Source organism: Trichosurus vulpecula, chromosome 4 (assembly GCF_011100635.1).
Source record: "Trichosurus vulpecula isolate mTriVul1 chromosome 4, mTriVul1.pri, whole genome shotgun sequence".
Taxonomy (NCBI): Eukaryota; Metazoa; Chordata; class Mammalia; order Diprotodontia; family Phalangeridae; genus Trichosurus; species Trichosurus vulpecula.
The window spans coordinates 228,632,919-228,777,097 of NC_050576.1; the positions used below are offsets into that span (position 1 = coordinate 228,632,919).

A 144,179-nucleotide genomic window follows, 5' to 3' on the forward strand; every position below is an offset into this window, starting at 1 on the left:
GCTCTTTTTGTGGTAGCAAAGAATTAGAAATCAAGGGGATGCCCATCAATTGGGAAATGGCTAAACAAGTTGCGGTATGTAAATTTAATGGAATATTATTGTGCTATAAGAAATGAGGAGCAGATGGACTTCATAATAACCTGGAAAGATTTGTGTGATCTGATGCTGATTGAGGGGAGCAGAACCAGGAGAACTTCATACATGATTACAGACACACAGTATCTCTGATGACTAACCTTGATAGTTAGCCTCTTCTCAGCAATACAAGGTTCAAAGACAGCTCCAAAATACTCATGATGGAAAAAGCTATCCACATCCAGAGAAAGAATTACAGCATCTGAATGAAGATTGAGGCAAACTATTTGCTCTCTCTTTTTTCTTCTTTTTTGGTTTTGTTTCTTCTTTCTTATAATTCATTCCGTCAACTTGACTATTGTGTAAACAAGTTTAATGCAGAGGTATATGTAGAACCTGTATTGGATTACATGCTGTTTTGGGGGACAGGGGGAGGAGAGGGAAAGGGAGAAAATTTGGAACTCAAAAATTTGTGGAACTGAGTGTTGTAAACTAAAAAGAAAAAATAAAATTTTAAAAACCAAAAAAGGAAAAAAAAACAAATCACTAGTATTAAAATGAAAAGGGTGACTATATAACTAATGAAGATGAAATCAAAGCAATTGTTAGGAGTTATTTTGCCCAATTATATACTAATAAGTTGAACAGTTTAAGTGAAATGGAAGAATATTTACAAGATTATAAACTTAAGGGGAAATAAAATATCTAAATAAACCTATTTTAGAAAAAGAAATTAAAGAGATCATAAACGAGCTTCCTAAGTAAGAAGCATCAAGACCAGATGGATTTACAAGTGAATTTTAACATTTAAAAATCAACTAATTCAAATATTAAATAAGTTATTGAAATAATAGACAAGAAGGAATCCTACCAAATTCTTTTTATGAAATAAATATGGTACTGATAGCTAAACGAAGAAGAGCAAAAACAAAGAAAATTATAGACCAATTTCACTAATGAATATGGATCCAAGCATCCTAAATAAAATACCAGCTAGTAGACAACAATATATCACAAAGATTATTGCTCTTGTTTGTCCTTTCTTAAAGAGGACCAATGATGTCAGCAAGGTTATCTCTTAACTTGCGAGTGAATTGAATTTAAGTGAGGCAGTGCTGTGAAAAGTCACCAGCTTCACCCTCTCCTCCAGAACCATCTGCATCCAGTGGTATGACATAGATCAGGGTAACAGGAGATGGCTCTGGAAGCACTGGGAGACCTTGACCTTTTTAATCTAAGGTCTTTCCCAAGTATCAGTTTGTCTGAAGCAAACCTCATTCAGTGATTAAGACTAGATAAGAAATGAGGCAAAAAATGGCCTCTTTTACCTACTCCAAAAAAAATCAGTCTAGGAGGGGAAGACCCTCAGTTTCTGGCCAGAACAGAAAAAAAATTGTTGTTTACACTCACTGATCTAACAGAACCCAAAGAATGACCTAGAGAGGCTTGGGCTGGGACTTATCTGTGAGAGTCAGATCTAAGTTTAAGGCATAGGCAAGTAGCTCCATTTCAATCCCAGTGGGCTTTTACAAAGTCTGGTTTCCCAGACCTCTCTTTCATGAAATTTATGTTCCCTTGGGCAGAGCACCCACAGGTAAGGGTATGATTTTCCTTGTGGAGGGAGGAAGGGAGAGAGGAAGGCAGGAAAGGGGTAAGGAGGGAAGGAAGGAATTGACAAAGATTATTAACATTATGACCAAGTGGGATTTATGTCAGGAATGGAGGGGTGGTTTAATATAAGGCAAGATATTAACATAACTGATTATATCAATAACAAAAGTAACCAAAAAAAGCTTTTGACAAAATACGGCATTCATTCATTCATATTAATAAATACTTGAAAGCATAGGTATAAATGGATTTTTCCTTAAAATGATAAGAAACATCTACCTAAAACCATCACTAAGCATTATTTGTAATGGGAGAAGCCTTTCCAATAAGATCAGGAGTGAAACAAGGATGCCCATTATCACCAATATTATTTAATATTGTATTTGAAATGCTAGCAAAGCAATAAGAGAAAAAAAATCAGAATGGACAATGAGATAATAAAACTCTTTTGTAGACAATAAAATCTACTTAGAAAATCCTAGAGATTCAACAAAAAAAGCTAGTTGAAACAATTTTAACAAAGTAGCATGATATAAAATAAACCTATGTAAATCATCTGCATTTTTGTATTTTCACCAACAAAACCCATTTAAAATAACTATAGACAGCATAAAATACTGGGAGTATGAAAAATCCAGTGGGGGGTGGAGCCAAGATGGCCGCATGAAGGCAGCGTCTTACCAGAGCTCTCTCACAAGGTCTGTCAGATTCCCATAAAAAAGTGAATTTGAGCGTATTTGAGAGAGTCAGAAACCGCGAGCAGTCTGCGTGGGGCAAATTTCTGAGCTGGGAGAGTCTGAAAGGCCGAAGGCACGAATCTGTAGGCTCAGAGAGTGCTCGGCTGCGGAGCTGCTCCAGACCAAAGCAGAAGTGGCCGGCTGGGGAATCCACGTGGGAGACAGGCTGGGAGAAAGCTGGGCGCCCAAAACTGGCAGAGATCCCCAGGCCACCCAACAGGACGGCAGTCTGTGGAAGCGAGGAGAGGCAGCGCAACTCAATGCCACCAGCCGGGAAAACACCCACTCCTGATGCTTGCAGCCCAGAAACTTGGACGTGAACTTCCGGGAGACACAATGGCCAGGTAAAGGGCTCTAATCCCTGCCCCCCTCACCCAGAGAATTCCTTGGGGAAAAAAAAAGGAAAGCTGAAACAGAGGAGAAAGTAGTGGGGCCTCACAGGACAAATAGTAGAAGCTCATTAGTCCCAGAGGGGCAGAGTCGGCAAGGGTCAACACCAGGAGCCCAGACATAATCTTGCTCCCCCAGGGAAAGTGCCAGAGATCAGCTCAAACAACAAACAGCTGAGACCATTGCTGAAAAGCAAGTGCTGGAGAGCACCCATAGGGAGTGAGATGCCAGGGAGCCAGACCCCTCCCCACACCTCAGGAAACTGAAGGCTATAATTCTAGACTCACAACCCCCAGAATAAGAAAGCTGGGACAGAGAGCCCTGAGGTCAAAGGTAGAAATCCGTTGTAACACCAGGAATAGGCAAAACAACAAACATGAAGAAGAATACAAAAAAACCGAGGACAATAGATTCTTTTTATGGAGACAGGCAGGATCAAAATATCAATATGGAAGAGGGCAGCAATGACACTATAGATGTGTCCGATACCTCGAAAGGTAATATGAACTGGTCTCCAGCCCCCAAAGCACTGCTGGAAGAGCTAAAGGAGGATTTTAAAAACCAAATTAGGGAACTAAAAGAAGATGAAATCAAGTCCCTAAAGAATAAGATTGGTGAAATGGCTACGGAGATACAGAATCTAAAGAGAGAAAATGACACCCTGAGAGGTAAAATCAACCAATTGGAAAAGGAGACTCAAAAGCAAAATGAAAACACTAACTCATTAAAAATTAGAGTTGAGCAAGTGGAAGCTAATGAATCTATGAGGCAACAGGAAGTAGTAAAACAAAACGTTAAGAATGAAAAAATAGAAAAAAATGTGAAATACCTGATTGGGAAAACAACTGACCTGGAAAATAGATCCAGGAGAGACAATTTAAGAGTTATTGGTCTACCGGAAATCCACGATGAAAAAAGGAGCCTTGACAGTATCTTTGAAGAAATTATCAAAGACAACTGCCCAGAGGTCCTAGAACCAGAGGGCAAAATAATCATTGAAAGAATTCACCGATCACCCCCTGAAAGACATGCCAAACTGAAAACACCAAGAAATATTATAGCCAAATTTCAGAACTATAAACTCAAGGAGAAAATACTGCAAGCAGCCAAAAAGAAGCAATTCAAATATCGTGGAACTACAGTCAGGATCACGCAGGATCTCTCAGCTTCCACATTAAAAGACAGGAGAAATTGGAATATGATATTCCGAAGGGCAAAGGAGCTGGGACTACAACCAAGGATCAACTACCCAGCAAAACTAAGCATAATTTTTCAGGCAAGGCGATGGACATTCAATGAAATAAGGGAATTCCAGACCTTCCTGATGAAAAGGCCAGAACTCAATGGAAAATTTGATCTCCAAATACAAAACTCAAGAGAGACATAAAAAGGTAACCAGGGGGAAAAACCCCACAAACCTTATTAACCAATAAGGGCAGGTTGTTTACATCTTTATGTGGGATTATATCATCTTATGTATATCATCTTACATATATAAGTCAGTCTTGAGAATGGTACAGCCATTACGACAATTGAAAGGGATATACATAGGTTGTGAATGCGTGTATAAATTAACTGATGTAAAGATATAAAATATAAGTAAGAGATATAAAGGGAAGGCTATGAGAGGAGCGGTAAGGAGGTAGTAGAAAAGGGTAGATTACACCAAATGAAGTGGCACAAAAACATATTATAGTAGAGGGAAAGAAGGGAGGGAGAAGAGCAGTATCTGAGCTTTGCTGTCATCTGATCTAGTTCAAGAAGGGAATAACATTCCCTGATAAATTAAGAAATCTAACTTGTCCTACGGGAAGTAGGAGGGGAAGGGGGGTAAAAGGGAGGGGGGTGGTCAGAAGGGGGAGGAGAAGTAGCAAGTGGGAAACGGTAAGATAAGGGAGGGGAATAAAGAGGGAGGGTAAACTGAGGAAGGCGGCGGTTAAAAGCAAAACTTTGTTGAGGAGAAGGGGAAAGGGAGAAATAAAAGCATAAACAGAGGGAATTTGGATGGAGAAAAAGACACAGATAGAAATCATAACTCTGAACGTGCAGGGGATGAACATTCTCATAAAACAGAAGCAGATAGCAAAATGGATTAAAAACCATAATCCTACAATATGCTGTTTACAAGAAATGCATTTGAAACAGGGGGATACACATAGGGTAAAGGTAAAAGGCTGGAGTAAAATATATTGTGCCTCAGCTAAAGTAAAAAAAGCAGGTGTAGCAATCCTAATCTCAGACAAAGCAAAAGTAAAGATAGATTTAATTAAAAGAGATAAGGAAGGACATTATATCCTGCTAAAAGGCACCATAAACAATGAAGCAATATCATTGCTTAACATATATGCACCAAGTGGTAAGGCATACAAATTCTTAGAGGAGAGGTTAAGGGAGTTACAGGAAGAAATAGAGAGCAAAACTATAATATTGGGAGACCTCAACCTCCCCCTTTCTGAACTTGATAAATCTAACCTCAAAATAAATAAGAAAAAAGTTAAGGAGGTAAACAGAATTTTAGAAAAGGCACATATGATAGACCTCTAGAGAAAACTGAATGGGGATAAAAAGGAATATACTTTCTTCTCAAAAGTACATTGCACATACTCAAAAATTGACCATGTACTAGGGCATAAAAACCTCACAATCCAGTGCAGAAAAGCAGAAGTAGTCGAAGCATCCTTTTCAGATCATGATGCAATAAGAATCATTTTTAATAAAGAACCATGGAAAAATAAGCTAAAAACTAATTGGAAACTAAATAATCTAATTCTAAAGAATGAGTGGGCCAAAGAACAACTCAGAGAAACAATTAATAACTTCATTTAAGAGAATGACAATAATAAAACAACATACCAAAACTTATGGGATGCAGCAAAAGCAGTTCTTAGGGGAAGTTTTATATCCCTAAATGCCTACATAAATAAAATAGGGAAAAAGGAGATCAATGATCTGGGCATACAGCTGAAAAAGCTAGAAAAAGAGCAAATTGAAAACCCCCAATTAAATACCAAATTAGAAATACTGAAAATCAAAGGAGAGATTAATAAAATTGAAACCAAGAAAACTATTGAATTAATAAATAAAACAAGGAGCTGGTTTTATGAAAAAAAAAAACAATAAAATTGATAAACCTTTGGCCAATTTGATTAAAAAAAAGAAAGAAGAAAATCAAATTACCAGTATCAAAAATGAAAAGGGTGAGGTCACCTCTAATGAAGAGGAAATCAAAACAACAGTTAGGAATTATTTTGCCCAACTGTATGGTTTTACAAGTGAATTCTATCAAACATTTAAAGAACAACTAATTCCAATACTTTGTAGACTATTTGGGAAAATAGGTGAAGGAGTCCTACCAAATTCTTTTTATGACACAAATATGGTAGTAATACCCAAACCAGGTAGAGTCAAAACAGAGAAAGGAAATTATAGACCAATTTCTCTAAAGAATATTGATGCAAAAATTTTAAATAAAATATTAGCAAAAAGATTGCAGTAATGCATCATGAGAATAATACACTATGACCAGGTAGGATTTATTCCAGGAAAGCAAGGCTGGTTCAATATTAGGAAAACTATTAGCACAATTGACCATATCAACAACAAAACTAGCAGAAATCATATGATCATCTCAATAGATGCAGAAAAAGCCTTTGACAAAGTACAACACCCATTCCTATTAAAAACACTAGAAAGCATAGGAATAAGTGGAACCTTCCTTAAAATTATAAAAAGCATCTACCTAAAACCATCGACAAGCATTATTTGTAATGGGGATAAGCTAGATGCATTTCCAATAAGATCAGGGGTGAAACAAGGATGTCCATTATCACCCCTATTATTCAATTTGGTACTAGAAACATTAGCTGTAGCAATAAGAGAAGAAAAAGAAATTGAAGGAATTAGAATAGGAAAAGAAGAAACTAAATTATCACTTTTTGCAGATGATATGATGATTTATCTAGAGAATCCTAGAGAATCAAGTAAAAAACTACTTGAAATAATAAACAACTTTAGCAAAGTTGCAGGATATAAAATAAACCCACATAAATCCTCAGCATTCCTATACATTACTGACAAAGCCCAACAGCAAGAGATAGAAAGAGAAATTCCATTCAAAGTTACTGAAGGCACTATAAAATATTTGGGAGTCTATTTGCCAAGACAAACCCAGGGCCTATATGAACATAACTATGAAACACTTTTCACGCGAATAAAATCAGATCTAAATAAATGGAGAAATATCAGTTGCTCATGGTTAGGCCGAGCTAATATAATAAAAATGACAATTCTACCTAAATTAATTTATCTATTCAGTGCCATACCAATCGAACTACCAAAAAATTTTTTTACTGAGCTGGACAAAATAATAACAATATTCATTTGGAAAAACAAGAGGTCTAGAGTATCTAGGATATTAATGAAAAGACATGCTAGAGATGGTGGCTTAGCCACACCAGATATTAAACTGTACTACACAGCAGCAGTCATCAAAACTGCCTGGTACTGGTTAAGAAACAGGGGTGTGGATCAGTGGAATAGGATAGGTACACAAGTAGGAGAAATCAACAAGTTTAGGAATCTACTCTTTGATAAACCCAAAGAGGCCAGTTTCTGGGCTAATGATTCACTATTTCACAAAAACTGTTGGGAAAATTGGAAAATGGTAGGGCAAAAACTGGGCATAGACCAATATCTTACACCATATACCAAAATAAAGTCAAAATGGGTTCATGATTTTGGAGTAAAAGTTGATACTCTAAGTAATTTGGGAAAGCAAGGAATAGTTTACTTATCAGATTTGTGGAAAAGTAAAGAATTCATGACCCAACAAGAGATAGAGAGCATTACAAAATGCGAAATGGATAATTTTGATTATGTCAAATTGAAATGTTTTTGTACAAAAAAAGCCAATGCAACAAGAATTAGGAGGGAAGCAGAAAACTGGGAGAAAATCTTTGCAACTAGTATCTCTGATAAAGGCCTCACCTCTAAAATATACAGGGAACTGAGCCAAATATATAGGAATACAAGCCATTCCCCAATTGAGAAATGGTGAAAGGATATGAACAGGCAGTTTTCAGAGGAAGAAATTAAAGCTATCTACAGGCATATGGAAAAATGCTCTGGATTGCTGCTGATTAGAGAAATGCAAATCAAAACAACTCTTAGATACCACATCTCTCCTGTCAGATTGGCTAAAATAACAAATCAGGAGAATGATAAATGCTGGAAAGGATGTGGGGAAATTGGAACATTGTTGCATTGCTGGTGGAGTTGTGAGCTGATCCAGCCATTTTGGAGGGCGGTGTGGAACTATGCCCAAAGGGCTATAGAAATGTTCATACCCTTTGACCCAGCAATACCACTTCTAGGGTTGTATCCCAAAGAAATCACGCAAGCGGGAAAAGGACCCATATGTACAAGGATATTTATAGCGGCTCTTTTTGTGGTAGCCAAGAATTGGAAATCAAAGGGATGCCCATCAATTGGGGAATGGCTGAACAAGCTGTGGTATATGAAGGTAATGGAATACTATTGTGCCATAAGAAATGGGGATGATACGGACTTCGTAACAACCTGGAAAAACCTACACGACATAATGCTGAGTGAGCAGAGCAGAGCCAGAAGAACATTGTACACAACCACAGATATATGGATTCCGTGAGGACCAACCCTGACATACTTTGCTCTTCTCAGCAACGTAGGGTGCAAGGACAACTCCAGGAGACTCATTATGGAGAATGCTATCTTCATCCAGAGAAAGAACTGTGAAGTTTGAATGCAGATTGAGGCGCACCTCATGCTCGCCTTTTTTCTTCTCTTTTGTTTTTGTGGTTTTTTTTTTTTGGTTCTGTCTCGTCTTTCTCATGATTCATTCCATTGGTCATAATTCTTCTCCACAACTTGACTAGTGTATAAATTAATTCAATGCGAAGTTATACATGGTAGTTATATGAGATTCCATGCCATCTTGGGGAGGGAGGGGAGAAAATCTGGATCTCAAAATTATGTAGAACCATGTGTTGTAAACTAAAAATAAAAAAAATAAAAATAAAAAAAAATCCAGTTGGGGGGGAAAAATACTGGGAGTATACCTGCTAAGGTAAACCTAGGAACTACATGAACATAATTATAAAACACTTTTTATAAAATAAAGTCAGATTTAAATAATTGGGGATGTATTAATTGTTCATGGGTGGGCAGATCCAATATAATAAAAATGATAATTCTACCTAAACTAGTCTACTTATTCAATGTCATCCCAATTAAATTATTAAAAAAATTATTGAGCTAGAAAAAATAATAAAATTCATTTGGAAAAACAAAAGGTCAAGAATATCAAAAGAATTAATGAAAAAATGTAAAAGAAGGAAGGTTAGCAGTATCAGATCTTAAACTGTAATATAAAACAGTAACTATCAAAACTATCTGGCACCAGCTAAGAAATAGTAATGTGGTCAAATACACAGTAGTAAATGATTATAATAACCTTGTCTTTGACAAATGTAAAAATTTAAGCTTTGAGGATAAGAATACACTATTTGGTAAAAATTGGCCACATAATTTGGGTATAGACCAGTGTTTTATACCATTTATCAAGATAAGGTCCAAATGGATATGTGATCTAGGTATGAATAAATTAAAAGAACACGGAACATATTCTCAGACATGGACCAGAGTAGAATTTATGAATAAACAAAACATAGAGAGCATTATGAGATACAAACTGGATGATTTTCATTACATCAAAAAAGTTTTGTGCAAATAAAACCAATGTAGCCAAGATTAGAAGGAAAGCAAAACATTGGGAAAAAATAATTTATAGATAGTTTCTCAGATAAGGGTCTAACATCTCAAATATGTAGAGAATATTGTCAAATTAATAAGAATGTAAGTAATTTCCTAATTGATAAGTGGCCAAAGGATATGAATAGGGAGTTTTTGGATGCAGATATCAAAGCTATTTATAGTCATATAAAAAATGTTCTAAATTATTGTTGATTAGAAAAATGCAAATTAAAAGAGCTTTGAGATATCACCTTATATCTATCAGATTGGCTAAAATGATAGAAGGGGATAATGATAAATGTTGGAGGGGATGTGGAAAAATTGGGACATGAATACATTGTTGGTGGAAATGTTAAGTGATACAACCATTCTGGAGAGCAATGCAGAATTATGCCCAAAGAGATATATAATTGTGTTGTACCCTTTGACCCAGGAATAGCACTATTAAGTCTGTTTCGCAGGGTGATCAGAGAGAAAGGAAAAGAATCTATATGTTTTAAGATATTTATTGCAGTTCTCTTTATGGTGGCAAAGAACTGGAAATTGAGAAGAAGTCCATCATTTGGAGAATGGTCAAACAAGTCATGGCGTATGATTGTGATGGAATACCACTGTGCTGTAAGAAATGATGGCTAGGTGGATTTTAGAAAAACGTGGAAAGGCATACATGAAATAATGAAGAGTGAAATGAGCAGTACAAAGAGAATGTTGTATACTCTGACTGTAACCAAGAATGACTAAGCTATTCTGAGTATTATAAATATTCAAATCTGCTACAAAGGACTTATGAAGGAAGGTGCTATCTACCTCCAGAGAAAGAACTGATAAATAAAAGTATGCATAGTATGGTTTTACACATACATATACACATATGCATACATATACACATACATATATTTATCTGTGTCAAATGGTGGCCTGGAAGAAGACAGGTTAGAACTTAAAATGTAACAAAAAAATTTTTAATAAATTTTTTAAAAAGTAAAGGAATCCTGATCTCCCATTCACCATTAATGTTTGTTTGGTTGAATTGAATGACTAACTCGACTTCCTAAAACAATTTGAAAACCTGGTGGTAAAGCTTTAGGGCAGCTAGGTGGCACAGTGGATCGTGTGCCAGGCTTGGAGTCAGGAAGACCATCACAGACACTGACTGTGTTACCCTGGGCAAGTCACTTAATCCTCTTTGCCTTATAAGATGAGCTGGAGAAGGAAAATCATTCCAGGGTCTTTGCCAAGAAAATCCCAAATGTGGTCACAGAGAGTTGGACATGACTGAAACGACCAAACAACATTGACAAAACATTGCTCTGTGTTAGCCATAGTCCACAGAATTATGTAAGTGCTCAGGAGAGGGAAACTTTTTTCTATTAACGGAACTTGGCAACAGCAGGGGACAATGACTTGGAGAAATGTATAGTGGTAAGATAACAATTTAATTTTGTTTTGTCGTTTTCTTAATGAGATGCAAAACTTTCAGCTCATCAGCTGTTTCATCCCCATCCCTGGAGTGTAGCAGTTCTTGAAACATCTAGTAGAAAGAGGAGTTATCACATGCATCCTTTCTTCAGTCCTTTTTGCTGTCTGCTAGCTGAGTTGAATGGGGAAGTCTACATGAAGAACATGCTGAGAGTCATCAGAGGTGTTTGGTGGAAGCTTGCAGTTAAAATATATCATTATTGGCTGTATTTTGAGACCTGAACTTACATAAATTTTATGATACCTATTATCATAATACCTAAGTCACAGACATGGTGTGAAGATAAATGATGTAATATATAGGAAACAGCTTGAGGTCCTAAGAATAAATGTACCATGTAATTTCAAGGTGTTATCATTATTGGTAGAAGAATAGAAAATCAAACTGCGTCTCATAAACAGGCACACTTCATTTCTTTCACATTCATTAGTTCCATGAGTTGTCATGTTATTTTCTTCTTCTTGTCCCTTCTTTTTTAATGTATGGACAAAAGCTGAATCTGCTTAATGAATTTGATGAAAGCATTGCCAATACCGAACAGTTCATTCTGAGCAGCATGGCAACATGGAGACAACCATGACAGTGTTGACAGGGACTATTCCCTTAATGTTAAATGCATCTGTAGATCCATCGTTACTTAATTCATTGAGAATATAGATCTATAAATACTGTCATTAGTTATTTTGTTCCTTCTATTTCCATTTCTACCCATACAGTGAAACTGTTGACCCCTTCAAAGTTCTTGGCATTCTATCCAACTAATTGTAGAACAGTGAGATCCAATCTATAAGTTGGGACGTGCTCCAGTTGATTATCACATCATATTGCATCTTTTGTAAAATGCCAGTTCAATTTAACATTTCCTAAGCACCCAGTACCCAACACCTTAAATTCAGTCATCTGTCACTCCATATCTTATGTAGAATTCTTCGCTATGCAAGCATATGAAGATTCTGTACATCTTTTTCCATTTGCCCTTCATTGTGGAACTATATTTGGATATACAAATCATTGAGAGTCACATTGTGGAGTTAAACATTTCTGTCCCCATCTTCATGGGCCTTTTCCTCATTACTCACTTCTGTGTTGATGCAGCTAGTTCTGATTTGGGTCATATCCTGCCAAAGTTAGTGACTCAAATGTATTCCACTAACTCCCAGACTTGCAGACCATCTCTGCACACTGAGCGTTGTGAGGAGAGCTGATTTTGTGTGTTCAATTTGTAAAATTAGAGTTGCATTTATATGTAAGCTTTTTAGCTTAGGTAGATGGATGAAAATTTTAAATAGTGATCAAATATTAAAATATCTTATGTTTCACTAGAGGCTATTGATCTTTCAAAAACTGGTTGGTGAGGTTCCTGTTTCTGTTTTTCAGTCTTGCTTGGAAAACTGTACCACCTAGATGTCACAATCTGCTGTCACTTGCCAAAGCAGTAGGGAAGGGGATACTAAGCAGCAGACACTGAAAATCACCTCCATTGTGAGATATTCTCATTGTCCAAAATGTAGAAGCTAACAGAGTATTGTCTTTATAGCCATGATGTACAGGTACAATCGTCTCTAAGGAAACCTGATATTCAGAAATTGGAACCTGTAATATTGGAAATTGCCTAATGTCAGTTTGCATTATAAAATGCTGCTTAACAAAATGGTTCATCATTTATTTATATAGTCATTCCTTATTGAACTTGAAAAGATTCAATTTATGAAACCTCAATTAGAATGCACCATTATATAAAGCATAAACCATCTTCATCCATATTAAACATATATAATACATATTATATATATATATATATTTCTGATGCTGTACTTATCAGTATAAAAATGCACAAATAACAGTATTAAATGGGTTCATACCCAAGTATTACTATTTTTTAGCATCATATTGATTCCTGTAGAATTTTTCCATTTAAAAACTTCATTGCATTTTATTTGGAAAAACTCCATAAAGATGATTAGCCACCCCTAGTAGAAAAAAATTGGAATTATATGAAAGCCTGAATCATGTATCACTCCATAATCATCTAGTAGTATTTTTTATTAATACATCTCAAATAAATTATTAAAGTGTATATTATAATACCAATTATAATTTAATAATTTTATTATAAAAACTATTGTTGATTATTCTTGATCACTATTAACCAGAAAGGGATTAATATTATCATTATTTGTTCAGATGTTTTCAGTTGTATCTGACTCTGTGACCCTATTTGGGGTTTTCTTAACAGAAATACTGGAGTGGTTTCCTTCTCCAGCTTATTTTACAGATGAGGAAACTGAGACAAACAGGGTTAAGTGACTTGCCTGGGATCTCATAGCTAGTAAATGTCTCTGGACCAAATTGAACTCAGGAAATTGTCTTCAAGACTCCAGGCCTGGCACTTTATCCACTGCACACCCTAGCTGCCCTTTCTTGATCACTATTAACCAGAAAACTATTACATCAAATACAGAAAGATTTTGAGATCAGTTAGCTAAATGACAATTAACTACTTTGAATAAGTTAATTTTGTTACTGTGGAATGTGAAAAAGAGTAGTATTTGATGTAGTCAGTCTTAGAAATTGAGGTTGCTTTTTAGCAGCTGTTCCAAACCTTTTCCTAATCTTCAGTCTTCTCCATCCTTAAAAAAGTCCTCACTTGACCCTCCCGTCCCCTCAAGCTATTCTCCTGCATTTCTTCCCCCTTTCAGAGCCAAACTCCTAGAAAATATAGCTTCTAGTTTTCCACTCCTTCCCTCCTTAATCTAACTGCTCTTTTCAAAGTTAACAATGTTCTCATTAAATGCTAGATCTGCTAGCCTGTCTTCCCTCTATCTTTATCTTTCTGAACCTCTCTGCAGAATTTGACATGGTTGACCACCCTATCCTCCTTGGTACTTTTGTCTAGATTTTCTTAACATTGATTTATTTCTCTTCATTCTGCCTGGCTTATTGATTATTCCTTGTTATTCAGTCGTTTCAGTCATGTCTGACTCTTTGTGACCCCATTTGGGGTTTTCTTGGCAGAGAGACTGGAGTGCTTTGCCATTTCCTTTTCCAACTCATTTTACAGATGAGGAAACTGAGGCAAGCAGGGTTAAGTGACTTGCCTAGGGTCACACAACCAGTAAGTGTCTGAGGCCAGATTTGATCTCAGGTCTTCTTGCCTCCAGGCCCTGCACTCTATTAGCTGTGCCACCTACCGGCCCTAAGGTCCTCCCTTCTTACCACTTGGTATAACTCAAGGAGTCAGTTTTCCCCCCAGACTCAAATGCTGCAAAAAGCCCCAGTTGGTGCTCAAGTCAGGCTGTCTTGAAGATGTTGGCAGTTCTTCCTCAGTCAGCGGAAAAAGGTTCTTCCCAAACATGTGCTAGGGCAGTGCAGAAAGTCTATGCATGCTCCAGTCCTTCAGAATCCCAGAAGCAGCTCCCTAGTGGTTAATGCCATCTTGATAAACTGATGGTATTTGCATATGCTGCAGACTTCCATTATAGAAACATTAAGCTTCAAGACTGTGTCAAGCACTGTGCTAAGTGCACCACCAAAGTAAATATGATCCCAGCAGTCAAGAAATTTACATTTTGATGAGGAATGATACCTTTAGAGGAGTGGTGGCCAGGGAGGGAGCTTTGATTTGGAAAGTTTCTATAGTGGAGCCACAGGGGAAGTAGATTGACTTACCCTTTCCAGGATAAATGGCAGTTGATTGTATTAGGGTTCCATAACTAGGAAGGGCCAGGGGGCAGTTTGGAATGATATGTAGTGTGGCTATAGCCAGGCTTGGATGCCCCTTCAGGACATCAGGGGCCAGAGTGGGAGTTACTGAGGTGAAGGGGAAGTAAAAAAAATGTGAGCCTTGGCAAGGAGACTTCTTTAGAAGTTGCACCAAAGGAGGAAAGTCTGGGCTTTGATGTAGAGGAGTTTTGAGATTTGGAATTTGGAAGAAGAAGCTCACTTTGGTTGGCCCCTCTTATCTAAGGAATGCTTGAGGAATGCTTTTTTTTTTTCCTCTCAACATTTTTGAGTTCCAGATTCTATCCCTCCATTCTCCCTTCTCTTCCCCCTCCCTGAGATGGTAAAGAATCAGATATAGGTTATAAATGTGCGTAAAACATTTCCATATTAGTGATTTTGTACAAGAAGACTTGAATAAAAGAAAAAAAAATGAAAGAAAGTAAAAAATAGCATGCTTCCATCTGTATTCAAACAGTATCAGTTCTTTCTCTGGAGGTGGATAGTATGCTTCATCATTAGTTCTTTGCGATTGTCTTAGATCATTGTATTGCTGAGAATAGCTAAGTCATTCACAATTCTTCATCAAACAATATTGCTGTTACTGTGTACAATGTTCTCCTGGTTCTGTTCACTTCACTATGCATCAGTTCATGCAAGCCGTTGCAGGTTTTTCTGAAATCATCCTGCTTGTCATTTCTTATAGCACAATAACATTTCATTACAATCATGTACCACAGCTTACTTAGCCATTCCCCAGTTGATGGACATCTCTGTGATTTCCAATTCCTAGCCACTACAAAAAGAATTTTAACAGAGATTCTTAACCTGGAATCTGTGAACTTTTTTTTAAGTAATTTGGTAACTATTTGGTTTCCTTTATAATTCTAGTACTTCATTTTATGCTTTTAAACCATTCTAATAATGGGTCTATAGGCTTCATCAGGTTGCCCAAAGCATCCAGAACCCAAAAAAGGTTAAGAACTCATGCTCTTGCGTACGTGGTGTCCAATATCTTCTATCTCTACAATGTCTTGTCACTTTCTCCTCCTTTCTTCCAGTATCTGATGAGGTGGCCCCCTCCTAGGCAAGGAGAACTCCTCTGCATGTGCCCTTGACCCCATCTCCTTGTGTCTTCTCCAACAGATTGTCTCCTTAACCATAACCTTTTCTTCCTCTAATCTTCAACTTCTTCCTATTTACTAATTCATTCCCTACTTCCTTCAAGCATGCCCAGGTCTCCCCATTGTTATGGGAGAAATGTCTTTTCCATGTGGTGGGTGACTGTTGCCAAATATATATTTACCACAATGCAGAAATTATGAAGGCAAAAAACTAGGTTTTCTTATTATGCTTAAGTATAGGTTCAGGGCTCAGAGAAAACCTGAACAATCATGAGGATTCTGACAAGGCTTTTTATAGACAAAACTATGTCAAAGTGATAGAAAAATAATTCCTTTATATACTGAGATCTCATATGTTCTTCTTAGGCCATAAAAGTTAAAGAGAAGATAGATCCATAATCCTTCAATGTCATAAAAGTTGAACAAACTTAATTAAGCAGAGTAATAATTTCATATAATCCCTTAAGGAAACAAATTTTATGAAACAAACTCTGGAGGCACACTAAGTCAGGTTACAGATTAAACTAGAGGATCCATAAATGTTGTTTTTTTTTTCTAAGAGGACCAATGACGTCATGGAGTGATGCTTTGTCTCTGGAGTGAATTGGATTTAAGTGAGGCACTGTTGCACAAAGTCATCAGCCTCACTCTCTATTCTAGTAGCAAGACAAAAGTCAGGACAACTGGCAAGGGCCTGGGCTGCAGCGGACCTTGGTGTCTCCAATGTCTGATCAAGCTCTATAAGCACCTACTTCAACCTTCTTCATGGCCTTTGGATCAGTTTGTTCTCATCTGCCCATTCTGCTGAAGGATATCTTCACATGCTTGGAGTAGGCATCCCCTTAACTCACCAAAGGCTTTGAGGCCTGTTAGTTACCTTCCACCTGGTTTAGTACATCTGCAGAGATGGTTTTAAAAGGGGTGTGGCTGCTGCACATGCTACAGCTTCTTGGTGTAGAGGTGAGAGTTGGGTAAATTAGGTGGACACCAAAGGTGGACCAGCAGCTCTCACACCAGAGGCCATGGACCACCCTGAATACCCCCTACACCTCACAGATAGGCTGATTGAGGAGAAGGATTTACATGTCACCAAAGAATGAGGGAGAGTTGAGCTTTCCTCTGGCTTCTTATCTAAGGAAGGCCGGAGGCTATCAAATAACATTTTTACATCCTATGTTTTCATCAGGTGGGGTAAATCGCAAGGGAAAGTTGCAGGAGGAATAAAAGGAAATCAAAAATTTCCATAATACTATGTTTAAAATAACCCCAAACAAACTTTCACTAGATGGTACCATGGCCTCAGTCTTTTATCTCCTCATGTTCATTATCTTCTCTAAACTCTCCCTCCCCTCCTGCCTTCCCTGTTAGTGTAGAGGGCAACACCATCCTTACAGTAGCCCAGGCTCACAAGCTAGGGGGTGTCTTGGATTCCTCCCTCCCTCCCCACCCTGTGCGCCCCCCCCTCCCCAGCTGTTTCCAAGGCCTTGTTTTAACAACCCAGCTAGCAGCTTCAGTGGGGGCGTAAGATCCCTCCCCCACAGCCGGCACCCAGGGGGCTGCCGGGAAAGCACGGGTTCTTTTTATCTGCTTGAACAAGGAAAGCACAGTGAAGGGGTTGACCAGCTTACTTTAATCCAGCATTTATTTAGCATACAGACAACAATCATTTGGTTCAGGGGAAAACGCCAGCATTCAGTTAGCATTCAGTTAGTTCAGGGGAGCATACAGACAAGCATCAAGAGACAGACCAAATACAGATTCTTTGACTTACTTCAGGGGAAAAAACCAGCACCCTGAGGTTCAAAACATTCATTTAGTTCAGGGGAAAACAAACCAGCACCCCAAACCTCAAAACCAAAATACAAACAAGTTACAAATATCAACAGACAGACCCAATACAATTCATAGTTACCAACATCTGGGCTTGGCCTGAGAGCAAAGTCTGGCCCAGAGTCATGCTCCTCGTTACTCCCACACCAAACAGAAAAGGAAAGAGAGCTTCAAGCTGTCCTCTCCCCTCTTATAGAGTTTTTGACATCATCAAGTGCCACCTTAATGACCAGAGCTGATTGGTTCTTGACTTGGCCCCTCCCCCTAGCATAGACGTTAACACCTCCCCTCAGCCAGCCCCATGACTCATCACACAGGAAGTTGTCTGCTTCCTGGCATGCTCTCTGGGCTTCCTGCCCTGGAAGAGCAAGCCACAGCGTCCAGACGTTCAATGAGGTAAGCTGAGTCACTCAAAGAAAACAAAGGCCATTCCGGTTACAGGCCTGTAGATCTCACCTCTGCAACATGTCTCAAATACAGCCCCTTTTCTAGGGACACTGCCCTTACCCTGCCCTCATCAACTCTCCCCTGGATTATTGCAATAGCAGCTGGTGAGACTGCCTGCCTCCAGTCTCTCCCCACTCCAATGTTTCCTCCGCCCAGCCACCAAAGTGATTTTCCTAAAATGCAGGTCCAATCATGTTATCTCTCTACTCAGTAGACTCCTGTGGTTCCTATTGCCCCTAGGAGCAAATGCAAGATTTTCTGGCGTTCAAAGACCTTCGTAACCTAGCTCCCTCCTACCTTTCCAGTTTTCTTATACTTTACTACCCACCATGTACTCTTAGATCCAGTGATACTGACCTCTTGGGTTTTCCATGAACCAGGCACTCAGTCTCCACTCAGGGCATTCTTTCTGTCTGCCTCCCATGCCTGGAACACTCTCTCTCCTCTGCTCTATCAAGTCCCAGCAAAAATCCTATCTTTTACTGGAAGCCTTCCTAAACTCCTCTTAATTCCAGTGCCTTCCCTCTCCTAATTATCTCATATGTATCCTGTGTACAACTATATGTGTATGTTTTGTGTGTGAATATATGTGTGTATGCATATACATATATACACACACACACACAATACATATACACATATATTTGCTTGCATGTTGTCTCCTCAATTACATTACAAGCTGCTTGAGGGTAAGAACTTTTTTTTTGCCTAGTTTTGTATCCTTAGCATTTAGCACAGTGCCTGGCACATATTATGTGCTTAAAAATATTTATTGATTGATTAGCCAGACTTGTAGAAAGAGCTGTCTACGCTTGGCTCCCCAACCTCTCTTCTCACTCCTCACACATTCCCCCTCACTGAAATGAAACTGTTCTTTCTCAAGTTACCCAAACCCACCTTCCTTCCAGATTCCCAGTTTCTGTTGAGGCTAGCTCTGCTCTGGCTTAAGTGATTTCTACCTGCATACTTCTGATATCCTTTCCCTTCCCTTTCCTTCCCTCCCTTGGCCACCACCTTAGGACTAGCCCTTGTCAATGTGTACTTAGCCTATTCCATTAGCTTCCCAACCAGGCTGTCCATCTCTACTTTCCCTTTTCTTTCATTCCTTCTTTTTTTTTGCTTAAAAACATTTATTGTGATCTTAATCATGAACAGGCACACACACATTTCAATATACAAAAAACAGTATGAGAAAGGATTACATAAGACATTGAATTTCTAGTGTTATTTATAGTTCGGCTAGTTTTTAAAGGAAATGTATGTTTCACATATGTAATTACTACCTTGTTCAGCTATATTGATAATTTGTAATGTAGATATCAAGATGGTAACAAAATTGCCCTGTTTGTGTCCCTTTCGTCTTTTTGTTTTCTTCTTTTTTATTTAGTATTTTATTTTTCTCCAGTTACATATAAAAACACTTTTAACACATTTATTTTTAAAACTTTGAGTTCCAAATTCTCTCCCTTCCTCCCTCCCCCCCATTGAGAAGGCAAACAATTTGATATAACTTATACGAGTAGTCATGCAAAACACTTCCACAATAGTCATATTGTGAAAGACTAAATACATTTCCTTCCATTCCCCTCGTTTATTCTATTCTCTCTCTCCTTTCACCCTGTCCCTCCTCAAAAGTGTTTGCTCCTGATTACTCCTCCTCCAATCTGCCCTCCCTTCTATCACCCTACCCTTCTCTTCTCCCCTTTTCCCCTACTTTCCTGTAGAATAAGATAGATTTCTATACCCAATTGAGTGTCTATGTTATTCTCTTTTTGAGCCAATTCTGATGAGAGTAAGGTTCACTCACTCCCTCTCATCTTCCTCCCTTCCCCTCCACTGTAAAAGCTCTTTAGTTCATTCTTAAAAATGCTGTCAGATTATTCCACGCCCTTTTATTTGGTCTGGACCTGTGATTGTCAGGTGAGGTAGGGAGTTCCTGGAGTAGAAATTCTCCCAGTACAAAATGGCAGAAGTCTTTGTTATGCAAAGATTAAATTATGTATTCATCTACACAGAACCCTTCCATTGGTCTCCATTGTCACAAGTACTGGAAGGGTACTCAGAAGCTGTCTAGGCCCACTAAAACTGAGATCATCTCATCTCAAACTTACAGCACAGTCTGTAGCCAGAGGAGCTGGCAAGAACCATCTGCTATCACCTCTCCCTCTGCTATTCCTGGCTTTAGATTAGTCAATCAGTAAGCATTTATTAAGCACCTATTCTGTACTAAATGCTGGAACTACAAAGAGGCAAAAGACGGCCAGTCTCTGCTCTCAAGAAGCTCACAACCTAATGGGAGAGACAAGCTAACAAATACTTATGAAGCAAGCTATGTAGGATAAGTAGAAAATAATTAACTGAGGGAAGGCATTAGAATTAAGAAGGGTTGGGAAAGGCTTCCCTTAGAAGATGGGATTTTAGCTGAGGCTTGAGCTAAGGAGGGGGAGCATTCTATTAGACCGAGCAACTGCCTGACTTTCCAGGCCAGAGAAAATGCCCAGAGCAGACATATTGAGGGTCTTGTTCATGGAACAGCCAGGAAGCCAGTGATTCGGGATTGTAGAGGTTGTGTCAGAGTGGTTGTTGTTGTTTGTCCTGTGTTCTCAAAGAGGACCATGACATCAGGGAAGTGATACCTTGACAAGCAAGATTTAAGTGAGGGAGGGCTGAGAGCAAGGTATAAGAAGACTGGAAAGGTGGAAGTAGGGGGTTTGGGTGGCTTAGATTATGAAGGGCTTTGATCACCAGACAGAGGAGTTTGCATTCAAACTTAGTGACAAGTTGGAAAGTTCACTCAGTGAGAATAAGAATGGCCAAGGTTAGACAAAGATGCATCAACATGACTCCAGAGTTTAGAGATCAAGTTTCTGTCAAGTATAAACTAACTTTGAGACTACTTCAAGCAAAAATGATTTCCCATAAAACTAATGTAGTTCCATTTAGTACTTAGTTGGTATTAAATAACTCCCAGAAGGAAAAGGCCAAAGGAACTATTTGTCAAATATAAGGTAGAAAATAAATCTGCCTCCCCCATAAGATGTAATGCAAGTAAACAAAAGTAGAAAATTAATAAAAAATAGTAACGCTGATAAAAAAAAAAAACAAACAAAACCCGAGAGTTTATTGAATACAGGAGTGATGTGGTAGGACCTGGGCTTTAGGAAAATCACTTTGGCCCCTGAGTGGTAGATGTACTGGAATGGGGAGAGACTTGGGGCAGGCAGGCCCACCTGCAGCTACTGCATTAGTCTGGGTGTGAGGTGATGAGGGTCTGTACAAGGGTTGGGGCAGTGTCAGAAGAGAGAAGGGGCTATATTTGAGAGATGTTGCAGAGGTAAGATTAATAAGAGATGTTACACAAATCGGTAGGCCTTGGCAACAGCTTGGATATTGGTGTAGGGTGAGAGATAGTAAACTGTCCAGGATGGCACTTAGGGTGGGAGCCTAAGGGACTGAGAGGATAATGTTGGGCCCAGATAGGTAAATTTGGGAATCATCAGCAATAGAGATGGTAATTAAATCCATGGGAGCTGATGACATCACCAAGTGAAGTAACATAGTGGGAGAAGAGAACCCAGGTCCAAACCCTATAGGACAACAACTATTCTTGTTCCTCATTTGTTTTCAAAGAGGACCAATGATATCCATGGTGATGTCTTTCCTGAACTGGATGGTAGACTTGCACAAAATTGTACATTGTAGACATACAGAAGGTTCCCCGCCCCCCCCCCCCCCACGCTATTCATATATTTTTTTAATCAGCGTTACTATTTTTAATTAATGTTCTACTTTTGTTTACTTGCATTACATCTTATGGGGGAGGCAGATTTATTTTCTACCTCGTATTTGTTAAATAGTTCCTTTGGACTTTTCCTTCCGAGAGTTATTTAATACCAACTAAGTACTAAATGGAACTACATTAGTTTTATGGGAAATCATTTTTGCTTGAAGTAGTTTTAAAGTTAGTTTATACTTGACAGAAATTTGATTACTAAACTCTGGAGTCATGTTGATGCATCTTTGTCTAACCTCGGTCATTCTTATTCTCACTGAGTTGACTTTCCAATTTCTTCAGTTATTGTAGCATTTATTCCTTAGCTACATAAAAAAAAATCTGGCTTTTTTGGGGCGGAGGGAGGGAGCTAGAAGCATTTATCTCTATGCAGATTTATTTAATTCAACAAGATTTCATTAGGGACCTGTTGTGTGTATAGTACTCTGCTTAGTGCTTGAGTAATTAAGAATTTAGGTAAGGCTGAGTTTCCATTCTTAAGATGTGCACTTCTTTGAAGGGTTAGGTCACAAATGCAGATAATTCTTTGTAATCTTTCTTCATGTCCTTGCATTGAGCTGGGCTTTGAGTTGGGAAGACCTGAGTTCAAATGTGCCCTCTAAAACTTACTAGCTGTGTGACCCTGAATAAGTCACTTAACCATGTTTGTCTCAGTTTTCTTATCTGTCAAATGAACTGGAGAAAGAAATGGCTAACCACTCCATGATCTTTGCTAAGAGAATCCCAGAGGGGTTCACCAAGAGCTTCGAATGAACCACAATCTTGCATTGAGAAGTGATGTCATATGAAAGGGTGCTGGACTTTGGAATCATAGATTGTACCTTTAGAATTCCAGGCCATTTAGGCAAATCACTTCGTTTTTACTGATGGAAGAACTGAATCTGGAGGACTTTGCTTCAAATCTTCCCTGCCTCTCATACAGAGGCGACATGTGACTTTGGGATAATCATTTTAGCCTGAGCCTGTTTTCTCAACTCTAAAATAATATCTGTGTTGTCTATGTCATATAATTGCATGTCTAAAATGAGATAATGCATCTAAAATGCCTTATAAATGTCAAAAAGCTATTATTAATTAGAGTCGCAAAACAAGGGGCTATGTCAGCCAGACAACAAGCTTTTAATAGGCCTGTACTATGTGCTGAAAACTGTGCTGAGCTAGGGGTGGGAATACAAAGAAAAGCAGCCCCTGCCCTCAAGAAGCTTACTAGAATGTAATGAGGGAGCCCACACAGGTAAAAAAAAAATGTGTTTATGATACATATACGTACATATACATACATACACACACATATGTACATATATACAGCGTGAATGGAAGGTCACTTTCGAGGGAAGGCATGGAGGAGGGTGCCCCGAGGTAGTGAAAATGAACAACCCGCATAGTGCCTGGACAGGTCTCGCATCCGAACCAGGCTCCCCAAATTCCGAGCAGACGCCCTTCATTAGAACTAGGGCTTAGAGCATATGCCGGTTCCCAGCAGGTGGTCGAAGCTCTCCCAGGCTCTCTCGCAGCAGCCCCGGGGTCCCGCGCGTGTCCCTTTAGGGGTTTAGAACGCGATCTGCCCCACGCCGGCCTTGCCCCGCCCCTCACCTAGAGGGAAGGGGGAGGGGGCGTGGGGAGTGAGGAGGAGGGGGAGGGGAGGTGGCCCGGGCTGAGCTCGGGCTCCGCCCAGCGGCGGCTCCGGGAGGCGGTGGCTGCGAGCACGAACTCCGCCCCGCCCCCTCCTCCCCTCCCCCTCCCGCTGCCCCTCCCCCTCCTCTTCCTCCAGCCCGCCCCCTCCCGCCGGGGCCCTGAGAGACGCGGACTGAGCTCTGCCGTCGCCCGCCCCTCGCCGTCTGTGCCGCCTGCGCCCGCACCCATGGCTCTGTGCAACGGAGACTCCAAGGTCAGTCAGCGGAGCTGCCGCCGGCCCGGGCGCGCGGCCCTGGCCCGGGCTTCTCGGGCGGCCGCGGCGGGAGAGTCCCCGGTCGGGGCCTGCCGCACTTCCCGCCTCCTCCGCTTTGTTGGGGCGCGAGTGTGCGCGCGCGCGGGTGTGAGTGTGTGAGTGAGTGTGTGAGGGTGTGAGTGTGTACATGTCCGGACGTGGGGGTTCGTGTCCCGCGCGCGCGTCCTGGGCCCGCGGGGGCAGCGCCCGGTGCCCGCGGGAGCCCGGCCGGGGGCGCAGGGCGGGGGAGGGGCAGTGCCGCCGCTTCCCCCCACCCCCCCACCCCGTCCGTCGATCCATCTGTCCGCTTTGTCCACCGGGCCTGGGGGGCGACAGGCCCCGAGGCTTGCCCCGGCCCACGTGCGGAGCGCCGCCCCGCCCGGGGCCCCACGTGTCTGCCCAGCTTCGGCCTGGGCACGTGGGTAGGGGCCGGAACCCGGGGCGGAGGGCAGGGGAGGGGGCAGCGAAACTTCCCCGCTGGAGACGCCTGGGGCTTGGAGAGAACCCGCGGGATCGAGGCACCGCTCCCCTCGCCAGATCTCGCGTCCTCTGGGGATCACCCGCTCTCCGGGGGATCGGCCCCCTCCCCCATTGCTCCCCCATCCCCACGGATCACTTGCTCTCTCTTGTATCACCTCCTCTGCCTCTGCCCAGTGGGACCAGATCGCTTGTCTTCCCTCGATCCCTCCTACCGTGGGATCACCTCCCCCCCACCTTGGTTAACCCTCCCCATCCGATCCCCCGCACCCCAGGGGCTGACTCTCCTCCTTAACCGCCCCCCCCCCATGCCCTAGCGCTATCTGTGCGTTGTGGTCACCCCGGCCCCCTCCTCCCCGAAGCCGGGCTTGTCTCTTTGGCCCTTCTTCCTTTCGTGCGTTTTCCTCTGAGGGCCAGAATTTGAACCCTGGGCTGAAAGTTAGCGTGGGGTCCGGTCTGGGCTTCTTGGCCAGGAGGGTCCCTCCCTTTACCCTTGAAACTTCTCAGAGAGGCAGCCCCAGCCGCCGGCTCCGCCACTGTCGGTGCCCAGGCTTTCACACCGCCAAAGCCCACTCAGAACTGAACGAGAAAGGAAATTTAGTTCGCATATTGAAATAATATAAAAAGCACTGTGTGGTCCTGATGAGGACTGGGTGGGCAGGACCTCGAAGCCTAGGTTAATCTTTTTCATCGGAAAAGACTTGGCGTCAAAGCCCACCTTGTGTCCTTGCTCGCCAGTCAGGTCATAGAGGCCAAACCCATCATTTTACAGAATTGGGATCTGGGTCCCTGGAAAGTTAGGTCACCATTCCACAGCTTTAGAGACAGCATTTCAGCTAAAGCCAGTACAGAGGATGTAAATAAACTCCCTTGCAAACCTTAAACATAGCATAATTATTCTTTCCCTATATAGGTTTAATGAACAAGAAAAATTTTAAGATCCAATTAATTTCGGTTAAGAATTTAGGTGTATATAAGTCATACATAATTCAAGAGAGATCCTTTTGCTCTAAACCTGGAGGTTTGCCCTCATCCCCCAGTGAATGTTATTAATTTAACTTCTACAGTGTAAAACTTGTAGGAGTCGTTTTCCTTCCTGTTTTCATGATCTGCTTCTTAACGGGGAACCCCTCTGGAGATTTATGGGGTTTGAGGATGGCCCAACAAGGCTTGATCAGGATGAGGTATAGATGGGTCACAGTTTGTGTTATTGATGTGCTTTGGAAGGTTTGCAAAGTGTTAGGAGAAGTAAGTAGTGCAGATGGAGTTTTGCCTTAAGTTTTACAAATAAGCCAGATGAGGATCTGAGAGGTGAAATGATAAGGGCATATAGATTTACAGCTGGAAGGGATTTTAGTGGCTGTCTAGTTCAATCCCTTCATTTTACAAATGTGGAAGTCAAGGCTCAGAGGTTTAATGCTTTTGCTAGAATCATGCAGGCAGTGTCAAAAGGTAGAATTCGAACCCAAGTCCCCTGACTTCAAATCCATTGTGCTCTGTCCAATGTATGATTAATGTGCTGATCACACAGCTAAGAAATCATTTAGGGGGGATTGCAGCCTTGTGCTCCTGACTCCAAATGCTGCTCTGTTCACTCAGCCCCACCTGCTGCCCAAGGGAAATGAGTTTAAACCATACCCCAGATCGAAATAATTTTGAAATAGTTGTGCCCTAGTGGAATTGTTCACATCTCTCCCTTTAAAGATATTTGTGGTCTCTTAGTATTATTAAATCCTGGTTTTACTGGTAGATAGTATTTTAAAGTTATTTGGGGCTAGGTCGATGAGGCGTATTAAATAAGTCTCAGAGGTCAGAATGGGAGCCCAGTGGTCCACCATTGCCCTCCCTTCATCCTCAAAAGTGAACTGTCATTACTAACTCATTTCAACTTTGTGCTCCTTAAAGTTGTGTGTCACTTAAGTCACATTTAAAATGCTTGTTTTAAAAATTATTCAAAGGAAGTTGAAGGTGAATTCTTTTGTAAAATGACCCATGGTGGTTTTTATTCACTATTTTAAAGCAGAACAACTTTATTACATAAATTCCATAGAGCGTTCAGGGAGGTAGAAACATGGTTTAAAATTTCACCTTTTTTTGTTCATGTAAATAAACTAGAACTATAAATAAAACACTTAACTAAGTTTTTACTATGTTCCAGGCAGCTGGGGGTGTTGGCATACACCAGGAATAAGTAATCTTTTCTCCTGGGGAAGCTGAGGTCTGGTAGATTGCTTGAGCTCAGCAGTGCTAAAGTGGGGTGAGTGTGCTAAGCCTGGGCCTAGAGTGATGGAATCCCCCTGGAGGAGTGGGATACCTAAAGGTCATATCAGAAACAGCAGGGTCTTTGCAAGTTGGCTTCTGTTTTCTCTGTGGGTAAGCCAGGGATTCCCAGTCTCAAATTAAACCAAGATAAAACACTTGTGTTTCAGGTGTTGCCAGAAATGATCTTGGCGTGTAATTAATTCAGCCTCTTTTTACAGATGAGGAAACTTAAGTCCTTGGGTCTCTTGCCACAAGGTGAGACCTCCATCTTCAATTTAATGCAGCCATTTAGATTGGGGGAAGTGGTTGGGGTGTTTAAGGCTAGAGAGGGTCTGAAATGGTGGGAGCCCAGGCAGATCTCCCAGTCAAATACAACTGATGAATTCTCTTAAGGGGATGCTGTTACTAATACAATGACAGCTCCCATTCTGACCTCTAGGACTTATTTAATAATAAGCTTCATCAACTTAGCCCCAAATAATTTTCGGTAAGGTCTTCCCTTTGAATTAAAACCCAAAGAATAAAATTCCTAGTTATCATCTCATCAAGATCTCAGATTATAACTTTGTTTTTGTTATTTCCACAAAACTCTTATTTTTGTAGAAAGATCATTGGGCCTGGATTTCTTAACTTAGATTGGGTAAATGGACGAGTGGCCCAGTGTCTGTGCCTTATTTGACTTATATTCCAGTGGAGATGACTTACTTCACCTTAGAAGAAAGCTATCGTTTTGGTATGTAATGTGAAGATTCTTGTAGCTTTTTGGATAAAAGGCTTTAGAAATGTCCACTTATGAATTGCATGTGTAGTTAAAAGGCCTGTTGTGGGATGTGAATATTTTTAAGTGTTTAAATTAAATATTTCTTGTATAGAGAGGTTATAGGTGAATGATACCCTGTAAGGTTTTTGAGCTACTTAATCTCGAAATGAAAAACCAGTGTGTGGCCTGGTGGGTCAGAGCTGACCTTTGAGTTGGGTTCAAGTGTAGCTTCTGAGACATATTGGCTGTGGGATCCTCCCTCAGCAAGTTCCTCACAAGGGGCTTCTTCCTACACTATCACAGGTCTCATGAGGAAAAAAAAAAGTCTGTGAATAATCAAATAGAAACTTTAAATTATGCTCAGTACCAGGATATGTACTTCTGATCATATAATAAGTGTAGTCAGTTGTATGTTAGAGGTAGGAAGTCCAAATATTATCAAACTCATTTTTATAGAGAGAAAACTGAAACTTGGAGGTTAAATATTAGACTCTCTGCTAAGAGCTTTACAAATATTATCTCATTTGATCCTCACAATAACCCTGGGAGGTGCTATTGTGATCCCATTTTATAGTTGAGGATCCTGAGGCAGACAGTTTAGTCACACAGCTGGTAAGTGTCTGAGGCTATATTTGAACTCAGGTCTTCCTGACTTTAAACCCACAGCTCTGTCCACTTTGGTGCCTCTTAGGTGCCATAAGTGAATTGTCCGTGATGGAGGTACTCAGATTCCAAGTCATGTCTCAAAGACTTGTTATTTCGGTCTTGTCTTCTACTTCAATTCCAAAGATTCCCAGGTTGTTATGGTGACTGCAACATAGTAGGTGTGTAATAGGGCTTATTGAATTCAGTGTGTCAAAAGACCCAGGGAATATCCTGCTGTTGGTTTGCTTTCAGTTGCACTTATGTTGCAGAAAGTTGGAAACTTTGAAAATTCTCCAGGTAACAAAGTATTATTGAATGAGGAAGACAAATTGTTACTTCAAGTGTTTTTTTTTTTAAAAGGACAAATGGTTCCTTTTAGGTATTGAAAACTTTTTGAAGGTCCTACTTAATGAAATACAAAGTAATTCCTAAGAAAGATTTGCAGGGAAACCACAAGGAAATCTTCCTGCCCCTCTAAAGGTATGCAGAGTAAACTCTTCCTCAGCTTTCCTTAGAACTCTCCGTTGATGTGAATCATCATGAATGATTTTAAAGCATTGTAGACTCCCTCCCCTAGGGCCTTCTGAGGCCCCCTCTTCCCCCTTCCCTCCTATCCCTCTCCTCCCCCAAGAAAAGTTTGCTTAGTTTGGTTCTGATAGACTGGAAAGGGCCTTGGATCAGAGCCAAGAAACTTGGGTCTTGGCTCCAATACTTACTTGCTTCCTCTGTGGGAAAATCACCCTCTTGCATTTGTAAAAAAAAAAAATGAGATGAATAATTCTTACCCTTCCTACTTTAGTTACTGTCAGGAAAGAGCTTTGTAAATAAAGCACTCTATAAATGTGAGCCATTATCAAGTCAGGAGGCATTTATTAAGGGCCTACTGTGTGCCAGGCACTGTGCTAACTACTATCAGTAGAAAGGCAAAAACTGGCCCTGCTCTCAGGGTATATGCCAATTCTTTGTCAAGTGAAATACTCTGTTCTTCATGTAAGAAATGGGAGGAGGAGTTTTGTTTCCACAGAACTAAAGGTGTACTGCCCCCCCCCCCCCTTTAGCAGAAACCAGGCCTCAAGGTTGGTCAGGTGAGAGGTCAGAGGCTTGTATGCATGTGCATGCTTTTTGAGAAGGCAGTCTGGGGAATTAGAGAGGCCAAACACACTTGAACCAGTTCAAGCTTACCTAGGGTCTGGTCATGGTCAAGAATCCAGGCCTACTGATTTGCATAATTTGCATATGTTAAAGAGGTAAAGTAGGGGAAGTGGAAGAATATAGTTTAATCCTAAACTAAGACAAGGAAAATCTAATTAACTTCACTTTTGCTTCTGTATCCTTATCATCCTACCTGTATAAACTGTATAACCTAGGAAAACTATGTAAAAAATAAAGATTGTAAACTAACCGTAACTCTAGCAGGAGTGAAGGGAATGGTTACCCCTGCTCCTGCAGCTGTATCAGTGTGAGTATTCCAGTGAGCACTACACCCATTCTCTCGAGGAGCATAATAAAATGCCTTCTTCTGCCCACTCTGGTACTGGTTTCTTTGGGTGAGAATGGGCAAATCACATGGATCTTCCTAAGGTCAAGTGAAGGGAAGCAATGAGCAGCAGAAGCTCCTCTCGGGCTTACTCCGGGATCTTGTGTTGGGGTGTCCTGTGATCCCCACTGTGGTGTTAAGAAGGCTACCACTCTGGATTCCCTTGGGGAACCCTGTGATCTGCACAGCCTTCTTAAGGGGTCATCACTTGGGACTTCCGGCCCTGTGTCGGGAGCCTTATGATCTTACTGCTTTTCTAAGGGGCCATTGCTTGGGTCCTCATTAGGGTCTGACCCCTAGGAGTCCTGTGATCCCCACACATTAAGGGGGGGGGGCTACCACTTGGTCTTCCTCTGATTGTCCTGTGGTCTGCACAGCCTTCCTTAGGGATTATCACAGGGTTCTTCCTTAGGACTTTGGCCCTGCCTAGGAAGTCCAGTGATCCCCAAAAGTGCATTTTCTCACAATTTGGGGAAGTCCAGTGATCCTCAAAACCACGTTTCTCACATTCAAGCATGATATTTAATGGAGTCTAATTTGATTAAAATTCTAAATGGTATGATTATTTTAATATAATTAAAAACAATGAACCAGTCACTTATATTTGGAAACATGTCTATTCTGAAGCCCCCTCCAGAATCAGCCTCCAGGGTCAATCCTGGTGAGGTCCTGTGAGTAAATAAATCCTCTTGGTTGCAGACAATTCTAGTATATATAGTTCTGGTTAATTTCATTGTCTGGAGGTATGTTGTGTCATTGATTTATGGTAACAAGAAAGATTTAAGGTAAGTCCATAAGTAAAATCTATCTTCCCTGAGCTACTGAAATGGCACCAAGGAGTTTAACTTGGGAGAGTTTGACCTTTGTTTTCGTTTTTTAAATCAGACAAGTGGTAGAGGAACTGTACTGCTCTCTCCTCCTTGATTGCATTTCTTGTTATTATTTCCTACCCATTTCCACCTGTATAGCATTTAAAATGTTCCATTTGTCGCTTGGGAAGTGAAGTCTCCTCCAAAAGCCATGGAGGATTTCCCCTTATGCATACATAGCCTTAGTTTTGTAGGATAGAGAAATGAATTCAAAATCTTGGCATGGGAAGGGATGGTAGCGGCTACTTGGTCCAGTCCATACCTGAGTCTCTGTTGTCTGCCAGCCTCCTAGACACTCTCCTTTTCTCAGTTAGATTAGTGAGGTTATTAGGTGCGATCTTTTTGTCTTCTATAGCTCCTGATCTCATAATGGATATATTAATATTCCTTCAAATACCCTAATTTCAGTTTAGCATAATCATTTCCCATGACCTTCTCCATTCCACCTCAGCTACCCATAATGATGCTCATACCCACCCTTGATCTTTCCATCTCCCACAGCTTCCATGTTCATAAACTCTGAGATTCCCTTATCTGATCACAATTGGCATTCCATCTCTCCTCCTGCCATGCAATCCTAAACCTTGTTCTTTGTCTACACTTTGACCTCCAGTCCCTCGTCCCCGAGTCACCCTTGTGCTAGCTATGCTCTATCCCTTCCCCATCTTGAATTTTTGGTGAACCGGTTCAATCTTACACTGTCCTGGAGTCTTTTACCTGCTTTTATATTGCTGATCTTGCCCAGCTAAATCTCAGCCTTGGATCACTCCCACCAGCCTTCACTCCTACACAAATGCTGCTGAATGAGGCTAGAGAAAAATTACTAAATCACTTGGACTAGGTCCTCTAGAAATTTATGTTAGAGAGCCTCACCTGAGTCCTCACAGTGGTTAGACAATCCTTGTACACCTTATCCCGGTGGCTTTTCCAAATGTTTTCATTACTCCTAAAACTTCCTATGGCTCCTTGTTTTCTTCCTGTCCTCTGAGAACCTTGCTTCATAGTTTATTGGGAAAAACCAAGGCCAATTCACTGTGAGGTCCCTCTTTTCATTTCTTCCTCATCTCATCTCACTCCTAAGCCTTCATAGCCTTCATGTCTCCCATGATGAGCTGGCCCTCTTCCTTAGCAAGGGAATCACTTCTACATACATGAGTAATCCCATGCTGTCTCATCTTCTCCAGTGGATTCACCTCCCTCCAAATTACATTGTATCTACTTTGTAAAGCACTTCATAGGCACACTCACTTATCCCCTAGATCTTGTTTCTCTGGATAGAATGCAAACTCCTTGAGGACAAGGGATGTTTCTGTTTTTGTTTTGGTGTCTCCACTGGCTGTCCACAGGGTAGGTAGTTGTTGATGAATCATTTGGACGTGCACTTTCAGAGAGGATGCCATAAACATTTAGTTCTGCCCTCTTATGATTTGAATGAAATAGCATGAAAGCTAGACTGATTTTGTTGTATTCTTCTTTCTTCTTAGTACAATAAGAACTTCTTTTGGCTGAAAACTGCTATATAAGTAGCAGAAGGAAAAGCTAATAAAAACTATAATTCCTGACAGGGCTTGATTTTGTGTGTGTGTGTGTATGTGTGTGTGTGTTTGTGTGTGTGTGTGTGTGTATCTCCTTAGTTTGAGACTTTTTTTTCTTAGCAGTTATTTGCTGGACTTGGACCCATTGGAGGAATCCTTAATTTGTTAAATGCCGACTTGAAAAAAAATTTTTTTTTTCTTGGAGTACTATGTTAAATCAGGGAAGTAACACCTCTGGGTGGGAAAGTGGCTTGATTTTTTTGTAAGAACTTGAAGTAGATCTTCTTTGACAGTTTCATGATCTTGAAAAGTGACTGATCCTGGTGGGCTGAGAGGTCCTTATTGTGGCGACCCTCATATACAGAGTGGTAGACAGGGAACTTAATGCAGTTAGTGCTAAAACTGACTTAAAAAAAATACTGCATTGTGCTGCTGCCTTAACCAGCCACTGAGGATATATTAAGCAAATATTGGCTTTTCAGCTTTAAAGGCAATATATGCATAGGTTATTGCTAGGGTAACAAGTTAATACTTCATATAAACTTATGATGGTTTCATGATCTTAAAGATCATAGAGACCATGCTGAAAAGGAATGGAGGAAAGCTTTTGTTGAATGGTAATTTAGTGACAGTCTAGGGTAGAGGATGTCAAACTCCAGCAGAAATGGGTGTCAGTAAAGTCTACAGAAGGAGCCCTGCAAGTCACAGATTAACTTAGAAAACAACATATTAATATTGTCTCTGTTTTATGGTATTTTTCATTATTTTGTTAACTACTTCCCAGTTACATTTCAGTCTAGTTCAGGTGCACTTGGAGTGGTGTGGGCCTCACTGGAGGTTTGATACCTCTGCGATAGGTGTCTGTTGGTGTGTAATGTCATACACTAACTAGGCCATAAAAGAACTGCCACTGATTTCTGGATTGGGAATTCTAACTAGTGGAGTATGAGAGTGATTATGAATTCCGTATGAGGCAATTAACTAATTTTTTTAAATGAGGCAGCTTAATATGTGGTAAAAAAAAAAAGCGGGGGGTCTTCAGAAAGTCCCAAGCTATATTGAGCTTAATAAAATTATTTTATTGCATTATTGGCTTTTCCAGCAAATGAGCTGTGGTTCAGACTTACCTGACTATCTAACTGTCTCAACAGCAAAGTTTATAATATTTGTGAAATCTTGACAGTTTTACTGCTTTAACTTCTAAGGTAATTTTTTCTTTCCTTTGGAAGAAATTCCTAGGTCACTTCTAAGGTGAAGTAATATATCAAAGTATCTTCAGGAATACCGGCTTTATTGACTTGGGAAAGATAGAATTGAAACATTTCACAAATTCAGCAGATTTAAGACAAAAAGAAGATCCTAAAGCCTACATTTTTACCTATCTGTAGTCATTGTCCATTGTACTTAATAGTGTACAAATGTATAGCTGCAGTACAGTAATAATAATAACTAACATTTACAAAATGCCTACTATGTGTCAAGCATTTTATAAATATTATCTCATTTGATCCTCACAACAACCTTGCGAGGTAGGTGCTGTTATTGTTCCCATTTTACAGATGAGGAAATGGAGGTTAAGTGACTTGCTCAGGGTCACGAAGCTAGTAAGTATCTGAGGTAGGATTTGAACTTGGATCTTCCTGACTAGGCCCAGTGATTTGTGCACTGTGGTGCCACCTAGTGGTCTGTATCTTACTTTGCAAGATAAATAGGCTTATAAATAATTTTATAAATGAATTTCTTTATTTCAAATCCTGACTTTCTGTTGACCAAAACTGTACTTTTTGAAGGAGATTTTCTCTTTTTAAAAAACTCAACTTGGTTTTCAGATGTAATGGAAATGCCAGGCAAGAAATTATTTAAAGTCAAATTTGAAGAAGTGATTTTTTTTTTGAGAAGTGTTGATTTTTAATAGAAAGCAAGTATTCAGAAAGTTATAATGATAATGTAAAGCAACTATGGCAGTTTTTTTCTATTTGGCACAGTCTCTCAAAGGTCTAAAGAAAAAAACCAGTGCCAGCTGCTTAACTGAACAGAATCCAGTGACTGAGTGAGGTCCAGCCAAGCCTCCTCCCTGATAGGCTCTGCTGTCCTTGGAGTGGGTGCTTTCCAGGGGGATGCTCCCACCCTTTTCTTAGCAGTTAATGGAAGTTTGAATTGGGCTGATTTGTGCTAAGGGAATGAGATGAGCATAGAGCAGAGGCCGTACCTTGGAATGTTCTGGGGAATGATCGGATGGGGACCCAGCATCTTTAAGTGCTACATAACAGTTATCTGATTTAATCTAGGAAGGCTAAATTTTTATATATGGTAAAACCTTAATTACTTGTAATCTATAATTAATGGATTTGCCCCCATTCAACTTTTTTGAGAAAGATAAGGAACAAAGGCTAAAACCAAAAAGGTTTTCTAATTAATTCTTAGTTAACTTGAAAAGTTAATTTAAGCAAAATATTCTTTTCCTTGAACATTCTGGTTTAAGTATTGTATTTTATTTTTAATTGGGATTTCTTGTTATATACTTCTTGAAAAAATACGCAGATTTTTTTCAGTGTTGCATTTTAAAGTACACAAAAGGATAAATGGAATGAATCAATAATTTTTTTCTAATTTTAATATGTGCAGAGAAGAACTTTTTGTGCTCTGCCCATTAAACTTGGCAAAGAAGAAGACTGACAAGTAATTGTAGATGGCTTCCACATAGGTTGGTACCTTGAATGGGAATAGTATGCTCTGAATGCCACCTAGTTGCATTTGTGGGCAGTAGAGAAAGAACCAATGACTTGTCCAAGGTCTCATAGTAAGTAGCTGAACTCAGTTAAACCTGGGTCTTCTGTCTCCTGTTCTTTTATTATTTATGCTCCAGCTATGTTTTCACAATAAATAATTATTGATGAAATGATGAGAAAACAAACCTTTAGGCAATAAGGAACAATTGATTTTTAAAACATATTTAATATTTTATTTTCCCATAATTACACGTAAAGGCACTTTTTAACATTTTTCTTTAAACTTTGGATTCCAAATTTTCTCCCTCCCTTCCCCCATTGAGAAGGCAAGCACTTTGACATATGTTATACATGTGTAGTCCTGCAAAACGTATTTCCATATTAATCATGTTGTGAAAGAAAACAGACCAAAAAACCTCAAGAAAAATAAAGTAAAAAATTATACTTCAATCGGTATTCAGACTCCATCAGTACTTTCTGTGGAGATGGATAACATTTTTCATTAAAAGTCCTTAAGAATTGTCTTGGATCATTATTGCTGAAAAGAGCTAAGCCATTCACAGTTCTTCATCATACAATATTGCTGTTACTGTGTACAATTTTCTCCTGGTTCTGCTCACTTTGGTTCATGTAAATCTTTCCAGATTTTTCTGAAATCATCCTGCTCATCATTTCTCATAGTATGATAGTATTGCATCACAATCATATACCACATCCTGTTTAGCCATTCCCCAAATGATGGGCAGTCCATTCAGTTTCCAGAGAGCTGTCATGTGTATTTTTGTCCTTTTTCTTTTTGGCCTTTTTGGGATACAGACCTAGTAGTGGTATTGCTGGGTTAAAGGGTATGCATGACCCTTAAGGCATTAGTTCCGAATTGTTCTACAGTTGAATCAGTTCCACTGGCAATGCATTAGTGTCTCAGTTTCCCAACATTACACCCAATATTTTCTGTCATATTATCCAGTCTGGATAGGTGTGTGCTAGTTTGCATTTCTCTAACTAATAGTGATTTAGGGCATTTTTTCATATGACATAGATAGTTTTGATTACTTTGTCTGAATCTTTTGACTATCAGTTGGGGGAATGGCTCTTATTTTTATAAATTTGATTCAGTTCTCTGTATTTGACAAATGCTGATGCTGGTTGTTGCTGCTACTGCTGAGATACTTGCTGTAAAAATTTTTTTCGCAGTTATGATTACTGTGTATTTCTTTCCATCCTGTTTCTTCCCTGTTTATCTTACTCTTTTTCCTTTCACCCTATCCATTCTCAAAAGTGTTTTGCTTCTGACTTTTACCTCCTCGAATTTGCCCTTTGTTCTATCAGCCCCTCTCCTTCTCTTATCCCCTTCTTTACTACTTTCCTGTAGGGTAAGATAGATTTCTATACCCATTTCGGCATACATGTTATTCCCTCTTTGAGCCGATTCTGATGAGAGTAAGGTTCTAGTGCTTCTGCCTCATTTCCCTCTCCACCGTAGAAGCTCTTTTGTGCCTCTTTTTGTGATGTTAATGTGATTGAAGATCTTACTTGTTCATTAATAGGCCTCAGGTGGAGCCCATCAAGAGAAGCTTGATTAGGAGAGGCTTCTTTTATAGGAAGGCCCTTTAGCTAATTTCTAATTAGGTACTGGGTCAGGTGGGTTGTGATGCCTTTTGGCTCTGAAGAAGTATGTATATACTCTGAGGCTAGCATTTTACTTTGGGGTTCACTCATTGGAAGAATGTTCAGGTGATTTGGCCAGAGAGACTCTGGGTAGCTGTTAAGGACCCTCCCCCCTTTGAAAAATCCAGGTGTTGGTGCTTCTCTCTCTCCGCCCCCCCCCCCTTTCTCTCCCCCTCCCTCTCTGTCTCTCCCTCTCTCAACCTCTCTTAACCATGTGTGTATTGCTGTGGTCAAACAGAAACCCTGTTTCTTGGTCTTTATTTTTCTGTTTGTAATTTCTGCTTGTATTTTCTGTAATTTCTGTTTGTATTTGTATTGTTTGTATTTTCTGTAATTTTTGCTTGTATTTTCTCTGAAGTTCAGGGTGCTGACTTTTCCCCTGAACTATGTATGTTTAATTAAAATAAGATTGTTGACTCCTTTAAAGTTGTTTTCCTTTGGAAAAGCAGATCAAAGAACTTGTGTTAGCAGCCCTCCTGTGTGCCGGTGTTGTTGGTCTTACACCTCCACAGCAGCTGCAAGTAGCATTTGTTGTTAAACTTTTATGTGAGATAATTTATCCTGTTCTACCTCTCCCTTCTTCTTCTCCCAGTGCATTCCTCTTTCTCACCCCTTAATTTTATTTTTTTAAGATCCCATCCCATAATATTTAACTCACACCTATGCCCTCTGTCTATGTACACTCCTTCTAACTACCTGAATAATGAGAAAGTTCTGAGGAGTTTGTAAGTATCATCTTTCCATGTATAAATGTAAATAGTTTAACCTTATTGAATTCCTTATATTTCTCTTTCATGTTTACCTTTTTATGCTTTTCTTGAGTCTTGTATTTTAAAGTCAAACTTTCAGTTCAGCTCTGGTCTTTTCATCAGGAATTCTTGAAAGTTCTTTATTTCATTGAATGTTCATTTTTCCTCTTGAAGAATTACATTCCTTTGTTGGTTAGGTGATTCTTGATTTTAATCCTAATTCCTTTGCCTTCTCAAATATATTCTAAGCCTTCTCTTCCTTTAATATAGCAGCTACTAAATCTTGTGTTATCCTGACTGTGGCTCCATGATATGTGAATTCTTTCTGGATGCTTGCAACATTTTCTCTTTGATCTGGGAGCTCTAGAATTTAAGGTGATTGGTAAATTTTAAAAGTTTCTATTTTACCTTCTGGTCTAGAATATCAGCGCAGTTTTTCTTGATAATTTCTTTTCTTCTTGCTCATGGCTTTCAGGTAGCCCAATAATTCTTAAATTATCTCTCCTTGGATCTATTTTCCAGGTCAGTTTTTTTTTCCAATGAGGTTATTTCTATGAGATTTTAAATTTTTTTTCATTCTTTTGATTTTCTATTGTTTTTGGTGTCTCATAGAGTCATTAGCTTCCATTTGCCCAATTCTCATTTTTAAGGAATTATTTTACCTTCTTTACTATTTGGCCCATTATACTTTTTAAGGAGTTCTTTTCTTCACTGACTTTTTGTACATCTTTTTCCACTTGGCCAATTCTTCATTTTAAGGAGTTCTTCTCTTTAGTGCATTGGCCTATTCTGGTTTTTTAGGGTGTTATTTTTTTTCAGTATTTTTGGTGTCTCCTTTACCAAGCTGTTGACTCTTTTTTTTTCATAATTCTCTTGCATCACTGTCATTTCTTTTCCCAGTTTTTCCTCTCTTATTTGATTTTAAAAATCTTTTTTGAGTTCTTCCAGGGCCTGAGGCCAATTTGCATTTTTCTTTGAGGCTTTGAACTTAGCAGTTTTGATTTTGTTGTCTTCTGAGTTTGTTTTGATCTTCCCTCTCACCATAGTAACTTTCTATGGTCAGGATTTTTGTTGTTGTTGTTTGCTCATTTTCCAACCTATTTCTTGATTTAATTTAGCTTCCTGTTGAAGTTGGGCTCTGCTCCTGGGGTGGAGGGGGCACTGTCCCAAGCTTTAGGTTTTTGTGCAGCTGTTTTCAGAGCTGGTTCTGTAAGCTTTCAGTACTTCTAAGACGGTATGATCTAAGAAGAGGTATGTTTACTACTCTCCTGGCTTGTGCTGTGGTCTGTGAGAGACCACTCTAGAATTGTGAGCAGGGTCCTGGCTCCCCTGCAGCTGCCAGCTCTGGTGTGCTAGTGCTTCTCCTTGCCCTGGGCCTGTGACCACTATCCGAATATGGGTAATACAAAAGAGTCCTGCACCTAATGCCAGCAAAGGGACCCCTGTAATCTTCTGACCAGTTGTCTGTCCCCCTTACTGTCTGTGGGCCAAGAGTTCCAGAAGCAGTTGCTGCCTGCCATCGATTCTATCACCCCCAAGGCCTGCTGCTTGTTTCCTGTGGTGCAGCCTATACTGACTCAGCCTGTGCTGAACTGAGTTCCATTCTCACCCTGGTGTGACACATCTTCTCTGCTGATTTTTAAATTGTCTTGGCCTAGAAAATTGTTTCACTCCATCCTTTTGTGGATTCTGTTGCCCCAGAATTTGTTTTGAGGTGTCATTTAAAGTTGTTTGGAGGCAAATTTAGGAGAGTTTAGGTGAGTCCCTGCCTTTTCTCTGCCATTTTGGCTCTGCCCCTCCCATTGATGGCTCTTGAGGAGGGATATGAGAGATGTGGCTAAGTTTTTCTTTTTTTTTTAAGTTTATTTTGAACTTAAATATAAAATAAGAGAAGGAAAAAAAAACATTGCCATGCACATAGCAGTAAATTTCCATTTCAAGAAAACCTGTATAATAAATACTACACATTGTTTTCAAAGCACTCCAGCTTTTCTTTGTTTCCTTGTAGGTGTTCATTTGTTCTGCTGTGCACTTTTTAATTTATATTTTGCTCCTTCCTCTCCACCTCCCAAAAAAGACTACAGTTATGCGTGGATACACACACACACACACACACACACACACACACACACACACACACACATATGCATGGACACTTATCACCTATATGGGAGGCCGTACTATGCTCGTTTCCTCCTATCATCTGTTTCTTGGAAGGTACAGAGCATCTTCCTTCCTAAGTCCAAGTCTGTCCATGTTTTTCTAAATCAGCCAGCTCATCATTTCCTGTACCACAGCAGTAGCCCAACCCAATCACTTTCTTTCTGAGAGATTGTCTGTGAAAGTTTTTTTCCCCAATTTTCTGCATTCCTTTTATCCTTGGCAGTATGGGTTTTATTTGTACAAGAAAATTTTAATTTAAAATAATCACAGTTATCCATTTAACACTTCAACAGTGCCCTCACTTTATAATATAGTTTAAGATCTGATACTGCTGAATCTATTTCCTTTGCATCTTTTTCCCCCTGGTTTTTTTTTTTGAAGTTCCTGACCTTTTGTTCTTCCAAATGAACTCTTATTATTTTTTTCTAACTGAGTAAGATAATTTTTTAGTAATGGCTAAATTGTTCTTAGGAAGACAATCTGGCAGTGATATGAAGGATGAGTTGGAAATGAGAAGGCTGGAGTTAGTCTAGGAGTGAGAGAGAGTGAAAAAAGTGATGAAAGGTAGTGTGCTGGTAGTCCTGGGCAAAGCTCCGAATGTGGCCTCAGAAGAGGAAAAGAGCCCTGGACTGGGCTTTAGGGCCCTGGGCTCAAGGCCCAGCTCTGTTGGTAATTACCTGGGGATCTGGACCTCTGTTTTCTCTGCTGTAAAATGAAGCAGTTGGGCCAGATCTCTCAAGTCTCTTCTAGCTCCCAATCCTATAAGCTGGGTTAGAATTACACCTCTGCTATACTTCTAACTTGGCAAAGTTGGACCACCTCTTTGGGACTCGTTTTCTTATCTGTAAATGAGAGGGTTTACGAAAGGCTTTCCACGGTCTCTTCTAGCTCTCAGTCCTATTACCAATTATAGTTAGAAACCTTTCCTCTCTGCTTCCCTTGTGAGAAGCCAAGAGGCAGCCCCAGGCAGCCCCTCTTGGCATTCCTGAATGCCTTAATGTAGAAATTCACATTTTACTATCATGTAATTTCTATTGAAAATACCTTTAGTATGAGAAAATTTCTAGGTACTGTCATGGTGACTCAGTGCTAATATTTGTAAGGTGACTTCTGTCTGAAAGATTGCTGATGTTCCAAATCAGCATTGATACCAGCGAGTTACCAATTTGATACTGATTTAAAGTTACCAGAACCGCAAGTGCAGTAGTCTTATGAGATATAGTAATCTCAAAGCTTTATTGTGCTTACTTTTTTCTTGGTATTTTTAATTTTGCTTTCAGTAAGTAAAAGTTTTATCAAGAGATGCTTGTATAAAAGAATAAAAATAGGATGGTATGAGTGCTCCAGGGTTGGCTCCACCACCCTGACCAATAGGGTAAGGCCTCTTTCAATTTCTCCCCCTGTTCTGAGACTGACTTTTTCCCACAAACAAAGCAGGGTCAAAGGAAAAGGAATCCATCCAGTTTTTCACCTTAGGGGAGTGATAGATCTTTCCTATAAGAGATTGGATGGAGGTTGAACTTACCTCTCAGTTTTGGAATTTTCTGTAACTAAATTTGAATATCTTCTACTCTCTGAAGGCAGTTGCTCATAACCTGTGCAGGTCGCACCTCCCACGCTGAAACCTCAGTGGATTTGAAGACTAGGCTACATGGTTAAAAAGACACGCAGTTTTATTGCATCCACACATGGTGACACAGTGAATAAAAATACAAGCCCCTTTCATGATTAAACAACAATGGCTTGTCTCTTCCTTCCTATAAACCAGGATTTTCCAGACCATTCTGTGCATTGTATAGAGATGTCCCAGGAGAATGTGTCAATATTAGCGACGTTATCCCTTCTAAACTAATATGAAATAATGTAGAAAAAAGGCTGGATGTCAAGAACAGCTTTTCAGCATGAAAATCAGCTTTATTTCTCCTGAGCTCCTTTACAACTCTGTGTGTGTGTGTGTGTGTGTGTGTGTGTGTGTGTGTAATTCTTCTGTTTCCTGTTAGAATTTTATCTGCAGGATAGAGTCTTCCCTGTCCTCTTCCCCATCTTGGGAGTATTGCATATTCCTCTACTCCCTGTCTTTAGGACTTAAAGGTTCTTTCCATATATTTCTAACTGCAGACTATTGTGTAGCCAGAACATCATCTTAAATATATTCACCATCCCCCTAAAGTCCTGTTTGTATCATGTTTACTTAGAAAACAGTTATTCCACAGAAAATGGAAAGTAAATTGTGATCCAATTATTAAGAATTCTGAATTATGGGGTTCAGATGAACTTGTACTGTATTACTAAAAAGGCTTCTGAGCCCCACTAAGTGGTTGACTTTATCTCAAACAATACTGAGTATGTTTAGTAGAATAATTGGGACTTTGTCTCCCCCCTCCCCCTCACTCTCCTCTTCCCTCTCCTTCTCCTTGCAACCTTTGACACTGTCAGATACCATCTTTTCCTTGATACTGTCTTCTCTAGGATTTCTTGACACTGCTCCCTTCTGGCTTTCCTCCTACCAGCCCAGCTGCTCCTTCTCTCTTTTCTTTGTTGTATCCTCACAGCTCGGTTGTACCCACTGATTACGGCTATCCCCCAAGGCTCTTTCCAATCCCTGAATATTCAATTATCTTTTCTATAAAGATTAACTTTATCTAGCTTAAACTATCTTCTGACCTTCAGTCTGACATCTCCAGCTTCTTATTGAGCTGGATGTTTGGAGGGATGTCTCCTAGGAGCTAGAAAGTCAGTTAGAGCCTGTTTGATTCATTCCCAAGACTCTTGGTTTTAACTATGAAACTCAGCTCCTGGCTTTGTTGACTAAGGGCTGACCAATTCTTATCAGCCCAGAGCTGGATTTGACTGAACTAGGTCCAGATCACTCCCAGCACACTGTTTGGTGATGGAGATATTGAGTAGATCTCTGTAAGAAGCTGATATTTTGTGTCCCTGTAATTCATAATAACAATAGCTAGCATTTGTATAGCATCTGCTGCATGCCAGCCACTATGCAAAGCACTTTACAAATATGACTTCATCTGATCCTCTCAACAGCTCTGGGAGGTAGGTGGTATTATTATCCCCAATTTATAGTTGAGAAATTGAGGCAAACAGAAGTTAAATTTGAACTCAGGTCTTCCTAACTCCAGGCCCAGCACTCTCCACTGCAGCAGCTAGCGGGCCTATAATTTGTGTGTCTGTTCTGTTTTTTTTAAATTACTCCTCAGCACAGATTAAACAATTAAGTAATAAAAGTAATAAGGCTTTTGGGGGAATGATCATAGAAGTTTAATGTGTCTACTAGGAGTTTAATAAACATTAAAAAAATTTTGATGTATCTAGTTTAACAGGCATGTTTGTGTAGTCTGCTGAATGAATCGTGCCAGTATGCTGTGTTCATGGTTAATAATTTAGTTTTTATTCTACACCATAACATACTCTCATAGTTTTATATGTCTAGGGATTCTGGTCTGAATTGCATGACTTGGATTGTTGTTGTGCATATGAAAACAGTTAACATGTCAAACAAAGGAAGTGGTTATTTACATTTATTTTATTTGCATAATTTCCTTCCTTTCCCCACAGTGTTATTAGCCTAGGATTATGTGAACTTCTGAATCCAAGTTTTAACCGTAACCCTCAACTTAGAGAAAATATTCTTCAAGTGATGAATTTAAACATTGAAATGAAGAATTCCTTTGGAGACTTGGTTTCTAAAAGTTTTTTATGTATGATAGCATATATATGAGAGGGTCAGGCGAGGACCTGAGAGGAGGGATCCAGGGCCAAGCACTTGGATATCATCAGTCAGCTAGTAAGCATTTATTAAGCACCTATGGTATGCCAGGCCATGTGCTAGGTTCTGGCTAGACAAAGGTAAAGTATGAAGCAGTCCCAGCAGTCTGGCTAGAAGCCTACCTGGTGCTCTAGCCCTGACCCAGCTGCCTACATTCTGAAGGGAGAGACCATAGGGACATATAGAAGTATAAAGAGAATAAATGCAAGTGGCTACAAAGTAATTAGATGCAAGATAGTTTGAGGGGGAGAACCTGAGCCATGGAGGGGATCTGGATTTCTGATCTAGGGCTTCCTTTCCTTAATTTCTTTTTTTCTTTCTTTTTTGGGTAAATTTTTAAATTTTAAATACAAAATGAGAACAGAAAAGAAGAACATTGCCATAAGAGAGGATTCAGTATAAAATAATACGTTTCTATTTCAAGAAAACCTATATAATAAATACTACACATTGCTTTTAAAAAAAGTCCAGCTTTTCTTTGCTGTTTTGTTAGTTTTCTTTTGTTCTCTGCTGTGTACTTTTTACTTTATTTTCCTCCTCCCTCCCCCCACTACCCTAAAGAAGGCTACAATTAAGTGTGGATGTGTGTGTATGTATATCTATGTACACATAGATATCTATGAGCATATACATATATGTTAGATCAAGCTATGCTTATTTCCTTCTATTATCTGTTTCTCTGAAGGTGGATGGCATCTTAAGTCCCAAGTCTGTCCAAGTTTTTCTAAATCAGCCAGCTCATCATTTCCTGCACCACAGCAGCATTCCAATGCAATCATTTTCTATCTGAGTGATTGTCTTTGAAAGTTTTTCCCCCAATTTTCTGTATTCCTTTTATTCTTTGCTATATGTCTTATTTATACAAGAAAGTCTTAATTTAAAATGATCAAAATTATCCTTTTTACCCTTCAACAATGCTCTTACCTTATAATATAGTTTAAGGTCTGTCTGATATTGCTGAGTCTGCTTCCTTTACATCTTTTTCCTCCCAGGTTTATTTGAAGTTCATGACCTTTTTTCCTCCAAATGAACATTATTATTTTTTCCAACTCAGTAAAATAATTTTTTAGTAATTTCATTGGGATGATGTTGAATAAATATATTAGATAAGTTTTTCATTTTAAAAATTATATTGGCTTTACCTACCTATGAACAATAAATATTATTTCAGTTATTTAGTTCTGAGTGTATTTGTGTAAAAAGTGTTTGATGTTTGTGTTCACATAGTTCCTGTGTTTTTTTGACATTTATGTGCTTAGGTATTTTATACTGTCTAGGTATTTTAAGTGGTCTAAAATAATATTGAATAATATTGCTGACACGTAGTATAGTTTCTCTTTTTCACTTTTGATTAAATCCATTTTAATTGTAACCTCTTCTGTGATCATGATCACTATCCCTGCTTTTTTTACATTGAATTCTACTCCTGCTCTTTATTTTATCTTTGTGTATCTCTTTCCATTTTTATTGTTTCCTGAAAGCAACATATTGTTGGATTCATATTTTTAATCGGCTTTCCATTTCTGTTTTATGGGCAAATTTATCCCATTCACATTCTAAACTGCAATTACTTGTGTATTTTCCTCCTTTCTGTTTTTCCTCATTATCCTTCTTTCCCTATTCCTATCCCTTTTCACTCCTCTGCTTTACTTCTACCTGCGACCTTGTCCTCCTATTTCTTAACCTGCCCCTCTAAGAGTTCTTCCTCTCCCCCCGCCCCATTCCCTTGCCCTCTTATTTCTTTCTGAATTTAGAAGACTTTTATATCCTTCTAGATATATATGTTGTTCCCTCTTTAACCCATTTCTAGTAAGAGTAAGGTTCTAGCACTACGTGTCCTCCCCCTACTAGCGTCTTCTGTATCAATTTTTCCTTGTAGGTATCATTTTTATGAGATAATTACTCCTTTTTATCTCTCCCTACACAGTTTTATTTTTTTAGAATTGCCCCATCATACTCAGCTCAGCCCACGCCTTTTGCCTTTCTTTCAAACAGTCCAAATAATAGTGACAATCATAAGAGTACTGCTAATATTTTCACGTATAAGAAATAAGTCCTTTATAACTGATCTTTAATGTTTACCTTATATTTCTCCAGGATATGTGTTGAGTTTTTCCTTAAGTTCTGTGGTTTTTGTCACAAAAACCTGAAAGTCTTTGAGTTTGTTAAATGTCCTTTTTTTTCCCATTCACTATTATACTTTCGTAATCCCAGCTCTTTTGCTGTATGCAGTATAGTATTCCAAGACTTAGGGTCCTTCAACGTAGGAGCTGCTAGGTCTTGTGTAATCCTTGTTATAGTTCCCTGCTATTTAAATTGTTTTTTTTTTCTTGTTTCCAATATTTTCTCCTTAACCTGGGAACTTTGAAACTTGGCTATGATATTCCATTAAGTTTCAATGGGTGATTGGTGGATTTTTTTTCTATTTCTGCTTTTGCTTTCTTGTTCTAGAGCTTCAGGGCAATTATCCCTGATAATTTCTTGTAATGTGTCATTTTTCTTGGTGTCTTAGAACATCATTAGCTTCCCCTTGCCCAATTCTAATTTTCAAGGAATTATTTTCTTCCTTGTGTTTGTTTCTCTATTTCCAGTTGGTTGACTTTCATTTCATTTTTTTTTTTATTTTTCTCAGATTGCTTTTATTTTTTTCTTCAATCTCTCTTACTTGATTTTTAAAGTCCTCTTTAAATTCTCTAAGAACTCTCTTTGTGCTTGAGACCATTTGATGGTTCTTCTTGAAAAAGGAATGGCTTTTTAAGCTCCATTATCTTTGTCTCAATACAAACCCAGATCTTCTTTATCCCCAGAGTAGCTATCTTTGGTTGAGTTCTTTCTCCTTTTACTCCTTTGCTTACAAGTATTTATTTATTTATTTAGAGCAGCTATTAGTGTAATCAAGTTGTATTCCTGAGGTATGGGGAGTGATGCCCCAAGCCTCAGGTCCTTCTTGCTGTTATTTTCTGAGGTCTGCCTCGGGGCCCAACCTTGGGCTGTCCTCTCCACTCCTAAGCCACAGCTAGGTCCCCAAGCTACCCAGTCCCACAAATGATCTTATTCCCTGAGGTCCCTCGGGTGGCTGCAAACTACAGCTGTTCCCTCTGCCCTGGAACTGGAAGCAGGCACTCTGCTCTCCTGCAAGTGCCTACAGCCAGCAGGGTCCCTGCCCCTCTGCTATTGCACCCATCAGATGTGTGCTAGCTCCTTTTCCCTGCAGCCCAGACTTGTCTGGTCAGCACAACTGTGCTTGGCATCCCTGGACAATGGAAGATCCTTCGATTTTCTCAGCCATCAGACCCCCACACAGTCTGCAGAATGAACATTTCTAAGGCTGAGGCTGGCTCGCTACTCAGCTGCCCCCCAGAGCTTGTTTGTTGATTCTGCAGAGTAAGCCTGGAGGTGTTTGCCCAAACATCCCTCCCTGGAGCTTAGGTCTTTCCTGGGGTCTTCTCATTTTGTCTTAGGAGGACATCTGCTTTACCCTGTGTTTATTTCTGCTGCTCTGAGGCAATGTTCTGTCTTTTTTTGTGGAGGAAATTTGGAGGGCTGAAAGTTTTCTGACTTACTCTGCCTTCTTCCCAGAATCCTCTTCTTTTGTATTTCAAATTTGGTTGAAGGGGAAAGTGACCAGGTTAGGCTCCCACCCGGCTTTCTCCTTCATTTTCTTCCTCCAAATCCTGGAAAACAATCCAGAAAGAAAACAATTAACAGCAGACGTGATGGTATCATCACAGTCTAAGATTCCCTTTGTAAGAAATGGGAGGAGGAGTTTTGTTTCCACAGAACTAAAGGTGTGCTTCCCCGCCCTCCCCCACCCCAGCTTTAGCAGAGACCAGGCCTCAAGGTTGGTCAGGTGAGAGGTCAGAGGCTTGTATGCATGTGCATGCTTTTTGAGAAGGCAGTCTGGGGAATTAGAGAGGCCAAACACACTTGAACCAGTTCAAGCTTATCTAGGGTCTGGTCTTGGTCAAGAATCCAGGCCTACTGATTTGCATAATTTGCATATGTTAAAGAGGGAAAGTAAAAGAATATAGTTTAATCCTAAACTAAGACAAGGAAAATCTAATTAACTTCACTTTTGCTTCTGTATCCTTATTATCCTACCTGTATAAACTGTATAATCTAGGAAAACTATGTAAAAAATAAAGATTGTAAACTAACCATAACTCTAGCAGGAGTGGAGGGAATGGTTACCTCTGCTCCTGCAGCTGTATCAGTGTGAGTATTCCAGTGAGCATTATACCTGCTCTCTTGAGGAGCATAATAAAATGCCTTCCTCTGTCCACTCTGGGCTTGAGTTCTTGTGGGTGAGAATGGGCAAATCACATGGATCTTCCTAAGGTCAAGTGAAGGGAAGCAATAGGCAGCAGAAGCTCAGCAGGCTTACTCCTGGATCTTGTCTTGGGGTGTCCTATGATCCCCACTGTGGTGTTAAGAGGGCTACCACTCTGGATTCCCTTGGGGAACCCTGTGTTCTGTACAGCCTTCTTAAGGGGACATCACTTGGGACTTCCGGCCCTGTGTCAGGAGCCTTGTGATCTTACTGCCATCTTCAGGGGCCATTGCTTGGGTCCTCCTTAGGGTCTGACCCCTAGGAGGCCCTGTGATCCCCACAGATTAAGGGGTGGCTACCACTTGGTCTTCCTCTGGGAGTCCTGTGGTCTGTACAGCCTTCCCTAGGGATTATCACAGGGTTCTTCCTCAGGACTTTGTCCCTGCCTAGGAAGTCCAACAATTCCCCAAAGCCATGTGTGTGTTCTCACAATTTGGGGAAGTCCGGTGATCCCCAAAACCACATTTCTCACACCTTCAAATAGGTGCAAAAAGTCATACAACCTAGAACATTCCCTGAAGCCCTGTCGTTACAAAGTACAATAATGCTTACAATGACTAAGAACCACCAAGTAAATAATTTCATGATGATCAGCATACTTACCCTTTTTGAAAAGTCAGTATAGCACGTCAGATATTTTAGCAGGTTCTGTCCAAAGCGGCTAAAATAAAACAAGTTAGTATTAGAGCTTTAGTGTTCCTTAAAACCTCAGTTAGCTAGAGCATTTCCTTCCTGAAGTATGTAGATGGCTAACGTGCCACTGTGTTCACTTGTGTGTCTCCTGTCTTCTTCAACTCTGAGAAGAAAACCCCAATTGTTTTCCCTAAAATCCTCTTCCCCCATCTAGTCCTCATATGCACATACATGACCACTGGCCAAGGTTCCCAAGTTTTCCAGGTAACTCTTCCATCAAGGAATACTTCATGTAAGGGTGAGAGAACTTAGAATCTTGGCACCACAGGGGCACATCATGTGGATGCTCGCTATGGTCCATGAAGAAGAAGGGAAGCACTAACAGTCCAGCCAGCACTTCCTCTGCTAAGCGCCCAAGGCCTCTCTCCTTAATCATTCTCTCTGCTTCTCTTCTTTCCACCTTCCCTGAGCTTTGGGTCAAAGGGTATACATCATTTTATATCTCTTTGGGCATAATTCCACATTGTTCTGTAGAATGGTTGGATCAGTGTACAGTTCCACCAACAGTTTATTCATGTCCCAATTTTTCCACATCCCCTCCAGCATTTGTCATTAACCCCTTCTATCATTTTAGCCAATCTAATAGGTGTGAGATGATATCTCAAAGTTGTTTTAACTTGCATTTCTCTAATCAATAATGATTAAGGGCATTTTTCCTTATGATTATATATAGCTTTGATTTGGTCATCCCAAAACTGTGTGTTCATATTCTTTGACCATTTATCAATTGGAGAATGATTCGTATTCTTGTTCATGTTGTTTGTTTCTTTTAAATAGATAGTAGGGAAATGTTTTATAATCTGTTCTCTGGGACCATGATTGGCCATGGCATTTAATGTGTCATCGAGTCTTTGAATACTGTTTTTATCAATATTATTATCATCATTGTGTATATTTTTCTTGTGGTCTGCTCTTTTTGCTCATGCAAGTGTTCCCAGGAATCCTAATTCCTCATGTTCATTGTTTCTTACAGTGTAATAACATTCCATTATATTCTTATGCCATAGTTTATCTAGGAAATTCCAATAGATAGGGACCTACTTCCCCTAAGATTTTTTTGCTAGTACAAAAAGTACCGTTGTGACCATTGTTACTCCTTGGAGTTGTATGCCCAGTTAGGTGGGATCCCATTTTAGTAACTTTTTCTCATAATTATATTATACAGTGGTTGGATACATTCACAGCATACCAAGAGTGTATTAGTGTGCCCAACTAGCCTTTGTCATCTTTGCAGTTTGTTGGGTTTCTATTGAAACTAGAATTTAGTGATTTGGAACATTTTTTCAAATGGTTTTTGATTATTTTTAAAAAAAAATTGTTCTTTTGTAACTTATCTATTGGGAAGCTGTTCTTAGTCTTATATATTTGTATTCCCTTTAAGTCTTTGATTTCAAAGGTTTATTAGAAGAGTTTGATGCAAACATTTTTCCCCTTTGGCAGCTTCTCTTCTTATTCTAGATGCATTGATTTTGTTCTTGCAACAAAAAAATTATATAATTAAAAATTGTCCTTTGCCATTATCCCATTTTTGTTTTTTGATTCTTATCAACAGTTGTGAAAGCCACTGCCTTCTTTTTTTCATTTTTAAAATGATGTGACTGTTTACATTTTGGGAAGCTAGGTGTCACAGTGGTTAGAGCACCGGACCTGGAGTCAGGAAGACCTGAATTCAAATGCAACCTCAGACACTTACTAGCTGTGTGACCCCGGGCAAGTCACTTTACCCTGTTTGCTTTGGTTTCCTCATCTGTAAAATGAGCAGGAGAAGGAAATGGCAAACCACTCCAGTATCTTTGCCAAGAAAATCCCAAATGGAGTCACAAAGAGTTGGACATGACTGAAATGATTGAATAACCACAAAATTTACACTTACGTTGCCGTAAGTATTTTAAATTCCCATTTTATAAATGAGCAGACAGATCCAGTGGCTCTTCCATGTTGACACATCTCATAAGTCAGTGAGAGGCAGTAGAAATTCCAGCCCTAGCTTCTCCTCATCCTTAAGTCCAGTTCTCTATTCACAATACCAGGCTCTTTAAAAAAAAAAAGAATACATTTGTTCTTTTAAAACTTCAATCAAGTGTAAGGTGGAGGCTTAATGGATTGTATTTCTTGAGAGAGGAAAGGCAATATTGGCAGTACTGCAGTCATAGCTTTACCTCTGGGCTCTTGACTTGTCTGTCATTCACTCCTGTGGCAGCTCCAGATGTTGAGACTATATAGGAGCCTAAGAGGACAACAAAAAGCTTTAGTTGTGACTTGGATGCTTAGAAAGCCATACCATCTGTCTCATTCAGCTGGAACTGGGGAGGAAATTGCATTGTAGCTTTCTTCTTTAATATTAACCTTCTTGTGCCAGCCATTTGCCTTAAGGAAACAAAAAATTGTATTTTAAACTTGTGTGCATTTCTCCTCTAGAATCCTATGCTGTGATAGGACAGGACAACTCCTTGCTACCCACCACCTTTTGTGTGCCTCAATCAGTTTTACAAAGGACTTTCTTCACATAACCCCTGAATAGGTAGTTGGGGACGAGTTGTATGCCCGCTCGCTCTCTCTCTCTTTCTCTCTCTCTTTCTCTTTCTCTCTTTCTCTCTCCCTTCCCTATCCCTCTCTCCCTTTTCCTCTCCCTGTCTCTTTTCTCTGTGCACAATAGTAGTATGTTACATTTATTCGGAAGCAATATTTTGTTCAGCCATTTCCCCCACTGATGGACATCCCCTTAATTTTTCAGTTTTTTGCTACCACAAAAAACTATTATGTAAATTCTTCTGTGTGTAAGAAGCCTGTTTCTTTTTCTTTGTAGGCCTAGTAGTGGTAGGCTGGGTCAAAGAGTATGCATTGTTTAATAACTTTGGGGGTATAGTTCAAAAACACTTTCCATTTTTGCTAACAATGCATTACTGTGTCTGTTTTCCCAACATTTATTGGTTTTTTTTTTTGTTTTTTTTTTTGTTAACTTTGCTAACCAACCTAATGGGTATGAGAAACTCAAGAGTTGCTTTAATTTACTTTTCTCCAATTATTAGTTATTTGAAGCATTTTATTACATGATTATTTTTAGCTTCTATTTCTTCCCTTTAAGAGGTAACTTGTTCATATTCTTTGGCCACTTGTCATTTGGGGAATGGCTCTTATTTTTGTAGATTTGAATTAGTTCTTTTTATAGCTTGGTAATGAGACCTTTATCAGTGAAGCTTGCTAAAAAGATTTTTTCCAGGGGCAGCTAGGTGGTGCAGTGAGTAGAACACTGGCCCTGGAGTCAGGAGGACCTGAGTTCAAATCTGGCCTCAGACACTTGACACATGTACTAACTGTGTGACCTTGGGCAAGTCACTTAACCCCAATTGCCCTGCCAAAAAAAAAAAAACCAAAAAAGATTTTTTCCCCAGTTAACTGTTTCCTTTCTAATTTTAACTGCATTGTTTTTTTTTTTTGGTGCAAAAAACTTTAATTTTACATAATTAGAATTAACCACAGTATATTGTCTATCCCTTGTTTGGTCATGAATGCATGCCCTATCCATAAATCTAAAAGATAATTTCTTCGTTGTATCTCTAATTTGTTTATGCTCTTTGTCATATCCATTTTGATTTTGTCTCAGTATGTATTGTGTGAGAGGTTGGCCTGAACCTAGTTTCTGCCAGACTGGCTACTTTATATTTTTTAAACTACTTTAAATTTTCCAGCAGTTTTTGTTCTTAATCTAGAAGTTGGGGTCTTGGGTTCCCCAAACACAAGGCTCCTAGGCTCTTTTGCTTCTATATATTGGGGCTCCCATCTGTTCTATTGATAGACCCCCTCTGTTTCTTAACTAGTACCAGGCCATTTTGGTGATACTGCTTTGTATTAAGAGTTTGGGATCTAATACTGCAAATTCAGTTTCAAGAAATCCTTAGAGATGCTTCTTAGAATTACATGTATTAGTGTGAAAGTATGTATCTTTAAATGTGATTAAATATGTTTGATAGAGGTTGATGTGATGTACCTCTTTGTGCTCAACAAATAGGAAGACCTAGATCTTTGTTTGTCTTTAGCACTGCAAATGACTGATGGCCCAGGAAAGTCTGAGTCTTTGTTTTATCCCAGGATGTAGGGTCTGTGTCTTCTATTAAGCACAGAACCAGAGGTGGAAAGGCGTTCATAGAATGATCCAGGTCTAGGCTAGTGTGGGTAGGGAGGGCTTCTAGGAGCGAGACATTCCCATATGGGAAAAGAGCTCTGGAGCTTGGGCCATAGTTTGAATTTCACCTCCGTTGTTACAACATGAGCCGCGATCATGGTCAACCTACTTCATCTGCTGGAGCCTGCTTCCTCATCTATGAAATGGGGCCAGTACTTGTAGTACCAACCTCATGAGGTGGTGGTCAGGAACTTGCTTTGTAGACTTTAAAGTTCTACATAAATGAATTACTCTTTTCTTGCCTCTGTTAAAGCAGTTTGACTCCAATAGATTTTATTGTCAAATTTGGTAGATGATTTTATATTTCTTCACTGTTGAGCACTAATGGCAACTCTGCTTTAGATTTTTCATAGACGTTATCTTTGTTTTTATGGAATGGAGAAGTAAAGGCCTTTAAAGGAAGTTTGGAAGCCTAATATTTTAGAATTAAATGTTATTTAAATAGCTAATGAGAAATCCTGAGACCAGAGGGAGATTGTCTTGGAAAGCCTAGATAGTAATTAATCTCTTCCTGTTTAAAAATTGCCTGGTTTGGTAGTTCACAAATCAAGAGGGTAAAAATAGTTAGGGCTTTGGTTATGGGGGGAGGCTGTGAGTTGGGAGATATAAAGTGTGGTCAAAGGGCTGACTTTGAATTTTTGGCTGGAGATATTTTTAAAAACTGGATTTATATAAAATGGCTTAGTTCAGACTTAAAAGCAAGCTGTGCATCGATTTTCCTTGCGTCATACAGGGAAGGTTTTTCATTTTCAGTTTTTAACACACCCTCTGTGTGGGGGCAGAATAACTACCCTTTTATGAAGTATTTTGTACTGGTGACTCACTAGGTCTCCGATTACCAATTCTCCCGTCTATTTTTATTGAAATAGACCCCATGACTCCTCTCTTCTACTCAGTACTCATTTTCACAATTAAAAGTCCTTTTGTAAATTATATTCACAGTTGGAGAATGCTGGAGGAGACCTCAATGATGGCGGACACCACTATGAAGGGGCTGTTGTCATTCTGGATGCTGGTGCTCAGTATGGGAAAGTCATCGACAGGAGAGTGAGGGAACTGTTTGTACAGTCAGAGATCTTCCCTCTGGAAACGCCAGCATTTGCCATCAAAGAGCAAGGATTTCGGTAGGCTTTGTTTAGGTATTGTGCAGGGGTGTTTCAAGAACTTAGGACTTGGACTGACTTGTTTGATCCCTGTAAATGTCTCCGTGCCAAGCTCTGGATGGTTTTGTCTGGGCACCAAAATCTTCTAAGAAAACAATACATTTACCAAAAATGTCCCAGAGGTTACTCTTTTTTTTAAAAGCAAAAATAATCTAGGCTTATTCATTCATTTAGTTTTTTTTTTCTTTTTGGCAGGGCAATTGGGGTTAAGTGACTTGCCCAAGGTCATACAGCTAGCACATGTGTCAAGTGTCTGAGGCTGAATTTGAACTCAGGTCCTCTTGACTCCAGGGCTGGTGCTCTACTCACTACGCCACCTAGCTGCCCCCATTCATTTAGTTTTTATATAATTTTTATAATTAGACCTCTTTTATGGGCAAGCTGAGGTGACCCAGTGGACAGAGCCCTGGGCCTGGAGTCAGGAAGACCTGAGTTCAGATGTGACCTCAGATTCAGCTGGGTGACCCTGGGCAAGTCACTTCACCTTCATTTGCCTCAGTTCCTCATCTTCAGCCTCTCCCTCCCAGGGATTTTGTGAGGATCAGATGAGATAATCATTGTGAAGTGCATAGCCCAGTGCTGGCGCTGTATGAATGCATGTTCCCTTCTCCTTCCCCTGTTCCCCTGTGATATGTTGCATTTCCTAGATTTTCTTATGTGTCAAATTTTACTGGTCAGTGTTTAAGTGTTAAGCAAAATGCCCATGACAGAAAGTGCCCAGGGGCTTTGCTAGAATACTTTTCCTTAAAGAGAAAACTTCTTTTAAAATGAGTCTATTCTGACCTCATATAGAGGAGATTTAGTTACAAAAATACCAAAAAGGTCTCTTAAGCCTGACTCACAGGATAGCTTGCACAGCCTGATGAGGCCTGAGCACATCGCATCTAGATTCTCTTGTATTCAGTTTTTGAGACTTATTTTTTTAATAAGTTTTTAGTGATACTTTACATCACCCTAGTATCTCCTATATCTCCATATGCCTTCAATCCCACCCCCCTGCCTCCACTGCTCATTCCCAGAGAACCATCCCATAGGACAAATGATAATTTTCAGAAAGGAAAAAGTCAGCATGTTTGATGGATACATTGAAAAAATCCCAAACTATGGGCAGTGTGACACCTGTGGTCTCCTGCCTCCACCAAAGGGCAGGTGAGGTGGGGTGGGGGGGAGGGTCTTCTCATCTCTCTTCTTTTGAGTTACTTCTTTTGATAATTTTGTCTCTGTTCTGTCAGACACTCCTAGTCTTAATTATAATAAGAAATGCACATAAAACAGGATTCTGTGAATGAGATGAGGCCAGAAGACTGGCTTAAACAAGGGGCCATAAGAAATCTTAACATGAGAAAGCTCACTTGGATCAGGGAGAGTTTTAGGCAAGATTGGTACAACTGGGCTGGATAGAGTTTAGAAAATGTAGCAGTTGGATGTTCAAGGCTAATGTTTGTTCTTTCATTCACAGCGCCATTATAATCTCTGGAGGACCAAATTCTGTGTATGCCGAAGATGCTCCATGGTTTGATCCGGCAATCTTCACTATTGGCAAGCCAGTCCTTGGAATTTGCTATGGCATGCAGGTATTCTTAGTAAACATGCTATCTTGCAGTTGGGGATTTGTTTTGAAGGTTGATTTATGTTTTAGTTTGTGGTTGCACTGTTCTAATATTTTTTTGTGCTTCGGATAAAATATAATTTGAGGTCATTAAAAATTATACTTCATTTAAGGAACTAACCGCAGATTATACAGTGCTGTAACTAAAATGTCTCTGCAACATTGGAAAACTTGTATAAACCAGAGCTCAAGTGGTCTGGTTGGCCAGATTGTTTTTTCCTCTTCTCCACTTTGGAAGAGTCAAATAACAAAGAAAACAAGCCCATGTGAGGAATTGGTTTCTAAAATACAGTCACCAAACTCCAGCTCCCAGGGTTCACTAGTACAGATGCAGTCCCATCTCTCTCACCTTCTACAGCTGTAGTCTAGGCGTGTTTCATTGTCCTGGCTTCTCTGGGGACTTCAGTATTTGGTGGAATCGAATTTTCCCCAGAACTGAAATTTTCACTTTTAATTCATTCGTATTTTAAGTTCTGATTACTAGGCTGGTTTTTTTCTTCCATTTCCAATTGCTTTCCTTTATCCACTTCCTCTTTAAAATTCACACTTTGTCCCTGGGATTATTCATTTAAAGTTTTTGCTGCAAGTTTTTTCCTGCAGGTACTTTCTTCCCCTTCCCTGCTGTCCTACCATTTCCCAAGTTCTTGGATTTTACATAAATTTTTCAACTATTTTTTTCTTTCTTTCTTTTTTTCCCCCTTGTTTGTCCCTCGTCTTTCCCCTCTTAATTGAGCTATTATTGCAAAATCTCTTCCTTCCTCCCTGCCAACATCTTTTAAACAATTTTCTTTTACTGCACCTTTTCTAAGGAGTTTCTTTGTTCTCTTCATTATTTATTTTCCCTTCCAATGTTCTGAATTTTATTTTCTGGTCTGTGGGTAATACACTTGTTTGTTCCTTCTTTATTCTCTGTGTCTCACATGGGGTTAAAGCTTTGGAGTGGTTGGTTGTGGTCTTTTGTGCTCAGGGAGGACCAAAATGACCTCATTCCATCAGGGTCACGGCACAGTGTGTCAGATTGTGGCTGATCAGACCCATACAAACTCTGAAGGCTCCACTGAAGGTCCAGCCCGGAGAGTCTGGATGAATTTTGGAGTGGAGAGGTCTCTGGATCTGTGCACCTCACATTTCTTTTGAGCTGCTATGATTTCTGCTTTGCTTATAGAGCACAGCGCCTTCTTTGATGTGGGCATGCCATCCTGGGCAGTCCTCTGCCAGTGTCTGCCATGACACATAGTCTGTTCCAAAGTTATTCAGAGACCTTGAGAATGTCCCGAAGCCCTTGCCTTATCTGAGTTCTCTGAGGCAGCTAGGTGGTGAAGTGGATAGAGCACTGGGCTTAGAATCAGGAAGACCTGAGTTCTAATCCAGTCTCAGACACATACTAGCTATATGTCCCCTGGACAAGTCATTTAACCCTATTTGCCTCAGTTTCCTTGTCTATAAAATGATCTAGAGAAGGAAATGGCAAACCACTCCAGTGTCTCTGCCAAAAAACCCCAGACGGGTTCATGAAGAGTTGGACATAACTGAACAACAACTATGAAAGCTTTGGAGTACACCAAGTTTGACCTCTTGTTTCTAATTAATTTCCATATTATTGCCTTTGTAGGTCCTGCTCTCTCCTCCTTTTTTCCTGCTGCACCTCACTTTAGAAATTTCAATTTGTGAGAGAAGCAATGTTGGCCAGAAGCCAGCCCTGAGTGGGAGCATTTACCCAGTGTCAGTTGGTCATTGGTCAGCAAGCACATATTAAGCACTTACTGTGTGCCAGGCACTGTGCTAGTTGCTGGGGATGCAGAAAGAGATAAGACATTCCCTGCCCTTAAGGAGCTCAAAACCTAAACAGCAAACATACAAACATACACAAAGAAAGTTCTATACAGGAGAAACAAGAGATAATGAACTGAATGAAGGTGCTAAAATTAAAGAGGAATTGAGGAAGGCTTCCTGTAGAAGGTGGGATTTTATTTGGGTCCTAAAGGAAGCCAGGGAGGTCAGTAGTGAGAGCAGAGGAGGGGAGAACTTTCCTGGCATGCTGTAATGGCTAACTTCTTTTAATTAGACCCCCTGAAATGAGATGAAGTAGTGTATCATTTTGTGGTAGACTCATTCCTGTTGTTATATAAGCCTTGAGCAGTGTGTTCTAGTGTTGTACCAGAAGCGAGTGAGATACGCCACAGAGTATAAGTTTTAAATGGAGAATTTATTAGCTGGCAGCCATCGGGGCACTGCAACCCAAATCAACGACCCCATGTTGGGGTGATGATGTGACTTCCATAGGACATGTGGGGGTACAGTGGTTAATTATCTCCTGGAACCTACAGGCCAGGTCACAGGGTGGGGGGAACAGGAACAAAGGTCCTGGCTGATAAAAGATTCAGTCAGGTTATCCTTAGGTGGGATAATCTCATTGACATTCCTTGGTGGAGTCACTGAGCCCCAGGGATATCTGCTGCACAGAAAGGGTCTGCCAGGTTATCCTTCAGTGGGATGGTCCTATCTATTGACATTCCTTGGAGGAGTCACAGAGCCCCAGGGATATCTGCTAAATGCCAAAGAGATCTGAGTCCATTCTTTCTGGGGGTGCTTGTCAGTAGCTGGGGGTTTCTCAGGGGTTCCTAATTTTTCCAGTATTACAATCCCCACTTTTCTTTTATGGAGGTGTTCAAATCCTTGAAAAAGGAATGACCTGATGGGGCATAGCAATAAAATTAGGGGGCCAACCAAAACCACTAAGCAGGGGTGAGCCTGGGGAAGGCATGCATTTTGATAGTAACAATAAAGGGCAAGTCTCAGGCGGAGATTCTGGCCCAATGATAACGCTAGGCCGATGGCCCCAAGGGAAGGCCAGACCTAGTTGGAAGACTCAAGGAGAGCCCAAGGAGCCTCCCAGTTACTGCACTCCAGAAATTTAAAAAATGGTATAAAACACATTCCCCCTTCTGGTCAAAGGCAAACTGAAAGTTTCACCTAAAGACCAATTAAAGGTATGGGAAAAAAAAAAAGTATCTTCCGCAGGGGTGAAGTTCTAAAATCCCTATCTAGGTGGAATCAGGTTTTTTCCTTTTCTGTATTTGGACATCCCCAGGGATGGGCAGAAATTGTAAACTAATTGTAAGCAAGCAGAGGGAACATAATATTAAAATTCAGGAAAACAGTCTTGGGAACACAAGGACTCAGAAGGGAAAAAAAAGCAGGTCTTTGCTCAGGTTCTGGTTCCGGATCCCGTGAGAAAGCCATCCGTGTCTGACGCTGTCCCTCTCAGGCTCTTGGAACCGCAGGGCAAGGTCTCCTATAGGCCCAGATGTCCACTCCTCACACGGGGCTCCGAGAATGCATGTAATTTGATGATTAAGAGAAAAAAAGCACAACATAGGTCCCAGCCACGCAGGGCCAAGTTCAAACAAATACAATAAGTAGTTCAGTATCCCAGCCTCACAGGGCTGAATCCAAACAATTACAATAAAGTTTTTTCCCATAATTCACAAACTGCACAATTACATTGAGTCAGGTACAGACAAATTACTTAGAAGATTCACAATAGAGGGGGAGATTTGCATGTCACATGTTTTACATTTTATAAATTGGATAACAAGAAAACTTAGACATGAACCATACAAAAAGTAATGCAATCATTATTAACAATCATATATAACATCATAAACTTTTAGCCATGCCATGTCTGTTTGATGGCATTTACAAATAGTCACAAACCATGCTTAACAAAGCTAAAGATGTTTCTGATTCAATTCCAGCAATTAATTGCACATTTTGTGTACAAAGTAATTTAGTAATTTAGTCTCAATGTCCATTCAAAGCAGTATTTTCAAAATCCCAGATGCCTGATTGCAGTTATCTGGTCCCTTGACAGTAAAAGAGAATTCTGCTTCTCTAGTTCAGATCTAGAAATTCTCAGACAATTTTAACTTAATATAACTTACAGATACTTTACAAAGGAGATATATTTTCACTTGTACCACTATCCTATACAATTTTCTTATGCTAGTATCCAAATTTAAGATCTTATTACCAAAACACACTTATCAGCTCGAATTTCCAGAATTGATAAATTTTGGAGCCAATCATACACATCTGGACATAATTCTTAGGGGAATCAATCTGATCCTTTTGCCTTTTTCAAAATTTGCTATCCATTCCTTTTATTAGACATTGATTACATCTTTGCCTTATTTGCTTTGCCTAATCATTTCCCCCTTTTGGATGATGTTATCCCTATATTATTTCAATGTTTTATTTGGCCATGAACATAGGTTAAAATTGTAAGCATTCATACCTGTATCCTATTATAATAACTCAGAGATATTTCAATATTCATCTATTACCTAACAGATTTAGCATAGTGCTTACAAAACTTCTTGATAATATAAATTTGCTATGAAAGAAATGAGGGACTATGTCATGTATCTTAACAGAAGGAAAGAACTTCTTAGCTCTGTTTGATTCCAGGCATGAGTCATATCTGATAGGCAATCTTATAGTCACCAGGTGCTGAAAGTAGGGCTTAGGAGTAACCAGGTGGGGACTTTCCTTTTCAGAAAGGAAATAGCAGAATTGGGAAATAGAGTCAGGAAGATCCTACCTAGGCCATGTCCAAGGTTGTCTTCACAACTGTTTCCCAGGCATGGACATCCATCTTAAAAGTTCTCAGCTTGTAATGCCTGCCATGCCATTACTGGCTTCACGTGACCCATCCCTGTAATCAGACCTTAAGACAATATTAAATTGTAGTCCCACAAAATCTTAAATAGCAAATAAATATCCTTCAGATGAGACTGCCCAAATTTCATTGAGCTAATAATTATCAAATCAAGCTACATAACTTTTCCATCTTCTCTGTTACTTCCTCACACTCATCTCCAACTTACTTTGACCATCTAAAACTATCATTCTCAAGACAGGGGAGGCTTAGCTAACTCCCATTGTCCCCAAACCTGTTATCTGCCTTTTCTATTTTCCTCAACCTTAATTTACCTTTCCAAATCTTTCAAACCCATTACTCAGTCTTCCTTTACATTTCAACCATAAGACATAACAACTCATAAGTTAGTACTTTTTACTGTCGTAACTGTGTATACTGGAATCCCATTCCAGCTTCTTAAACACACAAAAAGGGGATTTGTTTTTCATGTTAACTCATTCTAAAGGAAAGGAACACTTATTAAAGAGATCTGCCATCTCATCTCCCCCTGAGGGTGGGTTCTTCTCCATCAGATGGCAGACTTCACTAATTAAACTACCAGACCAAACCCATCTCAAGTCTTAGTCTAATCTTATCAGTTTTTTTTTTAAGAAGCCAGGTTGGAGGCTTTTTGACCCCTACCTTCTTCTTATTGCTGCCCCTCCCCTTTCCTTCCCTTCTGACAGGTGGGCTAAGGTGAAATTCTTTTCTTCTTAACTAAACTAAGGGCAGGGAGGAGTAAAGAATGTAGACCGCCTTACAGATCATTTTTCAAAAGTATTTTCCCTTCTTTAAAACAGTTTAAAATTTTATCCTGCTGTTAAAAAGGAATATTCACTAAACCTTTCTGAAGAGAATTATTTAGAAGGTTTTAGAATGATAAACATCTATCTCCTTCTCTTTCCTTAAAGCAAATTAACTCTTAAAAAACTAGAATTCATTAACTAAGTTGGTGCCAAATGTCCTCATTCTTAAATATTGCACAGATTTCCTAGATATTACAAAGGTCCTTAGTCAAAAAGTGTGGTAATGTGGAGGACACTTGGTTTTATAATTACATACCCAATTAAATTAGCTTCATTACAATAACAAAGTCTACCAGGACTTTAAAAGCTTTGTCCATAGGAATCCCTCTACCCTGAAAACTTTTACACAAGATTGAATATCAAATGTCCTTGGTTCAGTTAACAACCTGAGTTTCTTAATTAAGTACAATTTTTAATCTAACAACATCCAGATTATAAAAGAAATTATTTTCTAACAGCATAGGTAATGCAATGTTAACCAATTTGCATAATATAACAAATTCAGAAATAAGTACACCACAAGCAATTATCATGTATTTAAAACTTGAAACAGATTCTAATTAATTACCAATCTAGTGATCATAACTGAGTTGGATAAGCAAATCAAATCTGGTTCATAACCACTAGTGGTAACATTTAATTTCTAAGGCCCAATACTCTCAGCATTGAAAAAGAAAAGATTACTGTTTATAAAACCACATTTTAACAAAGTAGTTGATTTATAACAAGAACAATTTCAACTGAACTTCCAGACAAAACTTGGAGGTAATAATTTCTTAGGGTGCAGCAATTGTCCAACTTCTTAACCTAATGCAACTCTAACAAAATATTTTTATATTATAGAAATGTAACAATGCCCTAAACCTTATCATGTATGTAAAATTTGAACTACTCATTTCAGTCTAGGTAGATACATTTCTAAACCAAATATGATAGTTTAAAATTACCAACTTTTGGAATTGTTGATCCTATTCTGGTATTTCTATATTAATACATTAATATATAAATACATGTATCACATATTAATACATTAACATCTTAAATACACTTTATTTAGCTGTATATTCTTCAGCACCACTACCTGTGGCCCAGGTATTAGGAACTTTTGCCTGGCCATGAATGAACTTATGAAAGAAAAGAGAAACTTAATTTGCACCCATTTTTCCCAAGCTTCATCTTATACAAAAATGCCTAAAAGGATTTTTTTTGACTCTCTAAGGAAGATAAGAGGGAGTGGTCCTTAAGAGCACATGGCTTGCAACTCCCCTGCTCATTCTTTCTACCAAGTTAAAATATTTCTCAGTTTCCCCTTCAACCTGCTGTCTCAGATAAAGGAAGAAATCCCTTTTAGTTTTCTAAGGGCTCCTCCCTAGGTGGGGCCTGGCAGCCCCTTGAGGGCAAAGGAGGCTACCCTTCCAAGCACTAACTAACCAGCCCAATTTCTTTACAAGCTTCCTTTTAGCTTCAGCTCCCATAACCTTTCAATGTGGAGGGTGGGGGAAGGGTGAGGCCAGGAGCACATGGCAGCTAAGAGCAGCACATGGGCCCCTGGCTAGCCAGGTGATCTCAAGCTGCTATTCTACAACCCTGCCCCCCCCCCCAAATTCCTTTATACAAGTTTCTATCTCTCTCTTTCACAAATTTACTTTTAAAAACTTTGCCACAAGATTTGGCCACAAAGGTACCCAGGGGCACAGGACTGACTGTCAGTCTGTGAATTTCTGTCCCTTTCCTCCTTTTGCCTGGTGGGGAGGGCGATTTAAGTTTTCCCTACAGTTCTTCTGCATTCTCTTCTAATCTGATGTGGGAGGAGAGGAGTTTGGTTTAACTGCTCTAACCTTTACTGCAGCCCTAGCTGGGTCAACAGGACAACAATAGTGTAAAGATCTCAATGATTGTAATTCAAGCAAACTTCACTTTTCGCTTAATCCCAAAGAACCTTTTTGTACTTGAATCTAAGGGAAAAGATTCCCTCCTAACTGTGATCAGGGACTAAGACAAATGGGAGAATCCCACTGAAGACTTTAACTGAGGCTTTTTTTTTAAGCCAGAAGGCATTCATTGGGAGGAGGCGTTTCAGGAAGAGTGAGGTCCTGGAATGACTTTACAATTTCAGGAGTCTTTTCTCCCAAAATTCAACTAACCAATTTCCAAACTTTTTAACAATTTAAAAACCAGAATCTGCCAAAATTTTAACCCATTCCCGCCGTAGTTCCACGTTGCGTTGGCCAAACAGGAGCCACAAGGAAAGGAGTCTATTTCCCTAGTTGCAGCCTGATATCTCTGGCTGCCTATGTTTCAGATTTTTTTAATAAAATGTAGACATTTCCCAATTTTGACATAGACACACGAACAGAGACGAACTCAAAACGTAACAGAAAAACACAGTGTGGATCTAATTGAAGGCTAAACAGGTCCCCTCAGAGGAAAGAAAAGTAAACCAGGTTTCCTCCTTAAGGATACGACCCTCAATCTCCCCACACCCCAACACAAAACAGAAAACCAAATGGCATGGGTTAATTGAAGGCTAAACAGGTCCCCTCAGAGGAAAGAAAAGTGAACCGGGTTTCCTCCTTAGGGATACGACCCCCAATTTCCCCACACCCCAGCAGGAAGAGGCTGGTGTCCCAACTCTGCCCACCTTCCCCTCATTAGGGGTGTGGTGGTAACACAGACCAGAGTGGCTAGCCCCAAATCAGAAAAACTTACCTCTAGAGGTCTGAAAACCAGAATTCTCCGTAGGCCGAAAAGGGACAGGTCAGCAAAGAGCCCATTCTCCGAGACTGTCACCCCACATGAGAGTCCTAGGAAAAGAAATCCGCAGGAGCCGGCCCTCTGAAGTGAGAGAAGGTGGATCAGGGGCAGAGACTCCCCGCTGAGGTCCGAAATTCTGTGTGTGTCTCCAGGGCGGTAACACATAATACCACCTCATCTCGCTGGGGCCTCCAAAATGTTGTACCAGAAGCAAGTGAGACACGCCACAGAGTATAAGTTTTAAATGGAGAAATTAGCTGGCAGCCATCGGGGCACTGCAACCCAAATCAACGACCCCATGTTGGGGTGATGGTGTGACTTCCATAGGACATGTGGGGGTACAGTGGTTAATTATCTCCTGGAACCTACAGGCCAGGTCACAGGGTGGGGGGAACAGGAACAAAGGTCCTGGCTGATCAAAAGATTCAGTCAGTTTATCCTTAGGTGGGATAATCTCATTGACATTCCTTGGTGGAGTCATGGAGCCCCAGGGATATCTGCTGCACAGAAAGGGTCTGCCAGGTTAACCTTCAGTGGGATGGTCCTATCTATTGACATTCCTTGGAGGAGTCACAGAGCCCCAGGGATATCTGCTAAATGCCAAAGAGATCTGAGTCCATTCTTTCTGGGGGTGCTTGTCAGTAGCTGGGGGTTTCTCAGGGGTTCCTAATTTTTCCAGTATTATACTAGGTTACTGAGACTTTAGTGGGAACACTCTGCTATAAGGAGAAACAACGTTTTTGCTGTTAGGTTTTATAAATGTTAAGGAACAATCAATCAGCTTTTGGCTAACCAGGATTTAATTCCATCCTTTGTGGATTATTTTGACCCTAGTTCTCTTCTTCCTGCTCCTGACCTTTGATCATTCTCCTGGTTGCTAGCATCTATGAGAGATGATGATGAAGTAGATATCTGTTGGAATGGGGAAGGAAGGGACAACCCCAATTAATGGGGTGGAAACTAATCAGCCAAATGAGTAATGTAAAGTTTGTCATTTTATATCTGACTCAATCGTTTAGTAGTTGTGTTCGTTGATTTTTGTTTCTCCTCCCAATTGAGCTGTTTTAAATTCTTCTGAGGAAAGTGGTAAATTTACAATTTCTGCAAATGGCCAAAGTAGGTTTGTTTGATCAAAATATGACCTATGTGTCTTGATACTGAACATCTCAGGAAGGAAAGCTGTTAGAAATGAGGACGTGTGTGGAACTATCTCTTTCCCCCTTTTAGCTGGCTCACAAGCTGTGAAAATGAAGGGAGGAAATAGAAATCAATGCTTCACACATATGCAAGGAAAACAAATGTAGTTGTTCCTCTTGTTGACACAAGTTCATGATAGTAGAGAGCGCTGGCCCATGAAACGCCGAAATCCAATTTTGCTAGGTTGGTTGCAGATTTTACTTAGATTAATTATTGGGAAAAGAAATACAAATAGAAATAAGCAGTGATAGACAGTCTTAATGATCCATATGCTTCCCTTAAGATAGCACCTCCATTAAAAAGGTTTTCATATGCTAGTCATTTTTCTTTGGCATACCATAAAAATGAATCTTGATTTAATTCAACATTGGAAAGATACAGCAAGAATTTAATAAATACACTTGTCATTACATTTATTTCCTTCCTGGAATGCTGGGGGTTTTAGCCAACTGTATTCCAAATTGCGTCAATTGATGGAAAATTTGTTTGGGGTTTTTTTCCCCTTGGCTCTTGCAGGGAGGTAAAAATATCTCCTCTTATTGGGCATTTACGAAATTCACTGATAGTCCCTTGCCCAAAAAAGGAGTGTTGTTCCTTTAATAAATTTTTGAACAAGTTAAAGATACTTACAGTAGAAGGGAATGGCTTGAGCCTGTTTCATGGATAGGATCTTAATTCAGGATTTTTTATAGAAAAAAAATAGGAGAGGAAATTGTACCCATTTCTGGCACAGTATAGGCATCTGGAAAGATCTTTGTGATTTCAGCCTTCTATATATAATCATTTAAACGTCAAAGGACTAATTTTTAAAAATTAATTTTATTTATTTTTAATTTTCAACTTTCACTTTTATAAGTTTTAAATTTTCTCTGCCTCCTCCACAAGACAGCATGCAATCTGATATTGGCCCTACATATACATTCCTGTTAAACATATTTTCACATTAGTTATGTTGTAAAGAAGAAATAGAACAAGTGGGAGAAACCATGAGAAAGAAAAACAAAACAAAGCAAAAAAAGAAAGTAGTTTGCTTCGATCATATTTCTTTGTTTGGATATGGATGGCATTTTCCATCATTGGTCTTTTGGAATTGTTTTAGGTCTGAAGAACCAATTTTTGTCTCAAGATACCTTCCAGGGTGCTTCAAGGATAGCCAAAGCATGGGCAGTTTTATCTTTATTGCTTATTACTTGAAATTTCATGACTAGGATGGGCCTAGTCTTATTGCCCTGCCCAGATGTTTCTAAGATGCCTTCATGTATAAAGACTTGCACATTAATCTTTTATGGAAGCAGATCATTAATGTGACTCTTGTTCCCATATTCAGTCCAGAGTACAAGTGAAACTCATCTTTCCAGGGAATCCACCTGGGAGCTTGATTGAGCCCCTTCCAGGGTTACTGAGAGAGAGCAAGCTCACACATCTAGCCTGTAGTTCAGTAGCCATGATCATCCTAAACAGATACTTTTTAAACACCTGCATAGTAGATTAACAACCAGACTTTCATGTTGGCCTCAAAAGGCACCAGCGGGTCACAGTCAAAACTGAAATCTGATGGTAGGATTGATGTATTTATGCTCATTTTTGGTAAGGAGAGTTCAGTAGAGTGTGAAGGGCAGAGTAGGGAGACCAAATGAGATGAGGGCATGTCATGATGATTATCATAGCCACAACTTTGTGATTCTTTGCAAATATTACCTTATTTGGTCCTCACACAATTCTGGGAGGGGGAAGTGCTATTTTTAGTTCCATTTTACAGATGAGGGGGCCGCAACTGGGTGGCTCAGTGGATATAGCACTGGGGCCTGGAGTCAGGAAGTTCAAATCCGGCCTCAGACACTTACTATAGCTGTGTGACCCTGGGCAAGTCACTTAAACTTCTCCACTGGAGAAGTGTAACAATGTTGCTTTCAGCTACTGTGGCTGTGTAAGACCAATAACACCCAGCACACAGAAGGGCTGATAGAACAAGTTGTTTGATCTCCTTTTCTGAGGAAAGCAACTTTAAGGTGTTAACAATCTCAATTTAACTAAATATACATATATCATTCACTTGGTTCAGGGGGAAAAGATCAGCCCCCTGAACTTCAGAGCAAATACCAACAGAAATTACAAGCATACATTATATAAACAGAACAAATAACACAAACCAGTCTATTCATAGCAATCCATAGTTACCAGAGAAGCACCAACATCTGAGTTATCAAAGGCGCCCTCCCCCCCACCACCTTTCCACGGCTTGCCCAGAGTCTTGTCACCAACACTCTTTCAATGAGTGTTACCCCCCCCCCCCCCAAGGCAAACCGCCAACCTCAGAGCTCTTATTCCCTGCTCAGGACCCTGAAGGCTGGGGCCAACTTAGCATTTAGGGTTGTAGTATGAGGGCAGAGTTTATAATTTCAAAGAGGATCATATGTATGTCTGAAAGGTTCGCAACCGCCGGATATAAGTAATTCTCAAAGTAGGAGGCAGAAGAATCAAAGCATATATTTAGGCTCCACAGTAACCAACCCACAAACCAGCATCCCCATTTTGATATTTTGGTCAAAAGCTTCCAGGCCCAATAAGTCCTCCTCACAAGAGAAACTAGGAGGCCACAGAGAAGCATGATAGTATAAAGCAAAATCATATACATACTTCCCCTCTATGGTAAAAAGATTACCCACTAGCCTCAAGTCCTTGTTCAGCACTCCTCAATCCTCTCATAGGTCAGCTCTGCTACTGGCGGCTGTGGCTGTGGCAGCCTCTGGCTCCAACGGAAGCTGTTTTTAACCATCCAGCTTCTGCGGGGGTGTAATGCACAGGTTCTTTCGATCTGCTTAAGCAAGGTTGACCAGGAAAGCACAGGTTCTTTCAATCTGCTTAAGCAAGGGAAGCAAGGTGAAGGGGCTGACAAGCTTACTCCATTCCAACATACAAACAGCATTCAGTTAGTTCAGGGGAAAAAGCCAAACTATTCAAGGGCACTTGTTGACTAAGTGCTAAGGAGCCCATTTTTGGTTACCAACACAAGGGTGTGGGAAAGTTCTTCAGTCACTAGCACCACACACCCTGTATACATATATACATATACATATTAGTGACTTTCAGTGCCTTAGTGCTGAGAAGCACTCCAAAACAAAAAGATCCCACTTTACCTGCCCCATTCAAACAAAGGTGAGACTCATTAAAGCACTTGATAGCCTTAGCATCCCAAAAGAGAAGAACAGCAAAAAGTCCTGCCCTGATTACCATTAAAGAAGGGAAAGGAGAATCATTCCAGTATCTTCTATAGGGACCATATGGTCAGTGAAGTCACAAAACATTGGATACAACTGAAGGACCGAACAACAATTACAGATGAGGAAACTAAGGCAGGCTGAGGTTAAGAGATTTGCCTAGAGTCACACAACTAAAGAGTCTGAGGGAGGATTGGAACTCCGGTCTTCCTGACCCCAGGTGTAGTGCCCTCTCTCCTGTGCTAGCTAGTCCATAGAGTACTGGAAGAGCAAGACATGTTTAAGAATCAGCCCAAGAGGGCCCTGTTTTTGCTCCCCTTTTTCCAGCTCTCTGTTTGGGGCCTGTCCTGGCCCTGAGCCTTGGGGGCAGCCTGCATTTGGAAGAGATCAGAAGTGTTCAGCCGGGATCCTGGGCAGAGCTCACAGAGCTTGGTCTCCTCTAGGAATTGCAGAAAAAAGTCTTTCCTTTGAATCTTTCTTGGTGACCCAACTCTGGAGCAGATAAAGTCCCCTGCTATTGATAATGACACTGAAGGAGCTCTTGGGGGAGGGCTATCTTAGGCCATGTTCCCAGTCCAGTAATTTGTATTCATGTCTCCTGAGTGTACGTACGTTAGCCTATGACCACAGTGTCTAGAACCTACCTGTGGGTGGGGTAGATGTCTCAGAGCTTCTTAGTTTGAAATCCTCTAGGAGTGCTTATTTGTATTTCACTTTAATATAATGAACAGACAACATCTGAGAAAATGAGAGGAGCCCCTACACATGGGCCTGAGCCCAGACTCTGCCACCAGCTGTGTGACATGGGGTCCAGAGCTCCCAGCCTTGTGTCTGACGATGCGAGGAGATGCCCAGGAAGCCACAGCACGAATGGGCGTGGTGGTCACCATTTCTACTGCGGTCAGCTAAGGCAGCACGCTTGTGTTACTTTGGCACATTTGGGAACTTCTGCTTTGCCTGGTGTAATTGTAATTCTTTTTTGTTTTAACAGATGATGAATAAAGTATTTGGAGGTACTGTGCACAAAAAAAATGTCAGAGAAGATGGAGTCTTCAACATTAACGTAGACAACACCTGCTCATTATTCAGGTATTATAGATGTTTTCGAAGAGATGGACATGGAAGACCATCAGGGGTGTAGTGCTAAGGTTTCTTCCTTGTGACTTCTGAGAGTAGTTTTCCCAAGTTTAGGAGTATTAGGCCAGAATCGATATCTAGAAGGATTTCAGGGCATGACGTCCCTATCCAGACAAGGGGGTGCGTGTGTGTGTGTGTGTGTGTGTGTGTGTGTGTGTGTGTGTGTGTGTGCGTGTGTGTGTGTGTGTCCCCGTCCGTGTCCAGCTTCTCTTTGTTGTATTACCTGCTGTATTGGTCAATAGGTGCCAGCCTCTGAAGCTGTGCTCCTTTTTCAGACTGATGGACGGGCTGTTTAGTAACTTCTGCTGCAGAGCGCAGGAAAACATGAACTTCTCTTTTTGTTCCTTTTTTTCCTGAAGCTTGGGAGTCTTGTTTTCATTCCTACCTTTGCTTTGTTTGTATTTTTCTGGCTCCATTTTGGTGGACTCTTTAGGAGAGCTGCTTTTTACTCTGGGCTGCCTTATATTCCTAGAGCTTAACATCATCTTTTATTTTATTTTATTATTTTTTGCCATTCATTTAGTGTTTTATTTTCCCCCTGTTTACATGTAAAAAGTTTTTAACATTAGTTTTTAAAAGTCATCTTTTATTTTAAAAACATCCTTTTTTTCTCCACCAGCATAAAGCCAGCATGATGCCTGTCAAAGCAAATCACTTAATGCATGGAGGGCAGCATTTCTTAACATCACTTTGTTGTATCTTTGTTTTTGTTTCATTTATGAAGATCTACCCATGCCCCAAAGTGTCCAGTGCTTTGTGACTATACACTTGCCTTCATAGTACATGGGTCTGAGTTCCTGAAATCATTGGCTTATAGCTTGCCCTGACTTCAAACTAAAGTATAAATCCATTTTCAGTATTGAGTAAAGGGGAATGAAAAATTTTTCTTTAAAAACATTCATTTTGAAAAAAACAAAACAAAACTACTTTTCCAGGCTGAGTCTGGAAAGGCTGCATGTTTGTAATGTGTAGAGTCACCCCAGGGGACCATACTGCAAGAGAGTTTTGAGCTCTGAGCCTCAGTTTCTTCATTTGTGAAATCAGGCTAACACTGATACTCAACCCTATAAGGTCATTGTCAGGAAAGTGCTTTGTAAAATTTAAAGTTCTATTGTAAGTAGGTGACGTTACTCTGAGGGGACTTTTTTGCAGCCATCAGTTACTTTATTGACTTTGATTCGAAGGCCAAAGAATGCTCCCTCCTTCACTCAGAGTGGTTAGCTCGCCCATTCTTCTAGCTCAGTCATAAGACAGTCTTTGGGGCTGTCTCCTAAAGGCTGGAAAGCTCCGCTGCCCAAGATGGAGAGAGGGAAACCTTGGCCACTGGGCCTGGTTCTGCCACCAAGAGCGTTTAGGGCCATCAAACTGTTTGTTTTGCTTCTCTGGCCTCAGTTATCTCTGAAATTAGTGGGGCTAAGTTAGATTGTCCATTCTGGTCTGAATATTCTCTGATTCTGTCACAGGCACTTTTTATTTTAGGCAAAATGCCAAATTATGGCTTTAGAAGATTTTGAAAGAGTTCTAACTCGCCTGAGTTAGCTCACTTGATTCTCTTTTGAGCTTGAAGGCACTTTTATTATCTGGCTGCTTGGTTTTGATTTGGATAATGCCAACAATTAACAGCCGTGTTGTGGGGGGGTGTTGTTTTATTGCGTTGTTCTCCACCATAAACTCAGCCCCAAGCTGCTGTTCAGGGGCTCCCCTGTTTTACAGTTACTATTTCAAGACAAGTTTTAAAGCTTATATTTGTTTCCATGCATTATTTGTATTTGACTCTAATTGAAATTGTCTTTTCAGGGGTCTTCAGAAGGAAGAGATTGTGTTGCTCACGCATGGAGACAGTGTAGACAAAGTAGCTGATGGATTCAAGGTTGTGGCACAGTCTGGGAACATTGTAGCAGGTGTGGCTTTTTTAAACACGTGTGGGTTCCATGTACTTTTTATGTGTAGAGTATAAACGTATCTGATGTTTTAGAAGACTGGATTCTGTTGCTCATTTTCAGTGTTACAGCAGTTAAACAACTACTTTAAAAGGGAGACCTCTCATGCTTTCAGTTACATGACTCTGGGGCCTCTTCACCTTGGTAGGTGCCCTCCCTCACTCCCTCCTTCTTTCCTCCCTCTTTCCCTACTTCCCTTCCTCTCTCCCTTCCTTCCTTCCTGAAAGAAAAGGAGGTTGGGGATTAGAGGGTTCAAGTTCAGACCCTGTCCTTGACAGTTAGTATTCGTGTAACCATGGACAAGTTACTGAACCTCTCTGTGCCTCAGTTTCCTCACCTATAAACTAAAGGGGGTGGGCTGGGCCTCTCATTCTTCTTGTACCTCCAAATGTGAAATCCCCTGACTTCTACTTTCATGCTGTAACGTGAGATTCAAAGAGAGGCGGCGTGTCATTGAGTTGCCTTCTGTGACACCCAGCTGGCCTCTGCACACCTGAGGCCTCGGTCCTTGACAGTGTGAGCAGCCTGGGCAGATGGGCCTTTGTCCTTGTGGAGGACCATGCAGCGCAGCCTTCTCCATCTACAGAACAATGGGAAGGAACCACTGTAGCCATGCTTATGATGGGAAGAGCGCCAGTGTTGGGGGTGGTCAATGTGCCATCTTTCAGACCCTTTCCAGGCTTCTCTGCACACTTAGACTTCCAGACAAACTGGCCTAATCATTGCTCTGTCTCCCACCTCCCTGTCTTTTCATCTCTGCTTCCTTCAGAACTCATCTCATGGGCCGTCTCTTACTGGAAGCCTTCCCTCCAGTGATGTCTCTGATGAACCTGTCACTGCCCTCTCCTGGCTCTCCTCCTGGCTCATCCAGGTCATGCCCACATACTGCAGGTGTCCCCCAGGCTCTGTCCTAGGCCTCTCCTTTTCTCTTCTCCCTCTGTCCTATTGTTTCAATGATATTCTCTGAAGATTCTTCTTGTCCAGCCTTTCCCTCTCTACTAACCCCTGGTCCTACATCTCTTAAGTCTGCACTTTTACATCTTACAGTTGCCTTTCAGACATCTCTAACTGGATGTCATGTCCAAAACCCTGATAATCCTCTCCTCTCTGTTGAGGGTCCCCTGTCCTCCCAGTCACCCAGGCTCACCAGGTGTCATCATTGACTCATCCCCCGTAGCTTATCAGTGATGGAGTCTTGTTTTCACCTCTTAGATGCCCCTTTCTCTCCTCTGACAGCCCCCTTAACCCGGTGCAGGCCTTCATTGGCCCTCATCTCCTCTCACCTGGACTGTTTCAGTAGCTTGGAGGTGGGGGTAAGGTCCTGCCTGCTTTGAGACTCTCCCACCTCTGTCCTCCACTGAGTGGCCATATTCTTCTTCCTAAAGTGCTAGTCTGATGGCATCACTCTCTTATTTAGTAAACTCCAGAGGTTCCCTGTTACCTCCAGGGTCAGACAAAAGTCCTTTGGTGGTCTGAAGCCCTTCCTATCTTCACAGTTTTCTGTATGAAGCCCTGATCCGCTCCAGGTACTCTTCCACCCAATGACTGTTCTCCTTGCTGTTTCTTGCATAAGACCTTCCCCTTTCCCAACTCAGAGCATTTTCTCTGACTGTCTCTAATGCCTGGAGCTCTCTCCCTCCTCATCTCTGCCTCCCTGCTTCCATGGCTTCCTCAAAGCCTCAGCTGAAGACTCACCTTATGCTGGAATCCTTTCTTATCCTCTGTAATCTTCATGCTTTCTCTCTGAAATGATGCTATCTTGTTAGTACATAAAGGTTTGCAGGTTGTCTCCCCCATTAGATCGTGACTGAGCAGGGCCTGTTTGGACCTTTCTTGGTGTCCCTAGCACTGGACACAATGCTGATTGACCGACGACTTATGACTTGGCTTTTTATGTGTTGTCTCTTCTCAATAAACCCTGTGTCCCCAGGGCCCAGCACCTCGATTGTAGAAGGCCTTGATTGGTAGTTGGACCGGATTGAGTTGCTCTAAAGAGGTGACAGGAATTTTATTACTGTGACATTTTAATTTGTATATTTTCCATGCCATCCACTGTGCTCTACTTGTCCTCAAACTTAGAAAGGAATAGCAAGGAAAAAAGTCAGTCTTTTCGAACATGAGTAATTTTTTAATAGCTTTTAATATTATTTCTATGAAGGTATAGCAAATGAATCTAAGAAGCTGTATGGAGTACAGTTCCACCCTGAGGTTGGTCTTACAGAGAATGGGAAAGTGATCCTTAAGAATTTCCTGTATGATATCGCTGGCTGCAGTGGGACCTTCACTGTGCAGAACCGGGAGATCGAGTGCATTCGTGAGATCAAGGAACAAGTGGGAACATCCAAGGTTCTGGTGAGCAACTTGAGTGCGATGGGACTTGAAGTCAATTTGCCTCATTTACTTCTCTTTTTCATCAGATTCCATAAAATGTGTTATTTGCACATGAAGCAGTTATCTTTGCTTAATCTTTGTTTTTAGCTCACTAGTTCCAAATCTTTTTCATCTTGTACTTTTTATCAGTAAAAATTTTTGAGCACATACCTCCTAAATTTGTGTATTTACTTATATATAAATTAAATCTACATATGATCACACTGATCATTTTGATGGTTGTACAATTTACACAAAAAATAGAAATTTTTAAAAAGTGACATAAAAATGTAGTGCTGTTTGAGCCTAGAGGCAGCAGGGAACCAGTGCAGTTTATTGAATAAACAAATGATGTGATCAGACCTGGGCTAGGGGGAATTTGTTCGTTTGGGCAGCTGTGGAGGGTGGGTTGGGAGGCAGGGAGACCCTCCTACTGTAGTGCAGGTGAGAGGTGAGAGCCCTGGGGCAGTGTCTGCCTGACAGAGATGGCAGGATGGTAATCCAGCAGAGACATGGGCTGAGGCAGAGAGAAGCAGCAAAGATAACTGGATTGAAAACCGAGGCCACTGGCAGGATGGCGGTGCTCTCAGTAGAAAGAGGGAGTTTGGGAGGGAGGGATGGGTTTGAGGAGAAAAGGAGTGGCTACTCAGTCTTCCCCACCAAAAAAATGGAAAGTGGGGGAAAGCAGCTCATCCACTGACCTATGCCTTGGGGCACTGAGCCTCAAGGGCAGTGAAGGAGGGCCGAGGAGCCTGTTCAGCTGCTGCTGGAGCCTGTGTTGGACATGGGACGTCATTGATAGGACAGGTTGACTAGGGCAGTTACGTTGAAGAGGATTCCATGATTCCGCTGGGTGAGACGGGGCCCTTCTTCCCATCCTCGGACTGATCATATCCCTGGGGTTCCAGCCTGGGCTCCACCTTTAGAGATCTGTGGTCTACAGGAGCAAATCCTTGATAGCGCTTCTCCTTGGAGTTGGTTCAAAGTGTTCTCCTTGGGCTGCCTAAAACTTGTTAGTGGTGATGGTGAAAAATGAGTGATTAAGGAATGCTTTGAGGTGAGTGCAGTTTGCCTTAGTGGTAAGTTTTCAGCCTCTCTTCACATGCTCGAGCCAGTTCCATTTTTCCCACTCTCATGTCCTTCCTCTTTAGGTTTTGCTTAGTGGTGGCGTCGACTCAACAGTTTGTACAGCTCTGTTGAATCGGGCTTTGGACCAAGACCAAGTCATTGCTGTGCATATAGATAATGGCTTTATGAGGAAGAGGGAAAGCCAGTCTGTGGAAGAAGCCCTCAAAAAACTTGGGATTCAGGTCAAAGGTACGGCTAGCCATTACACTTCCCTACAGACTCGGGCCTCTTTAGGGTATACTGTGTATGCTTCATTAAACAAAGTCATATCCTTTCACATAAGACCTATTGAACATATTCCCTGGCTTCCATTAAGTCCCAACTAAAAATCCTGTCTTTTACTGGAACTTCTTCCCAACCTCTCATTTAGTGCCTTCTCTTTGTTAATTATTTCCTGTTTATCTTGTATATAGCTTGTTTGTACATAGTTGTTTGCTTGTTGCTTCCCCATGAGATTGTGAGCTCCTTGAGGGCAGGGACTGTCTTTTGCCTCTGTTTGTGTCCCTTGTGCTTAGCACAGTGACTGGCGCGTAGTGGGCTCTTAATAAATATTGATTGATTGTGGAATCTTAAAATCCACTTCTCGTTTCCTAATCTAGCATCTTAAACAAAACTCATAATCACTTTGATATAGGAGATTACTGTGTTACTGATGTTGATCTTTGAGCTCATCTTTTAGTATCAGCCCTAGGGATAGTCTTCAAAAACATTAGTTGTGCAAGAATGATCGTTAAGCCAACAAATTTGTATTCACCCAGTTCGAATTTCACAGCATCACATTTCTTTTGCCTTTTTACTTATCCTCATGATTTGCAATTCTGTAGTTTCTCTTCGGTTGTTTTCTCTTTCTTACTGGTACTATATTAGGACAGGAGAACCCAAGAATCTACTTGTTCCAGATTTCTCTGAATCACAAAGGTGGTAGAGGGCAGGCAGGCTGGCCATGCTTTCTATCTTTGTTGGAGATTGATTGCGATCTGTAGATAGTTGCAGGGCTCTGGTAGGGGGGCCCTTGACTTTTTATTTTTAGTTAATTAAAGTCAGTAGTTAATGACAAAGTGCATTTGCTCTTCAGTCAGCTGGGATGGGTGGACGGTTACCCAGTGTGAGCTCATGCGATCTGGGCATAAGTGCTCAGGAAACTCTGGTGATGTTTGGTGCCGGTGATACCAGTGCCAACACTGCAAGTTGTGCTTGGTGTTCTCTCCTGGGTGAACCTGTGTAAGTGAAGGGCTGTTGAGAAGAGGAGGATCAAAGGAGACTGTATATATACACATATACATGTAAAGCCCCTTTCAAACCTTAAAGTGCTGTAGGAATGAATGGATGAATGAATGAATGAATGAATGAATGAATGAATGAATGAATGAATTCAGTGCAAAGCAAGATGGGCCCTGCCCTCCACGAGCTCCCACTCCAGTGGGGGAGATTACACCAGGGAAGGTTTCAGCTGCAAGTCCAGTGGAAAGGTCCCATGGACCTTAGGGTGCTACTAGCAGTTGGGGGCTAGAGGGAGGACCTATGATTCAGTTAATGAAAGAAATGAGGGATACTGAGAGGAGAGAGTGAAGGAGGCTTCAGCCCATACAAGACAGAAATGGGAGGTCTAGGCTCACATGTGAGGAGTGGCAAGAAGTCTGTTTGGCTGGACTGCAGAATACGGGATGGAGAGTAACTTGTGCCAGGCCTGGTCCAGCTATAGCTTTGGCTCAGTCCCACCGTCTTTCTCCTGTCTCTGTGCCTGCACCTGTGCTGCCACACAGAGCTGAAGAGATCATGCCGGGGACTGGCTCTGCTACAGGTTTATATTCTTTCTCAGCCTAGCAAGGCAGCCTTTCCACCCCTCCTCAGCTGGTTCTCTGTTCCTTCTTCTCAGGGCTCCCACATCAGCCTTTCCCCCACCTTCTCAGCGGACGATGTCACTGCTTACTAAGGCTACAGTGGCCATTTCTCACGAGCCCCTCCATATCACAAAACCCCTTGGCATCAAACTGAATTCTCTCCTCCTCTGCTCCAGTTGCTGATGCAGCCATAACTCTTCTGGCCAAGGCCAACCTCCGGCTTCCTGTCCTCGTGAGCAGGCCCCCTCTCCAGTCTTTGGTCTCTCTGTCTGCTGCCTACAAAGTTGCCTCATTGTCCCATAGCCTTCTTCCTGCTCCCTGCCCTCTCCTTCAGTGCCCTCATTCACAGATAAACTTGTAGAAAAAGTTGCCTCTGTTTCCCTCTTCCCTCACTGGCTTTTGCAGTCCACCTTGTGACCTCACTGCAAGGTTACCCCTGATCTCCCAGGGGCTCCTTCTGCTGGCGCTTTCTCCCCTCATCCTTCCTGACCTCACGGACTTGCTGTTTTACCTCAGACAACTGGCGGAAGCCCCTTGGACCTCAATTTCCCTGTTTTTCAAACAACTAAAATTGATCTGCCTTCCCTGGCTCACAGGGTACATGTGAAAACTCTCTTCAGTGGGGGTGGATTACAGCTCACTCATACTTTTTCATTATTTGTTTTCTTTTTATTCACCTCTTCCCATAATTTCTTCATGGAGGATCACAAGAGGAGGGAAGGCAGAAACTCTTTGAAAAGTTAGAAGTGCCATAGAAGGCAAGGTCATTTTCTTCATTAAGTTTGAAGGGTGTGGTGGTGTTTATGAGAATGTGCCCCATCAGATCACTTTTATTTTTTAGTTTTATTTTTTGAAATGTTTTATTTTCAGTTTACAACACTTGGTTCTACATAATTTTGAGTTCCAGATTTTCTTCCCCCCCACCCCCTCCCTCTCTCCCCAAGATGGCATGGAATCCAATATATCTTCTACATGTAACTTCACATTGAACTTATTTACGCAATAGTCAAGTTGTAAAGACGAATTATGTCCAATGGAATGAATTATGAGAAAGAAGAAACAGAACCAAAAGAAAACCCCCAAAAACAAAAACAAAAGAGAAAAAAAAAAGGGAAAAAAAAGGGAAGCATAAAGTGCGCCTCAATCTGCATTCAGACTCCACAGTTCTTTCTCCGGATGTAGATAGCATTCTCCATCGTGGGTGCTTTGGAGTTGTCTTTGCACCTTGTATTGCTGAGAAGAGCAAAGTCTATCAGGGTTAGTCATCATAGAATCCATATATCTATCAGATCACTTTTAGGACCTGAGATCTGATTATACTAAGTAGGTATTCAGGAAACAGATTCGTTAACTGCCTTTCTTGTCCTGATAGATTTTTTTATGCTTGTTTTTATGCTTGTGGCTAAATTTTCTTTTATCTGAAAGGTGTCTTTCAGAAACTGTTTTGTGTTTAGCAGCATCAGTTCCTAACAGCAGAACATCATCTCCTAAAAATATAGTTCATTAAATGGTTATATACGCCTCCATATGAAAGCTTGTCTTAAGAGTTGATAATCCCCTTGGGAGTGGAAATTAGAACACAAAATAATATTACTTGTAGAAATTGTTATGAGATTTGATACTTCTTGCCAAAAAGATCAGTATGAATGTTTCTTGTTTCCTGGGAAAAGATATGTTATCATGGATAAGTGAGTAAATGATAATATATTTTGGGGGGAGTGAACATGAGCAAAGATAGATTTCTGTTGCCAAAATTCAGCATGTTCAGAAAGGTGGCAGGCCCGGGCCTTTGAGCTCTCATCCTGAGCCCAGATTCTGTGTTCTCTCTCATCATCAGCTGTTTGGCTTCAGAGAGGAGATACCTGTGGATTCTCGACTTTGATAATATTTGGATAGCTGACTTAAGGCCAGTGCCCTTGTAGACACACTGCCTCTCCCCTCTGGCCCTTCTTGCCACACCCCTGGGCTGTCTTGGGAAAACTCTTTCTTCCTATTTATGCCAATTGGATCCATCATTTGTGGCCCAGTTCAAGTTCCATGTGTGTCAGCAGACCTTCTGTGTCCCCTGCAGCCTGCAGTGCATTCCGGTAACACTCATACTGGGGCTCCCTGCGCATTTTACAGACTTTGCCTCTTGTTGAGTCTCTGCTCCCGTAGCCAGGTAGATCAGGAGCCTTTGAGAGAGCAGAGACGGCGCCTTAAACTTCTCTTTGGGTTCCCCTGCAGTCCTAGCTCAGAGCCTTGTACGTAGTAGGCCCAATCAAGAAATATTTGTTGACAGAATAATGACATGTAATCGTAATGATAACAGATAACATTCATATGTGGTGCTTACTGTCCTCCAGGTGCTGGGCCGAGCACTTTACAGTTACCATTTCATCTGATCCTCGCAACGACCCTGGTGCTATTATTATCTCCATTTCACACTCGAGGAAACTGAGGCAGAAGATGTTAAATGAGTTGTCCAGGGTCACATTAAGTGTCTAGGGCTGGGTTTGAACTTAGATGCGCCGTCCTCCAGGCCTAACACTCACGTGAGAATCAGGTGTCAGTTCATGAAAATCAGTTTTTCATGCCTGAGTGGGTAACCTGGAAAAAGAGTTCCATGGATGGATTCGTGATGTTCTCTGGGCACCTGGCTCCTCGGGACTGCCTCGGATCCCTGATCACCTCTGGCTGCACCAGGGTCTGGATTCTAAATAGAGAGATGAGGTGGAACCTTGCTTTTCTGGGGCAGGGCTAAGGGGGATGCCCTGGAATCCTTACAGAAAGACTCACTGTCCTTTGTTTTTGAGAGCAAATGTGACTCATGAATTGCTTTAAGTGAATGCTGCAGTTCTGGAAAATGTGAAAGACCTTAAAAGTTTGGGAGGATGGCTTATTCAGTCTTTGATAGTTCTTCTTAAAAAAGTGTATGTTTGTCCCATAGTGGTAAATGCTGCTCATTCTTTCTACAATGGCACAACGACTTTACCGATATCCGAGGAAGACAGGACTCCCCGAAAAAGGATCAGCAAGACGTTGAACATGACCACAAGTCCTGAGGAAAAAAGAAAGATCATTGGAGACACCTTTGTCAAGGTACTTTTCTAATTACGTCTAAAGTAACTGTTGTCCATGGATTGTAATACTTGAGGATTGATGTTTCTGTAGTGTTTCTCAATGACTCTGAGGAAGATGCTGCTTTAAAGTATTATCACCCCATTGGAACCTGCAGCTTAGAGAGATCAGTCACCTGTTAGGAGGCACCATTGTCTGGAAGTGACCTGGAGGGAGGCTGGACAGCCCTTGGTGAGAGTGGGGATGGCTTCCATGTCGGGGTGGACTCGGTATCCCTCAGGACCCTTCCAGCTCTTAGATTCCAGGATTCTCTGAGACGCAGCTCACCAGTCAGCTGAGCCTTAGTTTCCTCATCTGTAAAATGAGGGGATTGGACTGATTGTTGAGCTCTCATCCACTTTCTGGATCTAGGATTCTGAGTGAGATTCACTTGCAGTACGTGTGAAATTGCATCATCTCGTTTTTCTAACATGGCTCTGAAAAGAGTGCTTCTTAGTTGAACTCTTTTGTTTCTGTCCTTGGTATGAAATCAGAATTTGTTTGATTTTTCAAGTAAGGAATCCCCTAATCTTTCATACCTGCTTACTGAGTTTAATATTAGCCCATAGAAGCTGTGATTGGAATGAAAGCCAATCTACATGGCTTTTAGATATTAATGCTTTGCTTCATGACAGGTGGTCTTGGGAATTGATGATGTGGGTAGTTGAGTTTCCCTCTATCCCTGAAAGGGAATACTTGTAGCTGTATCCCCAAGGCTTACTAGCCACACTTGAAATCCACGTTCTGCTTGCCTGACTAGTGGGCTCTGATGCCAGTTCATTTTGGTGTATTTTTTCTCCTTGGATGGGAATATAAGAAAACACATGTTGAATTCAGAGAGTGGCCTCTGGGAACAAGAGAGGGAGAGATGAATATTGTATGAGATGCCATGAGAGAGGCTGAGCCCTGAGCGGAGCCTGTCAGCAGTCAGACGGGACAACTGCAAGGTGATAAGAAAGGAAAGAGGCATGTGTTGGGCTGTGGCTGCTGCTGGTAGGGGTAGAAAAGCTGACCAGTTTGTAAAGAGGCACAGCCTTTTAAGATGAGAGCTACCCCCTTTGCCCAGACTGCAGTCAGTCAATCAATCAGACATTAAGTGCCTACTATGTGCCAGGCATTGTGCTAAGCACTTTTCAGTTTTCATTAGTAGGTACTTCTTCCTTCTGTGGTGGCTAGGGAGCTCCTACTAAGCAGTGTGCCTGCAGGGCTGGTGGAGCAAGCCCACCTCCTGTTCATACATCATGCTTTCTTGCCTGAGTTGCAGGGGATGATGGAGGAGGAGAGATGGAGACATCTTGCTTGCTGAAGCATTTGTCAGCATTCTTCACTCTGTAGGGTTCAGTGTCATGGTGTGATAGTGGGAAGAACAAGTGGTATGGAAACTTCAGTAGGGAAGAATGATGCTTCTGTTTCATAGACAGGACAGATGGGCCTAGCATTGTGCTGCTCTTCCATGTAGAGCAAGATAAACTGGGGCGATCGCGTGACAGAAAGATCCTCCATCTGCTTGGGCCTTGTGTCTGACCTCTTGGTTACAGATTGCCAATGAAGTAATTGGAGAGATGAACCTGAAACCAGAGGAGGTTTTCCTTGCCCAGGGAACGCTCAGGCCTGATCTAATTGAAAGTGCATCCCTTGTTGCAAGTGGCAAAGCTGAAGTCATCAAAACTCATCACAACGATACAGAGCTCATCAGGAAACTGAGAGAAGAGGTAAGCAGATGAGACCAGAGCATCTGACATGCAGGAGGCATGTTATGAATTGAGATAGTCATTCTCAGTGCCTTTGTTCAGAAGGGGGTCGCAGATGCCAGGGAATGTGGGTGGGTATATACAAATTTATCCCCACCCCTGGGAAAAGCTCAGAATGTTCCCTGCTCGTGAGGGCGTCAGCAGTGCCAGCTTCACCTGGGAGATGCCCAGCTGGACTGAGAGGCAGAAAGTCCAGTCTCAGGCCTTAGCTCTGCCTCTTAATATAGTGACTGTATGACTTTAAGTAGCTTTGACCACCATGAGCCTCAGTTTTCTAGGAGGTTGAACTAGGTCATTTCCAAGACCCCCCCTTTTTTTTTTAATAATTAAGATTTTTTTATTTTTAGTTTACGACACTCAGCTCCACATAGATTTGAGTTCCAGATTTTCTTCCCCTCCTTCCTACCCCCGCCCCCACCCCCCCAGGCGGCATGGAATCTGATGTATCCTCTACATATAACTTTGCATCGAACTCATTTACACAATAGTTAGGTTGTAAAGAATTATGACCAATGGAATGAATCATGAGAGAGAAGAAACAAAACCCAAAAAACAAAAGAGAAAAAAAAAAAAGAAAAACTAAGGGAAAAAAAGAGGGAGAGCATACAGTGTGCCTCAATCTGCATTCAGACTCCATAGTTCTTTCTCTGGATGTAGATAGCTCTCTCCATCATGAGTCCTTTGGAGCTGTCTTTGAACCTTGTGTTTCTGAGAAGAGCAAAGTCTATCAGGATTAGTTCTCACGGAATCCATATATCTGTGGTCGTGTATAATGTTCTCCTGGTTCTGCTCCACTCACTCAGTGTTATATTGTATAGGTTTTTCCAGGTTATTACGAAGTCCATGTCTTCCCCATTTCTTATAGCACAATAGTATTCCATTACCTTCATATACCACAACTTGTTCAACCATTCCCCAGTTGCTGGGCATCCCCTTGATTTCCAATTCTTTGCTACCACAAAAAGAGCTGCTATACATATTTTTGTACATGTGAGTCTTTTTCCCACTTGTGTGATCTCTTTGGGATACAGCCCTAGAAGTGGTATTGCTGGGTCAAAGGGTATGCACGTTTTTATAGCCCTTTGGGCATAGTTCCAGATTGCTCTCCAGAATGGCTGGATCAGTTCACAACTCCACCAACAATGTAACAGTGCTCCAGTTTTCCCACATCCTCTCCAGCATTTATCATTTTCCTGTTTTGTCATTTTAGCCAATCTGACAGGAGAGATGTGGAACCTTAGAGTTGTTTTGATTTGCATTTTTCTATTCAGTAGTGATTTAGTGCATTTTTTTCATATGCCTATAGATAGCTTTAATTTCTTCCTCTGAAAACTGCCTGTCCATATCCTTTGACCATTTCTCAATTGGGGAATGACTTGTATTCCTATACATTTGGCTTCCAAGACCCCTTTGAGTTCTAACATGTGATTCTATTATTTTAGGCAACATTTGCTAATGAAAAGACTACTTTGGATGGGGGGGAGACACGTTTTGTCATGAGTCCTTGGGAATCATGACTGATCATTTTGTTGATCAGAGCTCTTAAGTCTTTCGAAGTTGTTTATCTTTACAATGTTGTTCTATCTAAATTGTTCTCCAGGTTCTGCTCACTGCACTTTGTATCAGTTCATACAAGTCTTCCAGGATTTTCTGAAAGCATCTGCTTCACCTTTTCTTATAGCACAGTAGTATTTCATCATATTCATCTACCGTAACTTGTTCAGCCATTTCCAAAGTGATGGGTATCCTCTCATTTTCCAGTTCTTTGCTACCATAAAAAGAGCTGCCGAATATTTTTGTACATATATGTATAATTTTTGTGCAGATATGGGTACTTTGCTTCTTTCTTTGCTCTCTTTTGAGCATAGACCTACTAGTGTTATCACTGGATCAAAAGGTATGTACAATTTAACAGCTTTTTGGCCTAGTTCCAAATTGCTTTCCTGAATGGTTGAACCGGTTCACAGATCCACCAGCAATGTATTAGTATACCTGCCTTCCCAAAGCCCCTCTAGCATTTGTCATTTTCCTGTTTTGTCATCTTTGCCAATCTGTTGGGTAGAAATTGTTTTAATTTAAGTTGTTAATCAGAGTTGTTTTAATTTTTCATTTCTCTAATTATTAGTGATTTAGAGCATCTTTTCATGTGGATATTGATAGCCCAGATTTTTTCCTCTGAAAACTGCCTATTTGTATTCTTTGCCCATTTATCAGTTGGGAATTGGATCAAATTCTTATAAATTTGGCTGAAATTCTTTCTTGATACACTGCCTAGGACCTTCCTACCTGGGAATGCCACTATGGTTGCAGGTCTCCTTGGTATACTTTGAATTTGTGACCTGAAACTGAGTACTGGGCACCAAATCTGCCAGTTGGCATCCGTTCCTGCACACAGTGCCTGGTATGGATATGGGACCTCCTCTTGTCCTGGTGCACAGTTTGTCCCTGGGAGCTGGCATGCTTCTGGCCAGCCCCTGTCCCCAATGTTTGTGGACCTCTAAGTTTCTCATCCTATGTTGACCTCAGGCTCGAAAAACAACTCATTGACTTTTGCTTGGATTTCCCCATCAAAATTTGGTCTGGTATGTTTCCTAGGTCTGTCCTGAGTAATTGATGCAGAGGGGGAGCTTGCTGTGACTCTCCCATCTTGGCTCTCTAATTTATTTATGATGTCAACCTATGTGTAAATTACGCGCTCATTTGGAGCTTGCCTTGGTATGTTCTGTGAGATGCTGATCTCTGCTTAGTGTCTGCGTGGTTACCCAGCTTTCCAGCTTTCTCAGCAGTTTTTGTTAAATGGTGAGTTCTTTCACCAATATCTGTGCTCTTTGGGTTTCTCAAATGCTAGTTTGAGATGCTCATTTGCCCTGTGTATCCTGTACAGAATCTCTTCTGATTAACCTTTCTATTTCTTACCCATTTCCAAATTTCTTCAATGACTATGGCTTTGCAGTATAGTTTGAGAGACTCACACTGCCTTCCCACCTTTTTTTCGTTGATTCTCTTGATATTCTTGACCTTTTGTTTCTCCAGTTGGATATTATTTTATTTAGCTCTATAAAGTAGTCCTTTGGCAGTGTAGTTGAGATGGTACTGAAAAAGTAAATTTAGGCAGTATCACCCTTTTTTAGTATATTGGCTTGGCCCACCCATGATCAATTAATACTTCTCTGATTATTTGTATTTATCTTGATTTGTGTAGAGAGTATTTTGTAATTGTTTCCATATAGTTCTTGTGTATGTCTTGGCAGATAGACTCCCAAGTATCTTATATGTAGCTATTTTTAATGGAAATTCTCTTTCACATTTTTATTGATGATGCATTGTGCTATGCTGATAATTTGTGCAGGTGCTTGCAGTTTTGGTGAAGTTATTATTTTAGTTTTATAGTTGATTCTCTAGAGTTCTCAGAGTAATCCATCATATCATCTACAAAAAAATTTTTTTTTCTTCTTAGTGTGTACTTATTCCTTTAAATTCTTTTTAGTGTCTTATTTCTATAGGTGGCATTTCTTAGCACTATATAATGGCACTAGTAATGGTGACAAAGGACATCTTTGCCCTTGATTTTTTTTTACAGACCTTTAGCTTATCCCAGATACTTGTCATTTTAAGAAAAACTTCTTTTATTCTTTTGCTTTCTAGTGCTTTCGACAGTGTTATCTTGTAGTTTTTTTGGCATCTGTTGATTTCCATCATAGGATTTTTATAGTTTTTATTAATATGGCCAATTATCTTTATGGTATTACTAATATTGAACCAGTTTTACACTCCTGGTATAAATCTAGTCTGGTCATAGTATCTCATCTTTGTGATATATTGTTTTAGACTCCTTGCTTTTCTCTCTCTGCTTCGCCTGTTGCCTGATGTAGTTTTATATACCATGAGAAGTTAGTTTCCTTTTCACAATAGGAAATAAATAACCCAGGCATCAAAAAAGGTCCCCTTAATTCTTTACAACCATTAGCGGAAAAAGCCCTGCTTTAAAGTCTATAATTTACATCACCACACCCTTGTATTGGGTTTGTTTTGAATAGAACTTTTTGAGTTTTCAGAGAGAGATGGACCATTCTGAAGTACATTTCCATGATCTATCAGGCCTGACTTTTTATACTGAATGTGGTGGAATGGTGCTAAGTGTTGTCATAGATCATGAAAATAAACTTTTAAAATCAACATGAGCTGTTTTTAAAAGGCAGTTTTCTTCTTGTGGCCTTCAGCTCTGTTTTGTTCCTCCTTAGGGAGGCAGCTCTGCACAGTGGTTAGAGAGCTGACTTCCAAACCAGGAATTCCTAGCTCCACCTCTCCTCCGTGGGGCCTCTGTGTCCCTGGCCAAGTTGCTTAACCTCTCAGGCGTAGGCAGCTCGAGGACTGTATGTGGCACAGTGGTTGCTGATCTGCATTGGTAGGGGGAGTTTCCTTACTACTGGTAATTAATTTCATTAGTCATATTAATTATATCTCCTTTCTACTTCCTTGTCATCCCCTCCCCAACTTCCCTCCTCCTCCACAAAATGAAAGAAAATGTTTTTGGCCCAGATCTCCTATATCCTGCTCTCATTCCCTTGGAGTAAAGTCCAGCCTACTTCCCTTGATATTGCTGAGCTGATCTTCCTACTGCTGCTCTTGGTGTGGACTTGGCTCCCACCAGATGCCTGCTACTGTTTCCCACCTCTGGGGCTGCAATGCTGCTGTGCCCTTCCTCCCTCCCTCCCTTCTACACCTTCTCTGATGTTGCTTTTCCCTTTGGGCTGTTTTCCTCAGACATCAGGGTGGCGTTGGGGTCAGGCAGACCCCAGCCTCAGGCCCATAATCTCTGTGTCACCCTGCACATGCCCGTGAACCCCTCTCAGTTTTCTGCTTTATAAAATGGTGATGATCATGGTGCCTAGATCACTGGCTTGTGTGGGTCAAGTGAGTTAATGTATGTGATGTATTTAGTAAAGTGGAAAGCGCCGTGGGATGATGAGCCCGGGGTTACCCTCCCCTGTGGACTCTGCTCCTCTGTCATTAGACAGTACAACATTGACATGGCTTGTGTTCCCCCTGTTCAAATTAAATTTCAAGAGGGCGTGTGTTGATCACCTTTGTACCTTCCCCACTGTGTTGAGTAGTGCAGTGCTTGGAGATACAGCTTCAGGAGGAGCTGGCTTTGATGGAATCCTTGTTATGCTCATACTATGCAGGTACTTGAGAACATTCTTTTTTCCTTTAAAAACAACAACCTCCCAAACCTAAACTTTTTCCTTAAAAGCAGAAATAGATGGGGAATAGCCCCCTCTGATCTGCCTTGGGGCACATCTTTATTGACCACCTTACGTTATCAACTCTGGTTTTTGAAGTCAGGCACAGCAGGTGCCTTGAGCATTCTGGAGCTTCAACAGCTATGTGTTATGTTGAACAATTGTGTTTTCTTTTTAGGGAAAAGTAATAGAACCTCTGAAAGACTTCCATAAAGATGAAGTGAGAATTTTAGGCAGAGAACTCGGTCTCCCTGAAGAGCTGGTCTCTAGACATCCATTCCCAGGTAAAGAATGTATTTGGGTCCTGTGTAATCTGTATGAGAAGATGTTTGTGTCCCATAACGAGGCACAGAAGGATGTGGAGTCCTTTGTCCACTGGCCTGAGTCTTCAGTGCAAGTGAAGGGCAGAGTTGGAGGGTCAAGACCCCTAGTGCCTGTGTCTTCTCCTGACTGGCCTAAAGCCTGGCTGGGCCACGGAGCTCTCCTCTCTAAGGAGCACAAGGACAGTCTTGTTGTGTACTGACTGTATAGTCAAAGGCCTTTATCACTGATTTGCAAAGTGTATGTAACAACTTGAATCTTTATAGGTCTTTCAGCTTTGCAAATCTTTCACCACAATGCCCTGTGAGGTTGATAGTACATTACTCTCATTTTATTTGTGAGCAAACTGAGGCCCTTAGTGGGCTACCAACTCAGGTCCCTGACTCCATGTCCCTCGCTTGGCCTGTCTATCCCTATCCACCCCTATCCACTGCCTTTCGATGTCTGTGTGTTAGATTTAGTGTAAAGCATGAATTTCCCTACCACTTGTTTGTTTCCAGGAGAAAATTGTTCTCCGTATTTCCTATGAAGAATAACCAATTTCTTAGGCAGGACTTCTGATAGAAATGTCATTTTAATGTAGGTGAATGAATCTTAGTGCTGATATCTATACTCTTTGAAAGAAAAGTACGTTCCATAAAAAATGCTTTCTTCAAACACAGGTCTTTGTTTTGGAGGGGGGGGGGGAAGACAGGGCATTTGGGGTTAAGTGACTTGTCCAAGGTCACACAGCTAAGAAGTATGTCAAATGTCTGAGGCCAGATTAGAACTCAGGTCCTCCTGACTCCTGCGCCGGTGCTCTACTCACTGTGCAAAAATGCTTTCTTAATATACCAATAGTAGCATATTCCGGAGAGGCCTTTGGAGTCGAGAGACCTATTTTTGAATTCCAGATCTCCTGTTTACTTGCTGTGTGTGACAACAGTCAGTTTCAGTTTCCTTATTTGTAAAATGGAATGATAAATACTTGTGTTGTAGTTATAGTGCAAATAGTCTTGGTTTTCCTGGGTTTGAATCCTAGCCCTGCCACCAGCCATAATACTTTGAGGAAGGGGAAAGTTGCTAAGACATGTCAGTAGGCATAGCTCAGCCGTTTGACATTTGTGAATGAACGTCCTTCTGATGTGATACCAGGGAAACAGTAGGTCCCCTTTGCACACCTTTGAGTAAGGCTTCAGGAAGTGCCTGGAACTGAGTGAGACGAGGCCCAGGCACTTGTGGCTTGGCTCAGATACTTCTTCCAGCCCCAAGCAGCCCAATGGAAAGGATGCTGAGTTTGAATCCTACACCTGCTACCTCCCTGACCTGGCACGCATCACTTTCCTCATCTCGAAGTTGAGGCAGAGGATCTGGATGGACTCTGAGGCCCCTTTGGCTCTAATTCTACATGATTCTACGATCCCATGATAATCCCACAATTGCCAGTGGTGACTCAGCCTCACAGCTCTGCTCTAAGGAAAGCTTTTAGTAAACCTGCAAGAGTTTGATAAATGTATCAGGGTATTATTACTGTCATCTTTGTCCTTGATGTTTATGCTAATTAACCTTCCTAATCCATCCCTACCTAGTCAGTGCATTTCTCTGTCACGACACTTACAAAGTTAATGGAGTTGGAGAGTCTCTTCCTAGTTGGAGAGGCATCATCTTAGTTCTTAGATGGAGCACTCGAAGGGACCTTGGACGTGATCTAGCCCAACCCTATCATTTTAGAGATGAGGAAACTGAGACCTGCAGATGTTCTGTGGTGTGCCCAGAGTGGCGCAGGTCCTCTCCATACCACAAGTCCACTGTCTTCCCACTTCTTCAGTAGGTGCCTCACCTCACGGCAGAGCTTGAGGGCCTGGTTGCTTTTGAAGGGACTGATTCAGGGTTCTTCAGGTGCTACTTTAGATGCAAATTCCCAAGTGGCCAAGAGTGCGCTATTCCTGATTTCATGATTTTGCGTTGTCTTTATCTCCTTCCAAAAAGTATCATCATTTGAAGCACCTGCACAAGGAGCATTCTTTCCCCTAAATCCTGTGGTTTGCTACTCTCACAGTTGGCAGATTGAAATTAAGTTATTAAAGCCAATGAGTGTGCCTTTGGAACAGCCTTTACAATCTTCGGTTTGTAACTTGTCCTTCGATGCCGTCTGTGAATGAGCTGATGATAAAGCAGCAGCACAAGCAGCTACTTGGATACTGCTGTTGGGGGATTATTTTTATTTGATACTTGAATTGTTACTTTCACTCTCATCTTTAGGTCCAGGTCTGGCAATAAGAGTAATATGTGCTGAAGAACCTTATATATGTAAAGACTTTCCTGAAACTAACAACATTTTGAAAATAGTAGCTGATTTTTCTGCAAGTGTTAAAAAGGTTTGTCCACAATTTATACATGTTAGTAGTTTTAAGGGAAGAAACTAGTGATTACAATAGATAACAATTCTTGGTTTGATCTTTTTAAATTAGACTTAATCATTTACAAATTTGTATACCATTAATTTGGAATTTTTAATAGTTTTAAGTGTTCTGAAACATCTTTTTAACTCTGAAAAAGAGTTTGCTTTGGAAAGTAGCATTGGATATAGGGAAATCTATGTTCAGGGAGTGGGAGTGCTAAAATATGTGCCAGTGACTTCTGAAGGTTTCCCATAGCTGTTCATCAGGAGAAGGCAGCAGGAAGCTTCACAGCCCTGAGGCATTATCATCTGGTTGATGTGGCCTCATGAGCAGGGCCAAGAGACTCTGGCTCTGGGTTTGGTTCTGCCACCGACACCTTCAAGTCACTGCATCTCCCTCCCCTGGAACGGCTTATTTTCTTTGTAAAACAAGGGGCTGCATTGACATCTCTTAGGGCTTTTTCCACTCTGAAATGTTATGATAAATTCTGTTTCTTTATCATTGGAGTATCATTTTTCGTGAGTTTAAATTCATGTTGATCTGCAAGCATTCTTAGTCAAGGCCTGAAGTCCAAAAGGCAGTTTGTCAGAAAGGGAAAAAGCACTGGGATCAGTCAGGATCCCCTGCCGCAGCACGTAGCAGAGGGCCTTTCCTGCCATGTTGGCTTTCAGTGCCTCATGCCCAATGCAGAAATGCATCTCTGTGTGTCAAAGTGGAGACTTTCTCGACTCTAGGATCCCGCAGTCCTGCATGTGTGAACCATCCATGATGTTGAAGCAAAAGGTGGTTATTTCATTACAAAGACAGACCTCCGTGTGACTTTGTTTTCTAGAGTGTAGTAAAAATGAAGCAGACAGCACAGACACCCAGAATGAGGAGAGGGTTTTCTTTCTGATCCCTTGGAACTCTCTTTTCTAGACTTGAATGTGACCTGGGCCTTGCCATCCTTGTACAGCCACCCCAGGCCACATGGCTGCTTCACGGCTGTGCCTGTGGGACCCTCCATCACTCATCTCCAGGGAGGCCTGCCTGCCCAGCAGTCACTACCCTCTCCCTCCTCCACCCCTGGTGCCTGGTGCCAGGGCCTTCCTGACAAGCTGACCTTGTAGCAGTTTGTTCCTAACTAGGTGGGGCTGTGGTGTCAGCTCCCCATTTTTGCCTTTTCATCCCAGCACCTGGCACCGAGTGGGGATGGTGTCAATAAATGCTTATCGATTAGGTGAATTACAGTTGAAAATCTGTGGCAGTTAGATCTGTGGGATCCGTCCTGCTGGGAGGGACAATGAGATGTAGTCTTTTATTACAAACAGTGAACTACTCATTTCAAGAAAGCTGCTGGACCTCAAGCCTTTTGTCTTTTTCCTTTGTGCTTAGCCCCACACTCTGCTACAGAGAGTCAAAGCTTGTACAACAGAGGAAGACCAGGAGAAGCTCATGCAGATTACCAGCCTACACTCACTGAGCGCCTTCCTGCTGCCAATTAAAACTGTAGGGGTGCAGGTGAGTGCTCTGAGGCGTGTGCCCATGCCATGCCCTCGCCTCGTGGCTACTCTGTCCAGACTTGGATGTCTTGTGGGTTTGCTAGTTGTGGTGAGAGCTGACAAGGCTTCTGGAGAAGGCGCAAGCTGGAAGATGTTTAGGAAAAAATTGAGGACTTGGGTTGAGGTTTCCTGGACCTTGGAGTTGTGTCTTCTTGAGAGTCCAACGTTTGAGGGCAGGGCTTTTGCACATCCAGTTTCGGGATACTTTCCCATTAAGTGCATCTCCAGTTTGATTCCAGATGAATGGTGTGCTAGGCATTTTCTTTTAGAATGGAGGGAGGAGATAACTTATGATAGCATTTTAACCAAAAGAATTTAGCCTGCACTGTTTGCATAGCCTTTTGAATTCCTTTAGACTAAAAAATAGATGCCAAATCAGCATCCTTTTTACCCTAAATGAATCAACTTTGGGGGGGATGGTTTAAAAATTTGTTTTTCCTCCCTGAATACATGTGAAGACTGCTGATTAGTATGGAAGGATGACCCTTCACTGGATTCTTTTAATTAATTTGGGAATATTTGAGATATTGTAAAAGCAAGTCTTGGACTGTATTAATTACATCAAGTAGAGAGCACTGACTAAACCCTGACTTTAATAAAAGACCACAGGCCTGTAGTTTTCCACCAGGCTGCTGAAGAGAGATTTCCTTTCCTCCTCCTTCCTAGGGAAGAGTTAGTTGGATCAGTGCCTTGGATTTAATGCCAAGATTGATCAAGATAGTCTTGTGGTCGGGAAAGGTTGGGAACTAATGATAGACAAAGAGAACTAGATTAATAGTTTACAGTCTTTTCAGAAAGAATCCATTCTCAGATGCTGCCTGTATATCCCAGTCAGTGCCTTGCTGACCCATTTATTTACTAAGGAGTTCTTGAGTTTAGGGGATTTGAGAAGAGATAGTTGACAATGAGAGGTTGGGGGAAGGGGGAGTCTCTTCCTGAGCCAAGCTAAATGTTCTTATTAAAAGGAATTGGAATCTCCTTGTACAATGGGAGAGCAGTGAGATAAATAGCATTTTGGACCCTTTGGAAGTCCAGAAGGTAGAAAAAACCTAGGAAACAAAAGTGAAGGTGAACTAATGTTTGGTTGGATGGTCGGGCCCAAGAGTTTAAAGTGAATCTAGAAATGTTGGTTCAAGGCCTGGAAATAAGTGGTGTTTTCATATTTTTTGTTGTTGTTGTTATTAATTAATTTTTTTTTTAGTTTACACAAGTTCCACAAGTTTTTGAGTTCCAAATTTTCTCCCTCTCCCTCTCCCTCCCCCCCCCCCAATCTGACATAGGTTCTACATATACCTTCACATTAAACTTCTTTTCTCAATAATCAAATCGTAAAGAAAAATTATAACCAATGAAATGAGCCATGAGAAAGATGTAACAAAACCTAAAATAAAAGAATAAAAAAAGAGCAAATAATTTGCTTCAATCTGCATTCAGATTCCATAATTCTTTCTCTGGATGTGGATAGCCTTTGCCATCATGAGTCTTTTGGAGCTTAGAACCTTGCATTGCTGAAAGGAGCCAAGTCTATCAAAGTCAGTCATCACAGAAGCAGTGTGTCTGTAGTTGTTTACAATGTTCTCATGGTTCTGCTCCCTTCACTGATAATCAGATCATATAAGACTCTTCAGGTTCTTATGAAGTCCATCTGCTCTTCTGTTTTTATATTTCTAAGAAGAGGCTGTTAACACTTCTCAGATAACCATATTTTCCCTTAGAACTGCGTTTTGTGACATCAGCCTTAAATTTAAGGCAGCTGTCCCCACATCTTACAAAAAGGGAAAGAAAGCTGTAGGACAGTTGTTTTATTTGAAAAAGTTGAGTGAGTCAGAAGCAGATGGATCCGTGCTTCTGTGTATTGTCTGGTGTACTCCTTAAAAGACTTTTGGCACTGGGGAGTGTTGTTGACTTTATGTTTGATACCTCTGACCTCTGCAGTGGAGAAGGTGTGCACACACATGCAAACACGCATGCATGCACACACATGCTCACACACACACACACACACACACACACACACACACAATTTCTCGTCACCCTTTTGTTCCCTGGCATGGCCACTCGGCTGACAGCTTCTCTTGCCATGTGTTTTCAGGGAGACTGCCGCTCCTACAGTTATGTTTGTGGCATCTCCAGTAAAGACGACCCTGACTGGGAATCCCTGATGTTTCTCGCGAGGTTGATCCCACGCATGTGTCACAACATTAACAGGTGAGTCTGTGACTGCTTGGGTTCTGCTCCTGTGGAAAGACAGGCCTGATAATACAACATTTGGGCTTCTTGGCAACACTGGGTATAACGCGATATTAAGAAAACTGACTTGGAAGTATCATACCTTAGGTTGTTCTGTTGGATCAAAGCCTTATTCCTTGGCATTTTATTTAAGAATGTCTTTTGTGAAAGGGAGAAAATAGGAAATATTTTTTAAAAAATAAGATATTTGAGAAAAACATTTTTCAAATGTGCTTAGCTGATCAAAATTTTTAATCATCTACTATTGATATAATCTAGTAATATTTTTAACTGTGCCTGTACTTAGAATTCTTTCCTAGCAAACTCTCCTCCCATCTTAGATAACAATTTTGGCAGCTACTTAGTTTACCGGTTCCTTAATGTATTTGGCCAGGTAGTAGAATAGAAACTGCTTTTTTCGTCTTTTGCTTCAGTCTTCAAGTTTCAAGTAATTATTGGGACAAGTGGGATTTGCCTAAATTAGTAGTAATTCTGAGAAAAATAATTTGAAGACAAAACAATGGATGCCAGATCTTATAAAAATAGCGCCATGTACGTTTATTCATGTTGAATTGCCATTCAGCCTAGTTTTTGGTCAGGAGTGCCATGTTTTTAAGTCTGCCCTTCCTCTCTCGGCTTGTTCTGAGGCCATAGACAAGGCAAACTCTCCTCTGAGCAGCTACACGAAGTGGAACTTGTTTGTTCTCAATCGATCTGACATCCTGATTTCATAATGTGTTTAGATGACTAACAGCAAGGAAGAAAAAGGGCATTTCATGGCTCAACTTGCATGGATTTGTTACTGAAATTTCACATCAGCTTTTTAACACTAAGTGAACAATCTCTAATAGGAAAACAGCATTTGCGGGGGTCACTTGGTACCCAGGGAATTGGGCAATTTAGCAACTGGAACACAGTTGTTAGGATTTGCCTCTCAGAGCTGTGTGACTTCAAAAATGGGAGAGTAACAAGGTGTATTCTGCAGATGTGCTGCTTGATATGGCGTGTGGGATTGATGGTCAAAAGACTGGCAAAGTACGACTGCTTTCAGTGAATGAGACAGTTTGTGCAGAGAGGTCTGGTCTCACCCTACTGAATTTTATCAGTCTTCTGTGAAGTTCCCTTGTCATGATCTTTTTCTCTAGTTTTCACTCCATTGTTCATTTTTTCAGTCTCTCTGGGCCTCCTTTCTCATGTGTAAAATGGAAATGATGCTTCTGTCTCAGAGGGTGGTTATGAGGAAAGTACTTGGAGGGGACTTTAAAATTAAGTATAGAAATGAGTTTTTGTTGCAGCTAGATTTGTGTGGCTGCTTGCTCTCAGAAGGCTGGAGGTGCCACCTGATGCTGGTACAGCTTCCTGGCTCTTTCTCCTGAACCAAAATGGTTTCTGTCCCAAGCCAGGAGTTCTCGTTAGGAAAGGAAGTAAATTTAAACCAGGATCATGGCACTTACATATTGTTTGGCTCTCTCTCTGATATGTGTGCTCCTAATGCCAAAAGAAATTGCTTTTAAAAAGGGAGAAATTTGGGGTGATTGAGAAATCCATCAACCACATTGTTTAGCCTGGGGCTCTGCTTGAGTCTGTTCTTGAGTCTCATTCCTCTGGAAGCTCTTTGAGAGGGGAGACAGTTACATTCTTAACCTCTGTCTCCCCAGAGCCTAGCACTGTGACTCACACAGGATAGATGGTTAATAAATACTTGGGTCGATTGATTTAATCTGTATTTTCTTCTTCCCCCCACCCTCTCAGCTGAGAAGATAAGAGGCTGTCTACTCTGAGTTCCCTCTTCTCATCATCTCTACTTTTCAGAAGCTCTTGACAGTACCCCCACCTCCATCCCCACCCACATTCTTCTACCTTGCTCTGCTCCAGTCCTTGCCAGAACCAGCCCCCTTATGTGTGCCTTGACCCCATCCCCTTCAGGCTTTCCCCTGTCAAGCTCTCTCAGTTTATGGAGTCCTAGCCTGCTGTCTGAAAATGTAAATTCTCCCTCACCCTTTAAAGACTGTCACTGAGCCCCCTTTCCCCCCTGTGTTCCCTTAAGCTGTCATCTTCTATCTTTCTCTTTGCAGCCAAACTCATGGTCATTCCCTCCACTTCCTCCTTAAACTCTTTGTGATCTAGCTTCCAGTTTCACTCAAACGAAATGACTTTTTCCAGCGTTACTGGTGATCTTTTAATCATCATCTCTGATGGTCTTTTCTGTCCTCTTTCCACTTTCCCTTTTAAACACTCTCTTCTCTTCCCTGGCTTTTTGTCACACTCATTATACAGGTAGGAGGAAACCAAGGGATAGAGACAGCCCAGAGACAGGAGACGGTGGCTAGCCTTGTCAGATGCAGCAGATTGTTGAGAGGAATCAGGACTGAGAACAGACCATCAGGTCATTGGGAACTTTGGGAAAAGCAGGTTTAGTTGAGTGAAGAGGTCGGATGTCAGGTTGCAGATGGTTGAGGAATGAGTGAGAAGTGAGGAAAATTGAGGCAATGAGTATAAATTACTTTTTCTAGGAGGGTCTTTAAGAAGGGAAAGATGCAGCAGGGGTGACTTGGGCCGTGTTTGAAAGCAACAGTGGTATAATCAATAAATGGAGAAAGATTCGGGTGATCGGGGGAGGTTAGCACTCAGTGTGCTGGAGAGAATTGGAGGAGCTCCAAGGGGACACATAGAGGGTCTGGGCCTTGGGAAGGCCGCCTCATTGTCAGATGTCAGAAACTGGAGGACAGTCAGAGAGTAAAAGCTGATTAAAAGGAATTTTGAGGGGAGGAGAAGGGAAAAGGGCGAGTTCATGGCAAATAACCTTCATTTTCTCAATGGAATAAGAGGGCAAAGTCGTTGGTTGAGGTGAGAAGAGGCAGTTTTTTTTTTTTTTTGAAGGGGGGAAGGCAGGGCAATTGGGGTTAAGTGACTTGCCCAAGGTCACTCAGCTAGTGTCAAGTGTCTGAGGCTGGATTTGAACTCAGGTCTTCCTGACTCCAGGGCTGCTGCTCTACTCACTGCACTGCCTAGCTGCCCTGAAGAGGCAGTTTGGATCAGCTTCTGTGGAGAATGGGGCAGGGAGTAAATTCTGGAGGGCAAAAAGGATTGTTTGGTTACAGGAACAGCCAGATGAGATTAGATGATACCAGTTTAATAATGTTTCACCTTTTTCTGGTAAGATATTTTGTGTTTTTTGAAATTCTATAGGGGATTTGTCACATCCTTATTAGCTGTGATCCCAGACAAGTAGCTTTTGAGGATCAAATGAGAAAATATCTAGGTAGAGTGGTGTGAAAACCATGAGGCACTTTTTACATAGTGACTGCTGTTGTTATTATTATCAGAGTTATGACACTGATGCTGCTGTGTGTCACGTCTTCTGTTTAATCAGATGCTGTAGCCTTGCTTCCAGAAAGGAGCCATTTGATGCACCAGCTGGGCCACCTGGTGCTTCAGTGCTTGTGTCTGTCCCAGGCTGGGTAGTGAGGCCTTAGCTTATGCCTTTGCATTGAATGCCTGCCTTACTTATGGCCACCATTGACTTCCAGGCAGGGACCCTGGTGCAAAACTTAAAGACATTAAGTCTGATAATAAAGCTATTAACAGAAATGTTAGCAATCAATCAGTGAAGTCTGTCCTTCCCTGCTGTTGACACCAAATGCTTGGCCTTTCATTGTAACCTGTTGCTAAGGACAGTTTTCTTGATGTAATGGCTAGAGCTCTGGCCTTGGACTTGGAAGGCCCATCTTAAGTCTTGTCTCTAATACATTATAGCTGTAACCCTCGCCAATTCTCTTAAGTTCTCTAAGGCTCAGTTTTCTCACCTGTAAAGTAGGCATACCATAATCCTTATGCCCCCTCATACTATTGTTGTCATCCCTATGAAGGCGAGCATTGTGATCACAGAAGCAACGTCTGGCAAGTGTTTGATCATGTATCAGTGGGAGGTTTTAGGTAAAGTCTCCCCAGAAACGTGAGCAAAGGAAGTATACTGCTTTGTACTAAAAGAGGGGATATTTCTCATTCTTTGACCTCTAGGGTCGTCTATGTCTTTGGTCCCCCTGTCAAGGAGCCTCCCACGGATGTCACTCCCACCTTCTTGACCACCGGAGTGCTCAGCACCCTGCGACAAGCTGATTTTGAGGCTCACAACATTCTCAGGGAGTCTGGTAAGGTTCCGTATGGCCTTGTCGCTTGGGAGGAGAGAACTGAGTGGGAAGCAGGGGTCTCTGGGGAATATTGCCCACTATATGCAGCTGTTTGATTTGTAAAACAGCAAGTATCTAGGGATGAACCTTTGAAATTTTCCTTTATCAAATGTATTGGTACAGATAGCTTTAAAAGTGCAGTCCCGAGAAGGGAGGGCTAGGTGTGGGTCCTGTGAATGTGGAGGGCGGGGGGCATAGCTCTCTCCCCTCTCCTTCCTTCCCATTTCTGTCTGATCCCCACGTGTTCTCACTGCACCACACCCATTTGTAGCATACAAGGCAAAACTCTTGTTCCTTTCTTTGCCTGTTGATGGTTGAAGGCAAATGGGGCTGTCTGCGATAAATGCAGAAAGTTTGGTTTAGGAGCCTCTGGTCTCTTGGGAACATGGGATAGGATATGAGGGCTCCACAGTGGCATGGCAGGTAAGGGGGTGTCAGCAGTCGGAAGGCCTGGGCACTTTGGGGTGGGGGAGGCATGGTTCTGAGAGCCCCTGGATGAAAGAAGCAGGAAATGTCTTTGAGTTCATTTCAGGGCCTGTCGTTTTCACCACTTCGAAGGAGTGTCTTGTTTCCCACATTGTGAGTGATTAGGACAGAGTCCTGTGGGATTGGCAAGTACCTGAGGTTGAGCTGTGCCCTTGGAAAATCTGGGCTGTGGGAAGGGGATTTCCAACCTGAGTCCCAAGAGCCTAGCTTAGCTGCTTCCCCCCTGCTTGGCTGCTTAACCGGTCAGGGTGGGGAAGCTAGTAAAATTTTCCCAGTCCGACTTACTGGCCACTGTTTTGGCCTGAGTAGTTTCCTATGAGGCCCTCTGTGTGGAGAGTGCAGAGAACAGGATGGCATTGCAGAGTATGGTCCTAGATCCAGCCCTGCCTTAGAGGGATGCACTCGTTTAATTGATTCCTTCCTTCTTCCTACTCCCCCTTCATGGTAGGGATCATTTGAGGGTCTCCCTCCCAGTCCCACTTCTGCCCTTCCTCCCTACTCCAAGACTCCTCTTCCTTTAAATGTGATACCTGTCTTTGCAGTTTTCCTGAACATTTTTCTCCCCTCCCCACAAAGGTCCATCCACCCTGGCCTTCTCTGTTTCTAACACAAGACTCTCCATCCACATCATCTAGGCCTCTGCCCTGCCCATTCTCAATTCCTCCTCACCTCTGCCTAATAGAATCCTTTTCTTTCTGCACAATGGAACTGTCCCTCTACCTCAATTACTAGTACCCTCCCTCACCATTAAATAGAACTACCTTTCACTTATTTTAAACTTATTCTGCATGTTTGTTTTCTATACAATTCGGTCTGTGCATCTCCAGCTCCCAGCTCAGTGCCTGGCATAGGGGTGTCAAATAAACTCTCTTGACACTTGATTACAAAGGCCACATGGACCCTGCAAAGGGAGGTTGAGCTGTGCCTCACAAAGGATGGATGTTTGCATGGTGGTTTGTACTAACCATTTCATAGGCCCTTCCCTTGAAATTGCCTTATCTGTCTGATTAGAGTTTTGTTGACATACTCAGAAAGTGTCTTAACGACTTCAAAGATGGTGGGTAAAAGGTTATTTTTGGCAAGATGTGTTTGTGTTTACTCAGAAAAAACGTTTTTTACCCGTCATTTACACCTCAGATGAAGTGAGGCAGACCTGCTGCTTTCCTTCCCCTAGGGCGTGCTGGGAAGATCAGCCAGATGCCAGTAATTTTGACGCCATTGCATTTTGACCGGGACCCTCTTCAAAAGCAGCCATCCTGCCAGAGATCCGTGGTTATCCGAACCTTTATCACAAGCGACTTCATGACTGGTATCGCAGCAACACCTGGCAATGAGCTTCCTGTAGAGGTAACTTTATTTTAAAATGTACAAAAAGGGGCTAATGTCCTAAGACATAGCTGGCTTCTTGGCTTATGACTGTTTTCTAAGTCAGATAATTCTTTTTGGGCCACTTAGTGTTGTGTGGGAGAAATGGCCCAGCCTGAGGTGCTGACTTGTAGAGAGCTACCCCTGGGGTCCAGACGGTAATATAAGGATGCACGTGCCAGCTTGCTCAGAGCCTCCTCTCCCAGGGGCCCATCCACCTCGACCTTCTTTGTTTTACTGTAGGTGGTGCTGAAGATGGTCACCGAGATTAAGAAGATTCCGGGTATTTCTCGAGTTATGTATGACTTAACGTCAAAGCCCCCAGGAACTACCGAGTGGGAGTAATAAACTTCCTTTTCGATCCAAGTGCTGTGTGCCGTTGAAATGATCTGAGACGTTGCCAGTGTTGACATACAGTACTGTGAGGAGGGCAGCTGGGGCCGCTCCTTCCCACCTGGGTCCTGTCCTGGAGTGGCAGGAGCCAGGGAAGAGCTGTGTGGGAACCCTGAGTGGGGCTGAGGATTTGTACGGGTAACTAGCCAAGGCGCCACGGCCTGTGCTCAGACAGACTCATCTGACTCTTGCCTTTGTGTTCTTGCATTCATTCTGTGCTGGGTCTTACTGTTGCAGTCACTGAGCTGCCTCTTTGTTCTCTAAAGGCGTACCTCTTCTAGGTGACTATCGGGATGCTTCCTGTCTCCTGCTGGGGGGGGATCAAGGGGCTGTTGAAGCACATGTGATTGACTTATCTGGTGGGGGTGGGGGAGCACAGGTCTCTGGGGAAACTAAGTTCACAGGTATATTACGTTGTTCCTCCCTCCTATCAAACCATCACTGGCACAGGAAGATTTCGGAGCTGTAGAAGTTAGGACACTTTGGAATGGGAGAATCCTTCTCAAATTCCTTGGAATGTGGCACCATTTCTAGCCCTCTGGGGCCCTGGAAACTCTTTCTTTTCACTAGTAAGAACTTTGAGTTGTCTCAGTTTCAGATGTACTAGAGTCATACAACTTTTTAATGTTAACATTTTTCCTAAGAATAAAAGAAGAAAGTAATTTGTCTACAACCTTTCTTGTCTCTGAGGCAGGGATACAGATAGTGAATGGGAGAGGCTGGTGCCATCTTCCTGGGCTGGCTCTTCCTCTCCCCAGGTAGGTGTTATCCTCTTAGGCTTGAGACACCAACCTGGACAGCCCAGTAGTGATGGGCCCTGTCTTTTCCCCAGAAGAGAGACACTCTTGCGTATTCCCTGATTCAGGTCATAGGAAGGCTAAGGAGGCATAGCTTTAATTTGTTTGGAGGTAGGACCTAATAGTAGCTCTAGATTGCAGAGACCAGCAGGACAGAAAAGTGTCATGTGACAGCAGATGCATGTGGGGGGAGGAATGAGGACTTGGAGGTTCTTGGACCTACTTTGGCTTGCCAGCTGGCTTGTGCTCATGGATGATAGAAGGTGTTCTTTCCAAACTTTTTACACAGACTTCAGCCAAAGCTGTAAAAGAAAAGTTCTCTAGGACTTCCCCTAATAATGTTAGCAACTTTTAGAGCCCAATCACCCCTAGTATCTACTCAGATATAAAATAATAGCTTTGCCATGAGCATAGCCAACAGGAGAAGGACTGCATGCTTTTTCCTGGATTGTGAATACTTCATCCTCCCATTATACTTTTCTCATCATTTCCAACTTAAAACTGTCTTTTAATTGTGGGGTATCCATTGGCCTTCCTGGTCTCCCTCAGGGTCTGAGCTATTAGCATATTTACTGGAGAAGTACTGACCTCCACTTGGGATCTAGGGACACACAGGTTAGTATCCTAAAGTCTTCCTTTCATCCAGCTAGCCCAGAGGACAATGAAACCCAAGGCCTTGGGCTGACAAAGGAAGAATTTGCTTCTGCCTGAAGTGGAGAAACTGGAGAATAATTGACCAGGGAGCTCAGTGTCTCCTGTAAAAGATGATGGTGTCAGACTTTGTACCAGCAAGTTTCAATGTATTGTAAGTACTTAAGATTTCTGGTCAAGATCCCTTTTTAAGTGAGTTGTTCTTGTGGATGTGGCATGTCTCGTGGGTTTCAATTGGCCATCGAGGTCAGGAGTACCCATTTCTGGAAAGGAGCTGCTGGCTTAGGAATTTGGTATCTTAAGCAAAGATCAAGAACTTCTTAACAACATAACATACCTAAGACAATCCTAGGATACCAAAGTGCCTAATTAGGTCCCACAGCATTGGTAGAACATTTTAACAACAGCCCTGTGAGTTAAGGAGACCCGAGTGTCTGGTGAAGTGACTGTACCTCGGTCATACAGCTAATTATGTAAATAGACCTTAAATTCAACCTCAGTCCAGTGCTCTCTTGGCTATACATTGGGTATAGTTACTTATATTATGTGAACCTTCCTTCATCTGAATTAAATGGGATATTTTTGAAGGTCTCCTTTTGACTGAGGCAGGTATACATATGATGTTTCCCTGCTCTTACAGATACATAGCATGGGATTACCTTGAAAAACTGACACATGAAGTCACACACTATCCCAAGACCTGCCTCTGAAGGTGTATCCCAGGCAGGCTAAGGGATAGAATTAGGAAAAGTAAATGAGCATCAGACTGCTTCTTGGTGACCAAGCCTCTGAAGTGGGCCTGCCCCATCGGTGGGCTAAGTTGAAGCCATTTCAAACTTCTGCTGCCCTATCTAGGACTAGAGTAGGTTTTTAGGAGTAGCAGCATGTTAATCACTTTGGGGCTTTGCTGGAGACCAAGCAAGCCTTCCTCTTCATCCAGAAGACCAAGCAACCTCTTTCTTTTCAACTTGAGACCATAGAATGGGAGTTGGGAGGGACCTCAGTGGCCATCTAGACCAACTAGGACTTAAAAGCAAATCTTATGTGACAAGATGGTCATCTAGGCTTTGCTTGGAGGCCCCTCTGAAGAGGAACCAGCCAACTTTTGAGAGCAGGGCGTCCTAGCTCTAGTTGTTAGAAAATTTTTCTTTACATCAAGCCTGAAGTTACCCTCTTGGGTTGGCAGAATTACTGTCACCAAATAATTGCCATAGCTATAGTGTAGTGCTGCTGAAAGAAGGAATGAATGAGTTAATAAAGAATGCTGGATTGGAGAGACCTGGGTTCGACTCTTACCTCTGACATTTATTAGCTGTGTGACCCTGGTTAAGTTCTTCTTTCTTCCCCTCCCCTCCATACACACTCCTGTGTTTCCAAACTTGAACTCTTCTAAGGAAAACTACAATATACATTCCCAAGTGGTGGGGGTGCTTTCGGGGACCCCCAAGATAATTCTAGGCTGGCTTCACAGCGGGTTTGTAGGATGCAGAGGAGGGGAGTAATTGTAATCCATTCAGTAGTGGTGAGAGCCAGGTCCTTCGACGTGAAATATAGAAGCTGGATCAGGAGAAAGGATGTTGGCCATGGTGAAGGATTAGACAAACTGAAATTTCCAGATGGTGCTCCCTGGTTCTCAGGTCAGGACCTCCATTTGAGTGTTGGCTTTGCTGTGTGACCTCGAGCCAGTCACTTCTGGTAAAGCCCATTTCAGCTCCTTGATTTTATCCTACTGTTGGTTTTAATTTGCTAAAACGGGAAATGGCTTGAGGCCACATAAAAGGTCAGGATGATCTCTCTCCCTATCCCTTCCAGCTCCAGCACCCTACATCAGGAGAACTCCACCAGGTCTGCATGCTGATATCCTGAGATGAGTTAGCATTGGCTAATCTGACTCCATGGCAGCTTGATGTTAGTCTAGAATGCCAAGCATAAAAATCTGTAATCTTGTCCCTTTGTTACACATGAACAAACAGAAGTCTCTTCCTGGTCCTTGGGCCTTCCACCTCATGGCAAGTCTTACTCAACTAACCACTGCTGGTATCCCCTCTGGTGGGTAAGCCTTGAATGTGGTAGAATGTTGTCTGGAGAGTTTTTCTGTTCCCTCCTAAGCCCTAAGAGATGAACCTCCAAAGCTCTCTTACCTGGATGCCCCCACTTGTCATAACCTGGATAGAGTATATATATGCCTTTAGAGAATATAGGTAACATAACAGTAAGCTATACATTTTGTGTACCATATAAAAAGAGGCAGTTTATGTACATTTACCAAGACCATTGTTACAACTTCATAATGGAAAATGGAAAAAAAAATGTGACCAACTGCTTTTGAACAGATTTGTTATAAATAAATATTTTGCCAAATGGAATAGTGTAGTAGATATTGTTGAATTGTGGAAATACTGTGTATTTGTTGGCTGTGTGCTGTTAGTCTGTTCCACGTTGTTCAGGCAATAATGTTGAGATCACAATAACCTGGCTAAAACAATGTGAAATGACCTTCATCTTTCTCCGGCTGTCTTTTATCTTGCTTTCCTGGAAGCAACAAAACTGTTTGTACATGAGACTTTCATCCTCTAATTCCTTAAGCTTTGGCGTCTGTGATAAAATGGGAGAGAGGAAGCCAAAGAGGATGCTCTGCTGGCATCTCCAAAGTGAGGCTGAAAACAAACACGGGAATCACATCATCTGGTAACAGTCTGCCTGGCATCCCTCAGATGGAATAGCTTAAGTTTATAATCACATGGCTATGTTATCTCATCAGATCCTTGAGACGCCATCATGAGGTAGCTAGTATCAATTTGACAGGTGGAGAAGCTGAAGCTCTGAGAGGTCAGGTGACTGGGTTAGCCAAGGTCACACCATGAGTAGGTGGTGGGCCTGGGCCTGGACTCCTGGTCCGGTGCTCCTTGTCCTACATTAGAGGATGTTGGACTTTTATCTAGAATGTGAATATTGGACATAAAGTCGGGTGGTTTTTTATCCCCATCACCAGCGAAGGATGTGTACTCTTCCTTTCACTTTTCTTTTTTAAATTCCATGAACAAGAAGCCTTCAAATACATATGCAAACCTGCCCTGACCTCTTGCACATGCCTTTTTCTATTGGGCCAGATTTGGTTTCACAGTAGCATCCCAAAGATGCCCTTCTCTTTATTGATTTGATTTCAGGGTGGCTGGCTTCAAGGCTGGCTGTTGATCCATCAGAAATGAGGGTTTCGATGGTGATTTACCCTTGCTGCCCTCTAGTCACTGAAGGCAATTGTGCTATCCAGAAAAGAGAATCCTTAGTCCAGTGGCCACACTCCTCTGGTATGTTTCCTTGCGGCCAAAGGCCCAGTGCCTTCAACTACCTGAGAAGTTTGGGTGTTTGATAGAATCGTCCTTGGTGCAGCATTCTAGCTTCATGAGAGTGCTGAGGGCTGAGCTTGGCACCTTTGGTAGGCATTTGTCCAGTCAAACAAAACTTTAAGAAATAAAATCATTTCCACCCAGTGGACTCCTATATGGTTATAACTTTCATTACCTACCACATTCCCCACTCCCCCCTCAAAATTCAAGGCCAGTTTTATAAAAAGCCATATTTCACACCACAGTCATGTCCCCTTTTATTTACAGCAGCTTATTAGTGGATTTTTAGTTCTGTTGATTTATGTGACAGGTTATAGGAAAAGCAGCTTGGAACCACCACTTTCCCTGTATCACATGTTTCTATCTGCTGTGTTCATCTTAATGTCATGACATATAAGCAGTGTTGCTTTAGAGGATGTGTGTAGTACCTTTGTGTAATCTCCTATGATCCACGTGATATCAAATTAAACTCTATGATCCTCTGTGTTGTTACAGGAAGCCTACCCTTTATGGTGTGGTCCCCCTTCGGGGGATCCATACATAACCTTGCCTAATTATACTATAAATGTTGTTATTAATTTTAAGTAGGAAAAATTTCAAATAGATGTTTAATTTAAAATGAATAAGAATAAGAACTTGACAGGATAAAAGAAAAATTCTTCTTTTGGGGTCTTTGGGAAACCCCGTTCACTCTACTTTGGTTGGTTGGTTGTGTTTCATCAGAGCCCCAGAATGGAAGGCGTTCTATGGTGCTGACCTTTCATTTTTAAATTTTGGGCAAATCCCACGTACCAGGAGTTGTTTCTACATCATGACCACCAAAGGTACAAACGTGCCTCCTCGATGCGCTTGAGTGGGCCTTGTAGCAGACATGTGGACTGTCACTACAAATAGCCAGAAGTGATTAAACAGGAGGAAATTTAGGGGCGAATTGGAGGCAAATACACTCGACACTGCTGCTAACACAATTAGCTTCTCTTAGCTCTGCCTGACAATAAGTGATTAGAGAGAGGCTTGAAGCTTCACCATTGCTGGAAGAAAATGTCATTTTAAACTGTCAAATTTCCACATGTGCTTTTAAAGGCCAATGTCTTAAAGCACTTAATGGAAACTGGTATTTCTGCTTTCGTTATGTTAAGTCTTCATTCCCCTCAGTAAAGTTATAGTTTCTCCTAAGTTATTGTTTAGAAAGGAGTGTATATGATCCCAGCTTTGAGAGAACGTGTCACAAAGATTCAATAGTTAAATAACTTGTTATTTTTATAGGAGTGGTGTAATGAGCATATCATATATGTCTCCTTGTATATATATGTGGTATGTATGTACCCAAGTTTGACCTTTGCCAGAATCGTCATAATTCCTATAGAAGTTTGTAACAACCTCATGCTTTTTAGAATTATCTCAGCTAGAGAAGTGATTATTTTCATCTACTGGTTTTAGAACCTTCAAAATATCTCATGTACAGAATTGTTACTATATTTAAGGATTCCCTTGTGTCAAATAATGGGAAATAAACGTGTACTATATGTTTGGGGAAATGCTGGGTGGCTTTTTTAAATCTTAGAGTTAAGTGGACAACTGTTATCCCAGCCTGCCTTGAATGTGTTTTATGGAGTTTACACAGTGTAGTTGTTGGGTTTTTTTCCCTACAGAGAGGAAGCCAATGCTTTGCCCTTTAATTTTAAAAGGAATATAGCTTAAAGCCTACTAAAGGAGCATAGCTACCCTGTATAATATGTTCATTTCAAGTCTTCAGTCAAGTCATATGTCAACGTTATTTTAAGAAAAATTTGTACTGGGGTAATTCTCATTTAAAAAAAAATCCTGCTTGTGAAACAATATAAAGTACTGTGAGCCTTAATTTTTATCCACAAATAAAAAAAATTAAATTATGTTAACGATAAATATGTGTGTGGTTTTATTTGTATTATGGACTAGAGGACTGTGAAGGGAATTATGATTTTCATATTAATCGCTATGCGTATGATGAATATACTAATAATTTAGATTTCTCAGAGCTACCTTTTTCCCAGGAGATTCTGGCTTGGGAGTCAGAGGCAGACTGCAGCTTAAAGTGATCAATCAACCTCTTGAGGACGCTCTCACAATCACTACATTCCTATGCTTGTGGACATAAAGTGAAGCCAATCAAAGACAAGAACCTGTTCTCTGGTCCTGTGCCCCACCAAGTAATGACCCCCAAGACTTGAAACAATCAACTTCAGGACTGGTCCCACAGGACTGGAGAACACCTGTGTTGTCCAGCACTCGTGGGCTTGTCATGGGAAACCACTCAGGCCCTGGAAATGATTGTGTCCCCTCCCCACTTGTGGTTCATGTACATAAACTGTGCCTTCATTCCAGCATGTGGTGTTCTCAGGAGACCCTCAAAGGTTTGCAAACTGCATTCCCCACTCTCAGATTGATTAATTAAACCACTACTTGATTTCTAAAAGCCTGCCTCTGACCTACTGTTTCTATTCTCAGGTTAGAGACCAGCCCAGTAAAATTCTGTTAACAGGACCAGATCTTGGAAGAGTTATCATAGAAAAAAATAAAGATTTTTAAAGAAAATCTACTTATAGCTTAAAATTTTCAAAATGTCTTTTGTGTTCCTTAGGGAATAATTAATTAATAAGCATGAGAATTATTTTAAGAACGTATTTTGTCAATAACATTTGGTCTTAGGGTCTGCTAATAATTGGAACTGTTTTAATAACTAGCATTTATATAGTGAGGACTTTTGCTAGCTGTGTGACCCTGGACAAGTCACTTAAGCCCTGCTTGCATAAAACTGGAGAAGGAAATGGCAAGCCACCCCAGCGTCCTTGGAAGAAAACCCCAGGGGCAGTTGAGCCAAAAGAGTGGGCCAGATTGAACAACCACAATTAATACAGTAATTTAAAATTTGCAAAACATTTTACAAATATTATCTCCTTTGATCATTGAAATACCTGGGGGGCAGGGCAGGTAGGTGCTATTATTATCCCCATCTCACAGATAAGAAGCCCAGTCAATTGTTAAATGACTTGCCCACCTGCCCTCTCTTGAGCATAGACATGGAAACACCATCTTTGTCATCTAAAGGTTTCCTGTAATTCAGGCACAGGTTGGCCTGGACCTGCCTGTACCCTCCCTAACCTCACCCAGGAGGGAGGGGCAGGTGGGCCAACCAGGGTCCCATTGCCCAGCAACAAATCTCGGAATCCGTGGTTATGCTTTGTTGGCTGCACCATCCTACCCTGAGCTCTCCCGGTCCTTGTATCTCCTTATCATTTGTTCCAAAGAAGCACCCTTGCCCCTGCCCAAGCCTCCATCTCCTGCTCTCTCATTCCCATCCCACTCAACATTCCATCCAACTGACTACTCTTCCTCTGTTCCCTCTGAAATTTTCATTCCACGGGGAGCAAACTCCCCTTCATCCTTTCTCTCACATTCCTTCCATCTATTCACCCTCACTGAGAACTGCCTTCCCCAGCATGTCACTGCATCCAGTGTCCTCCTCTCCAAAGGAGGCTGCTTACACACACTGGTCTTGGAGGGAGACTTGAGACACTTTATTCCCTACCACCACTGCCTGGTTCTTCCTTTGTCTCCATCTTTCAGCAACCCATGTGCTTTGAAGTTGATGGCATAAAAATATTTTACCCTGTTCCAAGATGGTTGCTGTTGCCCATCCATCCCTAGGTCATTCCTTTTTCTTCAGACGTTTGGTATATGATATATACACACATGTATGTTTTCCTTTGTATATGTGTGTCTTTGTAAAAGATCACACTTCTACAATAGCTATAAGTGAAAAGTGGGCTTACATCTAAAGGATTCCAGCAAGGAGTCAAAAGAGAAAACACCCAGGCATAGGGGAACTCACGTCTCTGGACTACAGACTTCCATATTACTGGTCATTCAGGAATAGTGAAACCACACTCAGCTGCTTCTCTGCTGTTGACCTCTTAAGGTGGAGAAATCTCTTCTCTCCTCAAACAGAGTCTTTATAAGCTCTTTCAATTACCCATTATCCTTAGAAGGGTGTTTAGAAAGTGTTAGTTCTTCCTGTGAAGAGCGGCTCTTTCTGAGCCAGGAAAACTCACTGGAGTGATTCGATCTGAGCTAAACGGTCCATCCACTCACTTGAATATCCACTCACTGTCCAGTCAGAATGGAGCTTACTAGAACATGGTTCTGGTTCACTCCCACTTGGATACCACTCTAGCTGCAAAACTCCCTCTGCTTTTCCTCCTCCAGCCAGAACTGGCATCAGAGTAAGAAGTCCTCGTGAAAAACTTGCCCTTGCTCCATTTCTAGGTGTCCAGAAAGGAAATAGCTGTCAGTGGAGCTTTTGGCTAATGATGCCAATTCTCTCTGACCACCCAAGAATCACTCAGCTGAAGCCTTCTTTCCACAGACTGCTTCTGTGTTGTATCTCAGACGCATTAGCCTCACTTCTCTGGTTCTTCTCTACCTGTTGTTTTCCTGAGGGATGTCGCTTGCCCTTCTCTTGTGCTCAGTGGCTTACGTGAGAGTTTCCTTCCTGACTCTCAGGGACTCACTTTTTACTTAAAAAGTCACACTTCCTTAAATTTCTCTTATCAAACCAACAAGCTTTTTTTTTTAAAATCACATTTCAGTCTCCAAATGTTTATGATTTCTGATTTTTTTTTGTTTTATTTTCTTTAATCACTATATAAATGTGTGGTTGTATGTCGGTATGTATGTGTGTGTGTATGCAAATTATCTGACATACCATCATGCTTTGCAGCTCTCTGAAGTTCTCAACGTGTTAGTTTCAGTCTTTGGTGCCCTTGAAACTGGGTTTCTTCCTTCACATTTCTCTAGTTTTTGACAAAAAAAAGATCTTTCTCTGCTTCTCTATGGCTTTAAACCATTTGCACACAAATGAGGCTTCACTCGACATTCGTAATAAAGAGATCCAAATCCTCAAATCTACTCCATAGATAATTTTTTTCCTCCAAAAGTGTACAAAATCCCATCTGAAAGCTGTATTTCTTCACATATTTTTAGCAGCTCATATTAGAGCAAAAATCCCTTTCTAGTGCTATTAAGTTCATCTATAATAGCAGCAATATTTTATATCGTTTGACAATATTTTACATAAATTACATTTATTCATTTTACATAATGGGTGTAAAATATTACTACACACTCTTACCCAAAACACATTTTTCTGTCCCTTTCATCATTAACTACTTCTTATGAAATTAACCTGAAAGAAAAAAATGTATATCATTCCATCTCTCCCTCTGCCTCATCCTTTCTAAACCTATTCATTGTTACCTTCAATCCAACCACTCCTCAAAACTTCTCCAGGACATTATTCTTGCTCTTACTTCACTTCTCCCTTCCCCTTTCCCAATCTGGACCCTATTGTTAATCAATTCACTTGATTATTCTGTGATAAGCTCTAGAATCCCTTGCCCCCTTGTCCTCTTGTCCTGTCTTCACTGACCCCCTGCCAACTCCAGTCCTGGATTACTCCACCATCAGCCTCCATCTCTTGTTCCTCGTGCTGCTGAATGGAGCTGGAAAGAGTGCTCACTAGATACATGTAGTCAATTCATGTAATTCAACTTCAACTGGACTCTTATTGCAGCAAGAAAATCATTTTATTTTTCCTAATTCATTCCCTATCTCACTTTCTAGAAGCTCTTATAAATCTCTCTTCAAGCACGCCTCCCCCTCTCCTTAGTGTCTTGGTTGAAGACCTCACCTATTACTTTAAAGAGAAAATTAGGGGCATTTTCTGTGAGCTTCCTCTTCTCCCATTCTATTCTCTTGACATCTCCCTTTCTCTCTTCCTTTCCCCTAGTTTCTGATAGTGGAGCAATTCTTTTCCTAGTCAGGGTTAACCCCTCTATACTCTTGATGCCATCCCTTCTCATCTTCCATTAGATTGCTACCTCTCTTGTACCTATATCATTCTGTCTGTCTCTATCTCTGTGTCTGTATCTGTGTCTCTTGTCTCTTTTTGTCCCTCTTTTTTCCAGCTCTCAAATATTGAACTTCTTTAATGTAGGTTCCTTCCCTACAGCCTACAAATATGTCAGCATCTCCCCCAACTTTAAAAAATTTTCACAAGACCCTACCAATACCCTCTAGCTATCATCCTCTATCTTTTCTCCTTTTCTCAGTCAAACTCCTAGGGGAAAAAAAGCTGTCTACATTCATTACCTCCACTTGCTTTGCCTTTATAATTTGGCTTCCAATGTTATTCTTCGACAGAAACTTCTCTTTCCAAAGTTACCAGTGCCTTCTTAATTGCTGAAACAAATGGTATGTTCTCAGTCTTCTTCCTTCTTGACTCTCTGCTGCATTTGACACTATTGGCCACACTTTCCTCCTGGTTACTCTCTCTTCAGGATTTCATGACATTTGCTCCTAGTTCTCCTCCTACCAGAGTGACCACTCCTTCTTACTCTCCTTTGTTGTCCTCTTCTCCCTATCATGTCCTCCTAACTGTGGTTGTTCCAAAAAGTGCTGTCATGGGCCCTCTTCTTTCTCTAGACTTTTTTTCTTTTGATGACCTCATCAATTCCCATGATTTTAAGTATGTCTGTGGAAATGCCTCCTAATTTTTTAGTCTCTTGTTTGAGCTTCAGTCCAACATCACCACCTGACATTTCAGACTGGATGTCCCAGAAACTTTTCCAACTAAATATGACCAAAACAGAGCTTATAATCTTTTACCGCAAACCCCCTCTACTTCCACATTACTTTATTTCTCTTGAAGGCACCACCATTCTTCTGATCTCTCAGGTTTGTGACCTTGATGTTGGTCTTGATCCTTCAATCTCTCTTGACCCCACATTTCCAGTCACTTACCAAATCTGTCATTTCTGTCTTCATAAGATGTCTCTCATCCAAGGCCTTCTCTATCACCTCTGACCTTGGTTGTTCTGAATAATAATTAGTCTTCCTTCCCCCAAACTCTGTCCACAGCAGTCCATCCCACACACTGATGCTGCCAAAAATAATTTTTTAAAGTACAGATGCACTTCTCTTTCCAAAGTTATCAATGGTCTCTTAATTGCCAAATCAAGTGGCATTTTCCAAGTGGTATTTTAAGTAAACCCTTGACTCTCCCAGTGGTTTCTGCTTGGTTCTTGGATAAAACAAAGTTGTCTGCTTGACTTTTAAAGCCATACAGTACCTAGCCCCAACCTGTCTTTACGGTTTCACTGTACATTACTCCCCCTCCCATATTTTGAGTTACGACCAAACCAATCTTCTCTCTGTTCCTCACATAGGACACTCCATCTCTTGTCTCTAGGTCTTTGCATTGGCTATCCCTCATACCAGTAAAATACTGCCTTTTTACCTCTCCCCTCTAGAGGCCCTCTCTTCCTTCCAGACACAGGTCAAGCAACATCTTCTTTAGGGTAAAGAAAGAGAACTAATTTTTTAAGTACCTACTATGTGTCAATCATGCTAAGAGCTTTACAAATAGTATCTCATTTGATCTCTTTGAAACTTTTCTTCATTCTTCCAATTATTAGTGCTCCCCCAACTACTTTTTATTTAACAACCTGCAATTTCTTTTGTATTTATTCTTTATATAAAAATGTATATACTTGTTTCCCTTATAGAATATACCAAGCACATAGTAGGTACTTAATAAGTGCTTGTTGGTTGATTGTTGACTGACTGACTGAATCCAAGAATGTTTCTAAAGGGAAGAAAGATCTTTAGTTTCCCTGGTAAGTCGCCAGTAGGGTCAGGCCTAACTGAGACACATCATTGGTTATCGTCATGATTTTGTCAGGGCCACTTCTTGACTGTATTAAGTGTTTCAATAATGACAAATTAGTCAGTTCCCTCTGTAGCTAGAGAAAGTCCGGGATTCATAGGTTTAAAATCTGTCTAAGATCCCAGTAGTTAGTCAGGTGGAGCTATATCACACGGCTGGTTTCCACTTTATGAGTTATATCTTTTCTTAATAATGTATGATACCATTCAAGGAAGGAATGTCAGAAAATTTGCCTGCCAGGCAACGGTTCTCTTTGGTTCCTTTTGAAATGAGTTATTAAAGATTAATGACCATTAAAGAACAATGATGATGTTCAGCATAAATGTGTCTCACTTTGTCAGTATCACAGCAAATTTCTTTGATTTCTCCTCTTGGATCCTTTCCTTGGTGTAAAAACGTTATTCCTTAGAAATCATAGTTGGGATTTCCATTCAGTCAGGTTGGATTGTCAGCCGGACATCTTCCTGCTGGTGGCTCAGGTAGGAGGTCTAGTGAGCCCCTTCCCAGTGAATAGGAGACTTTTTCCTTGTGCCCGTGGTAACAGATGCAGTACTGCCAAAACCAAGGAGGGGCAGAGCTCAGGAAAACTCTATTCCTTCTACTCCTCTGGCTTCCAGTGAAACTAATTTTCTCTCCCCTGCCCATCTGTTTGCCTCCTCTAATTTTTCCCTTTATAATCTATCTTCCTCCTGGCTGCCAAGCTGATGTTCCTAAGACACTATTCTCACCATATCGCTCCCCTCATCAGAAACCTTCAGTGGCTCCCTATTGCTCCCAAGACACATTCCTCAACATTCCATTGAAAGCCTTCCACACTATGGCTGCCATCTACCTATTTACTCTTATTTCCTGTTACTCTCCCTTACACCATCTCTGTTCCCATAAAACTGGTTGGCACATGTTCCCCATACAGAACAGTCTATCTCTTCTAGCCCTTTGCACATGTGGTCCCTCGTCTCTGGATTACATCCCCTTCTCACTTTACATCTTCACCTTAGCCCATGTGCCACCTCCTCCATGAAACCTTCCCAGATGTCCCTAGTGGTTAGTGCTTTCTTTCCCTCGAAAAATTGTTTTCTGTAATTTTGTCTGTACTTTATACCAAATTAGTTGTTTTTTCTCCATTCAAATGTATCCTATACTTTGGCATGGGAACTGATTCTCATTTCTTTTGTATCCTCATTGCCTAGCACTGTACTTTGCATAGGCAAGAGCCTAATACACACTTGTTGTCTCACCATCAATAATAATACTAATAAATAACGCCTAAATGTATGTAGCATTTTAAGGTTCTCAAGTCATTTCACATCCATTATCTCATCTGAGGCTCATAACAACCCTATGTAAGGCTTTGGGATACTGTTCCCATTTTATAGATTAGCAAAGTGAGCCTTAGGATGATAAAGCGACTTGGCCGGAGACATGCATTTGGTGCCATACTGCATATCTATATGAAACTGGCTTAAGGCTTCAGCACTAAGCTGCCAAGTCGGTTGAATATTGGGTAGGGTGGAGGGAAAGAGAGGGGTTATTGAGGTTAGAAAGGAGGGAGGAGCCAGAGGAGAGATAAGTGGTGATGGTGACAGATGTGTGTATGTAAATGTGATCTTTTTACAGATACTTATTATCTTAATGCCAGAAAATGCCATGTTTATAGGACTGAGAGCTGAAAAGGACCTCAGAGGTCATCAGATCCAATCTCCCTCCCCACCGCACTGCCCCCCCCCACCGCCATTTTCCAGAAGAGGAAACTGAGGCTGATGGACACTTTCCCACAGTCACAGAACAATTAAGTATCTGAATCAGGACTTGATAAAGGGCCAGATAAAGTATCAATTAATTACCTGCTAATAATATATGGCCACCTTAAGGTTTTTGCAAAGCACTTTACAAATTTAAACCACACTATGTGCCAAACCCTGTGCTAAGCTCTTAGGGATACAAATACAAGTCTGAAAGTCAGTTTCTTCCCTCGAGGATCTTCATTCTAATGGGGAAAGATAATGTAAAGGGGAGCTGAATGGAGGAGAGGGGACAGATGGGGGTGGGGATACCTATGCAGGGCCAAGATTGCTAGTAGGGAGGTTGAGAAGCCTGAGGAGTGAGGAATAGAGTGAAGAGCAGAGCCAGAAGTGAGTTGAGCATGGCTAAAGTGCCTCATGACATTGCTGAGGCCAAGGACTAACTCATCCAAAGGGAAGGTCACAGGGCACATGGATCTCCAGGGTGAAGTGGAGAAGGCTGGAGAGGAGTCAGGAGCAGACTTGGTGGGGCTATTTTTTGCCTTTGTGACCTTCTCCTCATCAGGTTTTGTCTTGCCCACTGGGATCCCTCCCTTCTCCCAGAGGTTCTGCTCCGCATCCTGGGAGCAGAGAGACCACATTTCTTTGGCTACACCGCTCTGGTGCATCCTTCACATCATTCATGCAGCTGTTCTACTCTCTGTCACACTCCGACAGTAAACAGTTAAAAACATGGAAAGGCCAGCATAAAAGAAGTTATCCTCAAGGTTTTTCTTTTTTCTTTTTAAAAAAATACATCTTATTGGTATCTTTTGTTTTTACATTATCTCTATCTCCCACATTCGTTCCCCTAACTATTACCTAGGATAATCCCTTATAATAAAATATTTTTTTAAAAAAATTCACAAACTAAATAATATATCAAAAAAGCCATATTTAAATGTAGCATCCCACAGCCATGATCCCCCACTTCTGCAAAGGAGTGGGAGAAGCTGTCTTTTCACATCTATTATTTGGAGCTAAGCTTGCTTATTATAATTCCATAGCATTCAGTTATAATTTTTTCTTTGTTATTATTCATTCCTTGTACATCATTGTAGTTGTGGATATTCTTTTCTTGGTTTTACTTCATTTGTTTTTTCTTTAATGTTTTTTTAATCAACAAGTATTTATTTTCTTCCCTTCCAACCTCCCCCCCTTCATTATTTCATTTTGCATCTGTTCATGTAAGACTTCCCATGGTTCTCTCCATTCATCTTGTTCATGGTTTCTTATAGCACAGTAATATTCTATTACATTCATGTGCCACAACTTGGATAGTCATGCCCTAGTCAATGGGCATCTACTTTGTTTCCTTACTGCTGTAGAAAGTGCCGCTATAACTGTTTTGGTGTATGTATATGGGTTTATATTATTCTTGACATCAAGGAAGCTGGCTTTATTCTTGTAGAAGATAAAATTTTATTTTATCTAAATATATTTTATTTATTTAATTAAATATTTCCCAATTACATGTAGGACAATTTTTAAACATCATTTTTAAATATTTTGAATTCCAAATTCTCTCCTTCTCTTCCATTCCTCCCCCTTCCTTGAGAAGGCAAGCAATTTGATATTGATTATACATGTGAAGTCATATAAAACATCTCCATATTAGCCATGTTGCAAGAGAAAATCACACCCCCAAAAATAAAACATGAAAAATAAAGTGAAAAAAAGGTATTTTTCAATCTGCATTCCGAGTTCACTAGTTCTCTCTCTGAAGATGGAATGCTTTTTTCCTCATGGGTTCTTTAGAACTGTTTTGGATCATTGTCTTGATCAGAGTAGCCAAGCTTTTCAGAGTTGATTATTGTTACAATATTGCTGTTGCTGTGTACAATGTTCTTCTGATTTGGTTCACTTTGCTTTGCATCAGTTCATATAAGTCTTCTCAAGTTTTTTCTGAAATCATCCTGTTCGTCATTTTGCACAATTGTATTCCATCACAATTATACACCACAACTTGTTCAGCCGCTCCTCAATTGATGGGCATCCCTTCAACTTCCAATTCTTTGCCACCATAAAAAGAGCTGCTATAAATGTTTTTGTACAAGTAGGGCCTTTTCCTTTTCCTTTGATCTCTTGATCTCTTGACCTAATAGTGGTATTGCAGGGTCAAAGGTATGCACAATTTGACAGCCCTTTGGTGTAGTTCCAAATTGTTCTCCAGAAAAGTTAGACTAGTTTACAACTCCACCAGCAGTGCATTAATGTCCCAATTTTTCCACATCCCCTCCAGTATTTGTCATTTTTCTTTTTTGTCATCTTAGCCAATCTGATATGTGTTAGATGATAGCTCAGAGTTGCTGTAATTTGCATTTCTCTAATCAATAGTGATTTAGAACATTATTTTCATATGACTATAGATAGCTTGGAATTCTTCGTCTGGAAACTGCCTATTCATATCCTTTGGCCATTTATCAATTGGGAAATCTCTCTTATTTTTTATAAATTTTTCTCAGTTTGCTATATATTTAAGAGATGAGATCTTTATTAGAGAAACTTGCTGTAAAATGAGTTTTGTTTGTGTAAAAGCCTTTTAATTTCATGTAATCAAAGTTACCTATTTTACTTCCCATGATCCTCTCTGTCTCTTGTTTAGTCATAAACTCTTCCCTTATCCATAGATCTGACAGGTAAATTTTCTCCTACTCCTACAATTTATTTATTATCACCTTTTATGTCTAAATAATTTATCTATTTTGACCTTATCTTGGTATATATGTGATATGTTGTTCTATGATGAGTTTCTACCAAACTGCTTTCCAGTTTCCCCAGAAATTTTTGTCAAAAATTGTTCTTGTCCCCAAAGTTTAAATCCTTGAGTTTCTCAGACTCTAGATTACTATGGTTATTTACTACTGTCTACTGTGTACCTAATCTATTTCACTGATCCACTACTCTATTTCTTAGCCAGTACTAACTGCCCTAATAATAATACTAATAAAGTTCTTAGAAGTTCGTGTATCATCATCCCATATCGAAATGTAAACAGTTTAATAATTTTGAGTCCCTTATGATTTCTCTTTCATGTTTACCTTTCTATACTTCCCTTGAGTCTTGTATTTTCTATTCAGCTCTGGTCTTTTCACCAGGAATGCTTGAGAGTTCTCTATTTTATTAAATATCTTTTTTTTCCTTGAAGGATTATACCCAGTTTTGCTGGGTAGATTATTCTTGGTTGTAATCTCTGCTCTTTTTCCTTCTAGAATATCATATTCCAAACCCTCTGCTCCTTTAATGTGGTAGCTGTTAAATCTTGTGTGATGCTAATTATGGCTCCACAGTATTTGAATAGTTTCTTTCTGGCTGCTTGAAGTATTTTCTCTTTGACCTGGGAGGTCTGGAATTTGGCTAAAATATTCCTGGGAGCTTTCATTTTGGATTTTTTTCAGGTGATGATTAGTGTATTCTTTCAATTTCTATTTTACCCTTTGGTTCTAGGATATGAGAGCATGTTTTTCTTGATAATTTCTTGAGATATGATATTTAGACTCTCTTTTATCATGATTTTCAGGTGGTCCAATAATTCTTAAATTATCTCTCCTCTATTTATTCTCTAGGTTAGTTGTATTTCTAATGAGATATCTCACAATTTCTTCTATTTTTTCATTCTTTTGAATTTATTTTATTATTTATTGATGTCTCATGGAATTATTAGTTTCCAGTTGCCCCATTATAATTTTTAAGGCATTATCTTCTTCAGTGAGCTTTTGTACCTGTCTTTCAATTTGGTCAATTCTGTTTTTTAAATAATATTTTATTTTATTTTACCCAATTGCCAATTCTGTTTTTTAAGGTATTATTTTCTTCAGTATTTTTTGTACCTCTTTCACCAAGCTTTTAATTGTTGTTTCATAATTTTCTTCCTTTGTTTTCATTTCTTTACCTAATTTTTCCTCTACCTCTCTGATTTTGAAAATCAGTTTTTAACACTTCCTTGAATTCTTTTTGGGCTTGTGTCCAATTCACATTTTCTTTCTTTGAGGTTTTACTTGTAGCTGTTTTGATTTTTTTGTCTTTTTCTGAGTTTGTGTCTTGATCTTACCTGTCAACATAGTAGCTTTTTATGGTCAGGTTCTTTTTTCATTGTTTGCTTATTTTCCCACCCTATTTCTTGATTTTGAATTTTATGTTAAAATTGCCCTGTGTTGCTGCTGGGGTGGGTGGGGGGGTCCTGTTTCAAGCTTTAACCTTTTTCACACTGTTGTTTTGAGAGCCAGTTCCAGAGGTTTGGAAGTTGGTGTTTGGAAGGTAGCTTCCAAGGCGATGTGTTCTGGGAAGGGGTGTAGTCATTGCTTTCCTGGTAGGTGCCCTGGACCTTACCCAGCAGGTGTCCCCGATCCGTTGTGACTGGAAGTGATATTACTCTTCAAAGCCCCTACTCCCTTGGGACCAAAAACTATGCTGTTGTTCAGGGTCCTTGATCCCTTGTGACCAAAAGCCATACTGCCCCTCAGGGCTCTAATTCCCTCTTAATGGAAAGTGTTCTTCTCTTGAAGACCTTGTTCACCTTGAACTGTTACCCAGAAGTGGGTATAGGCAATGGAGTTGCCAAACAGCACCTGGTCCTATGTCCAGTGCTAGCACCTGGGGCTCCTGTGATCTCTTTCTGACCAGTTACCAGGTCCCCTTACCATCCCTCGCATAAGAACTCCTGAAACTGCTGCTGCTTCTGTCCTCACCACCAGGTCCCACCCCTGCTGTTTCATCCATATGGGCTCTGGGACAGAGGAGGCTGGCTTTTGAAAATGAAGATTGAAAGTCTCTTTAGAGCAGCCCTGGCCTGCTCAAGTCTACCCACACAGGCAAAGGATTCAACTCCCATGGGTCACTCTTGCCGGCAAAGGCCCCTGGGATCTCTCAAGAGTATACCAGCTTGATTCCAGTAGCTGGTGCAGAGGGCTGTTTTGTAGAGTTTCAGACTAGAGTCTGGATAGCTTGCTCTGGAAGCCCTCTACCATGGTAATGCCAAAAGAGGATCATGTGTTTTGGGTTTTGTCTATCCCAGAAGAGACACTAATAATATGCAAATTGGCCAGCCAGCTCCTCTGGTCTCCTGGGCATCCTGACAGTTTTATTAGCATGCCTGTGGGAATCCATACCCATTGAGCTTTCATTGAGCTCTTCAGAGGGGCAAATGCCACCAGGCCCGATAACAACAAACTCTTGTTAGGCCTATGAGTGTAGAAACTTCTGCTAGATGCTTGAGGAGGTACAAAGTTTAAATAAGTCATGGTCTCTGAATTTAAGGATCTTACAATCTAGAGGGGATTGGGGGTAGACAAAATGCCCACACAGATCTCCATAACATATGTTATTACATAGTACGTACCCTAGATTGTGAGCTTCTTGAGGGCAGCGATTGTCTTTTGACACTGTTTGTATCCTCAGCGCTTGTCATGGTGCCTGGCACATAGTAGGTGTTTAATAAATGTTTATTGACTGATTGTAGAGTAAAACAATAAAAGGCTATGTGACATCTGAATGGGCCTTCCCAGAGGAGGCGGTATTTGAGTTGGGCTTTAAAGAATGGATAGAAATAAAAAGGACAAAGAGAGAGGAGTCATTTTTCTAGGCACAAGGAACAGCCAGGGATAAAAAGGGTATGGTGGGTAGGGAGCACAGAGCATGTTCCCAGGATCTGCAGTAGTCATGTTTAGCTGGAGCACAGAAAATGGTGAGGGGGAGTAATCTGATTTAAGCCTACAAGGGCAAGGTGGCGCCCATCATCGTAGCTGAAATATCTGTCTCTATATCTATATTTGAAGTTTGCAAAACACTTTGTACGTACTGTCTCATTTAAGTCTCCCAAGAACCTTTGTTCTCATATTATACATGATGCAGCTGAGGATCATGGAGAACCTTGAATGCCAGTGAAAGGAGTGTGAACTATACTTAGTTGATAATAGGCAGATGATAGCCAGAGAGCCAGTGAACATTTTTGAGCAGTTGAGTAAAAAGACCAGATCTCTCCCTAAGAAAGATGAGGCTGAGTATGGCATGAAGGCTGGCTAGATTGAAGAGGGAGAGATAGATGGACCTATTCATGAGATCGTAGACCTAGAGCTGGGGGTGGGGGACGTTGGAGGCTTTCTAGAACAACATTCTCCCCACTCCAAAAAGAGAGAGAAGCACAGGTATTGTGACATACTTTGTTCCTGACTTGGGCTGGCTTGCTCCTCCTTAGGCAGCTTTCCTCTCTGGGAGGCTCAACCCACTGCAGCTCAGCCATACACAAGCCCCAGTATCACTTTACAGCAGGGATGGCAGACTCTCATTTTACAAAAAAAAAGAAACTGAGGCACGGGGAGGTTAAGTGATGACCAACATCTCTTTAGAGGAGGGATTCAAACCCAGGACTTCTGACCTCATAGTGATCTCTCTTCCTTCTGTCCTTCACCTCTCAGGAGGTTACTACAATTCACCCTGCAAACATTTGTATTAGGTTGCTGTCAGAATTTTGGGCAGAGTCATGAGGATGGGCTTCTGATCGATTGCCCAGTTTAGTGAAAATTCAACTCAATTCAATTAAACAAACATTAAATGCCTGCTGTGTACAGAGGTGCTGGTTTTTCCAAGTTTAAGACTTTATCCCTGCTCTGGAGTGCACAGGTTAGCAAGGAAGTATCCCACGCAAAAAATAGCTGTTATATAGTGCATTGGAGAGTATAAGCGAAATATTAGGGGAATCCTGAGAAAAACGGTCATTACTATTTTTAGATAAGGGTAGATCAGGAGAGACTTCCTGGTGGCCTTTGGGATGAGACTTGAAGGATGAGTAGGAATTCAAAAGGCGGGGGAAAGGTCACAAAGGAGAAGCTTATAGGCCTAGGCAAAGGCATGAATGCAGGAAAGTCTCCTCAAACTGGGGGACTTTCATAGACATGTTGACTCTCCCTCAAATGCTCCAATCACTCAGTTCCTCGGCCTACTCATCTCCCATGAACTACTCCTCCATCCTGCCTCAGCCACCCACAAAGATGGCCACACCTTCCATCTTGCCACTCCCCACAAATGTAGCACCTCTATGATTGGGAATACTGAAATCCCCTTGTCCAACCATAGTCTACTGGCTTTTTACCTCTACCTCTGCCTTTCCGTGTAAGACCATACTCTCCTTGACCTCTAATCCCTTGACCCCTCAGTTCTTTTCCAGGCCGTCTCCCCTGCACTAGCCACTGTCTCCTCTTCCCCCCATCTTGACTCCTTGGTGAACCAATTCAACTCTATGCTATCTTTCTTTCCTGAATTCCTAGCCCCTTTAACATATCACTCATTACTCCCAGCCTTGCATCACTCCTACCATTCACCACCTTCACTCCTACACATGTGCTGCTGGATGAAAGTAGAGAAACTCACACAACTGTTGTGATTGGGTCCACTACAATGTTACTATGTTACACAACCTCAACCAGGCCCTCACTGCTATGAGGCAATCCTACTATACCTCCTATCTCAGGTCCCTCTCCTGCTTTCCGCAGCATCTCCTCCAAACCTCCTTATCCCTCTTCAAACTTTCTGTGGCTCCCCTTCCCTCTCAGCTCAGAACCTTCCCTATATTTTACGGAAGAAATGGAGGCCATTCACCATGAGCTCCCTCTCCTCCTCTCTTTCTCACTTCCCATTACTCAAGCGCCTTCTGCCCCTCTCTCCTCCTTCACCCCTGTCTCACATGAGGAGGTGGCCTCACTCCTCACTAAGGCTACCCCTCTACCTGCACAAGCGATCTCATTCCACCCCTTCTCCTCCAGCAGATTGCTCCCCATCATCCCCACTCTGTCACTTTTCTCAATCTCTCTTTGTCTATTGGCTAATCCCCATTGCCTACAAACATGCCCATGTCTCCCCTATCCTGAATAAAGCCTCACTGATCACTCCATCCTTGCCAAGTACTGTCCTATGTCAAAGACAAAGTACAATTACAAAATCTTTATAACCTAATCCCCTCCTTGCTTTCCAGTCCTCTTACACCTTACTCCCTGCTATGTACAAGGGACAGCCGGGTGGCACAGTGGATAGAGCACCAGGCCTGGAGTCAAGAAGCCCTGAGTTCAAATTTAAGCTCAGATGCCTACTTGCTATATAACCTTGGGTATGTCACCTAAACTTCAGTTTGCCTCAGTTTCCTTATCTGTAAAATGGAGATACTAACAGTACTTACCTCCCAGAGTTGTTGTGAGACTCAAATGAGATAAAGTTTGTAAAGTGCTTAACATAGCCCCTGGCACATAGTAGGTCCTTTATATATCTTAGCTGTTATTATTATTATTAATTATTAATTACTCTCCAATTCAGTGACACTGGCATCCTGGCATAAGGTCCATGCACAAGACATTCCATCTCCCATCTCCAGGCATTCTCTCTGGCTGCCCCATGCCTGGAACACTTGCCCTCCTCTGCTCCAACTACCGACCTCCTTGGCTTCCTTTATGTCCCAACCAAAATTCCCCTCTTTTAGAGAAGGCTTTTCCCAAACTGTCTTGATTCCAGGGTCTTCCCTCTGTTAATCATTTCCTATATATCCTGTCCTATCATTTGCTTTGTGTAGATTTGTTTGCATGGTCTCTCCCCCATTAGATTGTAAGCTTCTTGAGGGCAGGGACCATCTTTTGCCTCTTTTTGTATTCTCAGCACTTAGCACATAGTAGGTGCTTAATAAATGTTTATTGATTAATTGAGCATTTCCAGGAAAAGGGAATAGTCCAATTGGGCTGGATTATAGAGTGCATAGCCCTCAAATTACAAGGTACATTTAGGTGCATCCCCGGAATAGCTAGGTGGATCTGGGTGTAGAACACTAGATTTGGAATCAGAAAGGCTTGAGTGTAGATCTACTTTCAGACACTTATCAGCTCCATAACCCAGTGCATGTCACCTAACCACTTCATGCCTCAGTTCCCTCATCTGTAAAATAGTAGCAGTTATCTCCAGGGGTTGTTGTGAAGATAAAATGATTAAATAGTTATACCATGCCTTACAAACCTTAAAGGATATATAAATATTAGGTATTATTGCTTTATTGGGTGCCAGAAATCAAATTATTAAGTGATTATTAAATAATGTTGTGGAGCAGAGGGTCTTTAAAGATGGTGGAGAGATTTCGCAGGCTTTTCTTGTCCCTTTCAATGGGTCCATGAGGTCAAAAGTATTTTCCTTGTACTTCTAAGATATTTTCATTTTGAATATGGTAAGTATTGATAGATACAAGCTCTTGAGAAGGTCCTCAGTGATTTTTAAGAGTTAAAGGGGTCCTGAGACCAGAAAGTTTGAGAACTTCTGATTTAGAGAGACCAGGCTAGGATGCCACCTGATGGAAACAGGACAAAGGTGTTCAGCTTTTTCAGCCTTCAGTACCCACATGAGTCCTGGTTATTTTAAAATACATTTTATTGATGTTCTTTGTTTTTGTATCACTCACATTTCCCCACATTCCTCCTCCTCCTTTTCCCTTCCAAAGAGCCATATTCAATCAAGTAAAGTCAATAAGCATTTATTAAGCACTTACTATGTTTTGGGCACTGTGCTAAGCACTGGGAGCACAAATATAAGCAGAAAGACAGTGCCTGCTCTCAGGAAGCTTATACCCAAATAAGGAAGACAGCACATAAAAGGAAGCTGAAAACAGAGGTGGGAAGAAGTTACCTATGTGGAATCATGGTAGAGACAGTCCAGAGAGTCAGGAATGGATCCCAGAAAAGAGTGAAGACATGACTGAACTGGGTGCTTTCCTTAAGGTGAAAGTGGAGCTTTTGGAACCAACCAATAAGAGGAAGAGGTGACAGGGGCAGAGCAAGATGTGCAGGAATAGAGTGAACTTCCAGGATGAGGAGACTGCTATGATATGGTAGGGAAAGTTTGGAGAGTTAGGAGGGGAACTTAAAATCATAAGATATTTTTAAAAGAAAGAAGAAAAGGAAGACGAAGAAGAAGAAGAAGAAGAAGAAGAAGAAGAAGAAGAAGAAGAAGAAGAGGAGGAGGAGGAGGAGGAGGAGGAAGAAGAAGAAGCAGAAGAAGAAGAAGCAGAAGAAGAAGAAGCAGAAGCAGAAGAAGAAGAAGAAGAAGAAGAAGAAGAAGAAGAAGAAGAAGAAACAGCAGCAATTTTCAGGACAGAAGAGAATAAGCGAGGCAGTAGGCATTTATTAAGCACATATTATGTGCCAGAAACTCTGCTAAGTGCTTTACAATTATATCATTTGATCCTTACAACAACCTTGTGAGGTCGGCACTATCACTATCCCTATTTAATAGTTGAGGAAATTGAGGCAGGCAGAAGTAAAGTGACTTTTCTTCCAATCTCTGTAAAGGAGTGTGTGGGCAACTGTGTGGGTGTGCATGTGTGTGTTTGTGTTTTGGGGCTCTGTGTGAGATCTTTTCACATCTTTTCTTGGGGCCATGCTTATACTCTGTAATTTTACATTTACTTCCAATTATGTTGTTGTGGTTCTTTCCATTTATATTTTTGCAATCATTGTTTTACATTATTGTAGTCATGGTTTTTTTTTTTTGGCTCTGTCCACTTCACACTGCACCATTTCATTTAAGTTTCTTCATGCTTCTCTGTATTCAGTTAACATTTGTTATTTGCAAAAAACAGAAGGGCAAATGTCACTCCGATCTTCTGTCAGAGGTAGGAGAGCCCCTAAGGACTCTATTTGCCTAGGTTGTGGATTAGAATAAAACCTAAGAACAAAAATATTTTTCTATCCAAACTTTAAATGTAAGTTGAACTGAGCAAGTCAGAGGAGAGAGTAGAAGAGAATGTAATTTGAAGTGGGGGAAAAGCACCCACAGAGGGATACTTTATGTTAGTCTTAATATCTATTAACTTGCCTGGCTGATGGCAAAATAGCTATCAGTATCTGAGAGAGCTAACTGAGAAACTTCATCTCCATTTGGCTCAAGGGGCTGCTAAAGAAGGACCCTCTCTGCAGGGGAGAGGCTTACTAACCACTGCATGCCTAGAGTAGGTTGGGAAGCTGTTAAGTGATCTTGAAGACAGATGAAGCAGAGACATGATGTACCAGTCAGTAGCAGCTGAGATGGAATGTACAGCAGGAAAGCTCTCAAAGGAAAACAATGTCTAATTGTTTAATTGGAAGCAGACTAATCAGAGAGCATCATGATTATATCACCAGAAGACATTGGCAGTTTGGAAGCATTAGAAGTGCGAATTGTCCCCTCCCTCTATGCTATAGTCACATGTGTTCCTTCCATGGTAACCCTCCACAGTGTTCCCCAACAACATGTGCTTCCCATGTGTGTCCCACATATAATGATGGAAATCCACTTTCCCCCCGAAGGTATATGTATATTTGTGAGAAAGTGAGTTCCAAGTTTTTGAGGGCAATATTATTATTTTATCAATGCCTTTGTTTTAAACTGTGTGTCCTTTAGTTGACCAGTTAAAAGGAAACATACTAGTTGGGGTTTGTCATATGACTTGGAGAAAATTCTGACAGTTCCCCTCCTAACTCTCCAGAATCTGAAGGATTCTTCTGGGGACCTTTGAGTAAGGTGGTCACTGAGTATTACACTACTAAAGAAGTCAGGTGAGTACAAGATTGTTTTTCTTAAGGCAGAAAATTCTAGACCTGTCCATTCTCATCAGTGTAATGCGCTATACCACAATAAAAAGGGAAACATCCCTTCTTCTAAGAAAACCTGTACATTCATCTGTTATATGCACAACCTCTGAGCCTCAGAAACTCAACACTATTGTCCTCTTGAAAATTACAATCATCATTTTGGATCCATATCGAGTTTTGCTATGTACTCTTTAGTTTGGAAATTGACAGGTAGCACCTACCATGTTATTTCAGAATAAATAACACCTTCTTAGACAATTCTTTCTTAGTTCTTGCTGAACTATAAAATAGAAGCAATAGAGTTGGAGGGAGGGCATCTTCAGTGTCAGAAAACAGGTAATTAAAGCAGATTTCCTTGTTGATGGTAAATAACAGTTCTGTTCTTGATCTACAGAAACATGACAATGTGGATTGGATTTTTACCAAAGTTATTTGCAATGTGAAAAATACCAAGGAGAAGACAGCTTCTCTGGCAGGGAAGACATAGATTCTCACACTTCTCTATGAGAATGATGTGTATGAAAAAATGTGCCTTGAAAGCACTGCGAAAAATTGGAAATACACAGAAGATAGCCAGTACCAGAGGATGGCTATTATTATCTGAACTAACTCAATAATGGAAGGAAATTTGGCAAAGACCCTAAAAAATGAAATCTCTCTTGCATTTTTTTCTGTTTCCTTTTTGCCAGTAGTATCTTGGTGGGGGAACTTTGGATGAATTTTCTTTAGCAAATGAATATAGTACTGACTTTTGAAGTCAGAACCCCTGGGTTTAAGTTCTGATTCTGCAATTTGCTGTACCACCTTAAGCAAGGTACTCAACCTTTCTCAGCCTCATAAATTTCCTGGTCCATAAAGGAGAGCTAAAACATGTGCTTCCTAACTCACAGGGTTGTTGTGAGGCATGTGGGGAGTATCTTCTCTAATGCTGCTGAATTGGGCCCCCATTCTGGTGTCTTCTCCCCAAAGTTAATCACCAATGATCAGTGCCACCATTGTTTGAGCCCTGGCCAGCCACATGTGGTTCTCCCAGAATCCAAGCTCTAATCTTTGAGGGAGTTAATTCAATCATCTTTGCAACTCCCATGCTAGGGACCAGTCCAGTTGCTTGATGTCTGAATATGTGAAAACTATCCTCTTAACCCTCTGTATCTACTGGCTGGCCCTAGACCATGGACCATGATTTAGCTTCATTTCCAATTCAGACATACAGCCACGCCATGTCACCACCATGTTACCACCGTTCCTCTGTGTGTACTCTCTCTCCCCCTGCCTCACACTTTCCATCTCCCCAGAATTAAATGCCCTTTCCTGCTCTTATCTCCCCTATGTGTTGCTTTCTTCTTTTAGAATGCAAGCTCCTTCAGGGCAGGTATGGTATTTTAAAATATTTCTATGCCCAGTGTATAGCACAGTGCCTGCCACATTGGCAGTCTTTTTTTTTCCTAGTTGTGTCCAATTGTTTGTGACCCCATTTGGGGTTTTCTTGGCAGTTGCAGGAGTGGTTTGCCATTTCCTTCTCCAGCTCATCTTACAGATGAGGAAACTGAGGCAAACAGGGTTTCTCAGGGTCTCACAGCTAATAAGTATCTGAGGCTGCATTTGAACTTGGGAAGATGAATCCAGGCCGGTGCTCTATCCACTGTACGACCTGGCTGCCCCCACTGCCATTGTAAAATGGCACTAAATAAATGATTTTTACTCATTCACTCATTCATATAAATCTTTCTGCATTACATTTGTTTTCTGCTCATATCTTGCTGTTGAATTTTGACTTTTAATTCATTGTTTAAACCTCTTAAAATTGGGGAATTTCGTTCATTTACATTAGCCATCAGAATGGTTAAGCTTGTTTTTACTTCTATGACTCTTTGCTAAGCTATTCATTTTGTCAGAAGGTAAACAAACTATATTTTACTACTTTTGTTAATAAATTGGTATTAATAAAATAACCATAAATATGATTTCTATATTTCATGCTACTATGTTTCTTTGATTCCAGACCCCTCTTTTTTCAGGGCTTTCCTTGATAAAAGTTTATTGTTGACAGCACCAAATCCAGAGCCATGGTGAGAAATTCTGGCTCCTGGAGCAAGTTGCATGGAAGCTGCCTCAATTTTTAAAGACAAATTCAAGAGGAGTAGGGGGGCTGAAGGTGAGATCTCTACTCTTGTGACACAGAACCCCATGGAGGGAGAGAACCTGGGTTACAAGTAAGCTGTTTTTGAGGAGGCTGCTGTATTAGAAGGAGAAGATCAAGGCTGACCAGAGGCATCAGACAGCTTTCTATTTGAACACAATCTTGCTAGGTAGGTGCAAAGCTCAGGTGGTCCTACCAGCTGGAGGAGAGCAGGTGCTCTGAGCGCATTCTGAAGTGTGACACCCTGGTGGAAAGCTTAAGCTCTTTTAAAAACATGTTTTCGCAGTAGTCATGTTGTAAAGAAGTATTAGAACCTATGGGAGGAACCATAAGAAAGAAGAAAAAAAAGAAACAACAAAAGAAAAAAAGAGATCAAATCATCTGCTTCGGTCTGCATTCAGACTCCATAGTTCTTTCTCTGGATGTGGATAGCATTTTCCATCATGAGTCTTTTGGAGTTGTCTTAGATCCTTGCATTGCTGAGAAGAGCCAAGTCCACCAAAGTCAGTCATTGCACAATGTAGCTGTTACTGTGTACAGTGTTCTTTTGGTTCTGCTCATTTCACTCAGCATCAGTTCATATAAGTCTTTCCAAATTTTTCTGAAGTTTGCCTGCTCATCATTTCTTAAAGCACAATAGTATTCCATTACATTCATATACCACAACTTGTTCAGCCATTCCCAATTGATGGGCATCCCCTCCATTTCCAATTCTTGGCCGCCACAAAAAGAGCTGCTATAAATATTTTTGTACATGTGGGTCCTTTTCCAATTTTTATGATGGGATGTAGACCTAGAAGTGGTATTGTTGGGTCAAAGGGTATGCACATTTTTATAGCCCTTTGAGCATAGTTCCAAATTGTTCTCCAGAATGGTTGGATCATTTCACAACTCCAACACTGCATTATGTTCCAATTTTCCCACATTTTCTCCAACATTTATCATTTTTCTGTTTAGTTTGATCTCATAGGTATGATATGGTACCTCAGAGTTGTTTTGATTTGCGTTTCTCTAATCAATAGTTATTTGGAACATTTTTTCATACAACTATAGATAGCCTTTATCAGAGACACAGGCTGTAAAAATTATTTCCCAGCTTTCTGCTTCCCTTCTAATCTTAGTTGCACTGGCTTTCTTTGTACAAAAACTTTTCAATTTAATGTAATCAAAATCATCCATTTTGCATGTCATAATGTTCTCTATCTCTTTGGTCACAAATTCTTCTCTTTTTCATAGATCTGACAGATAAACCAGTCCTTACTCTCCTAGTTTTCTTATAGTATCAGCCTTTATATCTAAATCATATACCCATTTTGACTTTATCTTGGTATAGAGTGTAAGATGTTGGTCTATGCCTAGTTCCTGCCATACCATTTTCCAGTTTTCTCAGCAATTTTTGTTAAATAGCGAATTCTTACTCCAGAAGCTGGAGTCTTTGGATTTATCAAACAGTAGATTACTATTGTCATTGACTATTGTGTTTTGTGTACCTAACCTATTCCACTGATCCACCACTCTGTTTCATAGACAGTACCAAGTAGTTTTGATGATTGCTGCTCTCTAACACAATTTAAGATCTGGTACAGCTAGGCCACCTTCCCTTGCATTTTTTTTCATTAATTCCCTCCATAGTTCAGACTTTTTGTTCTTCCAGATGAATTTTATTATTATTTTTTCTAGCTCTAAAAAATAATTTTTTGGTAGTTTGATTGGTATGGCACTGAATAAGTAAATTAACTTAGGTCAAATTGTCATTTTGGGGGGGCGGAGCCAAGATGGCGGCTGGTAAGCACGGACTAGAGTGAGCTCCGTACCCGAGTCCCTCCAAAAACCTATAAAAATGGCTCTGAACCAATTCTAGAACGGCAGAACCCACAGAACAGCAGAGGGAAGCAGGGCTCCAGCCCAGGACAGCCTGGATCGTCTCTGGGTGAGGTCTATTCCACACGGAGCTGGGAGCTGGGAACGGAGTGGAGCAGAGCCCAGCCTGAGCGGCGTGGACGATCCAGACCAGAAGCCGGGCGGAGGGGGCCCTAGCGCCCTGAATATGTGAGCTGCGACAGTTACCAGACCCCTCGACCCACAAACACCAAAGACTGCGGAGAAGGTTAGTGGGAAAAGCTGCGGGAGTGGAAGGAGTTCGCGGTTCGGCTTCCAGCCCCGGGGGCAGCGGAGGTGGGGCAGCTACGGCTGTTGCTGCTTCCGGCTCCAGGCCCACCTGGTGGGAGGAATTAAGTGGCGGATCAGAGCAGGAGTGCAACAGCCTGCTGAAGATCTAAGCCCAGTCTGGACTGGGGGTCCTTGGGGAAGGAGGAGTGCGGCTCTGACAGAGTTGGCACCTCCCCCCCAAACGTAGAACATAGAACTCGTAGGTCTACAAGCAGTCATACCCCACTGAAAAACTCAAGGGTCAAGTTAGTTGGTTGGGAATATGGCCAGGCAGCGAAAACGCGCCCAGATTCAGTCTCAGACTTTGGATTCTTTCTTTGGTGACAAAGAAGACCAAAACATACAGCCTGAAGAAGACAACAAAGTCATAGAGCCCACAACAAAAGCCTCCAAGAAAAACATGAACTGGCCCCAGGCCATAGAAGAACTCAAAAAGGATTTGGAAAAGCAAGTTAGAGAAGTAGAGGAAAAATTGGGAAGAGAAATGAGAAGGATGCAAGAAAACCATGAAAAACAAGTCAATGACTTGCTAAAGGAGACCCAAAAAAATACTGAAAAATACACTGAAGAGAACAACACCTTAAAAAACAGACTAACTCAAATGGCAAAAGAGCTCCAAAAAGCCAATGAGGAGAAGAATGCCTTGAAAGGCAGAATTAGCCAAATGGAAAAGGAGGTCCAAAAGACCACTGAAGAAAATACTACTTTAAAAATTAGATTGGAGCAAGTGGAAGCTAGTGACTTTATGAGAAATCAGGATATTATAAAACAGAACCAGAGGAATGAAAAAATGGAAGACAATGTGAAATATCTCCTTGGAAAAACCACTGACCTGGAAAATAGATCCAGGAGAGAGAATTTAAAAATTATTGGACTACCTGAAAGCCATGATCAAAAAAAGAGCCTAGATACCATCTTTCAGGAAATTATCAAGGAGAACTGCCCTGATATTCTAGAGCCACAGGGCAAAATAGAAATTGAAAGAATCCATCGATCGCCTCCTCAAATAGATCCCAAAAAGAAATCTCCTAGGAATATTGTTGCCAAATTCCAGAGCTCCCAGATCAAGGAGAAAATACTGCAAGCAGCCAGAAAGAAACAATTTGAGTATTGTGGAAACCCAATCAGAATAACCCAAGATCTGGCAGCTTCTACATTAAGAGATCGAAGGGCTTGGAATGCGATATTCCGGAGGTCAATGGAGCTAGGATTAAAACCTAGAATCACCTACCCAGCAAAACTGAGTATCATGTTCCAAGGCAAAATATGGAGTTTCAATAAAATAGAGGACTTTCAAGCTTTTTCAGTGAAAAGACCAGAACTGAATAGAAAATTTGACTTTCAAATACAAGAATCAAGAGAAGCATGAAAAGGTAATCAAGAAATGGAAATTGCAAGGGACTTACTAAAGTTGAACTGTTTTGTTTACATTCCTACATGGAAAGATGATGAGTATGATTCATGAGACCTCAGTATTAGGGTAGTTGAAGGGAATATGCATATATATATATATATATATATATGTTTATGTATATATATAAGTGAATGTGTATGTATGTATATATCTATGTGTATATGTATGTATGTGTATATATATATGTGTGTTTATATATATATATATATATATATATGTAAAAGAGAGCAGACACAGGGTGAGTTGAAGATGAAGGGAAGATATCTAAAAGAAATAAAATGAAATTAAGGGATGAGAGAGTAACATACTGAGAGAGGGAGATAGGGAGAGATAGAATGGGGTGGATTATCTCGCATAAAGGTGGCAAGAGGAAGCAGTTCTATGGGAGGAGGGGAGAGGGCAGGTGAGGGGGGAATGAGTGAACCTTGCTCTCATCAGATTTGGCCTGAGGGGGAATACCAAACATACTCAGTTGGGTATTTTACCCCACAGGAAAGAAGAGGGAGGAAGATTAAAAAAAAAATAAAATAAAAGGCGGGGGGATGATGGAGGGGAGGGCAGATGGGGGTGGAGGTAATCAAAACAAACACTTTGGAAAGGGGACAGGGTCAAGGGAGAAAATTCAATAAAGCGGGATGGGTTGGGAAGGAGCAAAATGTAGTTAGCCTTTCACAACATGAGTATTGTGGAAGGGTTATACATAATAATACATGTGTGGCCTAGGTTGAATTGCTCAACTTCTTAGGGAGGGTGGGTGGGAAGGGAAGAGGGAAGAGAATTTGGAACTCAAAGTTTTAAAATCAGATGTTCAAAAACAAAAAAAGTTTTTATATGCAACTAAAAAATAAGATACACAGGCAATGGGGTGTAGAAATTTATCTTGCCCTACAAGAAAGGAAGGGAAAAGGGGATGAGAGGGGAGGGGGGTGATAGAGGGGAGGGCTGACTGGGGAACAGGGCAACCAGAATATAAGCCATCTTGGAGTGGGGGGGAGGGTAGAAATGGGGAAAAAATTTGTAATTCAAAATGTTGTGAAAATCAATGCTGAAAACCAAATATGTTAAGTAAATAAATCGCATTTAAAAAAAAAAATTGTCATTTTGATTATATTGGCTCAGCCTACCCATGAGCAATTGATATTTTTCCAGTTATTTAGATGAGACTTTATTTGTGTGAAAAGTGTTTGTAATTGTGTTCCTATAGTTCCTGGGTTTGTTTTGGCAGGTAGACTTCCAAATATTTTATAATGTCTGTAGTAACTTTAAATGGAATTTCTATTTCTATCTCTTGATGTTGGGCTTTGTTAGTAATATAGAGAAATGTCGATGATTTATGTGGGTTGATTTTATATCATGAAATTTTGCTAAATTTATGATTTCAAGTAATTTTTTACTTGATTCTTTAAGTATATACCATCGTATTATAAGCTCTAGTTTTTCTAACTTAGTTGTGATGCTGGCCTGGTCCCCACTCTCCTCCATCTTCCTATGTTTTTTTCATGATCCGAAATGCCTTCTATATTGATTCAGCCATACAGTCTTCTTAGAGTTCTTACACTTAGCTAACAAATGATTTATCTCAACTTAAAAGTGCATATTATCCTAAATAATGATTACTTCAGTTTAAAGTCCTTGCTCCTTTTCAGAGGTAGATTTGAAGAATTTTTTTTCCCTTTGTAAAAAATTTCTTTACAGTAATTTTGATTCTTTTTTTTTAAATTAAATTAAATTTTTTTTTATTTTTAGTTTACAACACATGGTTCTACATAATTTTGAGTTCCAGATTTTCTCCCCTCCCTCCCCCCTCCCTCCCCAAGACAGCATGGAATCTCATATAACTACCATGTATAACTTCGCATTGAATTAATTTATACACTAGTCAAATTGTGGAGAAGAATTATGACCAATGGAATGAATCATGAGAAAGAAGAAACAGAACCAAAAAAAAACCCCAAAAACAAAAACAAAAGAGAAGAAAAAAAGGCGAGCATGTAGCGTGCCTCAATCTGCATTCAGACTCCACAGTTCTTTCTCTGGATGTAGATAGCATTCTCCATCGTGAGTCCTTTGGAGTTGTCCTCGCACCTTGTATTGCTGAGAAGAGCGAAGTCTGTCAGGGTTGGTCCTCACGGAATCCATATATCTGTAGTTGTGTACAATGTTCTCCTGGCTCTGCTCCGCTCACTCAGCATTATGTCGTGTAGGTTTTTCCAGGTTGTTACGAAGTCCGTATCATCCCCATTTCTTATGGCACAATAGTATTCCATTACCTTCATATACCACAGCTTGTTCAGCCATTCCCCAATTGATGGGCATCCCTTTGATTTCCAATTCTTGGCTACCACAAAAAGAGCCGCTATAAATATCCTTGTACATATGAGTCCCTTTCCCTCTTGTGTGATTTCTTTGAGATACAACCCTAGAAGTGGTATTGCTGGGTCAAAGGGTATGAACATTCCTATGGCTCTTTGGGCGTAGTTCCAAATTACTCTCCAAAATAGCTGGATCATCTCACAACTCCACCAGCAATGTAACAATGTTCCAATTTTCCCACATCCTCTCCAGCATTTATCCTCCTCCTGCTTTGTTATTTTAGCCAATCTTACAGGAGAGATGTGGTATCTAAGAGTTGTTTTGATTTGCATTTCTCTAATCAGTAGTGATCCAGAGCATTTTTTCATATGCCTATAGATAGCTTTAATTTCTTCCTCTGAAAACTGCCTGTTCATATCCTTTGACCATTTCTCAATTGGGGAATGGCTTGTATTCCTATATATTTGGCTCAGTTCCCTGTATATTTTAGAAATGAGGCCTTTATCAGAGATACTAGTGGCAAAGATTTTCTCCCAATTTTCTGCTTCCTTCCTAATTTTTGTTGCATTGGCTTTTTTTGTACAAAAACATTTTAATTTAACATAATCAAAATTATCCATTTTGCATTTTGTAATGCTCTCTATCTCTTGTTGGGTCATGAATTCTTTTCTTTTCCATAAATCTGATAAGAAAACTATTCCTTGCTCTCCCAAATTACTTATAGTATCAGCTTTTACTCCTAAATCATGACCCCATTTTGACTTTATTCTGGTATATGGTGTGAGATATGGGTCTATACCCAGTTTCTGCCCTACCATTTTCCAATTTTCCCAGCAGTTTTTGTGAAATAGTGAATTATTAGCCCAGAAGATGACCTCTTTGGGTTTATCAAAGAGTAGATTGCTAAACTTGTTGATTTCTCCTACTTGTGTACCTATCCTGTTCCACTGATCCACACCCCTGTTACTTAACCAGTACCAGGCAGTTTTGATGACTGCTGCTGTGTAGTACAGTTTAATATCTGGTGTGGCTAAGCCACCTTCTCAAGCATGTCTTTTCATTAATACCCTAGATATTCTAGACCTCTTGTTTTTCCAGATGAATTTTGTTATTATTTTGTCCAGTTCAGTAAAATAATTTTTTGGTAGTTCGATTGGTATGGCACTGAATAGATAGATTAATTTAGGTAAAATTGTCATTTTTATTATATTAGCTCAGCCTAACCATGAGCAACTGATATTTTTCCATTTATTTAGATCTGACTTTATTCGCATGAATTGTGATACACTTGCACTGAGGGTAAATGTGATGTTCACCTTCCCTAGATACCACTAGAGACAGAAAGAGAAAAGAAAGAGGGAGGGAGGGAAGGAGAGGGGGAGGGAGAGAGAGGGGGAGAAGAGAGAGATAGATAGATAGATAGAGAGACAGAAAGGGAGGGAGAGAGGGAGAGAGGGAGGGGGAGAGAGGGAGGGGGAGAGAGAGAGAGAGAGAGAGAGAGAGAGAGAGAGAGAGAGAGGGAGGGAGGGAGGGAGGGAGAGGGAGAGGGAGAGAGAGAGAGGGAGAGAGAGAGGGAGGGAGAGAGGGAGGGAGAGAGGGAGGGAGGGAGAGAGGGAGAGAGAGGGAGAGACACCGTCTCAGTCCAACAGTTTGAAGATGTAGCCTGTTCTAGCTATGTGACCAATTGAAGGAGGCTACCGCTATCCATATTGAAAAAAAGACATTGGAGCAGCTAGATGGTGCAGTGAGTAGAGCGCTGGCCCTGGAGTCAGGAGGACCTGAGTTTAAATCCAGCCTCAGACACTTGACACATGTACTAGCTGTGTGACCTTGGGCAGGTCACTTGACCCCAATTGCTCTGCCAAAAAAACCAAAAACAAAACAACAAAAAAAGATGTTTTCTCCCAGAAGCAGAAAACCTTCAAGTTAGGTGACCTGGGCATGTTCCAAAGCCTCCATTACATTTCTGTGTCATATGTCAATTTCTTTTGGTTGTAATTTCCTGAAAAAAAATGGTTGTCATCCTGATATTACATCAGGCCATATTTGTTTCAGTCATTCAGTCAATTAACATTTATTAAGCCCCTACTATGTACCAGGCCAGCACTAGGGATATAAAGAAAAGCAAAAGGCAGATTCTACTTTTTTTTGCCATTATTGTTTTTTACATGTGAAGTCATACAAAATATATTTCCATATTAGTCATGTTGCAAAAGAAAACAGAAAAAAAACCCCCGAAAATAAGTTAAGTAAAAACAAAGTCTGCCTCAATGTGCACTTGAGAGTTCATCAGTTCTCTCTGGAGGGAGATGGCATTTTTCATCAGTGGTCCTTTGGAATTCTCTTGGATCACTGGGCAGACCCTACTCTCAAAGAGCTCATAGTCTAATGGGGGAGACAGTATGCTAACAATTATGTACAACAAGCTGTGTACAAGAGAAAACCAGAAATAATCTACAGAGAGAAGGCACTAGCATTAAGAGGTTCAGGAAAGGCTTCCTGTAGAACCTGGGCTTTGAGGCTTCTCTTCTTTTGTCTTGAAGGATTTTTTCTTTTTCTCTTTAAAGTGTAAAGACTGTGTCTGGGAGAAACATTTTAAGCTCATTGGTGTTGGGTTTGACAGAATGTTTTCGTTTCTCGAGTATCATTTTTGGGAGCTAGTCCTAGAAATTTTGGGGGAAATTAATTATTTTCTTGCCTATTTCTAAATTCTTCAGAGTTCCAATCACCCTTAAACATTGATGGATTTGGAGTCAGAGAATCTGGGTCCAAGTCTGGGCTTTGGCACTTATGACTCGGTGGATGCTGGCTCTCTGGTCTCATCATCAGTGAGGAGCAAACCCCAGTCCTCACTATTGAACTCCAGTGTGTAGAAAGGACTTTTTATCCCTTACTCCTTTAATCAAGCATTGAGAAAGATGATCCATGGGTTGTTTGCCTACACTGCTAGGTTGTTTTCACAATATCCTAAGCTTTTCATATGTTAACACATGGGTCATGAAGATAGAAACTTAGAATCCTTTGATTTTTTATTTAATTTTTGTTTTTCGTTTCACATTTTCTTCCTCCCCTCACCCCCAGTCCCACTCATTGAGAAGGCAAGAAGTATGGTACCTATTATACATATACAATTATACAAAACATATTTCCACAGCTAGGCTCCTTTGGAATGTCAGCTCTGCACACTTGGACATGCTCAAGTTTTCTTGGAGTACACCTACTGATCTTCTAAACACTCACTGCAGCCATAAAAAGCCCAGAGGATCGGCTTCCTCCTTAGGCATGCTTTCAGATAAAGAGACCTGAAGGCTTGGCTTAAGTAAAACCCAATAGTTTTTGTCAGGACTACATGGAAAATTTGATGACTTGCCTTTGAATTTCTCTGGTGTCCTGCTCTTATCATGGTAGTAAGTCTGACAGAATTCCAGTTTTTTGAGTCTGGGACTAGCTCATACATACTTCTCAAATGTAACCCTCTAGGATCCATTGATAGCAAGTAAGCTACCAGTGTTACACATGAAAAAGATTCCAGGATCCATTGCTCAGTAGTCCTAGCAACCGTCTTTTTTCTCAGCTGTTCTGGTTCCCGAGAGACCAGGCAGCTCATGTCATAATTATAGGAAAACTGTCTTTTTCTGGAGATGTCTGAGTTGTCCTAATGGTTAGAGTTGTCTCGTATGCAAGAAGGTGAGGGGAGCTGGAGCCTTTGGCAAATGCACCAACCTAGATCAAGCAAAGCTCAGGCACATTTCAAATACACCGATCATGAATAAGGTACACGATGAGGCACCCCAGGGTTTATTTATTATTAGAATTGCTGTGAGTTGTCACTCATATCCATCAACCGTTCTGGCCCGGTATGGCATGCCTATGTCAATGTTCATTTTATTTTATTAAAGCCTAATTGCCTTTTGATTTTTACCGTCGCAGTCATTTCCAAATATGTGCCTCACCCCTGCTAGCCATAGAACCCTCTCTTCTACTAAAGAAAAAAAACTGTTGCAAATCAGCACAACACCCATGTCTGTTACCAACATTTGGCTTTCCATAGTCACCCCTCCCCCCTAACCCCCATCGAGAGGAGGGAGAAGTGCTTTATAACTTTTTTCTCTGGAATCCATATTGTTCATTTCGTTCAGCTTGACGTCAGGGGCCCTTTCATATTATTTTCACTTACATTTAGTAGTCTCTGTGTATGTTCTGATTTTTTTTAATTGCTCAGCATCACTTTATAGGTCCATAGGCTTTTAGGTCTAAAGCTTCCAAGGACACCAGAGTTCATCTAGTTTAACCTCCTTGTTTGACAGATGAGGAAACTGAGACCCAGAGAACCCAGGGTAGTAACATCAGAAGCAGGGTTGAAGCCAGGTCCTCTGACTTCAGAATCATTACTCTTTCCATTCTCTCTGGCTGCCTCCCCAGTCTTCCTAAATTTCTTCTACTGATAATTTCTTACAGTGTAATTAAAATACAAAGTATTCTGTTACATACCAAAATTGGTTCAAATAATTCCCCAATCATCGGGCACCCATTTGTATCCAATTTTTTTTTGCCAACACAAAACTGTTTTTGACTATTCTAGTAATTAGAAAAAGTACTTTCTGTCTTTTCCTTGGAAGACATACCTAAAATGAGATTTCTGGGTCATCTCCTGGATAATTATGTGAATTATCCGCACTTGGTCGCTTGTCGGACTGCTTGGGCCACCATAAGGCAACGGCAAATAGATATGATGCCTTTCTGTCAGCAGGAACTGTTGCTTGAATGTATGTGTTTAGAAAGAATATTATGGCCCCCCTTCCTTCTCATCATCTGGAGAGGCTGAATCATCCACAGAATCAAGGGCAACCCTGAAGAGCTGAAATAAATCAGCGCACTGCTTCCTGGTAGAAGTGTTTTTCTTTCCTCTACTAATCCTCAAATGTAAAAATGCACTTTCTGGAGGAGGGACAGATATTGTAGCCTTGGCAACTAAAGACAGAATCAACCCAACTTCTGAACTCTACAAACATTTCAGGGTATTGAGAAACCTCCTAGTGAAGATGTTGTGCTATGTCTTGTGCCTCGGCTACATAACCCCTTCCTTGCTTTTTGCATCCCTGCCCATCTCTTAAAGTCCAAATCAAATACCATTTCTTCCATGAAGACTTCTCTGATTCCTTCTACCTTCACACATGAGTAAAACCTTCAGATTTCACATAGCACCTTGGCTTGCAACTCTGATGTGTTTATCATTAACATGGAATGATAGTTATCTGTGAGCATCGTAAGCTCATAGAAGCCTAGATGTAGAGCTGGAAGGGAGCTCCAAGGCCATCTAGACCAATCTTCTCATCTTATAGATAAGGAGGCTGATCTCCTTACTGGACCAGCTCAGTAAGGATGGAGTCTATGGCGTTGTTTAAGCTTTGTGTGCCCCTGGCTGCTAGCACAATGCTCCAGGTACAGAAATCCCTTAATAAATGCTAAATGAATGAATGAATGTGAGGTCTGGTTAGCAACTAGTTAATTGCCTACAAGATGATTATTCTTTAATTGAAAGGGTACAATGCCTCTGAGCTATGTCTGTCGCTCAGAATTATAGGAGTCATTACACTCGTGAGGGATTGTAGGGTTTTCTTTAAGGCTACAGGACCCCTTGCTTTGAAACTGGGACTACGCTCTCATCTCATCTCTACCCCTTCAGTCCCTGGGGATATTGGGTTCAAACTTCCAAATTCCCTCCCTAATGTGACATAGCCAAAAGATGGAGTAAATCCCTTTCTGCTGCAGGACACATTATCTTGGAAGCAATCCGATGTTGGTTTGGGTCCAGAGGTTGATCCTCAAGGCCTTGCTGGCACACTGGGCTCAGCTGTTGGCAAGCTCTGGCATGGACTCTGGCTCCTGCTTGCTCTCCTGATTTTTTGAAGCTTACAGGTTACATCCATTTACTTCCTTCAGAACAGGAGAGACAAGACACCATAGAGACAGAAGTGGTAGCAGGGCCAAGTATGCTCATGGCTTCACATTGGCCTGAGAGGAGAGCAGACCACTGGCCCTCTCTCTGCAGTGACTGCCTCCTTCAATTGAAGGCAGAGACAGAGATGGACTTGCCCCTATGGCAGGTATTTTTTTTTTCCTTTGGTATTCATGCTCATTGGCTTAGCAGCCAGTTAAAGAGGACTTTCCCCCCACCATCTTATAAATGGACAGAAAACAGCTAAAGATCTCCTGCTCATGCTGTGAAATAGAGAGCTGGGGCCCTCCATTCTCCACCACTGCACATTTCCATAAGAAGATAGCTATAGCAATCAGGTCTGCGAAAACCAACCAACTCTAACTGGTCAACCTGAGGCCAAATTATAAAACAGCGGAAATTTATCTTCCTCTTCTACCCATGTGCTTATTAACTTCTTCCTCTCCCCCTAGCTGCACCTTTGTGAGGTGCTCTTCAAATGGGCCATAGGACCATGGGACACATTTCTAACGTAGATAGAGTAGATGCTCTTTGAGTGGAACTGTGAACCGCATCTAGGCATTGTAATATCAATTAAGTTGGGACTTTTTTTTTTTTACTGTTTTAGAATGATAAATTAAGTGTCTTTGATTGAGCCTCACTAGGTGCAAAGCCCCAGGCCCAAACCCCTATCTACTAGGTGCTAAGCCTATGTGTGGGCGTGAAGTCCTGAGGGTCCTAAGGGGAATTGTTAAGACCAGAGCCAATAGTAGGAGCCTAAGTTCTAGTTGCTCAGATGACATTTGGTGACGGCTAAAGAGTATATAAAAAGAGAGAACAGAGCTATTTGCTTGGGGCTCTCACTCTTGGTGGTGTGTTGATGTGGAGACTGGGCAGCTGTAGTTAAGAGCCCTCCAGCTTGCAAATCCGCATTTTGGGACTTTGTTAAACCCCAGTAACTATGCACTGAGATTTGAATCAGACAAGGTCTGTCTGTTGATGTTTGAAATTTGTTTGTATTTGCTCTAAAGTTCAGGGTGCCTGCTCTTTCCCCTGAACTAAGTGAATGATATTTGTATGTTGGATTGAAATAAGATTGTTAACCCCCTTAACACTACTTTCCTTAGTAAAGCAGTCCAAAAACACCTGTGCTTGCAGCATTTTTGTTGTTAGGCTTGTGTTGTTTTTTCACCCCCACAGCAGCTGCCAGCTGGATTGTTGCAACAGGCATGTGGACTAGATTAAGGAGGTGGCTTTCTGTTTTTTAATGGGGCTAAGTCTCCTAGCAGGCAGCTGGATGGTGCAGGTCAGGAAGACCTGAGCTCAAATCTAACCTCAGGCACTTACTATCTCTGTGACCCTGGACAAGTCACTTCACTCTGTTTGTCTCAGTTTCCTCATCTGTAAAATGAGCTGGAGAAGAAAATGGTGAACCACTCCAGAATCTCTGCCAAGAAAACCCCAATAGAGTCATGAAGAGTTAAATATGGCTGAAAACAACTAAACCACAACAAAAAGTCTCCTGGAAGAGCTAACAATAACAATATTGATGATGATAAGAAAGATAATAATAACTATCACTTATATAATGTTTTATGGTTTACAGAGTCCTGTACCTATGTTCTTTTTTTAATTTATGAAATAAAACAACCATTATTTCATTTGGTTTAGTAATTCTTAAGGATTGGAACAGCCTTGGGTCTTTGCAGGAAGGTACATGAGTAACAGCTAATGTGATCAGAAGCAGTAGTCATAGCTTTGGTCAGGTCCTTTGGAATCTTTGCTTTTGTCCTTGTGTGCTCTCTCTCTCTCTCTCCTTGTTTCTCACCTCCTAGCTAGCCACAAGTCAGCAGCCAGGTGAACAGGCTCTCTGTCCTGAGTTCCTTCTGTGCTGAAAGTTGGAGCACTAGGGAAACTTGGGAGGCCTTCCAACTTCTCTGTGGGCAGAAGGACACATAAGGTTATTCTTTATTGGAGCAAATGAGGAAATGGAAATCTTCTCTTTGACCTCTCCCTCCACCCCTTCTTCCTTCTTTCTCTTTGCTGGGAATTGGAAAATCCATGAAGATTTTTGTATAGGTATGTAGGTCCTTTTTGGCCAAGGAAACATACTAATCTAATGATAATTATGCATCTTGCCTACCTTCATATCATCTCTCTCATCATATACCTTTTCTCTACTCCCACGGTTACCTCCTTGGTTCAGGCTGTCATCACCTCTTCCCTAGATTATTCTAATAGCTTCAAGTCTCTCCCCACTCCAATCCACCATCTTCTGCAGGGAACCTTTCTTGGCCCCTGTCCCCTTAACTGCTAGTGCTAGTGCCCTTCCTTCCAAACTACCACATATGTGTATATGTGTGTGTGTGTGTATATATATATATATATATATATATATATATACACACACACATATATATATATATGTAGGTTTGTGTGTGTATATAAACATACATATATATATACATAGACATATGCATACCTATGTAGATAGTGTATATATGTATATATATCTGCTTTGTGTGTCTATACATACTTTATATTTATATAGTCTATATTTTTATATGTAATATAAATTTCTTGTGAGTTGGGACTATTTCATTCATATATAGGGCCTAACATATAATAGGTATTTAGTAACTACCTGAGAATGAAATTATGGGCCTTAGGAAACATTGCTAACAGAAAGGTTAGTGGAGGTGATGGAATCCCAGCTGAGCATCCAGAAGATGCTGTTGAAATGCTGCACTCAATATGCCAGAAAATTTGGAAAACTCAACAGTGGCCATTGGATTGGAAAAGGTCAGTTTATGTCCCAATCCTAAAGAAGGGCAATGTCAAAGAATATTTAAATTACTAGACATTTGCACTTATTCCACATGCCATCAAGGTTATGCTTAAGATTGTTCAATTTAGATTTCAGAAATATGTGAACTGAAAAGTATCAGAAAAGCAGGTTGGTTTTTGAAGAGGCAGAGGAACTAGAGACCAAATTGCCAACATTGGCTGGATTATGGAGAAAGCAAGGGAGTTCCAGAAAAAACATCTACTTCTGCCTCACTGACTGCGCTAAAGCCTTTAACTGTGTGGATTACAACAAAATGTGGCAAGTCTTCAAAGAAATGGGAGGACCAGATCATCTGACTTGTCTCCTGAGGAACTTGTATGCGGGCCAAGAAGCAACAGTCAGAACAGAATATGGAACAACTGCTTCATTTAAGATTGGAAAAGGAGTATGACAAGGCTGTATGTTGCCACCTTACTCATTTAACTTCTATGTGAAGTACATCATGTGAAATGCCAGGCTGGATGAATCAAAAGCCAGAATCAGGTTGTTGGGAGACGTATCAACAATCTCAGATATGCAGATGATACTACTATGATGGCAGAAGCTGAAGAGGAATTAAGAAGCCTCTTTGTTGATGAGGGTGAAAGAGGAGAGTGTAAAAGCTGGCTTGAAGCTTAACATGAAAAAGCTAAAATCTTGGCAACTGATTCCATAATTTCCTGGCAAATGGAGGGAGAAGAAATGGAAACAGTGTCAGATTTTATATTCTTGGGCTCAAAGATCCCTGCAGATGGTGACTACAGCCACGAAATTACAAGAGACTTGCTCCTTGGAAGGAAAGCTATAGCAAATTTGAACAGCAAACTAAAAAACAGAGCCATCAGCTTGCTGACAAAGGACCTTATAGTCAAAGCTATGATTTTTCTAGTAGCAATGTATGGCTATGAAAGTTGCACTATAAGGAAAGCTGAGTACCAGAGAATAGACAGCTTTGAATTGTGGTGCTGGAGAAGACTTTTGAGAATCTCTTGGACAGCAGAGAGGTCAAATCAGTCAATGCTTACACAAATGAATTCCAGCTATTTTCTAGAAGATCAAATACTGAAGCTGAAGTTTAAATACTTTAGCTACATAATGAGAAGATGGGACTCATTGGAAAAGATCCTGCTCTTGGGAAAGATTGAAGGCAAAAGAAGAAGAGGGCAGCAGAGGATAAGATAGATGGATAATGTCATAGAAGCAATGAACATGAACTTGGACAGACTTTGCGAGACAGTGGGGGATAGAATGGCCTGGTATACGATGGTCCATGGGGTCACAAACAACAACAAAAATATTTGTTGGCTCACTGACTCTTATCTTTGGGATTATTATTAAAGATTCTGTTTTCTTTATGTAGGACTCATTTTTGATAGATCATTATGTTTGTTACCAAGAGGTCCCCTTTAGTATGTAAAATGATAATCACCATTAAAATTCTCTCTTGACCAAATAGTGGACTTACTTGGTGGAATTCAGCTTTGTACGTACACTTTGACCAACATCTAGAAAGCACCTGGGAGTCCTAATTGACCAGAGCACAGTCAACAGAATGTGAAAGTGGAGGGGTTGCCTTTCTCATAGCAGAATTACCTCATCCTCATGCTGTAAAAGGAGTGGAGACTCCAAAGAAAAAGATGGTACAACTCTGACTCCCATCTTGTGGTCTGCTTTCATAGACATGTATTTTCTATAACTGACCCAAGAAATACCTGTTGTCCATAACTCTGGCCCTAAAAATGGCTGTTTTTGTCAACTGACCCTTGTTTAATATACTTGCCTCTTGTGGTTCATGGCCTTGATCCTGGAACTCTACGCATAGATGGGTCTGGCATTTTTGTGCCAAATTATTTGGGGGAAATACTTCCCAAACCCAGAGTAATTATTCAAATGGAGGGAATATGAGATATCCTGGCAAGCCAAGGGGAAAAGTGAACCAAAGATAATTTGTAATTTTGTGATTGATGGTGATTCTTTCCTGCCTAACATCTTAGCTGGGTGATGTTTGTATCCAGAGCTCTCAAAACTTCTCCATCCTGGTTAAAGATGAAAACAAGAAGAAGGAAGCCAGCATGTGGTCCAAAAAGAACAAAAGTCTCACGTACAAGTCTGGAGGCAAATCTGAAAAGTAGTAGACAACGGGAAAAATTTGAGACAAGGTCAACAAACTGGTTCTATTTGATGCAACGACTTTTGACAAACTATGAAGGGAGATTCCTAACTCTATACTAATCACTTTTACAGCAGTCTCAGAGAAATTAAAGATCTGGGTTCC

The 144,179-nt window shown here is 41.0% G+C and overlaps 1 protein-coding gene across 1 annotated transcript; it reads left to right on the top strand.

The window, feature by feature from the left end:
• The first annotated feature begins 23,613 nt into the window (after positions 1 to 23,613).
• GMPS (guanine monophosphate synthase) lies at positions 23,614 to 105,871 on the top strand. Its single transcript, XM_036753560.1, has 16 exons — positions 23,614 to 23,884; positions 53,250 to 53,431; positions 54,930 to 55,044; positions 68,748 to 68,845; positions 70,691 to 70,794; positions 72,992 to 73,185; positions 74,355 to 74,520; positions 79,102 to 79,253; positions 80,810 to 80,983; positions 86,444 to 86,549; positions 88,828 to 88,943; positions 90,342 to 90,467; positions 92,601 to 92,716; positions 96,758 to 96,888; positions 98,588 to 98,760; positions 99,022 to 105,871. Exons 1-16 carry the CDS (start codon positions 23,858 to 23,860, stop codon positions 99,121 to 99,123), a joined length of 2,082 nt encoding a protein of 693 aa, XP_036609455.1. The 5' UTR covers positions 23,614 to 23,857; the 3' UTR covers positions 99,124 to 105,871.
• Positions 105,872 to 144,179: the final 38,308 nt, after the last annotated feature.

Excerpts from the sequence above, each read along its gene's own strand:
- GMPS (XM_036753560.1), top strand. The coding sequence starts at position 23,858 with ATGGCTCTGTGCAACGGAGACTCCAAG. Across the intron at positions 55,045-68,747 it reads GAATTTGCTATGGCATGCAG|ATGATGAATAAAGTATTTGG; the intron begins GTATTCTTAGTA and ends TTGTTTTAACAG. Across the intron at positions 74,521-79,101 it reads ACTTGGGATTCAGGTCAAAG|TGGTAAATGCTGCTCATTCT; the intron begins GTACGGCTAGCC and ends TTTGTCCCATAG.